Consider the following 114,896-nt stretch of genomic DNA (forward strand, 5'->3'; position numbering starts at 1 on the left):
GCTTTGTCCTTCCCCCAGCACTCCTTGGATTCACCCCAGCTGCTCACACTGAGCCGTTTTCCCGGTCCTGCTCCCCTCCATCAATCCCCGTTTCCCAGAGGAGGATGCTGTGTACCCATCCCACCCTCTGGAAGCTGCCTGCTCTGAGCTCCATGTGCTCACAGAGTCCTTGCATGGCCCAGAATGAGCTCACCCCTCCCTTCCATCACCTTCTAGCAGCAGGACAAGGGGAAATGGATTTAAATTGAAGGGGAAGAGATTTCGGTCAAATATTAGGCAGAGTTTTACAGTGAGGGTGGAGAGACCTGGAATAGAATTCCCAGAGCAGCTGGGGCTGCCCCTGGATCCCTGGCAGTGCCCAAGGCCAGGCTGGATGGGTTTGGAGCAGCCTGGGACAGTGGGAGCTGTCCCTGCCATGGCTGGGCTGGGATGAGATGAGCTTTAAGGTCCCTCCCAACCCAAACCAGTCTGGGATTCTGTCTGGTTTTACTTACTGGGTACATCAAGGATCCATCCACACTCTGCTGCCTGTTGCACATGGAACGATGGATGCAGATCATCCTGCGTGATTGAAACTAGACAGGGAGTTGCCAAAACCACTCGAGGACAAATAAACCATGAAAGGAGACAACTGGTAACAAAAATACAGAGAGGAACAAAATGAAAGACAGGTCAAAGATGCAGAAGCACAAACCAATAATGAACTAAAGCAAAAAGTAACAGGGGAAAAAAGCTGGGAAAGGCTCCAACACACCTTGACCATTCAGTGTAGGAGCACTGTCCATACCCAGAGTTTTGTTCGTAGATGTTTAGGAATAATTTGGGATAATATAAGTTGGGATATAGGTACCAGGAGTAACTTTAGCTATTTTGTAACTGCAGGACAGTTTAGTCTTTAAGAATATTGCAAGTTTTACATTTTTGTAGTTTAGTCTTAGCTTTACTTTCACATTCCAGTTCTGACTTCATTGTTAAAAATAGCTCCTAATGGATGGGTACTTGTAGCCATTATGATCCCACTCGGATAAGTCACATGGATTTGTTTCCAAAAATCAAAGCCTCTTAGTGGCTTTTTGCCAACACAATTAAAGACTTCAAATACCAAATACTTTATACTGAAATTTAAAAAAAAAAAAAAGAAAAAAAATCCCACATAGAACAATTGCTATTAAAAGGGCTTCTTTTGAAATATCTAATAATAATTTTTTGCATGTCTGTCTGACACAGTGTTGATTCTGAGTGATGATTTTTGCTCTTTTCTCTGTTGGGAATGAAACAAGCCTTGGCATTGTGTTTGTTCCCTCACAGTGTGTAAGCACTGCTGACAAGGAGAGTCAGACAAGTCCCAGCCACTCTTTGAGGTCCTGCTTATCCATCCAGGGATCTGTGTGACCAAACAGAATCCTGGAATGGTTTGGGTGGAAGGGACCTTAAATTCCATCCAGTGGCACCCCTGCCATGGGCAGGGACACCTCCCACTGTCCCAGTGAGCTCCAAGCCCTGTCCAACCTGGCCTTGGGCACTTCCAGGGATCCAGGAGCAGCCCCAGCTGCTCTGGGCAGCATCTTTGGAGCCACGAGTGCCACTGAACCCAATCTGCCTTTAACGACTCTACAAAAGTTACACGCTGCAATCTTCTGTTAAAAGTCCCTTTTGTTCCAAGCCATTTAATTCTGGGACAAAAATCTCAGAGGTAGAGCTCAAATTGTGCCATCAGGAAAAAAATCTGCATTGGAAAAAGTAAAATAACTAAACCACAGGAAACAATTCTTCACATTTATAAGGCACTTTCCATTTCTACAACCTTTCTACACCTTTAATACAGCAAGGTTTGGAGAAATTAATGGCATGTGACTTTTGACACGTGTCCAAAGGGCATATGGAGCACATTCCACGGTGACCACACACAGACTGGCACCAGAGAGGAGCCAGCAGCGCTTTCCAGCTGTTCACGGATCAGAATTCTTGTCTCTGAAAGGATCTGAATCAATCATCTGGGAACTCATCTATTTGCCACTTCTGACATGATTTTTTCCTGCCTGCTTTAGGCTGTTTGGGAAGCTGAACCCTTACAAGGCCAGCCCCAGGCAGGAGGAGGAGCTTTCCACAGAGAACTCTTGGCAGGGTTGGGCCTAAAGCCCAGATTTTCAAAAGGATTTTGCTGCCTAAAGGTGCAGTAAGGGCTCAGCAGGATTTCCACACACTCCCAAATTTTGGGGCTGTGAGCTCTGTCTTCAGGGTGGGTTTTAATATTACTTGATGCAGGTTCTTGTTTGTTTTTTGCACCTAAAACATTACAAAGATGCTCAAATGTGCAGTTTAAAGATGATTAAAAGTGTTCAAGAGCCCTGCTTACTTCTCAGTAAAAGGTGAATTCTTAGTTCTGTTCTCCTGCAAATACTGACAACATGGAACATTTTCTCACTGAACAGGAAAAGGGTGTTTTATGTCATTTCCAGCACACAGATAGTGGGGAACATTTTCTGTTTGTTAGAAAAACCTTTTCCACGGTTTGGAAAGATACTCAAATGTGGCAAACATCAAAACAAGCACAGAGGGTTGAGTTTGGTGAGCAGATATTTACACCTGGTAATGAGCAGAGCAGCTGGGAGTAGGAAGAAAATCCACAGGTCTGCAGTGTTCCAGCTGAAGCAGTCCTGCTCCAGAGTGTAAATACTTGGAGAGATTTCCAAGGCAAACATTCATCACTGATTGGGAGGCAGGAAAGCTGGATTTTGCCACTGTTTCTACATTTGGGAACTCAGAGCTAGACTTAATGTTTCACAGAATCCCAGATTAACTGAGGCTGGAAAATACCTCCAGGACCGCTGAGCCCAAGCTGTGACCACCAGAGCAGCACTGGGTGGGTGACACTGCCCAGCTCAGGTCCTTCAGAGCCACTGTCTGCACTCAGCTGCCCTGAGCTCCCTCAGCAAGGAACTGGACAAGAAAAGCCACAATTCAAGGGTTCCTGGAGTCATTTTCATCTGACAAACATGGAGAGAACAGACCCAGACAACTCTCCTGGTGGCTCTTCCCTAATATCCTTTCAGGTGACAAAGCTTTCCTCACGTTGGGTGAAGCTTTGATGGAGTTACAGAATGGTTTAGGTTGGAAAATCTCTGTGACCATCGAGTCCAAATGTTCCTCCAGAACTGCCCCGTGTCCCCAAATTCCACAAACAGGGAATCAAGGCTTCCCTCAGTCTGTAAGACAGAGCTGAGCTGTTGATTTGACAGAGCACATTTCATCCTGTCACACTGACAGTGCAGACTTGTGATATCCTGAAGGAGGGGGCCAATAACAGCACATTAAAATAATTTATTGAGGGCTGTTTGAACTGGATTTTTCAGTGTTATTTATAGTCTTTATAATTACCATGTGGTTAAAAGGCTCAAGCCCTCCAAAGCTGTGGAAATCTTTGATTTGGGTCTGCCAAGATGTCTTTTTCAATCATCAGCAAAGCAAGCAGAGTTCCTGTGATGTGATATCTGACAAGTCTGGGGAGGATTCATCATTACTCTATCACTGAATTCCCAAGATCTTCCATCCAAACCTCTTCCATAACATAATGATCATCTGGCAGTAGGAGCAGCTCTGCTTGTATCCTTCAGTTTGATTGAGCAATCATCTGGAGGCCCCTAAATTCTGTCTCATCAGTACCACTCCAAACACTCCCCTCTCCACCCATCAGTCCCTCTTGTAACTTTTCTCTAAATTTTTTTTTTCCTCTGATTCTGCTGCATTTCTTCTGTATTTTTCTTTCTCTTCCTGGTTTTCTCAGCCTCCTTTGGACTGAATTCTTTTGGGATTCTCCCTCGTGGGGAGCTCTGCTTATCTCAGTTCTTATGATTTGAAGAAAACTCCCGAGCTCGTTAGAATCTTGTTTCTTGTGTTTATTAAAAGGTCATTACAAACCTTGGCAGGTCTCTCCAGGCTGACTGCACAAGTCCAAATCACTATAATCTGATACATTTCTTTTTTCTGATGGTACAAACAAGGCCTTGTGGCTCACCTTGTGTCTGAAGCACAAAATGGCCCTGAATTCTGCACTGCTTTTATCTTTATACCTATTTTTACCCAATTAACAATAGACACGTATATTATTTTTCTTAATGACCCAATGACCCATCCCCTCTGTGCTACACTGAGGCATTTTCTGTCTAATCATTTACTATCACCCAAAAACCTCTAGGAGAAGAACATGAAGAAGAAAGAAGAAAGACAAGAGACAACACCCTAAATCCTCCATCTTGCCTTCTGCTCTCTAAACTAACTTTTTCACCCAGTGACTTAAGAAAACTTTCTGATCTACACACTTACACTTGATATATATATTATATTGTATTGTATTGTATTGTATTGTATTGTATTATATTATATTATATTATATTATATTATATTATATTATATTATATTATATTATATTGTATTGTATTGTATTGTATTGTATTGTATTGTATTATATTATATTATATTATATTATATTATATTATATTATATTATATTATATTATATTATACTGTATTATATTGTATTGTATTGTATTGTATTGTATTATATTATATTATATTATATTATATTATATTATATTATATTATATTATATTATATTATATTATATTGTATTGTATTCTATTCTATTCTATTGTACTGTATTATATTGTATTGTATTGTATTATATTATATTGTATTATATTATATTGTATTATATTATATTGTATTGTATTATATATTTATACTTACAGAAGTATCACCATGAAAACACGCTCATGAATTTCATATTGGATGAAATTCAGTGTTTTTCTGGATCTCAGAACTAAGTATCAGAAACAAGGGCACACACTCTGTATCCCAGACTCCAACACCTCTTACCTCCACAAAATCCATTTATACAAAGCCAGGTCTCCCAAGCAGGAACATGGAATATCGGGATGGCTTCAGGCTGGAATCTGCCTTTCCCTGGAGCACGACCTCCTCAAAAGCAAGCAATGAAACTTGTATTGTTAACAAGCATTTTAATATTTAAAATGATGTCCAGCATCCTGTCTTAGCACAGCAAGGTTAGCAAAAGTAAAAGCTGAATTGCACAAACATTTATGCAATTGTGAATGAATGAAAATCTTCATGGTGCCATCACTCAGAATACAGAGACTGAATTCTATTTCTCTGCTAAGCTTTTGTATTTCCACGAATCCAATCTATTCCAAATTTGGCACTGAAGACCAAACTAGCAGATGCTAAACTAAAAAATAAAATAAAGTAAATTAAAACAAAGCCATTTCTTCATATTCCCATGAAAACTGAACTCCAGGGGCCTGTTTGTACTGGTGGCACCTGGTTTAGAATTATAACACCAGGAAACAGGCTCTCATTAAATTTTAGTGAATGCTGATATCAGTTAATTAACGGCAGAGATTTAATCAAGTTCCTGTGCTGTCTTCAGATGAAAAGTTGACCAGCATGAATCTAATTTTATTCTTCTGTTATGTTAAATAATGTGCATTTTGTAGGAGGCTATTTTGGATTTGCTAAGCAATGATCTGCATTTCTCAGGGGCTGCAGTGTGTGGACACAGAGTTATCAGTTCCTGCAATCTGAAACTCTGAAAGTTTGGAGAAATCAGAAATTTTAAGTTCAACCAAAGCAATACATGCCCCAAACGCCACCTAAACCCAAACATGAAGCGTGGATTAGTTTTTAGGATCTCCTAGAAAGAGAAATCTCTTTTGGAACAGTCACAGAGGGCTGTGGCCAAAACTACCCCGTAATAGTTCCGAGCTGTAATTTAACATTTTAGATGCACATTCCTCTTGCCAAGCAATATCATATTTTGGCTCTTCTTTGGAGGAGAAAATAAAGAGAAGGATCTGTCCAGGATGAGTAATTTAGTACAGTGTAATCAAGGCAAGCTGCCCCACAGACTGGGGATTCAAAATTAGCAAGTCAGGGGTTTTGTCCTCTTAAATAAAAATGTGTGCATGAAACACTTTCTTTCTAATTTTCTAAAAAATTCGAAAGAAAAATGGTTTTCTTATTAGACATTTTCCATCTGAGCTCGAGTGTGGGTTTGTACTCCAAGAGCAGCTGGTTTGAGATGGGGTGGCTGAAGCATTTACTGAGTTGTGTTCCTTAAAGCTTTCCATCCCTATATATTAGCTTTTACAAATGATTATTAATCACAATAATTTTAATACAGTGTAATTTGTGATCACTTTTAACTACTTTAATATAATATAATCTGTCAGGTTTTGTAGCCAATGCCCTGTGTATTTTATATATTATAAATATAAAAAATATTATATCTATATCTATATCTATATCTATATCTATATCTATATCTATATCTATATCTATATCTATATCTATTTATTTTCTATTATTTTATATTTATATTTATACTATTTTATATTTATATGTTTATAAATATATAAATATTATTTTATATATTAGTGTAATAAAGATATTATAACTTAATATTAAAATATTAAAATAAAAGCAATGTGTTGTATATTATAATGTTAAATTACTTTATTTATATAACTAACAATAGAAAGAATAACTCAAATTATGTTAATTTAATATACTTATGGACTCTCTTATCTAAATAATAACATTAACAAAAACTAAGAAAATAAACACCAAGAGAAAAAATGCAAAAAAAAAAATTACTAATGACCCTCAAGTTATCAAAAAGTGTCAAACAACAAAACAAAGCCTCAAAAAAATAAAATATATAAATTTCATCTGCAAGATAATATATATTTTAAGAAAATGAGTCAAAATTCGAAACAAGCAAAAGAATTCCCAAAACATGTAAACTCACAAGAATAGTTAAATATGTATAATCCTCATAAATATGCATTTTACCAATGTAATAATATATATATATTAAAAAATTGTTTTAAGCTACCTAGCTTGCCTCTGGTAGTTTGCAAACACCCCAGCCCTTTTATCCCTTATTAAAATTAAAAAAATAAATTAATTAAAAAGTAATTATTTCTCACACCCAGTCTGAATCAGCTCATGAATTTAGGGGGAATAATCTGTGAACTCAGAGTCTCAGGTTCTGTGAGCTCTCTGCTCTAACTGCAGAGGGAAATGACCCAGATAGTTTTTATTATTGGCTTCTCTCACATTCTGGGTTTGAAAATGTGAATAATTTCCGTGGTTTGCTGTCAGCATTTCTTTAAAGGCAAAGCACTCAGGGTAAGCACGTGTTGTACACCCTGACACGGATTTTTTATGTTATTTAAGTGCTCCTTCAGCTTTCTGAGAACACAGACCTGCAAATGTTAAACAGGACATTATTTTTAAGAAGTCTTATGGTATATTAAAAGTGCATCAATATAAGCAAAAGAAGATAAATGGAACTTTACATCTAAATACTTTAATTCTTTTGTACCGCAATTGAGTATTTCCCAAATTATACCACATGCTGATGCAAATCACTGTAGTTTTTTTACAATAAATCAAATTTCAGCTGGAAAAGATTGATTTGCTGGTCTTGTGTGTTGCTGTCACTTCAGATTTTTATCCAAGTGTTTTTACCAGTTCAAGCAATGGAAAAGAATGAGCTGAGAGGGTAAGAAAAGCAAACTCTATGTCTTAACTCCAGCACTGCTCATGGTTTAATGGAATGAGCAAATTTCTAGAGAGAACTCTGCTCCCACAACAGCCAAAAATTGTGTCCATATCATATCAAGGATTATATTTTCATATAATTTCATATAATTTCATGTATTTTCAGGGGATCTGATTCTGTAATAGCAATCAATCCTGGCTAAAAGAATAATGCAGAGTGTGGCACAGTCCAGCCACGTTTCCTCTCCAGGCAGAAGAGAAACCTGGAATCATTGTCCTGGAATGCACCAAAACCTCTCAGCAGAGTTCCTGAAATATTCATAAACATTAAGGAAACAGCAAACTTTTGGGGAGTGTGCTCTGAGCTCTAAAATTACCAAGGGAAGGCTTTTTTGCAGAAAGTAAATGAAGTAACAGAGACTTGGGAATTTTATCTCTCGGCTGCCACAGACCACACAGTGCTGAATAATTCAGCTCCTCAATTACTCATCCTAACTGGGAAAATTCTTATGTGTTTGCTGGTGTAGATCAGTGGGGAGCTCAGAATTTTAAGATGAGATTTCCTAAGTGTGTAAATTCTTAGTAAATAGTAGAGGAAAGACCAAGCTGCCATTTACCAGCTGAATTTACATGAAGTGAATGACTAAATTTACATTCACCAGCTGATTTACATGAACTTCCCAAACTGCTGCTGTGTTTTTGTTCCTTTTGGAAAGTTCAGAGGCAAACACTTTTTGATGGAGGAAGGGAGGAAAAAAGGAAGGAAAAAGAGGGATAAGGAACTTCAGCTGCAGGTAGGGAACACACAACAGTGCAGAGGTTTCTGTCAGCACTCCCCATCCCTTCCCTGGGATTGGATTCTGGGGATTTGGAGATCTGGATTGGCTTCTGGGGCTCTGTGACTCTGGTGAGGCAAATCAAGAACTCCCTCAGAGTGAATTAGTCATGTCAAAGGGGGTTTAGGAGCATGGAAACAACAACTTCACATGAAATGCTGGGAACAAGAGACCTCTGATGAAATGTTTATGTGTTTCACCAAGACATAAATATTTGGAGAACAGCAAAGGACACAGCTTGGCCTGGGCAGACTGGAAGCATTTACCTGATTAGTTGGCCCCAGTTGCAAAGACTTTTCCTTGGCAGCAGCCCCAGCTCTCCCCAGCCCTGGGCACAGGAGAGGTCCCTGCTCCGTGCTGGTGAAGCTGTTTGTGGTGCTGCACAGGGGAACCGAGGCACGCTGCAGGGAGGGAGAGAGGGGAGAAGGGATGGGGGGAAAATTGTTTCCAGGTGGAGCCTCAGACTGTCTCGCATTCCCAGGCTGGGTTGCTTCGGGCAGAACTCAGCACTTTGTCCTGTCTGCACACAGCACAGACTGAGCAGCAATCTGGCTGGGAGAGCCTTTTTTGTGTTGGAATGGGGATGTGGATTTTTTTGCTTTTCCAGCTGGATCGATTTCCCATCCGGTTCATCAAGAGGCTGTGTGAATTCTTGTGCAAGTGGGGGGGAACGGGACGAGGGATTCACCCCTGGTAGAAGTACACAGGGAGCGCTGGCTGTTGGTGATTTTGGTGCTTCTGGCCTGACTCACAGCTCCAGAGTCAGGCAGCTTTGCCTCCTCTCTGTGTACTTGGAGATAAAATCCAGGAGAAGCTGCAGAAGGACAGGAGCACAACCTGTTCTGAGGCAGCAGGAAGCATTTCCCAGGGCAGGACTATTTCTGGCAACACTCTCCCAGCTATTGATCACAAGTCTGATGTTGTGAATAACACTCTGATCTGGAGTCTGTCTGCAACTGCTATTTTTGTAGGTGTAGGGACTTCTTTTGGATGCAGATATTTTGAAAAACAGCCAAGCTTCCCACACTGTGCTTAATAAAATTATTTGAATATATAATAATGTCAAGTTGCAGAATCGTGTGGTTTCTGAGAGCTCGTTACTGCCTCAGAAGGTTTGGCTGATTAGAACATTTAATGAGAGGTGTTTGGCAGAGGGCTGGGGCAAGATCATTAAAATCCCTTCCAGCCCAAACCATTCCAGGATTCTATAATTCCATGAATTTAGGATGGGGGGATTTGTTTACATTTTAAAGTACATCATTCCAAAATTATATTTCATTGCTGTTTTGTCATTCTGCACCTTTGTTTTCAATCTCTCTTTGATTTGCAAGGCCAGCTCAGGGCCACTTCAGCCCCAGTCTGTGCAGGACAAGCATTTACCACGCAGCCCCTCGTGCCAGGATAACACAAGGTTGGGAATAAACAGTTGGAAGATGCTGAATCTCCAGCCAGTGGTGCCACTGAAAAATGTCTCACAAAACATCCTGGGAAGAGGGAGGTGCAAAAATCAGATGGGGGTGAGCTGAATGACGTGGGGGAAGGGATTTTAAAATCAGCATTGCCACTGGAAAAATATTTTTTAATGCATTTCTGCTGTATCTGTTGTGTCCTGAGGCTCACAAAATGTGGCTGGGAAGAGCTGAAAAGGCCTGTTTGCTACTCAGTGTTTTTCATGCTTCTCTGATTCTCTGGGCTTATGTATCTTGTATATGCACATGTAAAAAATCTCATATTTCAGTTATTTTTTCTTCTCTTCTATTCCTACCAGTGGGGACTTGCTGGAGACTAAGCAGGCATTGTTTAAACACTTCCCCTGCAGCTCCACTGGGATGCTTCAATCTGTCTTGCTAAAGAGAAAAAATAGATTAATCATTCTTGTTTTGTGTTTTTTTTTATTCTGAATGCTTGATTCTGACACTGAAAGCAATTTGTGGGCCTTAACTGTGATGCAGACACTCTCCTCCTGCTGTTTGAGTCATACCCACCTTGTTTTATCCAAGTTTTTAGAAATAACTCTCTGAAAGGTCAATCTTAGTTTAGTAATTGGGATTTGGGGGGTTTGGTAGGAACACTCTAGTTCCAAATCATTAACCTGGACATGTTATTCAAGGAAGGAAAAATACCTCCCCCTTTTGTCTGGATGCCAGGGTGAAGGTGACACTGTCTGCTCACCTGTTTGCCTCTCTGGGAGGTGAGGAATGAGCAGAACGTGCCCGAATTCCTTCTGCACAGAAGAGCTGAGCTGGGGGGAATAATTGACTGCAGATACAGACTGACAATAAATTATCACACCCCCAAGAGTCTGGAAGGAACAGAGGAGGAGCAGTGAGTCATTCCTGAGTCATAGAGCCTCCCTGGATTTATCCTGGGATGAGGTACTGCACGCACCACTCCTTGATCTGGTCTGCCTCGAAAGGACAACCCTGAAAATAATTGTGGAAAAATAAATGCTAGCAGCAATCATTCCCTGGCAGCAGCAGCAGGCTTTGTTATGTTTTGTAAGAGCCTCCCTGTATCAGGGCAGTGTTTTGATAAGAAATGGTGGGAAAGATGCAGAGCAGGTTGGTTTGGCTGCTCAGGCAGGCTGCAGGCAGGGGCTGTCCCGTCAGCCCTCTGAGCTCTTGGCATGAGCTGAGGGGGCTGTTTGGGGAGGGTTTGGGGGATCAGTCAGAAATCCCTGCTTTGTTCAACAGGCAGCACCCACTGTGCTTTGTTTTCCTCCTCTTTTCTGTAAAGGTTGTTCCAGCTGGGAGCATTTTCCCTGTTCAGCACTCTCTGATGCCTGCGGGCACAGGGATGTCCCAGCCCTGGTGCTCAGCTCCCGTTCCTGAGGGCAGAGGGATGGAGGAGACCTCTGGCACAAACAAAGCGTCCTGCAATCTGAACCAGCTGGCTTTGCACTGTGTGGGAACCACCACTGGGGAATACCAATTGTACCAGGAGCTTTCCCAGCCCAGCAAAACTCACAGAAGGGATTTGTGCCCGTCCTGAATTCCTTATTCCAGGAGCAGAGGTATCTGGAAAGCCCTGCAGTCTCCTGTGCCTGGGGCTCCAGTGTGCCTCTGCTTCCACTCTGATATTCCAAGGATAGCACTCATTAGAGTTTTTGAAAATTCTCTGTCTGGCAAGGAGCTCTCAGCTGTGCCAGATAAAAACTGTGTTTTCTGCTTGGTCTGCAGCTGCAGGGGCCCAAGCAGAGCCTGCACATGATAAGCTCCAGGAATGCTGGAGGAGGAGGAACAGTTCCTCTCCCAGTAAGGATCTCTCAGATCAGGTTTCTCCATCTCTGAAACTTCACCCTGAACCTCCCATCTTGTTCCAAATTTGAACAGACAACATGTTAATTAAAACTGAACAGGCTTTCAAACTCAAGGATGGGCCAGCAAGTTGAAACAACCCCAGAAACTCAGCTGAGGGTGCAAATGGACCAGGAGAGCTCTGATTTCTCCGTGTTTAACAGACCTCTCTGGGCTTATTAGAGCTCTTTCCTTGTGAAAGTTTTATGAATCTTAAGTACTTTTAATGGAGCTCTCTTGGCAAGGGTCTGTCTTAGTGACAGTTCTATTTTAAAGATGACGAATGTCCACTGTAAAAATTAATTTCCCTTCTTCCTCTTGACTGAGAAAGGTATTGATAGGACCCAGAAGATGAAGCCTGCAGAACTAAGTATCATAAGCTTTTAAAATGTTTGGAAATAAATGAATTTCCCTATTCCTATTTCTCTTTTTGCACACACCAAGTACGGTAAAAAATGAGAGATTTGGGTTAAAGATCAGTGCTGAGCTTAAGACTTAATGAACTAACTGTGGTGGACACTGCTGAACAATTCAGTGTCACCAGTGGTGAATATACCTGGAGAAAAAAGCCAAATTCATTGGAAATGTCATTGCACAAGAAGGAGCATTTATTTCTGTCACTTTTCTATCAGGTGGAGTCCTGGGCCATGACCAATTCTTACTTCCTGCTGCATGAGTAGCAGTTACTCATGGAATGGTTTGGGTTGGAATTGACCTTAAAGCCCACCCAGAGCCACCCCAGCCATGGCAGGGACAGCTCCCACTGTCCCAGGCTGCTTCAAACCCATCCAGCCTGGCCTTGGGCACTGCCAGGGATCCAGGGACAGCCCCAGCTGCTCTGGGCACCCTGTGCCAGGGTCTCAGTAAATAAACAATTTAAAGAGAACAGAATTCCCCATGGAAATCTCTTTAAGACCTTAAGATCAAGGAAAGAGCAACTCCCAAGTGGCAAGACAGTGGTGAATTCTCCCAGCCCCGGTTTCTGTGATGCTGAGGCCCAACATTCAAAAATATCTCCATTCTCATTTTGCCTCAGGGAATTCAATAGCTCCAAAAAAACAACCTAAAAGCAGGGAGGAGGGAGGCGCATTGAGCTCGGATTGCTCCTGTGCCCAACGTGGCAGAGGGAGCAGCACCTGAGCGAGCCGCTGGGGACAATCCAAGTCCTGGAATGCCGGGAGCTGCCAGCCCTGCTCTCCTCTGGCAGCTCCCCAGCCCCAGCCGCGCCCGGTGAAGAAAGAGCCGGCAGGAATTCGCAGCATTCCCGTTCGGATTAATCCCGGAGGTCCCGCTGCGCCTCAATGAGCTGGGCTGGGATGCGGAGCTGCGCTGGGGAGCGCTGCTGGTTCCTCGGAGCTGCTGGGGAGAAGTGACCCAAAGAGGGGGCACAGAGCCCCCCCAGCTCAGCCCCACCGCTGCCCTGCTCCTTCTCCCGGCTGGGCTCCGGAGGAACAGGGAAATTCCAGGCTCCAACCCCCCAGCAGCTGCCCCAAACCTTCCTCCCCGGCTCCCTCCTTTCCAGGCTGGCCAATAATTAAATATCAAATTATAGCGTTCTTTTAAAAATTAGGGCAAATCTAGGGGCGGTGGGAAAGCTCTGGAGGCGTTGAACTTCCCAGAAACTCATCCCAGACTTGGAAAGTCACTCAGGAATCTTGACCAGGTACTATGTGGAAATGTGCAGGGAAATTCTAATTATTCAAGGCCAGGTTGAACTGGGCTTGGAACAACCTGGTCTATGGAAGGGGTCCCTGCCCATGGAACTGGATGAGCTTTAAGGTCCCTTCCAACCCAAATCATTCCAGATTTTATTCCATGATTCTCTGAAGGTGTTCATTCTGAAATCTAATGTGGTGACTCTGAGAATATTTACATAATTCATCCATAAGTATAAATGCAATAAACAGAAAGCAAACAGCAACTGGCATCTGGGTTATTTGACCAATTATAAATATGAAACACAATTCTGAATTTTGCACTGAAAAAATTCACAGCAGACACACTGTGATCATGCTGTAGCAAGGAAATAAATGAAAATTAATCATTTTAAACACTGTTACAATGGAAATCTGTGTACAGGCAGTGTGTAATCCACCTACAATATTTCTTCTTTCTAAACTTATTGATATTTGTAGATTCAGTTTAAATAATATTTTCCACTATTTCTTTTACCTTTATCTGTTTCTCCTGAATTCTGAAGAATCAAAAAGCTGCTGCAGTCCTACAAGAAGAATTCCTGATGAAACAGCCATTCCTGCAGTTCATAATTATTACTCTGGCATTAATGAAGCTGTTAATTACACCACTGCTCTTCTGCTGAGACCAGAAGACAACAGCGACCTAAAAAATGAAAATTTTGGTTATATTTTCAAAGTTAGAAATTGTACAGCTGGAAATCTGTTGGAAGATTTGGAAGAACAGAACTCTCTGTTAGGGGCTTTTTGTCACCTGAAATGATTCAGTTGTGGCCATCAAGGCTGGAGAAAGGATCCAGGCAGACAAATGGGGAAATTTGAAAGTCTCTTTTGTGCACCAACAAGGCTGAGAGCTGCAATAGGTGAGCCCAGCTCAGAAAGGCTTTGAATCAAAGGATCTTTCCCATGCCTTAGGGATTCCAAGGAGGTTTTTTCCTTGAGAATCCCAGCCCAGCTGAAGGGCTCCCTGCTGAGGGAATGTTTCTCACACACAGCTCAATTAACCGAGGCTATCAGGGGGAAGATGATCCAAGAACCCTGGAGAAACCAAACCCTCCCACCAAGCCTTTAAAATGTACCTTAACACTTCACAGGGTGCTCTGACTCTGATTTTAATTTTCCCTTCTTTTTCTGACGTCATTAACTGTTCACTGGTTCATACCCCAGACATAATTTTTAGTGCACCAAACTTAGCTAGATATGTTACCAATAACTAAAATTACTATTAATATAGCAAGGGAGTACATGCAAAACCAAGGGTAAAAAAAATCCTGTTTAAAAAGGCAACTGATTTTTCATGAAAATCTAAAAACTATTCATTTTTTATCATGATTCTATTTGAGCTGTAATTATTCACATAGGGGCTACCAGCAGGAGTAAAACAAGCTACTTGATGTGTAAATCCATGGATTCTTAGAGGCTAGGGGGTTGTAGCCCCGGTGTTTGCCAGAGGTTGAGATGCTGAAGTGATTTTTTGGAACCCCATTTCTGTTCTGCCACTGCAAACTGTGAATTCACATGGTACCAATTACTGGATCTTGGACAAAACAAGTAGCAGTGAGAAGAAACCCCTGTGGTTTTTATGAGAATAGTAAGTAGAAGTCAAGAAAACATTTCAGGCCAAGTGGATCAGGAAAGCAGGGACTGGAGGAGGATTTTCTGGTGTCACTGCAGCATCTTGAGTGTGACTTTCTATGTATTGTTTGTCAATATTCAGTTTTTTGCTGAAACGTTGCACCATAACTCAAGGTAGAGCTATTTTACAAATCATGGCAGATTTCATGGAGCTCAAAGCACAGAAATGAGGTTTTTGTGTTCAAAAATGTGCTCCATGATTCCAGAACTATCCAGTTTTGCTGAGGACTTTGCTGTCACAGAGTGGGGCTGTGGGCTAATGGGGTGTCCCAGCACTCACAAGAAGGGTAAGACTCTTCAATCAGACTAATTTATCTTGGAAAAGTGCAGGAGAGAGGACAGGAAACTACTTGCAGGGCTTTCCCCCCTGAATTTGGTACTGTATCACTCTGGCCTCTTTCTGTGGTGAGCAAATCACGGTAAATGGTATTTTTATCCTTTTATATATTACATGCTTGCAAAAATTGCTGACAGAAACTGCCAACAGGCTGCTCTAATCACTATAATGCTCCTTCATTGGCAAAAAAAAAAAAAAAAGCCTTTTTGCTTTAACCCAGACCATCTGCTTTGGGGGCTTTTAATGATGCAACTACGCTGGCATTTACAGAATGAAAACTCTGCTGTGACCTCAGAGTGGGGGATCAAGTTCCAAGGGGATGGGTGGGAAGAAGGGGGGATGTTAAACTGGTCTGAAGGAGACGAGAGGTGCGTGAGGAAGGTGTGGATCTGCAGATTTGGAACACATCTAACCTCAATTCTTCTTTCAAGTAACATTTTCCTGAAAACAAACACGTCACATCCCCCCAAAGGTGCCGTGAGTAACAGCAGCTCCTACAGCATCGATAGGATATTTACTCAGTGATTCACCCCCTTCCTCCAGTGTTTATCTGCCTGCCCTGACCACATCCAGTCACCAATTACTAGCTGGGAATGGCCTTACAAACCCATGGGCAAGGCACTCGGAGCAGCCGGGCTCAGGCTGAGGCTTTGGTGTCAGCATTCGGTGCCAGGGGTTTGCGCAGGGGAATAAATCCATCAGCACTTTCCTGGAGTTTGCAACTGAATCTGCATCTCCTCTCACCCACAAAGAGCTTTTGGATTACCTCAGAACGCTCTTGGTTAGGCCTTTGAAAGGGGAAGCAGCAGATCTGCATGCAGTTGTTGCATTTCAAGCTGTACAAGAGCAGCGCTCAGAGGTTTCACACACCTGTGCAGGTAAAACCAACAGCTCTTGGCCCATGAAAGTGATTTTTCTTCTGGTTTGGGTGTCATCACCAGTTACCTGCTTGCACAGAATAAAATTCTGTTCTTTTCAGTTCTTACCAGTGCAATTTAGGACAGACTGGCCCCGCAACAGGGAATTGTACACACTATTAATTATGTACACACTGTTAGTTATGTACACGTTATTAATTAAGCCTTAATCAGAAGATAATTCTGTTCCTCTAAGATAATTCTTCTCTTTTTGCTCTGTGCTTTTTTTCCAGGAGTAAGGCAAACCAGAAACTCACATTTCTCAGTGATGGAAACACCAGGACACATAGTTTGTCTTCCCCAAATCAGCTGTGACTCCACATTTGGGGTCATTATGGGATTTTTCTTGGGTTTGTCAACTCTTTGTGGCAGCAGGCTGAGAAGCAGGGAAGGCTAAACTAGAGTTAAAAATACTGTGATACTGTTAAATTATGTGAAAAATAATTGTGGCTAAGGGTTTGATGCTAATATATAATTTTTCAGAAGTGTTGTAATACAGCTCTGTCTCATACAGCTGTGATGAACAAATGTGCACAAAACTTCCATGACTCAATGGATCACCCTCATCTTTTGGCACAGTTTGGAAAGACATCCCTGACTCTCTGTCTGGGGATTTATGAACCCTCAAACCACCCAAAAGAAGAAGCTGAGCAGTATGGGAGCATCTGATACACCCTCAGTGGAAATGCCATTTATTTATTGAGGATCAGGCTCCCAACTTCTCCTGTATCTTCCAACTACTTCGTTTAACTCCTTGTGTTCTCTTGGATCTTCCAGCAATTAAAATAAATAAACTTCTTAATATTTCATCTCAAATCCAGATTCTCCCTCAGCACACCTGCCCAGGCTCAGCTCTTCCTAGATGCATACACACCAAGTGAGAATTACCTTCTTATCAAATTTCTTTTGAATCAAATTTGTTTTAGAATGATCTAAGTCCTGAAAAATGCTGCAGGACTGTCCAAGACTGTTAGCACTTTTAAGTAAACAAACAAAACCTGCTTTAATTTAGCTCAATTTCCAGGCCACCATGGTCAGAACCCAACTAAAAGCTCTTTGGGTATTAAAAAAACAAAATCTAAATATGAAACAGAAGCTCCACAAGGAGGAGGGCTCTGTGGGAACCCTCCTGCCTTTGGTCTGACAATCCAAAAAGTGTGTTCTGGTTTCCCCCAGCATCCGGTGCACTCCAGCAAAGTTTCTAAGTTTAAGCTTCACTCAAAGCTTCAGTGTTCCTTAAATGGCACAGCTCAGCTTGGCTGGCAGAGCTGCAGCTCATGGTAAAGGAAGCCACCACCACATGAACATTTTCCCTAAATGCTGCTCTATATATTCTCAATGCTCAGCTCAGGAGTCGCTAAAATAAGCTCCTGAAATAACAACTTCAAACACTTCACAAGGCTGCAGCTTCTCCAAGGGGCTGGGTTTTCCTACCTCGGGGCGCCTTAAACAAAGGATGCTCCATGCCATGACAGGAGAGGAAGGCTGAGCCCAGCTGGAGGATGATCATAAAGTCAATTAGGATCCGTTGGCTCTCAATTAGAGGATTTGTTATTTATCCCGGTACAAACTGGTGGCTGACGCCTTCTCTCTGGGATAAACAGGCACTCAGAAGTGTGGGGGCTGAAATGTGAAGAGTGTTTCTTCCTCCTTTAATCTGAGCAAACAGCATTTAACTTTCATGAGAATGCAATTAAATTACTCTTTTAAGCCTGAGTGAAAACCTTCTGTTACATACAGCAAATTCTGCCTGTGACCACTGATGCTATCTACTGAAAAACCTGTAAAATAATAAAGAATCAGAGAGTCATTTAGGCTGGAAAAGAGCTTTGAAGTCATCAAGCCCAACTGTTAAACCAGCACTGCCAAAGCCACCACAATATAAGCCAAGAAATTAACAGCAAGTGGTATTTATAGAAAATCTGCAGAATCACATATAATGAAATTGCTATGCAACACCAGTGATTTAGAGATAATGTCTCCTATGGAAGCCTAGAAATTATGGAAAATGAAATAAGTACGAAAATTATAATTGCACAAGAGTCACTGATACATTCACAGAACAGAGAACTCAAAAATCTTATGAATCCAGGGAAATGATATGTGAGTCAACTTTAAAAGGAGCCCAGAAACACCAGGGAACCCAAATCTCACTTCAAACACATATCCAAATGTTTGCATCTGCAATTCCTCCTCCAGGAAGCTGAGCACAGCCACCAACTCTCTGAAACTCAGACTTCTTCAAATAATGTATTCTGCTCTACATGGATTTCTGTCCCCACTCCATCCTTCTCCATTATCACCTGCACCACAGAGAGCACAAGAATTCACATGATAACGCACAGGAAATGCAAAAGATCTCTGTAAAGCTGCACAGTGACACAGTCTCCTCTTCAGCTCTTCACAAGTTTCTCAAAGTGTTGGGAGAAAAGAGTTCTGGCTACACCAGGGAAAGAGGGAAGAAATGAAATGAGCAACAGCCATCCCCAAATTTTAATAACATATAAAACTTATTTACCTACGAATTCCAGCCCATGCTGGATACTTTCATTCACGAATATGTTAGTCATCCCTTAATTATTGCTACCCAGCCTTATTAATATGTATAATACAGATAAAGAGCTCCCTGGCAGGGATGCATTTTAATGAAGGCACTGAAAAGCAACACACAGTAATTTCTAGAAGCTTGTGACATGGTTGACAATAGCAAACCGAAGCAGCCCAGGGATGGGATGAGGTGTAGAAGGAAAAATCAAATTCGTTTTAACATTCTAATGATAAAATTGAGAGGGGACGGGCACAGGGCAGACAAGGAGGGGGACACCCAGGGCTCAGGATACTCGGGGCATGGAACAGCAGGGATAAAGGATGCACATGGCATAGGACACTCGGGGCTCAGGACACCGGGGACAGAGGACACCGAGGGCACAGGACGCCGGGGACAGAGGACACCGGGGGCGGGCCTCCCTGCGGAGCCGCCCCGAGAGGCGGGCGCGGACCGGACGGGGTAAGGAAGGGGCGGTGGCGGCGGGGTCCGGCCGGTCCGGGTCGGGCGGGGAGTGGGGCCAGCGGGGGCCGGGGAGGTCCGGCGGAGAGGCCGCGGCCCCGCGCTCCCTTCCCAGCCCGGGCGGCCCCGCTCCCGGCCCCGCCGCGCTCTGCAGGCCCGGCTGGGCCCGCCCGGCTCGGCCCGGCCCGAGGTTGTCCCCTCACGGCCGCCGTGACACGGCAGGGACTGGGGCTGTCCCCTGATCACCTCCCCGGGAGCAGGGCTGTCCCCTCATGGCCCCCTCGGGAACCGGGCTGTCCCCTCATGGCCCCCTCGGGAACCGGGCTGTCCCCTCATGGCCCCCTCGGGAACAGGGCTGTCCCCTCATGGTCCCCTCGGGAACAGGGGTGTCCCTTCATGACCTCCGTGGGTACAGGGCTGTCCCCTCACAACCACTGAAGTGAAAGTGGCTCCTCACGACCCCCGTATCAAAGCGGGAACCAGTGGTGTCCCCTCACGACCCCTGCGGGAGGACGGGAGTCGGGATTGTCCCCTTACCACCCCCGATGCAGGACTGGAGTCAGGGTGTCCCCTCATGTCCCCTGCGGGAACAGGGGTGTCTCCTCACGGCAGAATGGAGTCAGGGTGTCCCCTCATGACTCCTGCGGGAACAGGGGTGTCTCCTCACGGCAGAATGGAGTCAGGGTGTCCCCTCATGACTCCTGCGGGAACAGGGGTGTCTCCTCACGGCAGAATGGAGTCAGGGTGTCCCCTCATGTCCCCTGCGGGAACAGGGGTGTCTCCTCACGGCAGAATGGAGTCAGGGTGTCCCCTCATGACCCGCACCCCAGGCGAAGGGGCCGCGCTGCCGCTCAGCCGAGGGAATCCTCTCTGTAATTCCTGTCACTCGTTGTCCCTCAGCTCTCGGGGCGATGTGGAGCCCGGCTCCGCTGTGCGCCCTGGGCCGGCGGCGCCCCGGCCCCGCCGCGCCGCTGCAGCCCCTGACCCGCCTGCTCCAGAAGGAATATCGGGAGAAAATCCCGATCCACCTGCTCCAGAGGGAATATCGGGAGCAACCCCCGATCTACCTGCTCCAGAGGGAATATCGGGAGAAATCCCTGATCCACCTGCTCCAGAGGGAATATCGGGCGCTGCCGGGGCAGGGCTGGGGAAGGACACAGCACCTGTCTCCCCGATGCTTTGTAAGTAATAACCCCAAATCCAGGCGGAATCCCAAAACATTCCCGGTTCTAGACGGACGTGTCCCCGCTGTGTACCAACATGTGTTCGAAGAGAATTTAAGGAACAGCGAGGCTGTGATTCAAAGGTAATAAATGGGTTTTGTGGGGTTTTTAAAGTGTTGCTATCTGTAAGGTGGTGTGAGAGTCACTTATTGGCACTTTAGGCACTTTTAACATATTTGTCCCGTGGAACAGTGTAGCTGCTCAATCCCTGGAAGTGTCCAAGGCCAGGTTGGATGGGGCTTGGAGTAACCTGGTGTCCCTGCCTGTGGCAGGGATGAGCTTTTAAGTCCCTTCCAACACAAACCAGTCCGTGAAATGGTGACTGAAGTACCCAAATCGAGGTGCAAACTATTCAAAACAGTGCCATGTGTTGTTTTGCATATATTGCCAAGAAATACTTTTTACAGACCTTCATAATGTTTGCTTTGTGTTGCATTTTGAATGCAAAGACGTAAATGGTGACTCACCCGCTCCTGACCGAGTAGGGGATGGGTGCTGCAATCAATCCATCATGATTTATGGATAAAACGACAAAATGTGTTTTTTGTGCTTGTCCTGAAAGATCAGATGGCAAAATGGCAAAGGCCTTTGTTCAGGGGAGTGATCCAGGAGCTGGAAGCAAAGCTTTGGAAAACACACTCTGCCCTCCTGTGGTGGCATTGAGGATATGATTAAAATCCTTTTCTTCCAAAGTTTTTCCAGCCTCCATGGCGTGCAGGGAGTCAGGTCACAGAGTCACACACAAAGTGCTGTGCGAGTCTGTTTGTCAAACAACACTTACAGTTAAAGGTGATGCTTCTGGGGGGAAAATGTGTTTGAAGTAAAGGAATAACTTGGTTTATTTAAGACCAAAGTTGAGATACCACATTTGTTTACAGTTTATTCAGATTTTTACTTATACGTTGTGCTGCCCTGACAATAACATTGGGTAATCATTTCCTCCTTGTGACACTGCAGTGTACGCTGCTTTTAGTATATCTTCCCAATTTAGTAATTTGTTCCACTTCCCAGTTAATGATTTTTGTCAGATGAAGTTGCTGCAGGAGCTGACAGAGGAAGCTCTTGGCTGGATTATTCCCAAGAGTAGATGGAACATGGAGGTTCATGCTGAACTAGGACAGGCACATTATGATAGCTTCATTATTATAGATTATATTATTGGCATTATTAAACAGCTTTTGAATAACAAAAGTGAAATGTTTGCTTTAAATAATATACCTTTGCTTTTTATGACACCTTGCAAAAACAATAATTTGGAAATGTGAATTTATCTTCATTTTCACATGCCATTTGTGTAAAAACTGTGATATATTTAAGCTCAATCTGCTAAAAAGGTAACTTGTAAGGAAAATGGTTTGGGTTGGGAGGGTCCTTAAATCCCATCTCATCCCAGCCCAGCCATGGCAGGGACAGCTCCCACTGTCCCAGGCTGCTCCAAACCCATCCAGCCTGGCCTTGGGCACTGCCAGGGATCCAGGGGCAGCCCCAGCTGCTCTGGGAATTCCATCCCAGGGCCTGCCCACCCTGCCAGGGAACAATTCCTGCCCAAGATCCCATCCAGCCCTGCCCTCTGGCACTGGCAGCCATTCCCTGTGTCCTGTCCCTGCATCCCTTGTCCCCAGTCCCTCTCCAGCTCTCCTGGAGCCCCTTCAGGCCCTGCAAGGGGCTCTGAGCTCTCCCTGGAGCTTCTCCTCTCCAGGTGAGCACCCCCAGCTCTCCCAGCCTGGCTCCAGAGGGGCTCCAGCCCTGGAGCAGCTCCAGGGGCTCCTCTGGACATGGCAGGATGAACTTCTCATCCAAATCCTCCCAGGGCTCCTCTCCATCCCTTCTCCCACAGATTTTCTCGGCCCAGGGCCAGGCCCTGCACTTGGCCGTGTTGAACTCCTGAGCTTCCTCCAGCCCCACCTCTCCTGTCCGTGTCCCTCTGGAATCCATCCCTCCCCTCCAGCGTGACCTCACTCATGGCTTTGTTCCCATGGACCGAAACTTTGGGGTTTTTTTCCCATCAGGTACTCGGAATTGCTGGAGAGGGTGAAGAAAGGAGGAGGAGAAAAGGCCATCCTGCGGCACACGCAGCTCAACAAGAAGCTGTTCGTGCGGGAGCGCCTGAGGCTGCTCCTGGACCACGAGGATTTCCTGGAGCTGTCCCCGCTGGCAGGGCTGGACATGCCCTACGGGGATGTCCCTGCTGCCGCCTGCCTCACGGGTAATGGGATGTTTGGGGCACTGGGAAAGGGAAACGGCAGGAAAAGGGACTCATGGAATGAACTTTATGGGATATTTCAATATCTGAAGCGCTCTCCTAGGAAAAGTGAATGCAAGGTTTTATCCGGTTCTTATTCCCAACAGGGAAGAGTTCAGCCACTGGTGTGTTACTATAATGGGAAATCTGGGTGAAATCTTTGAAAAAATGGTTTTTAATTTCTTCTAGATTCAGTAGTTCTGCTTAGCACTTACTAATTTTTGTCTCAAAAAATGTAGGGTGATGTGTCAAATCAGCCTCTTAAAGGAGAGGGGACACAGTTACTGTGAGAAACAGGAGCTGTGACATACATTTTGAAGTGTTTTTCAAATCACAGACACTTGCATTTTCTATGCAAACATTGTCTCTTTAAACTGGAACAGCTCTTCAAAATGAAATGGCATTGAAATTCAATTAAATTCAATTTCATTCAATATCAGTGAAATTGTGTTCTGAAGAGTGGTTCCAGTTCAAGAAGTAACTAGAAGAACAGTATGAAACCCCTTTTATTCATCACAGATTGTCATATTTTTCAGTTTTGTAGGGGTAATCTTTAATTGCCTTCCTCTTTATCTCAAGGGTTAGGAGTCACAGTGTATTTTTTTCTGTTACACTGCCACCAGAAGTAAGTAAATTTATTTGAGGTTCTTCTGTAATTTAGATTAATTATAAAATACTATGATTCCAGAGAAGAGTCTAGATTTCTTCCCTGTGTGGTATTTTCAAGTTAACTTGGAGCTTCTTGATGTAGCATTACTGAAAAAAACTCCTGAAAAAGTTTTCCTCTTTTGCTTTGCCTGTTGCTTTAGAGAGTCCTGATAAATACCTTTGGTTCTGCTTGCAGGAATTGGCAGAATCTGTGGGGTCTGGTGTGTCTTCATTGCAAGTGATGCCACTGTGAAAGGAGGAACAATTTACCCAATTGGAGTGAAAAAACAATTAAGAGCCCAGGAAATTGCCATGGAGAACAGGCTGCTGTCTGTGCACCTCGTGGACAGTGGGGGAGCCTTCCTCCCCCTGCAGGTACTGCTGGCACCTTGCAGAGCACAAAATATCAGTATTTGTTTCATCACATCGTGCACCTCCCACCTAATCAGAGGTTAGAAACTCCAGTGAGTGTGCTGAACTGCTTTTGTGTCTAATAAATGAGTGCATAGTGGGAGGAGCCTGTTTTCACTCCAGTATCTCTGGATTATACTGTCCTGTTTGTGCCAGTGATGCACTAAGCTCTGTGGCCTTTAAAAGTGGAGCTTTTGCAATTCTGACTGCAAAATAAGAATTTGAACAGGTTCTTTTGCAAAATGCAGAGATCATCCTCTCATGGAGACTGCAATTGTTCTCTCTGCACACTGAGGGCAAGCACACAGGAAGAGTTTTTACCTGGAATTGTATCCAAAACCAAGTGAAAAAGGAAATTGCTGAAGGCATTTGACACATGAAGCAGAACTAGCACTCTTCCCTTCTCCACATTACAGTCAGTTTGTGTAGAATATATTGATTTCAGAAAAAAAATCACAAAACTTAACCTGTGCTTTCAAAGCAAATGTTTTTTGTTTTTTTTTTTTTTATTTGACAATGTGTAAAGGAAGAAATACCATAATAAATGTTTTATATGAAAGGTCCAGGAGTGATATTAATGGGGACCATCCCAGTGTCAGTTTTGGTGTGTTTGGGAATGAATGGAGTGAAGAGGAAACATCAAGTTTTGTAGTTAATATTAAAGATCCCTTTTTCTTTGCCCTGTCCCTCAGTCAGAGCTGTTTCCTGACAAGCTGCACGGCGGCAGGATTTTCTACAACGAGGCAATCATGTCTGCCATGGGAATCCCTCAGGTACAGCAGCACGGGGAGTGCAGGGAAGGTGTAAATGTGTAATCAATTTTGTTCTGTCTCTGCTTTGTTCCCCAAGCTGTGATTTAGCACTTTCTGCATTTCTGAAACAACTTTGGGCTTGGCTTTGCCTTTCCCATCCCCTCTCCAGCGCTGCTGTGTTTGTGTCCCCACAGGTGGCCGTGGTGTGTGGCTCCTGTGTGGCTGGAGGTGCCTATGTGCCCACCATGGCCGAGGAATCCGTGATCATTGATAAAATTGGGACACTCTTCCTCGCTGGGCCACCCCTGGTGAAAGCTGCCACGGGAGAAGATGTCTCTCCTGAGGAGCTTGGAGGAGCCAGGCTTCACTCACAGTATGTGGAGTATTCCCAAAAACAGGGAATTCAGCATGCTCAGCTTGAAAGGATTGTGGCATTGGCATTTCAGAGCAGGGCTAAGAGTGGAACCTGTGGTTTGCCTTCTCGGGTTCAGGGGTTTGGGTTAAATCAGCCAAATGGGAGTAAAATTAAGTTACTTATGGGGTGAGGCAGGGACTGGACAGGTTGGATTTGGATCTCTGTTGTTCCAAATACTTCCTGAACTACTTCAGGCAAGTCATTTTCTCTGAGCCTCTCAGGGAGCAGCTACAGAAGAGGGATGCTATCTCCTCCTTTCCAAGTGTTTTCCAGAATACACATATTTAACCCAATTGTGCTACATAGAATACATTCCTGTCTTTGTACCTTGGCTGCAACCACTTATTTTGAAATAATTCCTGAAGTTTGCTTTCTTCTTTTCCCTTTTTGATATTGACTGCAACAACAGCATCACAAAAATAAATTCCAAGGTATTTCTTTAATCCAGATAAACACAAAAGTCACGGGGAAGAACAGCTCCTTTCTGTGAATTTAATTTGGGATTGGGCTGCACAGAAATTCCAGTGAGCAACTGCTTTCAGCTCATTCATACAGAACCAAATCACACAGTATTTCCACAGGGCATTTGGGGAGTCTCATCTTTTTTCACAGAGTTTGGATTTTCCCTCAGAATTCAGAGCTCATTAATTCAAGGCTCATGAATGTCTCTCTCTCCTAGAGTCAGTGGCTGCAGTGACCATTTTGCAGCCTCAGAAGAGGAGGCCTATGAGTGCATTCGTAATGTTGTCTCCACCTTAAACTGTGACCCAGTGCCAGAGGAGGACAGGGAGCCTGACAGCCCCTTGTACAGCCCTGAGGAGCTCCTGGGCCTGGCACCACTGGATTACAGCTGCACTCTTCCTGTCAAACTGGTAAGGGAACAGGGATTTCATTCCTGCATCCTTCACTCTGCTCGATCCCACAGCTCCAGGTGTTATCCTGAATTTGTACCTCATCTGTTGCCAGCCTGCCTTAAGCCTGAGCTCTTAAACAGAGCAGGATGGCAACAGTTCTGTAGGATTATAGAAAATATTTAACCTGAAATGCTGCTGGAGGTGAAATAATGCCAGGTTGTGCCAGTGCTGCCCAGCTGTTTCCATGCACTGCTGGGATGCTTTCTTTGTGTCTTGCACTGAGTTGGCTGCCTTGAGAACATACACCCCTTTCATGTCTGTGTTCCCCTGCCTTTTTGTTTCTTCCCCCCATGCATTCAAGATGATGAAAAAGAAATGGTGAAATTACTCACTGAAAAACAGAAGAGCTCAAATCAAACTTGTCTGAGGTTGGGACAGACACTAAAGCTTAAGCAGAGACATGCAGAGCTGCCCACGCTGTTTTCATTGTGTTCTGCATGAGATTTTGTCTCCATGGATGTGAATCCAGTATCTTTTCCAGTGGTAAAACCCTGCACTTGAGGGAATTGACTGGAGAAAGCTTTGAAGGCAGCTTTTGACTGTATTGGAAAAAAGCATGAACCATATGAACCAAACATTTCTTATGCACAGAATCTGAAATTGCACATGCTGAGGTTTGGTTTCTGCTTTTTTACTTTTTTTATGCACAGGAACAATTGTGCTTTGTAAATCCAAATTAATTTTGGAGTTGGCCTTTGTCTTAAAATACACAGTTTGTAATTAAACTAAACACAAATTGGATGGTTTGTGCATATTGAGCATTTAGCAAGTCACTCAAAGACCCTCTGTGCTCACCTTGCATAACTCAGGTCTGCTGCTGTTTGAACAGAGCATTTCTTTTAGCAGAACTCTCCTATTTTCACTTTAATTTCTCTAGTAACGTAGAGTCTGTACATTTCTTTGCAGATTCTGAGCCGGCTGGTGGACGGAAGCAGATTCCAGGAATTCAAGGCTGCTTATGGAACAACATTAGTGACAGGATTTGGCCATGTGGAAGGGTATGGTTGGAAACATTCCTCATCCAAATGGATAGACAAACATTTCCCAACAGCTTTTGTGTCCTCAGCAGGTTCTACACCACTCCAGACACTTCCAGGGTTCAAAAGGGAGAATCATGGAATTGTTGAGCTTGGAAAAAACCTCTCAGATCATGGAGTCCAACTGTCCATGTTTGTTCTGTAGGCACTTGGTGGGGATAGTGGCCAACAATGGGGAGCTGGTTCACGATGCTGCTCTCAAGGGCAGCCACTTTGTCCAGCTCTGTGGCCAGAGGGAAATTCCCATCCTCTTCCTCCAAAACACTGCTCCACAACCAGCAGGGCCTGCAAGCATCTCACAGGTATGGCAGGTCTGCTTCAATGTATTTCAAACAACTTTTAGTTCTTGTTGTGCCTGAAGTTACATTTTCAGAATTATTAACTGTTAGGAAAACTGTTTTTTTAATTACTCTTGATGGAGCTTCATAATGACTTTACTAACGGAAAGATTTAAGAACATTCTCGCTTGAATTTTAAGCAGGTCTGGGTGCTAATATAGAATGATACTGTTCAGTTATCAAGGCAGGCTGGAAAGTTTGGGATTTGCAGTGCTTTTGACATTGAAATACAGCTTGTTGATTCCTCTGCTAACTCTGCACTCCTGAAAATTGGCTGCTTATCTTTTTAAAGTGAAGGCATTAAAGCCCAGTAGGATTTGTCCTGGGCTAAGCATTAGATCCCAGATCTGTTTCTGCAGAATTAAATAAATCAATTAATAAATTATTTAGAAATACGGGTTTGTTGGGAGTGGAAAGAATCTAGAATAAAGTCTTAAAGGATCTAAACTATCTGTTTTTACTGCAGGCAGAGGCTCATTCCAACAGGCTGAAGGCCCAGGCCTCCATGATGGCAGCAGTTGCCTGTGCTGCTGTTCCCAAAATAACCATTGTCATTGGAGGCTGTTTTGGGAGCGACAGCTACGTCATGGTACGGGTAGCAGCAGCCCAGGGCTTGGGGACACACGTGTCACACTGCTCAGGTGTCACTGCATTTCTAAAACACAGCTGGGGAGCTCTGAGCTAATGTTTAAGTAAGAAATGCAACACGGCATGTGATTGCTGGAAAGTAAAGCTGGAAGAATCAAACGTGGAAGTGCTTGGAATTCAAATTGAAATATTAAAATAGAAATGTTGAAGGCAGCAGGGAGGTGGTGGTTCCTAGCACAGGGTGTCTGTCCTCATAGAAATCCCCCTGTGTTCCATTCTGCATTGCCTTGGGTGTTTCATCCCACAGACACCTTTCCATGATTCGTCTCAGTGAGTTTGTCCTGTTCTTTGGCTTTTAATTTGTAGTGTGGGAGATCATTCAGTCCAAACTTCCTTTTCCTGTGGCCCAATGCAAGAGTTGCTCTTGTGGATCCTCGACATTTCCCCACAGTTCCACCAGCTGGGGACTGGACAGGAGAGGAGCTGGAGCTAAAACAGCTGAAGGCAAAGTAAGGACATTCAATGTAAACCTGACAGGGATTTCATTGTTAAATTACCCACTTTTGTTCAGCAGCACATCCCAACTAATGAAATAAACATGGATCTACTGAAAAAATATTTTAAATTTCCATGTAGTTCTATGTCTTTCTGTTAGGGTTTTCCCATTAGTGCAGAATGGTCAGCTCTGTTATTAGCTGGTTTCTAATTAATTTTAACAGCAATGCTGCCCATTCTCTTCAGATTGATGGATTTGCCTGTTTCATTTGTAATTTTTTCTCACTGCTCTGCTGTTTTTATTGTGCTTTTAAGCCTGTTCAGTTCTCTGCCCTCTCCAGGCTGGAGGAAGAAAGCAGTGCCTTTTACTCCTCTTCCAGGCTCTGGGATGATGGGATCATTCTACCTCAAGACTCCAGGAAGGTGGGTTTTCCTTTTAGGCCATTTTACTCTCCAATCTCACAACAGGTGAACGTGGCTCACTCAGGGTTGGCAAAGTGCTGATTCCAGACCTGGGGCTCCCACTTCTCACTCCATGGAATTTCTCTCTGTAATTCTCATCCTGTCTCTTCCCCATTAGTTTATCAAAAATGTTTCTCTTGAATTCTGGTTACCTGACCACAGCATTTCGTCACTGAACCTCTCCTTTGACTTTACCATAATTTGAATCTTCATCTGAATCCCTTTTTTCCATATGATCACCCCTATCTTCACTCTTTGAAGTTCAAGCTCCTCAGAATTCCTTTTGTTTCCATTCTTTTATCCTGAGATGCTGCTTTTTGCAATTTTCTCCTCCTGCTTTAAATTTGCTGTGTATATTTGGGATGCTGCCCTGTCTTTTTATTGATTTGAAATTGGCAGACATCCCTCCCTCCATTAGGTTCTTTCTGAAAGCTGTTGCCTTTGTTCTTTTATTTTTTTCTTGTTAGACTGTTTATTAGCAATAAAAAAATTCTTCTCAGCACTTCTGAAGTTTGTTTACTCCAAGATCTCAATCTGTCCTGGTTTCAGCTGGGGTTAAATCACAACACAACCCTTCTAAATATGGTACATATTTATGGAACTCTGTGGATGGTAAATATTTTCATGGAGTTTATGGAAACTTTGATAATGAGAGAGCACCAAGAAGTTTTTTTAGTCCTAGAGCCCACTTTATGTGCTACACATGAAAATAAGTGAGAACTGTTCATTTTACCATGTTCAGTGTTTCACAAAAAGAAGGAACAAACAAATAAGTGCAGAACTAATGAGTTTTACTGGGTTTTTTTTTATTTGAGGCTCACTGTTTATATTGTTTTTTTTAATTAGGTGATTGCCCAGTGCTTGGAGATCATGGAACAGAAGAAGTCCCAGGCTGTGTCTCCCCATCCCCATCCCATCATCAGGATGTAACTTCAGCCCCCTCAAACCAGAACCCTCTACAGAACTCTGAGTATAAAGATTTCCTAATTCTTCAATACCATTAATAAAAATGTTGAACGATTGAAGACAAACAAGAATCCCAGATTTTAAATCTGCTGGCAGAAAGTTTTTATTTTCAACAATAGCCTCTTTTAACATCAGCTGCAAGTTTATTCTGGGAGAAGGAAGGATTAAGCTGAACACCTGTAGCACTCTAAGGAAGCAAAGTCAGCCCAAAATTGCTTGATTTTTTTCATGTTCATGTTTTAACATGAAATCCAGAAATCAAGGAACTGCACTTGGACAAAAGAAAGGGAAAAGAGCAAACACACAAGGGAAGGTGTGCAGTTTGCAGCCTGGCTGAAGAACAAAACTCTACCTGCCACCCTCTTGGGATTCCCAAAGCAGCTGTGCCCTGGAATTGCTCTGAGGATACCGCAGCAATGGTCGGGATGGTGTTTAAATCCAAAATCCTCCAGAACAGGCTAAAAATTCTCAACCATGTAACAGAGCACAGCCTGTTGTACACAATGTTACCACTTGTAAAAGCGTTGAGGTTACTCTGCTCTTTCAGCTTCTTTCACTCTGCTGCAGCTACAAAGTTTAATTTTGCATAAACAAAACCTCTCCAACACCCCAAACTTGTGGTTTAACTGGAAATGATACCAAAGGGTGCGTTTAAAAAATACCTGATTAACCATTTTGAAGAATCATTGACAAGACTGAACTGCTTGATCTGAGTTAAGCAGCCCCACAAAGGCAAAGGGCTGTGGAGGGAGTTTGGGTCACCTGTAAACGGAGACTGCACCTTCCGGGAGCTGGAAGAAGCCCGGGTGTTGCTGTCTGTGCTCACGCCCTCTTGAAGAGCCCGTGGAATGTCACGGGAATGTTCACCTCCACCTCGGCCCTGGCCACCTCGCTCATGTCTTTGGCGTTGAGGATGAGGAGGAAGGCGGGCTTGGGCCCTGCCCCCGGGCTGATCACGATGCTCAGCACCACCCCTGCAAGGTGAGAACACCGTGGGTGTGGCCCGGGTGGGTGTGGGCTGTGTCTGACCCCGGCTGGGCAAGGTGAGAGCAGCCCTGGCACTCGGGGCACCAGAAATCCCGGGAGTGTCACCGATGCTGAGGGACACGGGCAGGGACACGGCACAGGCTGCCCAGGGAAGCTGTGGCTGCCCCAGCCCTGGAAGTGTCCACGGCCAGGTTCAAGGCTTGGAGCAACCTGGGACAGTGGAAGGGATCCATGCCCATGGCAGGGGGTGGAACGGGATGAGTTTTAAGGTTCCTCCCAACCCCAAAATTTCATTATTCAAGTTTTAGTTTTCCCGTGTGTTAGCACCTGTCCCATCTCCTCCGGGAGCTGCCTGCAGGCTCTGCCCTGCCCAGCTGTGGCACAGCCTTGCAGCCAGCCTGGCACAGCCCTTCCCAATCCCAATGCCAATCCCAATGCCACCAGCTCCCTCAGCATTACCATCATCTTCCTCCAGCGCATCCGGGTGGGACACAAAGATTGGCTCCGACGGGTACGCATCTGGCTCCTGCCACACCCAGGTCTCCTTGGTTTTAACGTTCAGCTTGCAGAGCTAAAGGTGGGGACAACACAAAACCACAGAGCTCAGAAATAATCCTTGGCGTCCCCAAATTGAAGCCATTCCCCGCTGGCTGGTACTTACCCTGTCTGGGACAAAGTGGTTCAGCCCCAGCCCATAGGTGTACGTGTAGGGCTTCCCACCATACTTCCTGTAGTTGATCTGGGGGAATTCAAAGGCTACAAGGAAACAGAAATGAATGAATGAATGCTGAGGGTCTGTAGGACACGGTGTGCAGGCAGCACTTGGCTGCTGTGGCCTGGGGGAGCTGGGGTGTCGTTGTACCGTGACGTGGCCCTGAGAAAATCACCTCTGGCTCCAGCCAGATGGTCTCGTCACTGCGCAGCGTCGCTGTGGCTGTCGTGTAGGGCAGGGTCACCAGGTTCTTCCCTGTGTCAGCCTGTGACAAAGAGAAATAAATACCCAAGAGAGAAAAGGTTTAGTTTATTTGCACAGAACTGTAGCAAACAGCACTGGACAGGGAGGGCAGAGACGCGCGGCAGAGCCTCAGGGAGCGGCAGGAGGCAACCGGTGCCATGCGCTTGGCAGTGCTGCAAGAACTGTCCTGTTCCTCAGCCTAAACACAACTTCCCTCCCTCCTGAAGGCATTCAGAGGTTTCATTAAGCACTGCCACGTGGGCTTGCACTTCTCACTTGATCCACAGCCCAGTGAGCTCCGTGAGGGGCTCGGCTGACCGGCATCCCCCGCAGCCCTCGGCCCACCCGCCAGCCACCACGAGCAGAGTCATGGAAAGGAAGCCAGCAGCTGCCAGCCAGAGAGCTCTGTCTGTGCCAGGCTGGCAGCTCCAGGGACCTCACATGGAGGGCTGGAGGATTTAACCACACATGCTTGGGCTGTGGCTGCTCCCTCCGTGCTATGAGCAGATCCAGTATTAACTGCATGAACGGTAACTTATGGACTCATCAAAGAGTTTGGGTTGGAAGGGACCTTAGAGCTCATCTCATTTTCCTCACCATGGGCAGGGACACCTTCCACTAGACCAGCTGCTCAGAGCTCCATCCAGCCCAACCTTGGACACTTCCAGGGATGGGGCAGCCACAACCTCTCTTGGCAACCATATAAATAAACTAGAAAAACATTGATCAGCTAAAGAAAGTACAAAGTTTCTCTGAAGGCCCATACTTCAAGTTTGCCCTCTTAATGAAAAGGTTGAATTTGAAGTACAGGGGGCAGGAGGCTGGGCAGGGAGCAGAGCAGACTCCAGTACCTTGTCGATGCTCAGGGGCAGGACGTATCTGCGGGCCTCGGGCTGCGGTGCCTTCTCCGCCTGCCGCTTCACCTCGTCCCAGTTGGCCCGGAGGTTGGCCAGGTACAGGTAGTTGTAAACAAACTCAAACCTGCACCAAACAGCACCACAGAGAGAAACACAGCTGGGCTTTGCAAGCGTGGGGGAAGTGTAGGTGTTTTTTGCCTAAAATTCATAGAAGTTTCGAATGGTTTGGGTTGGGAGGGGCTTTAATGTTTATCTCATTCCAGCTCCTGCCATGGGCAGGGACATCTTCCACTGTCCCAGGCTGCTCCAAGCTCTGTCCAACCTGGCCATGGACACTTCCAGGGGTGGAAGTGACAGAAGCCCCAGTCCAGCTCCCCAGCAGAGCTGAGCTGTGTGTGCACCACAGCCCGTCAGGAAAACCCAGCAACTGCTGGTGTTCAACAGCAAGGGAAGGGGCTTGGAGCAGCCTGGGATAGTGGAAGGTGTTTTATGGTCCCTTCCAACCCGAAGCAGTCTGGAATTCTATGGTTCTATGCCAGGATCAGCTCAGCTCAGGGTGTCCTGGCTGTGCAGCCAACACAGGGTTGAGCTTCGTCATTTCAGTGCCACATTTTTGTGTTTACATGAAGAGCAGCATTTAAGCCTCATGCACACCCTGCTCATTGCAGCCCCAGGAGCCAGAACAGCATCAACCCTTCAGCAGTCACTAACATTTCTTAAAGACAAAAGTAAATAAAAGATAAAAATAATTTTTTCCTGGAAAATGAGTGTCAAGCAGGCTCCCTGCACTTCTGGAGAGCTCAGTACTGTATAGTCTACATGTCACCACGTGTTAAATGGGATGGTGGAGGTGCCAGAGGTCCCAGCAGGGATGTGCCAGGGCAGGGAGTGGCCTGTGTGGTGCAAGGGGAAGTTGTGATGCCCAGGGAGCCTCAGCCTCACCCTTTCCAGGTGCACAGGTCCACGATCAGAAACCCGTTGTCCTCGTAGGTGTTGATGTGGTGGAAGAGGTTGAAGGCCGAGGTGCGGTACTTGAGGTTGAGGAGCCTGCCTTTCTTCTTCTCTGCCACGTGAAGCCACACCTGGAAACCACACAGCAGCTAGGCTCAGGCTCAGGGAAATGAAGGTGAAGCCAATGGACCTCCCAGCCCAGGTCTGGCTGCCCAGTCCAGCCCAGTTTGGGATGGCCCCATGCTTACCCCCATGGTCTCGTTGGACTCGAAGCAGTCCATGTAGTTGGCTCCCCAAAGGCTCCAGGAGGAGAGGAACTTGAGGAGGTTGATTTTCACTGGTGTCTCCACAAACACGATGTAGTTTGGGGTCAGCCCAAAGCTGTTGGGAAATGCAGGGGAGCACATCAGGCTCACTGGGGTCAGTTCGGGCAACAAACATGGGGCTGCTCATCTTAAACACGGGAATCATCGTTCACAATGACCCTGATTTTGGTTAATCACCTGATTTTCATTGCTGATTACTTGTGGGAACCAGTCCCTGGTTCCAGCTGACCCCATGGAATGTTACCTGTGGACATAGGAGGGCTTAAACCTGTCACTGCAGGGGAACTGCACCACCACCTCCGACTTGTTCATGGGGTCTTCCTTGTCTGGAATGGGACAGGTGAGAGGTTATGGAGGTCTCACCCACACTTGGTCTGTACTTACAGCATCTACCCAGCAAATTTCTGCCTTTAACACAGAATCCATCATTTAGAAGCCACCTGGAAGTGGTTTAGGTACAACATTAAAAAAAACAAAACTAAAGGAGCTTGAAAAAAATCTAACTTGATGAGAAGTTTATTTAAAGGATAAAGAAATGAATCATAAGGGGAAGGTTTCCCAGCTGGCTCAGAGGTGGGATTGACTGACCTGCCTGCAGAGGAGGAATCCGAATGATGTTGTAGGCCAGGGCAAAGTTTTTCCCGAAGCAATTCCCGATGTTGTAAACGGTGCCGTCGTTCTCAATGTGGGGATGAGCCGTTGCCCCATTGACCGACACGTATTTACAGAGATCCACCTGGAGAGCAGCAGGGACAGAGTCAGGAGCTCCCCTGGCAGGGGGTGGGAAGCTCTGCGAGCTGCTGTGAGTCAATGCAACAAGTTCTTCTCAAAGTCTGCAATTGAGCTCTGATTTGCAAACCCCAACCCAAACCTGACAATGCTCCAGGGGCTGGAGCTGCTCTGCCATGGGAGAGCTGGGGGTGTTCAGCCTGGAGAAGGGACAGGGCCTAAAGGGGCTCCAGGAGAGCTGGAGAGGGACTGGGGACAAGGGATGGAGGGACAGGAAGGCAGTTAGATGGAATATTGGGAAGAATATCTGTGAGAGGTGTGAGGCCCTGCAATAGAATTCCCAGAGCAGCTGTGGCTGCCCCTGGATCTCTGGCAGTGCCCAAGGCCAGGCTGGAGCAGCCTGGGACAGTGGAAGGTGTCCCTGCCATGACAGAGGTGGCACTGCATGGGCTTTTAAGATCCCTGCCATCCCAACCCATTCTGTGTCTCCATGATTTGTGTTTTAGTTTTACTCCTCCACACCTCTGTTGGCCCAGGACAAAGACCCACCTGCTTGATGGTCTCCAGGGTGTCTGGGTTAATCCTGGTGATGAAGTTGGTCTCAGTGCAGGCATAGTAATCCTCACCCACAGGGTAAACATTCACCAGGGCGTTATCCGTCACCTCCACACCTTTGAAGTAGGAGAAAAACCTGAGCAGAGAAAACCAACAGGCAGTCAGGGGCTCCTGGGAAGCTGAAACTCCGTAGGACATCCCAGCAATGTCTGCAGCAGCCCGAGGTACCTGGAGAAGATGTTCTTGCAGGGGTCTGGGTAGGCGTAGGTGCCAAACTCCGTTATCACGATCCTCTTCTCCGTCATGGCTCGCACGTAGGCGTCGGTCCGGACAAACCTGGGAGGGCCAGGAGGAGACAGTCTGTTACAGGTGACACCAGGCTGTGCAATAAATACAAATATTCCTTTGGTGAACCTCCTGAGAGCTCTGGGAGCTCTCCACAACCTCACATTGCACCTGGAGCCGGGTTTAGTGATATCGCTGCTAGAGCTCTTCCAATGACCACATGGACTCAAAACAACCAGTGTTTCCCACAGGCACAGCCCCTTCCTGGCATTTCAGACAAGCAGATGCTTCCTTATTTATTCCTTTTGCTTGGAAAACTGGCACATACCTTCGGTGGTAGGTGACGTGCCCCTCCTTGAAGTCGAACTTGTGGAGCAGTGCCTGGCCATCGAAGAGGTGGTAGAAGGGCTCAGAGCCCACCTCGAACAAGCCAGGACCACATCTCAGGAGGCTCCCTCGCAGCCAGGTGGGAATCCTGCCTGTGGGAGAGGCAGAGCAGGGATGGGCACGGAAATCAGACCAAGGAATTTTTATTGTGGTAGCGAGAAAATCAAAACTTCGACTCATTTTCTAATTAAACTTAAATGTTTAAACACACATGAGCTCTTTCAGCTTTGATTTCTTCACCTCCTCACCAAGACATTCGGTATTGAGATGTCTAAAGAGTTCCCCACCCAGTCTGGCCTTTCTCTACCCCAAATCAGCAGCCCTGTGAGCTATCACATCGAGTCTTGTAACGCCTCTGAGCCCTGGAGGCCGCTGAGCTGCGGGAGCAAAGGAGAGCAGGAGGAGGTGAGGCCCCAGACCAACCTGTGACGTGGGCAGTCACTGGAGAGGACAACTCCTCCACTGTCTCAAAGAGCTTCTTGTAGCCTCCAGCGGGGTGCTCCACCCTGGAAGGGGCACAGCTGGGTGAGCCCAGAGCCCCCTCCCAGGGAGGGATGGATCTCTCTGGACGGAACGATCCATGACTTGCAAAGAACTTGAGGGAGGAAGGAGAAGCACCTTTCCAAGGGGAAAGGCTCTGAGGCTCCAAACAGCTACTGAGAACTGTCCTGAGCACCAGGAGGGACAGGGACACCGAGGGGACAGCCCATACTGCAGCCCAACAAACCCAGGATACCCAAATCATCAGAAAGCAAAATCCAGCTTGTATCTGCCAGCTCTTGGAAAAGACGTTTTTTTTTTTTTGCTTTTCTTTTTTTTAAAGAAAAATATTATTTGTTGGGTTCCAATTTTATCTGCTGCAAAGCCCATGAAGACACACCAGGCACAGGCTGGTGAACTCTGCCCAAAGAAGCTGTGGCTGCCCCTGGATTCCTGGAAGTGTCCAAGGCCAGGTTGGACAGGGCTTGGAGCAGCCTGGGACAGTGGGAGGTGTCCCTGCCCATGGAAGGCGGTGGCACTGGATGGGCTCTAAGGTCCTTCCAACCCAAACCATTTCAGGATTCTACTCCAAATTCTGGTCAATCCCCTGGAAGCTGGAGGTGATCCTGTTCCCCCAGACCAGAACCACACCTTGGCATGGGATGTGCCAGCACGGACACACAGAGACCTCCCCGCTTCTCCTCCTGTCCAAACCCTGCTGCCCCCCAGCCATGCTCCATCTGGGATGTGCTCCCACAGAGGGGAGCTCAGGAATACTCACTGGCTGTACATCCTCCCTGAGCCTCCAGAGCCAAGCACGGAGCCAGGGCTGTGCTGGGTATTTATGGGGTGCTGAGCCCTGCCCAGGGCAGCCCCGTCCCAAAACAGCCCCCACCAATGAGAGCACCCCGGGAACAGAGCCGGCTTTCAGCACCAAAATCCTCCCCGGGCTTTGGGAGCTTTTGTCCTGCTGTTCACACAAAAAGGGGCTTTCACTGTTTTTCTGAGACCTAAATTCTTCCCAAGCAGAAGTGATTACAAAGGAAAAAAACCCAGGGAGGAGTGAAGGGGAGCGCACTGGAGCCGTGCCGGGGGCTGGCAGCGGCACTCGGCTCTGCAGGGCCCGTGCTGGCTCCTCCAGAGCCTCACCCGGGACTGATGTGACACTGGAGATGCCAGACGGAAGAAAATGCCAGTGGCAAACATCAAGGAATCTCCTGAGTTGGAATGACCCACAGGGATCATTGATCCAACTCCTGCCCTGCACAGGCACCCAACATTCCCACCCTGGGCATCCCTGCAGCGCTGTCCAAACGCTCCTGGAGCTGCTCTGGAGCCTCGGGGCCATTCCCTGGGGATCTGGGCAGTGCCAGCAGCCTCTGGGGGAAGAACCTTTCCCAAAATCCAAACCGAACCTCCCTGGCCAGCTCCAGCCGTTCCCTGGGTGCTGTCTCTGTCACAGGGAGCAGAGGAGGTCCCTCAGGAGGAGCTGCAGCCCCTTGAGGTCTCCCCTCGGTCTCCTCCAGCCCCAGCAGTAGGAACCACCTCTGGTAAGAGTCAACACTTATGAAACCAATGGTGCTGGAAAAATAATTTCAAAGCTTAACAAGTTCTCAGTTTCCTGCTGTCCCCTCACAGGCAGAGGATGAAGGTGTTTTGCCACCACATCCATCCAGGTGCTGCTCCCACACAGATGGAAACAGCTCCAAACAGGGATCCAAACTGGGCTGAAGGGACAAAAAGAGACATTGAACACCCCTGCTCCATTTGCTGCCACAGCCAGCACGTGAGGGTTGGCTTCTTTCCCTGCTTTTGTTTGCTTGCTCCCTCTTTCAAGGCAGTGTCTGCACTTGGACAAGGGTTCATTGAAGGTTCCTCACAGAAAAACCAGGAAACTGCACTGAGCTCTTGATTGAGGCCTCCCATTTACCCTTTCTGTTGAAGAACCATCATTATAATTTCTCTATTTATTCCCATTTTTTGGTTAAGTTCTGTCAAAACCTTAGAAGGGGACATTAAATAACCTGGATCAAGAACTGGGAATAATGAGGGCAGGCCTTTGAAAGCCAAATCCTGGGAAATGTGAGCTTCTCACCTAATAAGTTACATAACTGGAACACTACATAAACAAACCATTTATGCAACGTGGAATGGGGTGCGAAGCACTGGGAGCAAGTTCAGGCAGGTGCTGAGTGCTGGAGGAGGTTGGTTACAGCTGCCCCCTGCCCTGAAAGCACAAAGTTACCCACAGGACATTAAGGCATCATTAATATTGGCTAAAATTAGGGTAATTTGGGTTTCTCATTTACAAAACCTCTTTAAAAACAAGGAGAAAAATGGGATTTAAGGTCCCTCCCAGCCCAAACCGGCTTGGGATCTCAGAGCCATGCAGTGGATTAATTATTATTAATTATACTTTCCCAAAAATATTCCTGCAGATTTAAACTCCTGTGGGGGGAACCTTTATCTTATCATAATTAATAACTCTGGAAAAAATAGGGAAAATTAGTGTATTCTGTTCTCACTTTATGGATCATCCATCACTCCTATTCTGAAAATCACACCAACAGATCCAAAATGAATTTACCATGAAAACATCAGAAATATGCTTCAAGTCTTTTAATATAAATAAATATCAAAAAGCTGATGAGGGTTTTACAGATGATATGAACAGAAGTATTTATGGAGTGAGATAATCATTTATTTATGGTGAACTGGCTCTCCAGTCCTGAACTCATAGAAGCTCCTTTGTTTAAAGACAAACATTTTGAGAATAGAAAAGGCACTTAGTCACAACACACACACACATAAGAGCTACAATAATGGCACAAATTCCCAACCAGAAACTTAAAGATTAAAACAGGAGGCAGGTCATTAGTTTCCCATAAAAAACCATATATAAATTTTTGGTTAACAACAGCTTTATGTGTATTTTCACATTTTCCTACTCCAATATATTGTAATAATTTGTAAACAGATAAATATTTTTTTTTTTTCTTTTAGAAGTTATTCCAAAGTATCTGCACAATAAAAAAAGATATTTTGGCACCTTCCAGCACAGTGTCCATGTAAACATTTCCTCCTTCTGCAGCACAGCCACCACCAAGCTCCCGCAGCAATTCCTTTGGTGATTCCCTCTCAGACTTCCAGCAGGGAGAAACTGCTCAGGAGTGGTGAGATCAGTACCTGAGGCTGCGAAATTTGGCTTTCCTGAGGCTCAGCAAGGGCTGTTTGATGGTGGGTTTGTTCTCCAGGAGCAGCGCTTCCGCCTCCGTCGCTGGGAACCTGCTCCCGTAGATCTGGGGATATTCCTTCTGGAACTGCAGCACACACGGGCACCAATGACAACAAAATCCCAGATCCCACAGAAAATTCCAGCTGTGCCAGGGCACATTCCATGCCTGCTGTGCCTGCAGAGCTGCCTTCCCAGGAATTCCCTGGATAAACGTGTTTTACCCAACAGGGAGCCAAGATTCAGCCTCTTTTGGAAGGGTTCTCCTAGGAAAGCTTACCACTGATTCCATGAAAATGAAAAGACCTGGAATCAGAGCGGTGGTTTGGACATTTTACCTGTTTCCCATGCAAGGCCTCAGGAAGGGATGAGAAGCTGTAAATACACCTGAACACGAGCCAAACCTTCCCACTGACGGATTCAAACCAGTGTCACTTCTGGTGTGGACACAACTGGGACCTTACCCTCTACAAAGTGCCATGGACTTGGCTTTTCCCAAGAATTCCCAACATTCCTCATCAAGGAGGATGTGCCCAGCAGGCCCAGGGCAGTGCCCATCCCTGTGCTGGCACTGCTGAGGCACCTCTGGGTCCTGGGATCATTTTTGGGCCTCCATTTCCTTCCTCCCCTTCTCTCCTGCTGCTGTGAATCATTTCTTACTCCTAGCCTTAATCAATTATAATTAACCATTCATTCTTCTCTAAATTCAGAAGTTTTGATGGTCTGGAACCAAACCAGACTCACTTTTAGAGTGAAAGTTTCCACACCACCCGCGGAAGTCAGAGCTGCAGGAGGGGCACCAAAGCCAAGTGTGGCTGCCCCGAAAAGCTGCTTGTTCAAATGGGAGTCACAAGACTTGCTTAGGAGATTCCAGGACAAGTACAAAACTATTCCATTGGGCAGAAAGACTTGCCAAAGGAAAGAAAAACCCTCCAGGATTAAATCCTGCCACAACTGCTGTGTTTTAGCTTTACTATGAGACAAGTTGTTGGTAGGACAGGGAAGTGTAAGATAATCTTGAGCACTGTAAATGTTACAAAACACAAAGCCAAGGCCACCAAAAGAATGTTCCAGGATTCTCAAGAGAGAATTTGGTCTCTTAAAGGCAAAAATTTTTGCTTTTAATACCTATTGAATTTAACCCCACCTATGGGATGTTAATGGTGACTTGGATGGCCAGTGCAGCACAGGAATCCAGGCTGCAATTCCATCAGGAATCACTGAATGGACAGCAGGAGCTCCAGCACAGTCAGTTGATACTGGTTTAATTGAAAACAATATTTTCATTGTTTGAACACCACTGCTGCCAGTCAAAGGCTGGGTTATTATGGAGTCATTTGGAAAGGACCTTAAATCCCATCTCATCCCAGCCCTGCCATGGCAGGGACAGCTCCCACTGTCCCAGGCTGCTCCAAACCCATCCAGCCTGGCCTTGGGCACTGCCAGGGAACAATTCCTGCCCAAGATCCCATCCAGCCCTGCCCTCTGGCACTGGCAGCCATTCCCTGTGTCCTGTCCCTCCATCCCTTGTCCCCAGTCCCTCTCCAGCTCTCCTGGAGCCCCTTCAGGCCCTGCAAGGGGCTCTGAGCTCTCCCTGGAGCTTCTCCTCTCCAGGTGAGCACCCCCAGCTCTCCCAGCCTGGCTCCATTAAAAACCATCTTTAAAATAAATCCCAGGCTGAGCACACGAAGCACTCAGGAGCTCTTGAGCACAAACATTTCTCAGCTCCTGTCCTGCCCCAGGCTCTGGTGCCTGAGCCCTTCCCTCACAAAGGCACTGCAGGAGCAGATGAAATAAACTCACCTGTTTTAACTTTTTCTTTTTGTCCTTCACAGAGAGGTTTTTATCCTTGATGATGTTCTCCAGGAGCTCTGCCATTGCAGCCTGCGAGGTGGAGACCTTTTGTTCTTCAAACTCCTGAGGAGTGATTTGTTTGCAGTAGGAATACGTTGGCAAGATGGCGCAAATTTCTTCTTTTTCCTGTTTGCGCTGAAAGAAAAAGGGCTCAGCATGCACTCACCTCATTCTGTACTATTTGAGTAAGTACCTAATAAACACCCACAAGCTGCAAAACAATATCTGCATATTCAAAATGTCCTGGGCTAATTTGCATTTTTTCCCAGCTTCAGAAGTAGCAATTAAATGAATTTAATGAACCATTCTCATGGCACCAACCTGAGCCGCCTTCATGTACTGGAGGTGATCCCACACTGCAACCTGCAGGTAAGTTGGGACTTGGAATATTTCCTGCTGATGGTCCATCAGGAAGGAGACCAAGCGTGAGGAAAGCAGCTCATCCAGGTCCTCCTCCTCTGCACAGCGCAGGACACAGCGGGAAAACGTCTGGATCAGCTGGAAAAGTGCAGCACAACTTCAGTGGATAAAGCTGTGGGATTTATTTCCCTCCTCTCCACTCTACAGAGGCACAGATCCTCCAATACCATCTTCCAAATATGGTCACACAAGGAGGAAAAGTCATTGTTGTTCCCTCATCTGAATTAAATCCTTTGGAATTGAGCAGCACTCTCAATTAAAAATACATATTCTAAAAAGGTAACAGCAGAAAAAGGCTTAACCTACAGAAAAATTAACATCCTCACAGAACTGTGGAATAGAATCCTGGAATGGTTTGGGTTGGGGCAGGGACACCTCCCACTGTCCCAGGCTGCTCCAAACCCATCCAGCCTGGCCTTGGGCACTGCCAGGGATCCAGGGACAGCCCCAGCTGCTCTGGGAATTCTATCCCAGGGCCTGCCCACCTTCTGAATAAAGAATTGCTTCCTACTTCCAATCAAAACCTCAATCAATCATCTTGACACAAGCGAGGTGGTGAAAACCTGCAGGCACAGCAGGTTTAAACCAGAATGAGATGGGCTTCAACCCAAACCAGCCTGCCATTCTAAATGGCAGCTGGGTGAGAAATCAGGAGGATTTCTGAGGACTCATCTGCATTCTTTTAATTGGCGTTTAAAAGAGCTTTTCCTTCTCTCACCAAGGACCTAGTGCCCATGGCATCGTGCAGCCGTGGCATGTCAACATTGCCACTGATCCTGGCCATCATCCTCAGCAGCAGCTGCAGCTTCCTGCGGTTCGGGGGTGGCAGCAGCAAGCAGCAGATCTGCAGAGCTTCCACTGCAATTCTTTCCAGGTGAGGCTGCAGGAGATCTACAAGTTAACCACAAAGACAGCTGGCATTAAGATTTGAAGCAGCTTCCAGTGTATTTTTACCTCAGTATCACAGGTTTTGTATTTTTCAATGTGATTATTTGTTTCACAGAAATCAGCTGTAACAGAAGAGAATGGACAGGCCTTTGTGTGGTCATCTTCAACTTCCTTCATTATGGTGCAATTAGGACCACAATACAATTAAGGAATGACACTAATTATTCCCAAACAATAATGATTCACAGAACAGAAAAAGACATCTCCAGCAGGCAGGTGTGTGCAGATTCCTGCCCCCACCACTTACCTGAGCAGAAAGGCCAATTACTGACACATCAAGCTCATTCTCCAAAGACACTACACACTACTGTTTGTTAGCACAGCTACAGCAGTTCAAACAATTTAGGCAGCAGATTTTCTTTACAAACCCCACAAATCCACGCTCTGTGCCTATCCACAAGCCTAGCAAGAGCGGCAGAGGCGAGGGAAGCAGGGATTAGTGAGGCCACACAAGGAGGCAGTACCGCATGCTGCAGAGAGCCCTTACTTGTGCCAGCCAGCACACAGGGGGAGGGGGGGACAGGGCGTTGTGACAGCGCTGTGCTGCTCCTGCAGAGTCTCTTGGGGATGCTGATGGCACAGCCCTCAGTCCTGCTGCCCACGGAGGGGGTGGCTCGTCCTTGCCCGCGGGGCTGAGGCCGTGGCTGCCCCGTGGTCTCAGCGCTGGCTCTGTCGATGGCCCCGCAGCTCCGGGAGCTGCTCCTGCCCAGCAGGCTCAGCTTTCCCCAGGAGCTGCCATCCCCCAGCTCCCCAGCCCCGGGACATGGGGCAGGCACTCTCCTGAGGCCGTGGCTCTGGCTTTGACCTGAGCTATGCCAGCCCAGCTCCAGCAGCGAGGTCGCTTTGTGCTCCTCTGGCAGTTCTCCTCTCGCCATGGTGCTCACGCCACCTCCCCTCAGGGCACCGCTTCCTCCTCTATTACACACGCTTGAAGCAGCAGCTCCAATTCTTTCCAAGGAGTAACACCTTGTCCTAAATGCTCCAGGTGGCTTTTGGTCATTCCTGAATCCTGCAAGGTTCTGGCAGCTGCCTCCTATCGTGTTCCCAGCACTCCCTTGCTGATGTGGCAGTTTGTGCTGCTGCCATTTCTTTCCACGGTGGTTTTGGGCACTCAGTTCTTCCGAGGAAAACCTCCTGGAAGCTCCTCCTTTCTCCTCCTCATCAGGCTCTTTGAGGAGCAGGCTTAGGAGAAGACACTCAGTGGACTTGAAAGAGTTCAAGTGAGGAGTTTTTGAAGGCTGAGGGTCACATTTCTCCTCTTGGACAGAACGTTTTCCACTGCCCAGATCAGGAATTTGGATGTAGCCACACATAACTATCAGGAAATGAGAGAGATGTTAAAGATGCAAGTGGTATGAAAATGAACCAGTTCAGAGAGTTGCTAACTGGGCAGACAGACAACAAAGCTAAGATATTAATTAAGAAGACTTTAGTTCATTCCCAAAGCAATTCAACAGGATCATTGCAACCAACATGCAATAACAAAGACAGGCAACGCTGCAATAGTGAGGAGCAGGCAGAACAAGCACATCTTTTAAAGTTTTTGTTATTGAATGTTTAGAATGTGAGCTGAAACAGCAATTTAAATGGGAAATGATGAGGCAGAACTGCATTTTAATTCACACTAATACAGAACGGAGTGATGATCCTCCTCAGACTGGAGCTCCCACACAGATCAGGGGGCCAAGCTCTGCTTTGAATCACACATTTGTCCCCCAGCTGATCTGAACTCAGAGCTTCCCTGACTCTTTCTAAATTCATACATACCTAAGATATTAACAAAGAGCTCATAGTATTCAAAAGTAAGCAATGGCTCAGGAAGACTGAGAAAATAATCAGCAACTGTTCTGAACACGTCCCGCTCAAAGCCACTGTAGGTGGCTTGGCTCATGTCATTGTTCCTGGGCCCTGAAAAGAGGGGAAGAAAGGAAATCACACCAAAATTCCACAATCCCATTATAAAACAAAATTTTGAAGATCAGCCTAAATTTATTCTTGTTTCACAAGCAAAGAATCCTATCAGCAATCCCCAAATATTGTATTTGGCACAATTTATAAGCAAAACCAGTGTAAAAGATTCCAGGCAGCCACTGAAGAGCTGTGCTCAGTTCTGTTCCACATTAAGAAAATAAATAAAGAAAAACTAATCTGTGGCCTTTATAGGTTCCTCAGCAAAATAATAACCAACCCTTGGCATGTCCCTTCGTTTCCAAGTGAAGGGATCCCAATTCTCCCACAGGGAGTTCAAGCTTCTTGAGCAAAAGGAAGCTCAGCACATGGGGAAAAAAAAAGCTCATTATCTCTGGTTTCATTTGAGAGGCACTCATCTCATTAATTTATAGTTGATTGTTCAAAAACCAAAGAAAATTGATCTCCCCAGAAGTGTAGGAAATGTTTTGGTCCAGCTAAAAGCCCAGGACTGGAAAAGCAAAGTCCCTTTCACTCCTGAAAAACTGCATTAGAGGAAACCACCCCCAGCTATTGCCCAGTTTCTGAGCTGGAACATCACAGCTGATTGCACACACACAAATATTTCCCTTTCAACTCTCAAAAGAGGTTTCTGGAACTTAAAAGCTCCTCAGTGACTTACAGTAGGCCAAGCACTTCATGGCTGACAGCACCCAGTGAGGGAGGTCTTCTGAAATCCAAACAGATAAATGCATCACTTAGACAATTAACAACTAATAATGGCTACATGTATTAAACAACACAAAGTACAGAAAATTCCATTTAAAACTGATTTTAAACATTGCTACACGTGTAATTTTGATAGGATAAAGGGGAATAACTTCAAGCTGAAGGTGGGCAGGGTTAGATGGGATATTGGGAAGGGAATTTTGGCTGCTCCATGCTTGGAAGTGTCCAAGGCTGGGTTGGAGCAACCTGGGATAGGGGAAGGTGTCCCTGGCAGGGGTGGAATGGGATTTAAGGTCCCTGAGCTGTGCTGTGGTTTGGGGGAAAAGTATAAACAACAGACTGTGAATCAGATTAATTATTGTAATTATTGTTTATAAATAAAGAATTTTTAAGCAAATCTAGGGAAATAAAAGTCACCTGCTTTGTCCTGCAGGATCACCACCCCGTGCTTGCTGGTGTTGTTCATGTTGTACATGACAAACTCAGGGATGATCTGGGCTGGCTGCAGAACCTCCTCCAATGAGGGCAGTCCCAAAATGGTTTGCAGACTGGGGCAGGAAGAGAGCAAAGATTTGAGAGGAATGGAGGAAAACAAGTTCTTTCCATATCTATTCACAAACTCTTGAAGAGTTTAAGCGCTGTTTGATAACTTCTCCCTTCCAGGAGGAGAATCTGAGGACACTTTTCCCTGGGACAAACAGCAACAATCAGCAAGGAAGAGCACCTGTGGTGTTTAAAATATATTTCAGCACCAGTACAGGATCAGAAATCCCTTAAATGCAAGAATCCAATGTTAATAAACGGATTAGAAAACCTGTGTAAACAACAGAAAATATATTCAACTTAAAACATTGTTTTAACTTAATTAAAAACCAACCACAAAAGATTGATTGGGCTATTTCTTACTAAATGAGAAGGTGCTGTGTGTGATTCCTCACTTACTGTATCCGGATAATATTTCTCCATGTTTCTTGCACATATTCCTGGCTTATTTCCCTCCTTTGCAGTGGGTCTTCCTTCTTTACTTCTGTTAAATCAGGTTTTGGTCTTGCTAAGTTTTCCTGAAAATGAGTGGTTTATACTGTAAGATAAACAAGCCTCTTAAGGCAATTAAAAGTTAGAGAAAATTGGAATTAGAACAGGGCATTCTGTAGAACATCAAATTCCACAAGAGCTGGGGAGTAACCTGCAGCACTGAAACAGAAGCACACAACTAAAAAGAAATGGAAAAAAACCCCTGATCAATCCAAAATCAGCAATTTAAAAGGTAAAACACCTCAAATCCAGATGTATTAATGTGTGCATTATCCTCCTTTTGGAACCCAAACTCAGAATTTATGCACATAAATCTCAGCTGAATCAAGGGCCACACACACATTCCATCTTCTCCACAAAGATGACCAATTACACCATTTGTGCCTTTTATGTGTCCCCCAAAGGTAAATTAAACTTCAACAAGGCCCTGTTGTGCAGATTATTTCTAGGACTTCACCTTCCAGCCCTCCCAAAACTTTCAAATCCCTTAGCAAGGATAATTCTGCACTGAGACAAAACAAAGAAAACCCAAACCAAAATATCCCCCCCATATTAATTTATTTCTTAATATTTCTCAATTCCTTTAAGTCCAAACTATTTTTATTAAAGGAAGATGCCACAACAGAGCAGTGTCACTACATTTTAAACAATAAAAACAACACAAGACAACTGCAATGCTGAAAGGAACAGAAGTTATTACCAGAGACTGCAGGAACTCCTGTTTTTTCCAAGTCCTCTTGGATGAACTGGGCAGTTTAAAAAGTTTTCCTTTGTCTCCAGGGAAGTTTTCCAAGTTCTCCCTTGGTGGGCTTGGTAGAGGTTTGACTGGAGATGTTGGAGGAAACCTGTAATGAATGGGAGAGATGTTAAATTAATTCAGAATTGATCTGTAATCAAATAAATTACTTGACAAAACAAAACCTCTGATTCCATACCAGAGTGACTCTATTAGATTCACTAGAAAAAGGAGAACACTGATATTTTTTTATTTAATTTATCACATGATAAAGTAGCTCTGGGCTGTTTTTCCTGATGCCAAAGTCAAGCTGAAGATGTTGGCACAGCCTGAGGCCAGAACGTGAGAAGAGAGGGCTGTCAATACCTTTCATTTCAGAGCTCTTTGGCTCTGTTTCCCACTCAGACTTTGTGTAAAAGGTCCAAGAGAAGCAAACCCAGCAGGCAGCTCCTACAAAACACCCTGGCTTTACTCCAAAGCACCGGAGTGCAGTTTGAATTCCAGCAGAAACCTCGGATGGACACACACAGGAGCAAAATAAATCAGAGGAGCAAAGCGATGCTAATAATCAACTTAAACTAACTTTGCTCAATCCAAAGCAAGCTCTTTTCGCAAACCCGAGCGTTTTTCATTCAAATTCTCACCCTGAGAGACCACGGAACAATTTAAACCTCAGTACCTGTACAGGGCACCGTTGTCCTCCAGGTTTTCAGCTCCCCACCTGCCCTTGATGTCCTCGATAACGTGATTTTTGAGGAATTTCCGCAGGAGCTGCACCGTTTGCTGCCGGGTGACGTCGGGCCCGAAGCTGCTGTGGCTGCGGAGCACCGGGTGCAGCCAGTCCGCGGCCTCGGCGGCGCTGAAGCAGTTCCCGTACGAGCGGAGCCGCTGCCGGTGCCGCCGCACGGGCATCCCCGCTCGGAAGCAGCGGGTGACCTCGTTCCACTGCGGGGACACGGAGCGCGGAGCTGCGCGACAGCGGCCCCGGGACACCCCGAGCGCCCCCGTGTCGCGACAGGGGGTGGCCCTGAGTGCCCGCACGGGCATCGACACAGCGCGACAGAGGGCAGGGCGAATTTGGTACCCCCAATATCGCGACAGGGGGCAGGGCGTGGGAGGCCTCCAGGTACCCCCAATGTCGCGACAGCCCTGGGGCGTCCCGGGGCTCCCCCGTGTGGCGATATCGGGCGGGGCACCCCCGGGGACCCACGTGTCGTGACAGCGAGCAGGGAGTGTCCCCGAGCACCATCGCGACAGCAGGTAGCGGGGTCCCAGAGCACCCAGATGTCGCGGCGGCGCGTCCCTCAGCGCGCCCGTATCGTGACAGCAATCCCGAGGGGCAGAGCCACCTCCCGCTCCGCGGCGCTCGCACGGGTGCCACGGGCGCCCCGTTCCCCCCGCTCGGTGCTCACCAGCCTCGTGGCGCGGTACGGCCCCGGCCCCGGCCCCGGCCCCGCTCGGGGCTCACCAGCCTCGGGGCGCGGTTCGGTCCCGGTCCCCGGGCCGGCCCCGGTCCGGCCATGGCGGCCCCTCACGCCGCGCAGCACGGCGCCCCCTGGCGACCCCGCCGCCCGCCCCACGGCCGCCGCCGCCGCCCCGCCGTTCGAATCCGCCGCCGGCCGCTGATTGGCTGAGACAGGCGCACGCGACACGTGACGTCACGCGGCGGGCCGGGCGGACGGGACGCTTCAAGGCCGCGGGTTCGGATCCCGACCCGAGCACCGCGCGGGTGTTAATTACCCAACGGTGATTAACAACAGTGACGGGAATTCATTAAAACCAGTTCGTTACTTAACAGTGATTAACGTGCTGGGACAGCTGGCCCCGCCTCATGTCAGAGCTGCTCCTGAGGTCTAGGGGGTGGCGCTGGGTGGGCTTTGAGGTCCCTCCCAACCCAAACCAGTCTGGGATTCTGTGGAATGAGGAGGTTTGGGTGGGAACACCCCCACTCTGGTTCTGTCAGGATTTAATCCCTCGCTGCAATGAAGGTTATTGTGCCTGTGGCCAATACAGAATTGTCCTTCTATTCTCCATCTCCCCTCTCTCCCCTCAGCTCCATCCCCCCCCTCTCCCCTCAGCTCCATCCCCCTGCCTTCCCCACAGGGAAATTCCAACAGTTCCAGGGTCACTCCATCCCGTGATTTTGAACACAAGGAGTACGTGCAAATGAAAACACAAGCAAGGAAAGGAAAAGCGTATTTTAATTAAAAGTATTACAATCATTCCCACAGCACATGATTTTTTTTTTCTTAAAAGAGACAAAGACTCCTCTTTAGAAAGTTGCTATTTACCAGGTCTTGGATTTCACTTCATTTTCAATAAAACATCAAGAGAAGAAAAAGCTCTTCAGCAAATTTCCAACTTAATTAAAATAAATCTGAGCTCAATCAAGTTTCTGAGCTGAGCTGATGGGTGAGAAGAGAATGACCTGAGAGCAGCAGCACAAACCAGCCCTTGTGCCCCAAATCTGCAGCAGCAGGAGAAACGCTGAGCTCTGCGGGGAGAACTGGGATCACATTCCCGGGGTGCCCACGGCTGCTCCCACACAGCTCCTGGCTCCAGACCTCGCCAGGGAGAGCCCAGGCCGTGCCCAGCACACCCTGCACAGCCAGGGAGAGCAGCCCAACAGCAGCACGGGACAGCCCCAGGAACCCAGGCTGCAATTCCCAAAGGCAAAGCAAGAGAGGTTTGGTTTTCCGTGTCCTTGTCCACAGCCATGTCCAGTTCCAAGTTCCTTTTTGACCCCCAAGGTTTATTTAAACTGCAGGAAGGAAAGGGAGGGATCATTGGGCTCTGCCCCTCTATCAGCCACACATTTTTATTTCCCTTCCCATAAATCAAAGTCACAAATTAGCACTAGATTTTGTTTTCGTGCTGGCAAAGAGAAATATGTGGAGTTACCGATGATAATTTTCCCTCTCATAAGAAAACCCCAGCATTCCCCCCAGTAAAAAACAACCACACACAAAAAGAGAAAATACAGGAACAAACCTTTCCTACCCTCTCTGAAACTCCTCCCTGACAAACCTGAAACTCACCCTGAGCCCTGAGTGAGTCTCCCTCAGCCTGACCTGAGCAGGGAAATTCCCATCACTGCAACCCCTGGGACATCCCAGCTGTTCCTGAATCCAAGGGGAACAGTGCCTGGGACATCCCAACTGCTCCTGAATCCATGGGAACTGTGCCTGGGACATCCCAACTGCTCCTGAATCCATGGGAACTGTGCCTGGGACATCCCAACTGCTCCTCAATCCATGGGAACTGTGCCTGGGACATCCCAACTGCTCCTCAATCCATGGGAACTGTGCCTGGGACATCCCAACTGCTCCTCAATCCATAGGAACTGCCCAGGGTCCATCTGGGAGGAGCTGAAGGTTGATTGGGGATTATTTTTGGAGGGGAGCTCCTCACTCACCGCAGCCTCCAGGGCCTGGTCCAGGTCTTTGATCAAATCCTCCTCATCCTCCAGCCCCACCGAGAGGCGGATCAAGGTGTCAGTGATTCCCAGAGCTTTCCTTTCCTTCTCAGGCACTGAGGCGTGGGTCATGATGGCCCTGCAGGGATAAAAACCATCATTGATCTCAAGAATTTGGGAGTTTTATTGGCAGAAGCAGCCAGGCTGGTTCCCTGCCAGCACCCCTGCAATGGCAGCAGGATCTGACACCTCCTCTGTGCCACTCGTGTGACCCCACAGGTGCAAAGAGCTCCTGGCAGCACTTCCTGCAAATGATGGGAATGATGGGAAGGATGAACTCACGGATGCTCTGCCAGGCTCTCGTAGCCACCCAGACTCTCAGCCAGGGCAAACACCTGTGGGAGAAAGGGAAAGCAGTTGTTATCAGGAGTGGGAAGTTGTGGGATCACATTTATGAGAAAATGAGCATTCACTAAATGAATTAGTTTAACCTTCTGAAACAAAAGAATAAGGTCATCTTTGTAGATAAAAAAAGCAATGTTGCAAAAAAAAAAGAAGCAGAACAGTTGTTAACAAACAAAGGGGTGTCAAACCAAGTAAAATAATGCTTATAGCATTGACCAATTAGATTAAGAAAAAAGACTTGTGCTTGCCTAGCAGACAAAATAGAGCTGCCCAACAGGAAATGAGTAAACAAAGCAAAGCAACCAATCAAACAATACATGACCGTATAAACCATGATAAAAAGTAAATATAAACAATGTTTAAAACCACAATAAACAGCTGTTAGTTGGTTCATATTAAATCGTACAAAATTCTTTATCTCCTCAGGAGGTTATGGATTCACTGAAAGAGAGCTGATGGAATCAGGGAATATCCTGAGTTGCCCACAGGGATCATTGATCCAGCCCCTGGCCCTGCACAGACACCCCAACATTCCCACCCTGAGCATCCCTGGCAGCGCTGTCCAAACCCTCCTGGAGCTCCGGCAGCCCCGGGGCTGGGACCTCTTCAAGGACTTGGAGGAAAAAGGAAAGTTGAGGGACCTCTTTTCCCCAAGCTTTTCTATAATAACTTTTATATTCTAAAGTGTAATAGCTGTAATTAGGGAATAAAGTTCACATCTGGCAGGTAAGAGCTAAGACTGAAAACAGACTCATCCTGGCCCATCCCTGGGAGTGTCCAAGGCCAGGCTGGAGGGGTTGGAGCCACCTGGGACAGGGGGAGGTGTCCTTGTCCATGGCAGGGGTGGAATAGGGTGAGCTTTGAGGTCTCTTCCCACCCAGAGCAGTCTGGGATTCTGTGGAATGACTTTCCTACCACCCCAGTGACAACGTGATGCTGTCCAAGTCACAGGGCTTGGATAGCCATCCCCCTCCTCCTGGGCACATCCCTGACAGCTCCTGCCAAAGCCAGCAGATCTCCTGGGCCAGGATTCAATCCTCTCCCTCACATCAAAGGATATTTTGTGGGCAAATCCCATTTTCAGAGGACTCCTTTCCAGGGGATGACTTCAGCTGGCCAGGAGGGCAGGGAGGAGAAGGAAGTTCTAATTCACCTTTGCCACTCGTCACTGGTTGTTTTTCCAAGACCAAGCAGCAGAAACACCAGGGCAGGTGCGAATTAAGCAGAGCTCAGGGCACAAACACCTCCCAGGGCATGGGCAGAGCCAACCTGGCCAAACACCAGCACAGGCTGGACCAAGGACCCAAGCAGGCACTCGCAGAGCCAGGGGCTCCCTCTCTGCCCCACGAGTCAGGGCTTTCCTCAGTGGCTCTCCCTCCCTCCTGAGGGCACTTTGCAACAGCCCAGCAGAGCTGCCCAGCTGCAGAAAGCCCTTTGTCAGCAGCAGCTCCTGGGCTCAGCTGGCCACCCTCACTCTGGGAGCAAACAAACACTTCCAAGGGGCTGAGGTGTCCCTTTGTTCCCTCTCATTAACCCCCATGGACAAATTATCCATGGATTGAGAGGGGCACACACACAGCACTCGGCAGGAAAAGCCACTTCCAGCCTCCCCTCAACGGGGCAGGTTCAGCTCCCTCTGAGGGTGATTTTATTCCTTTACCTTCAGGTTCTTGAGGAAGGCAATGGCATTTTCTTTTTTCCCTTTGATGTAGAAGGTGATCATCCCAGGACAGCCCGTGCACTGCTTCTGCATCACATGGTACTGGGGGTGGGAAGGCAACCCTGGAATGGGGAGAGTTGGGAGAATTCCCAGTAAATTCCAGTGCAGAGCTGGGCACCCAGCCCCAGGAACGGGGTACCACTGCTCCCAAACCCCTGCCCTGGGATGCTCCCAAATCCCTGCCCACCCACCTGGGTAAATGACCTTCTCCACCCGGGGATGGGTTTCCAGGAACTTGGCCACAGCCAGGCCGTTCTGGAAGTGCAGCTTCATCCGGATGTGCAGAGTCTTGAGCCCCCGGTTGCAGAGGAAGCAGTCAAAGGGAGAGGGGACAGCTCCCAGGGCTGTGGGAATGGGAATAGAATTCCACAGAATTCCACAGCAACGTTGGTGTTTTGCATTCAGCAAAGTCAAACACACCCTCATCTCCAGCATTCCTGAGCTTAGAACAAGTGGGAAGTCACCCGAGGCAATCTCTGTTCCTCATCTCCCACATTGGGGAGACAATTAATGAGGCCAATTAATAAGCTCAGGCCTCAAGGATTACATTTATTTGGCACAGTGACCTTCCCTGCTGAGGGCACAACCCTGGACAGGAATTTATTCCTGACAAGAGGGAGGAAATTTGCTGGAATCAAGAGAGAACAGAAAATCCTGCATTAGGCACACCCTGATGGGTGAGTGAGTTTCAAACCCCCCAAACTGCAGCTGGGCACCTCAAGGGTTTCAGGATAGACCTCAGTGCTCCCCTGAAGTGCCTGGGAAGTGGAGACCAATGTCTCTCCTTTCATTGGAGTTTTTCCTTAGTGGAGTTTTTATTGGAGGATTTTTAATTGCACTTTACTCAGTTCTGCCCATTCAAGTCACATTCCCAGGCAGATTTCCCACTTGTGTGCATGCACACCCTCCCCAGCAGGAGCTGTGGATGTGAACAGGATTCCTGTCAGGAATTCCCTGTCTGGACTTACAGTTCTGCAGGAATTTGAGCCTCTCATAGAGATCATCCCGGTTTACAGAGACCAGGCCCAAGAGAACATCGCTGTGCCCTACAAATGACAGGGGACAAGAATGGGATCAGCCACTCCAGCTGCTCCAGGGTCCTGCCACAAACCCCCAGGGACACCTCCCACCACCCCAGGCTGCTCCAAGCCCTGCCCAGCCTGGCCTTGGACATTCCAGGCATCCAGGGGCAGCCACAGCTGCTCTGGGCACCTGTGCCAGGGCCTGCCCACCCTCCTGGCCAGGAATTCCTTCCCAATCTCCCATCTAACCCTGCCCTAAGGATGTGCTCAACTCTCAGACTCACCATTGATGTACTTGGTTGCAGAAGACACACAAATATCAGCCCCCAGGGACATAGGACGCTGAAAGAAAAGTTTAACTCAAGTTTGGGTGCACTCAGGTTCATTCCCAGCCATTCCAAGGGCTGGGAGCTTACACAGGAAAAATAAGTGTTGGAACAAACACAGAAACCTGACAAGATGACAAGAGAACATGTGCTAAAAGCAGCAGCACAGGGAGGCACTCTGAATTCAAGGTAAGCACAGGAAAATGGGATTTAAAAGCACTGCTGCAGCTCCCACAGGCTCCAGGGAGAGAAGAGAGTGAGCACATCCACAGACAGTGCACAGCTGGGAAAAACCAGTTCTATTGCTCAGCTGAGGCAGGGACAAATCATGGCATTCACCCAGAAAGTGCATTTCCATGGGAAATGAAGGACTCTACTGCAAAGCAAAGAACTGCTTTGTTTTCCAGGTGTTGGAGAGCCTGCCCTGCAGGAGCCGAGGACAGGAGGAAAGGAGGTTCCCTTGGCAGCTCTCTCCCCTCACCTCCCAGCTCTCTGCCCAGCAGCCCCTGAAGTGGCACAAACCAGGACACGGATGGGCAAGAGCTGGTGAGCAGTGCCAGATTTCTAATCAATCACTAATTAAGGGACTTTGCACATGATATCAACACATTCTAAAGAGTGAGGGGCATCACTGTTAAAATGGAACAAAGCAGGCAGATGCAAAGACTGCTGCTGCCACATTGAACACAGACTCCCATGCAGGGAATGTGGAGATGCCCAGCAGAACCATCATGGAAAGGGCCTTTTACCCTCAATATTGATGGACAGATCACTGTAAAATTCTCCTTTTCTTAGCCCAGTGTGGTGCCTCAGCTACTGCTCACACCAATTAATCATTAGCACTGGCTTTCCCTCCACACCAGGCTGCTCCACACACATTAACCAGCACCCTGTGTTCTTCCACACAGCCCTTTTTGGAGGAAATTTGGAATTCTGAAGTGAGTAACACATTGCAGGGGAAATCTCGAGGATGCTGCTGTGTTCCAGGCCAACTGCAGAGCTGCTTAAGCTAAGCATTAACACTTTCTGCAGAGTTCTCTTAATTCAGCAAGATCACAGTGCCCTGAACAGGCACTTGGCACTCTGCAAAAAGGGTGACTTTACACCTACAGCACCAAGCCTTTGCTTGGTCTCCTGGGAAATAGATCTGATACAATCCCTTTCCAATCCCTTTCCCCATCCACCTGCCCTGGGGCAGGTGACACACCTGGAAATAGGCAGACATGAAGGTGTTGTCCACTGCCAGCAGCACCCCCGGCTGCCTGTGTGCCACGTCTGCACAGGCTTGGATGTCGATCACCTTCAGCGTGGGGTTGGTGGGGGTCTCGAGCCAAACCAGCTGCACAAACCCAGAAATGGCCAGGTCAGAGCTGCCAGTGCTGGGCTGAGTCCCAGGGGCTCTGGAGCCCAGAGGTGCCAGCTCCCCGGGCTTGGTGTGCTGGGGACGGGCAGCGGCCCCGCCACAGCCAGGGGAGGCTCCAGCCGGCTCCTCCGAGCTCAGGGAGGTTTCCCTTCAGCCGGGCTTCAGCCATCCCAGCACATCCCAGCTGGAGAAGGCCTCACACAGCCGGGACAGAGCCTTTTCCCAAAGCCTTTCCCAGCGGAGTTCCCTTCCCCTGGGGCAGGGGATCTCCCACCCAGCGTCACCGAGCAGCTCCGGCTCCGAACTCGGCCTTCCCCTGCTCTCTCTCTCCTTTTCCCTTTCCCTGCTCTCTCTCCCCTTTTCCCTTTTCCCTGCTCTCTCTCCCCTTTTCCCTCTCCCCTTTCCCCTGCTCTCTCTCCCCTTTTCCCTTTTCCCTGCTCTCTCTCCCCTTTTCCCTCTCCCCTTTCCCCTGCTCTCTCTCCCCTTTTCCCTTTTCCCTGCTCTCTCTCCCCTTTTCATTCTCCCCTTTCCCCTGCTCTCTCTCCCCTTTTCCCTTTTCCCTGCTCTCTCTCTCCGGGGTTTTTGCCTTTCTTAGGATGTTTTCCATGAGGCAGCACAGTGGGATATGGTGGGTCCAGCTGTGCCCCGAGCTGCACCCTCAGCTTGACACAGCCCCAAACTCAACAGGAGCAAGGATAAAACAATTTAACACCCCTTTAAAACCCATTTCCCTCTCCCTTACCTTGGTGTCTGGTGTAATTGCAGCTTCCAGGCATTTTGGTTTTGTGCAGTCAACAAAAATTACTTTCAAATTATTTTCGGAGGCTACTTTCTGGAAATACCTGTTTGTGCCTAGAAAAACCCAAAAATGACAAAATGAAACAACTTCCTTAACTTCCATTCCCTGCTCTCCAGCCTCTTGTCTTGCATCATGCATTCAGGAGGGCACAGTTTTATGCTGCACACCAAAAATGGCACATTTTTATTTTCTTTATTTACAAAGTTTAAAGATTGTTGTAGATTTAATGATATGAATTAGTAACAAGGTGAATATGGGATCAGAGTGATTTAGGAAGTACTTGAAATCAATGTGGGGTTTATGATCAGGAAGTTAAACAGAGAAGAAGAATCAAGGGGAAGACTCCAGCTACTGCTTCCCATCATTCCATTAAAAATGATTCCTTCCTGTCTTTGAAGCCTTTCCCTGGAAGATTAAAAGATTCCAGCAGCAACAGCTGATCAGTGGATGTGCAGCACTCACATTTTCCACACACAGGAAATATTGCCTGGATTAAAAAGGAATTGATTGGGTCCTTTTGCCAAGGTTATCCCCAGGGACTCAGTTCTCCATCTGAGCATGAAGGGATGGAACACAGAGATGGATTCTGTGAGCTGAAGGAAACATCTGAGGGATGTTTGGTCTTTTGTGAGAAACCCTTTCTTTATAACAAACCAAACCAGGGGAGAAACAATGAAATTCCCCCCTGCAGAAACCAGCCCAGGCTGAGGCTTTAATGGGAATGGGCTTTGCCTGACAGACCCACCCTGAGCCCCTCTGAATGAAGAACTGAGCCCCTGCTCTGCCTTAATGACTCTGATTAATTGAGTGGTGGGGGAAGGGCTGGGAGTGAGAGGAGCAGAGATTCCTGCTGGCTCCAGGATCCAGCTGCACTTTGGAGGTCACCTGGCAGGGCAGAACTGTGACACGAAAAGTAAATGTGTGTTTTTACTGGATGTACACAAGCACAGGGAACTCACTGGCCAACAGTCACCATTCCCAGGGAGGGCAAAGGGGATTCCTTTCATTTTCCAGCTATTGCTTGGGAAAAGCCACCAGTGGCTGGGCTCTGTAACCTGCCCTGCACAACACCCAGGCTGGATCTGTGTGCCAGGGCCCAGAGCAGGGCCAGCTCTGCTGGTCAGTGACACAGGTGACCCAGCCAGGACACCAATGCTACAGCAGGGACAGCCAGGCTGTCCTGGGAATCGGAGCGAGCTCACCCTGCTGCAGGACTCTGCCAGAGCTGGCTGCACTCTGCCACTGGGGAGGTGAGTGGAAGGGGCATTGATAAAAACAGGCTTCAAAAACAGTGAGGTCCTACACGGGAATTCAGAGCTCCTGAGAGCCACAGACAGGTTTGATCCCTTGCACAATGAAGGCTGAAGCCACAGGGTGCTGTACCCACCTCCATAGACATCATCCATGCAGATAACTGTGTCCCCTGTCTTCAGCAGGTGACAGATGTTCAAAAGGGCTGCTAAGCCAGAGGAATAAGCCAAGCCTGAGGAGAAAGGAGTCAGTGGCAGATGGGTCGTGTTTGATGTGACACAACAAGTCAGACTTGCCTTGGCCTTCCTCACTTTGCCTCTGAAAATAACCTGTTCTGTCACTGTCTCATTGGGAATGTGGAGCCAGTGAAAGCAGGAGCTCGATGTGCACAGCACAGAAACAGCACAGACACTGGGACAGACTGGGACAGACTGGAATGGGCTGGGAATGGGGGCTGCCTGCTCCCACTGCCTCCAGTGCTGCTGCACAAGGACGGATCCAGCTCAGCTCAGGCATCAGCCACTGTGAGGAAGCAGGAGACAAACCCAGGGATGGAGCTGGACTCTCCTGAACAAGAAGTTCAGGGCTCTTCCCCACCTTGGAGCTGCTCCTGCCCACAACCAACAGCCAGAGCCGTGGTCACGGAATCATGGAATGGTTTGGGATGGAGGGACCCCAAAGCCCACCCAGTGCCACCCTGTGCCATGGGCAGGGACAGCTCCCACTGTCCCAGGCTGCTCCAAGCCCTGTCCCACCCATGAGGTGCTCACAGTATTTGGCTCCATCGAGGGCGGCCACAGCCTTTTCCAGGCAATCCCGAGTGGGGTTCCCAGACCGGATGTATTCATAACCCTGCGGTGGGAATAGGAAACAAACATCAGAGAGAGCACCGGGAAAATCTGTTCTAGGCTCCTTAAAGAGCCCTGGCTGAAGGCACTCAGCTCCTCCCAGAGAGCAGGAGGGTGCCAGGCATCCAGCCAGGCATCCCTGCCGGGAAAAGGGGCCTGGGATGCACTGGGGCAAGGAGCCACATTGTCCTGCTTTTCCCCAGACATCCACCTGTGGCCACTGTGGGAGAGAGGGCTTGGGCTGCACAGTCCAGCCATCCTCAGGCTGGCTCAGGCTGGAAGGGACCATGAGGGTGCCCTGGTCCCACTCCCTGCTCAGCAGGGCCATCCCAGAGCACAGGGCACGGGATCCTGTCTGGACATGTCTGGATATCTCCAGTGAGGGAGACTCCACAGCCTCTCTGGAGGGAATTCTCAGGAAAAATGTGTCCGTCTCCATCACAGCCATAGGGTACTGGCCAAATCCTCTGGTCAGCTCTTGAGAAGCCACACATTTCTCAGTGCCACAGCTTTAATGCAAATTCTGGGGGAATTTAATAAGGAAAATACCACTCATGCATGCATAGATGCAGTTGTTACCAAAAGAACCTGCTGAGCACCCTGGGATTTGCCTGCTTTTAGGATTTTTCTTTAATGACAACTTCCTCATAGTCAGGAATCCTGCAGATCACTCTGGCAGAGCTCCCGGCAAGAACATGGATCCTGTCATCAGGATGTGGATACAGCAGCGTGACTCCTCATGAGGGCTTCCTCAGCACAGCTGGGATTCTGTGTGGAATGAGGAATCACAAGGCAAATTCCCCCTGCCTGACCAGCACAGCTCGAGTTTAGAGCAGGTGCTGATTGAGAAATGGCAGCTTTGTGCCACGTCCCGTCAGAAATTCAGCAGTTTAATGCAAACCTTTCCAGCACTTTCTACGGGGCACCCGCAAAATCCTTAGGAAATATTCCTTTGGTTTGGAAGGGAAAATGAAGCAGGCTCTTATATAAAGTGTGCGTAGTGGAGCAGGAATTCTGCCCGGGCACTGGGGCGGGTGCAGGGCAGGGAGAACCTCCCAGATTCCCGGCTCCGGGCAGTCCCTGGGACAGCATCCAAGCGATCCCTGCTCCCTTTTCCCCGCCTTTCACACGGGAATCATCCCAACCTCATCCCAACCTCATCCCAGCCTCTCCCGACCCCCGGCCGCTGTGGGAGCACAGAACCCCAGCTGGGTCCGGCTGGAAGGGAGCACAGCGGCTCCTCCGCTCCCATCGCTGCTCAGCAGGGCCATCCCCGAGCACAGGGCACGGGCGGCTCTGGGATGTCCCCAGTGAGGAGACTCCACCGCCTCCCTGGCGAGAGCCCCGCTCCCAGCGGAACGAGATGCTCGCGTTTGCCCGGGAGCTGCCACGTGGGGAAACACCGGCACCGGGAGCTGCCTCCCCTTCCCCGGACCTGCCGCCTCACGGACCCCCGGCCGGAACGCCGGATGCTCGTGGCCCCCCGGGTGTGCCCAAGCCCGGAGAAGGGCTCGCTGTCCCCGTGGGTGACTCAGTGCCCCGCGCGGGGCTCGGTGCTCCGGTGGCGGCCGCACTCACCGCGTGTTCGCCGGGCGCCCGCTGCTTGAAGGTGGTGGAGAGCGAGATGGGCGGCACCACGGCCCCGGAGCGCCATTTCTCGGGCTCCTGGCCGGCGTGGATGGCATCAGTGGCGAAGTGCTTGAAAGGCGGCAGAAACCCCTCCGTCCCCTTGCCTGCCATGGCCGCGGCTCTGTCGGACCGGCCCTCAGCGCTCTGGGGGCTCGGCGGGGCGGGACTTTCGCGCCTCCTCATTGGCTGCGGCGCCGGCGGGGCGGGGCCCCCGCGCCCTCCCATTGGCTGCCGCTGGGGCGGGGCCCGCCCTGCACAGGCAGCGCCTGCCCGCTGGGGGGCGCCCCGCTCCGCGCGCTGTGGGGCCGCTCCCGGGCGCCTTCCCCGGATCCGGGGGCGCCTTTCCCGGGGAATAACCGGGAATAATCCCGCAGCACGCGGCTGATCCATAGGGGAGCGGAGTGCTCACTGCCCGGCTGCGCTGCCTGCAGCACCTCAGCACCGGGGAATAGCTCCAGGCGCGGCACAGGCCGGGGGGCACCTGCTCTGGGGAAGGACCTGCAGGTGCTGCAACGAGCTGTCCCTGAGCAGCAGTGTCCAGTGGGATCCTGAGGGACAACGAGCTGTCCCTGAGCAGCAGTGTCCAGGGGGATCCTGAGGGACAACGAGCTGTCCCTGAGCAGCAGTGTCCAGGGGGATCCTGAGGGACAACGAGCTGTCCCTGAGCAGCAGTGTCCAGGGGGATCCTGAGGGACAACGAGCTGTCCCTGAGCAGCAGTGCCCAGGGGGATCCTGGGGTGCCTCGGGCAGAGCATTCCCAGCCGCTCAGGGAGGGATCCTGCCCCTGTGCCCAGCCCCGGAGGCACCTCTGGAATGTGTGTCCAGCTCTGGATCCTCAGCACAGCAGGGACAGGAGCTCCTGAGCTGAGGAAGGGCCTGGAGCATCTCGGTGCCCAGGAGAGGCTGAGGGAGCTGGGGCTGCTCAGCCTGGAGAGGAGCCCCAGCTGAGAGGGGCCCTCAGCCCTGGCTGTCCCTGGCTGTCCCTGGCTGTCCCTGGATGTCCCTGGATGTCCCTGGCTGTCCCTGGATGTCCCTGGGTGCAGGTAGGGCAGAGCAGGGCCCAGCAATGGCACCAGAGGAACGGGATGGATCTCAGGAATTCTCCCTGCACAGGAGGCAGAACTTCTGCCCTGGGCAGTGCCCAGCCCTGAGCAGAGCCCAGAGAGGCTGTGGAATCTCCTCTCTGGGGATATTCCAGAACCACTGGGACACAATCCTGTCCTCTGGGATGTCCCTGCTGGAGCAGGGAGGTGGCACCAGAGGAGCCACTGTGGTCTCTTCCAGCTTAACCCATCCTGGGATTCTGTGATTAAAAATTAATTCACTGGGTCTCCCTGCCAAGGTTATCCCACATGGACTGACATCCATGGAACAGCACTTTGGCATCTGAGGACAAAGGGCACGCGTGTGCTGAAGGCCACTGATGAATGATTTTATATTGGGTTTTGTAAGGAAACATTTTCTTTACAACAAAAGTATGGATAAAATCTGAGCAAAGCTGGATCTAAGAAGAGCAAGCCTCTGGATGTGTGCAAGGCCACATCCCAGCCCCAGCACACAAGCAGGAACCTGGGATTTAGGAGGGAGGAATTCCACTCCATGCTGACAAATCTGCTTGCTGTAGGGAAGTTCTGTTGATAGAGGGACAAAAAACCCCATTCTCAAGAATGTGTAAGTGTAAAGTGATCCCACTGTTGGGATTCCCTACAAACACCAGCTTTCCCAGAGCCCTTCCTGTGAGTAATGCCTTGTTTCCATTTCTGGGGTGAATAAGGGAGTCCATAATAAGCTGGTAAACAGTGACTTCATACCTTCAGTAATTAAAAATACAGCGTGAGGCTTCCAACATCAGCTAAAACCTGAGCCAATCCCTCCATTCCACAGCTGTGCTCTGTGTGTGTTTCCAGCACGGGAGACATCAGAACTGCTGACAGTGCCAACCTCTCACATTCTGCCTGCAAGTGGGTTCGACTTTCCTCAAAAAACAAGGAGAGACAGAAAAATCTCATTGGAAAAAACCACTGGAGTATTGAGCAAAAGCAAACTGTTAGGGTCTTTTTCCTAGAATTGCTTCAAATTCCATATTAAGATGGTAAAAAGTTGTGTGGGAAGCAGCTGGGGACAGCAGGTACAAGAATTCCTGAATCTGCCTCAAATTCTTGGTCACCTGGAATGAAGGAGATGATGTGAACTTGGAAAAAAAAAGGTCACCAGGAAGCCAATTCTGTTACCACAGAAGCTCTGGTCTTCCTGGCAACTTGGGTGTTGTTTCCCCTGGGAGAGTAAGTAAAAAATCCAATTCACCAGGAATTTGGGACATCATAATTTTCACAATTACTCATCCCATATTGGAAGCAGAAACTTGCAGAACTGGCCCAGGAGCAGGAGGTGCAGTGGGAAATTTGGACCCAAACAGGGGAGCTGACAATGCACCTACAAGGGCTCGCACCACGACAGGGAGACTGTCCCGTTTTTCCTTTTCCCTGCTCGTGTTTTTGAGGAACACCTGTCCAGGTCCCATCACTTCCCAAAGAACTTTCCATGGATGGTGGGAGAGCACTGGAACAGCTGCTCAGAGAGTCGTGAAGTTTCCTGTCCCGGTCCCTCAGGATGTGCCCGTTAGGACCGATCCCGTCCCTCAGGATGCGGCTGTGGGACCGATCCCCGATCCCGCCCCTCAGGCCGTGCCCGTTAGGACCGATCCCGTCCCTCAGGATGCGGCTGTGGGACCGATCCCGTCCCTCAAGATTCGGCTGTGGGACCGATCCCCGATCCCGTCCCTCAGGATGCGGTTGTTGGGATCAATCCCCGATCCCGTCCCTCAGGATGCGGTTGTTGGGATCAATCCCCGATCCCGTCCCTCAGGACGCGGTTGTTGGGATCAATCCCCGATCCCGTCCCTCAGGACGCGGTTGTTGGGATCAATCCCCGATCCCGTCCCTCAGGACGCGGTTGTTGGGATCAATCCCCGATCCCGTCTCTCAGGACGCGGTTGTTGGGATCAATCCCCGATCCCGTCCCTCAGGATGCGGTTGTTGGGATCAATCCCCGATCCCGTCCCTCAGGATGCGGTTCTTAGATCGATCCCCGATCCCGCCCTTCAGGCCGTGCCCGTTGGGGCGGATCCCGCCCCGCCCCTCCCGGTCCCTCCGTGGCTTCTCCCGCGCGCTCTCGCGGTGCGGCGCATTCTCGCGAGAGCAGCGGCCGAAGATGGCGGCGCGGAGCCGAGGCCCGTGAGGCGCGGGCGGAGCTGCGGCCGCTCCGGGGGCTCCGGGCGGGACCGGCCCCGCGGGCTCCGAGCGCTCCGGGCGCTCCGGCCGGCCATGACCGGCGAGAAGCTCCGCTCGCTGCGCAGGGACCACAAGCCCAGCAAGGAGGACGGGGACCTGCTGGCGGCCGGCGAGGACGAGGCGGCCGCGGCGCCCGGGGGCGCCTTCACGGGCGGGAAGGGCGGGCGGGCCGGGGGGCACCGCGGGCCCGGCGCGCACCGGCACCGCCCGCCGGCCCGGGCCGCCCCCGCCGGGCCCGAGCGCGGCCCCTTCCCCGTGCACGAGTGCGTGTTCAAGGGGGACGTGCGGCGGCTCTCGGCGCTCATCCGCACCCAGGGCATCGCCCAGAAGGACAGTCACGGTGAGCGGGACACACCGCGGGATCCGGGGCTCGGGGCCGCGTCCCGGTGGAGCGAGAGAGGCGGATGCTGAAGCGGGAAATAGGGAATTCTTAGGGAGTTTTATAAGCGTGTGCGAATCCCCTTTAGGAAGGTCTGTGGACAGGGCATGGAGTGACAGGACAAGGGGGATGGCTTCCACTGAGGACAGGGATAGGTGGGATATTGGGCAGGAATTGTTCCCTGCCAGGGTGTGCAGGCCCTGGCACAGGGTGCCCAGAGCAGCTGGGGCTGCCTCTGGATCCCTGAAAGTGTCCAAGCTTGGATGGGGCTTGGAGCAGCCTGGGATGATGGCACTGGATGAGCTTTAAGGTCCCTTTCACCATTCGGTAATTCCGTGGTTTTCATAATATGAATGAGCAGTGTCAGCTCCAGTACCAGCACTGTGCCTCTGACCAGGTGTTACTCTGTGTCCAAGACACCACCGTATTTGAAGGATCTCTTCTTTTTTAGGATGTCTGAGCTGTCACCTGTTTGCTTTGAGGGATGTTGTGCAGTTCCTTTGGCTGTTGGCAGAGCAGTTTTTGATATTTCCCCAGGCTACAAAAACCAATCATTTTTTCCCCTTTCTTTTAAATGCTGTGGCTCTGGAGTTTGAGAGAGTTGTTCTCAGCTGCTCCTCTTCAAATGCTCTGTCCACAGCAGTGTCAGTGGCAGAGGTGGAATCTGATCCTTGTGCCGCTCTGAATTTTGTAAATATTGAATGTCACTGCCAGCACATTTCAGAACATTTTAATTTGAGGGATGTTTTATCCTGTTAACAAATAAATCAGCCTGGGGGATCAGCTTGACCTTCATGGCTAGTTTTAATCTCTATTTTTAATACCAGTTTCGAGAGTAACATGATCCATTTCTGCTGGAGAATTCCAAGTCCCCGTGTGTGGTGTCTGAGAAGCTGTGATAAAGAGGACACTTGTGTTGTGTTTCTGATAAGGAGATGGGCTGTGCTTAATTGTGGTCTGTAAATTCAAACAAAACACGAAGGTGGAGAATCTCTGGGACTGGTGCGGTGGCAGGAATTGGGAATTCCAGCTGTGTTTGTGGTGGCTTTAGGCACTGGAAGGCAGCTGAGGGATGCTTCCAGCCAGGATGGGCAGGAGCATTCCCTACAACTGGCACAGCGCTTTCCTAAGGGCAGAGCTCCAAATCCAGCTACAGATCTGTTTATCCTGCCGCCTTCATTCCAGCAAATCCTGCTAGAATGAAAGCAGCAGACTTGGGGAGGATTTTTCCCACTTGCTCTGTTCCTGCTGCTGCTTCTCCCTGTTGCTCCTCCAGTTCCCCCTGAAGCAACTCAGCAGCAGCAGCTCCAAATCTTTCCTTGAAAGCACTTCCTGATCCCTCTTTACTGTGCTGTCACCCTCAGTGTGTATCACACACATTGTTTCCATCCTTTTTTAATCCATATATATAAATCTCTAATATCTCCCTGCCTTTCCAGCTCTGTTTGGAGTTGGGACACTTTGGGGATTTCTGACTCAACATCTTCCTCGAAGTTTTGACATGAACAGTTCAGAAAAGCCCCACAATAAACCTCTTGTCATTCCAAAGGCCTGAGTAACATTTCCCTGTTATTATTTTCTTCCTGCCTGATTCCATCTGTCACTTGTTTACACACTGGAACTGGGAGTTATTTGGGGGACACTCCAGCTGATGATTTGCTCAGAAATAAGCCAGAGGAATCCTGAGATGTGATAAGGATTGGACAGAGGGAAGAGAGAACTTATTGTTAATAATCCAGGCCCGTTTTAGTGTTGGTTCAGTGTGGGAAAGGCAAATCCTGTGGAATGGGAGACTCCTGCTGTTCTGCTAAAAGCAATTGAGTGTTAATTGAGTGCCTACCCAGCTTCCTAAATTAACCTCCAAATCACTGCCCAGAGGAAGGCCAGTGTCATTATTCCCAAACAATGAGTTTCCTGGGAGAAGCCTGTAGCTACACCTAGTAGATGACTTATAGTTTTATTATAACATGCATTTAAGAGCATAAATCCCGAAGCAGACAAATCCTCTTGCTGGGAAACAGCTGGAAATGAGCCCTGGCTCCCTGTAGGTGTGCAGGTACCTCAAGGGAGGTGTGTTTGAGGTGTGTTTTTTGTGCCAGCAGGCCTTGTTTGCCCACCTGCATGTGCCCAGGCAGGATTCCAGGAGCTGCTGGAGCACTGATTTCTTGGGAGAAGGGGCTGTAGCTGTGCTGGGCACTGATGAGGCCTCACCTCAGATCTTGGGGTCAGTTCTGAGGCCCTCACTTCCAACAGACATTGAGGGGCTGCAGTGAGTCCAGGGCAGGGAACAGAGCTGGGAAGGGGCCGGAGAATCCCTGAGGGAGCTGGGAAGGGGCTGGAGAATCCCTGAGGGAGCTGGGAAGGGGCTGGAGAATCCCTGAGGGAGCCGGGAAGGGGCTGGAGAATCCCTGAGGGAGCTGGGAAAGCTCAGCCTGGAGCAAAGGAGGCTCAGGGGGAATTTCTGGCTCTGCACAAGTCCCTGGCAGGAGGGGACAGGTGGGGGGAGTCAGGGAACAGGGACAGGACAAGAGGAAATGGCCCCAAGTTGTGTCAGGGGTGAGCCAGGTTGGACACCAGCTGGAATTTCCCCGTGGAAAGGGTGGTCAGGCACTGGAAGTAACTGCCCAGGGAATTTTGGAGTCCTCATCCTTGGAGGTGTCCAAGGAGGGGCTGGAGGTGGCACTAAGTGCTGGTGATAAGGTGGGAAATGGGCACAGCTTGGACTCAGTGATCCTGGAGGGCTTTTCCACCCTCACTGATCCTGTGATTCCATGATTTTATGAAAATGTTTCCCCTTGGGTCACATAATTTGCATTTCCTGAGCACACAGTGTGTCTCCCTCTCAAATGTGTTCCTCAGGAAGGTTATTTCTATCCCTGACCAGAGCCTGGCAGCATCCAGGATTCCCAGTGCTGTGCTGGCTCCCAGATGTTGGAGCAGCTATTAATAGTAGCAGGAGTTTAGCTGGGTTAGTGTATAATGAGCTGGGCTGTGGCTGCCTGGAATCTGCCAGTGTCCTGCAAGGATGACAGGCAGGACACACTGAACAGCCCTGGCAGCCCCTCTTGGTCAAGCAGGGCAGAGTTCCCATCTCCATCCAAAATTCCCTGATGCTGCAGGGTGCTGGCTTTTGTGTGGCAGCCTCTTCCAGATGTGCAGCACATCCTCTTCACAGAGCAGGTTCTTTCTGCTGGTAAAATGGGAGTTAGAAAATAACTCTCAACCAAGTGTGTGCATTGAAATTGCACAAGAAATTTGTTTTCTGGCATTTTTTTCTCTTCATTGCTCTAAGAAAGTGTTTAAATCTGCAAAACGCAATTAAATGGAAGAACTTTGCATCTTTAAGCTCCCTAAATAAAATGTGTCATGAGCCTGGTAGCATCATTAATCCAGGAAAAACATCTCTGGGTGCCTCACAGTGAATATTTAACAACACAAATCTCACCTGTGTCATGAGCATCACCAGGAAAATGGGGACAGGTTTAAGAGGCTGCTGATCATCTCCAGAGCTTTCTTTGGAAACAACCAAAAGGCAGCTTTGTAGTGAAGTATGCCCAGTACTGTAGTTGTAAAAAATGAGTACTCAGTCTTTGAAAAATTAATGAAATGGGCTGTTAAATTTTTAATCAGTATCATATCTGTGAGTAGCTTTTAACCCAGATATGTCAGGCTGGGAAGGGATCAGACCCTTCAGGCCATGGGGTGCAGTGGAGTTTGGGGTTGTGTCTTTCTCAAAGACACCTCTGGACCTCTTTGCCTGGAGTGAGTTTCAAGATATCATTAAAAACCCTCTCTTGGCCCATGAAGTGTGTCTCAGCATATTTATTTTGACAATTACAGTCCACATGGTTGCTTAGAAAAATGTCACTCCTCTGGTGGGTGTTGGTGTGTTAGAGCGGGAGTTGGAGTTTCCTGAGGAAGGGATTGCAATGGATTCTGATAACCTTAATTTCTAATTGTTTAATTTTAATCTAATCTCTTTTATTTCTATGGTTTCTTTTAGGAAATACTCCTTTACATCTTGCTGTGATGTTGGGACATAAAGGTGGGTAGAACCATTTGTTTTATTACCTCTTCAGTAATCCTGAAGATTTGGGGACAAGGGGAAAAAAGGTTTTTTTCCCATTTTTATGAAAGTGATCTTGTGTTTCAAGCTAGTGAGGTTTTCTGAGAAGAAGATGCCATGTGGATTTGGAGGAGAAGAGTGGGAAAAGAAATCTGAGCTTCATTCCCAATATCCCACCTAACCCTGCCCTCTGGCAGTGAGAAGCCATTCCCACTTTCCTGTCCCTTCTTGTCCCCACTCCCCCTCCAGCTCTCCTGGAACCCCTTCAGGCACTGGCAGGGGCTCTGAGCTCTCCCTGGATCCCTTTTTTCTCCAGGTGAGCCCCCCCAGCTCTCCCAGCCTGTTTATTGAACAGGAAATGGAATCTGGCTGGTGATTCCGAGCTGATTTGCCTGCTCCCTGCAGAGTGATATTCTTGTCCCGGGCACTGTTTAAGGAACCACGAGACCCCCCTGGTTCTTGGCTGGGTTAGTCAGGGCCTTTGTTTATCCCCACAGGAGACAGTTTATTCAGCAGGGAAGTATCTCTTCCTCCCCAGCCACTCAGCCTGCCGCTGACTCACGGCTGCTGCATCTGGAATGACCAGTGCAGTTTCCTGTGGCACCTGTGGCAGGAAAATAACCCAGCAAGTCCCTGTCTTGGTGATGAGACAGCTGGGCCTGCTCCATCACCTGCAGAAGGCTCAGGGTGGCTTTAGTGACATGAGCTGAGGTTTCCCTGTGGCTGGAGACTGAAGAACCGTTTCCAAGGAGCACGTGGGAACACTGAAACCCTCCTGGTCTCCTTCAATTTCCATTCCCAGATCCGTGTCCCCATGATCCCCTCACCCCTTTGAGAGGGATGAAGGCCCTGAGGTGTCTCTCTGGTTTGTGTGTACAGCAGAGAGAGCTGATGTCATACATTAAATATAAATATCCTTCTTCCAGAGTGGTGTGTGTATCTGCCATGCAGAAATATTATAAAAAGCAAAATCCACATAGCAGGAGGGACAGGTCTTCAGTGTCGTATAATTGGTGACTGATCACCAATTAATTTGAGTGGTAATATTGAAGTGGGATTCCAGGGAAGTGCTGGAAGTACTTGCATGAATGGCTTTGTCTGTTAGCATGAGTCAGAATCCAAATATGAGTTTTGATAATCTGTGTAATACCTCTGACATGAATTGCTTTGATAGAGTTTTATTCTGTATCCTTTGCTGTAAATAACTGTGGCTATTTTGTCCCAGAATGTGCCCACCTGCTTTTAGCCCATAATGCTCCAGTAAAGGTGAAAAACGCTCAGGGATGGAGCCCTCTGGCCGAAGCCATCAGCTATGGAGACAGACAGATGAGTAAGCACCTCTTCATTCATCCCAGTTTGCCAGTTAATCCCAAATTTGGGCTCATTCACAACAGGAAAGCAGAGCTCTCAGGCTGGGCTGTTTTCCTACAGCCCTCTTTCAGCTCTCTGAAGGGTTTCTCTTAATCAGCTGAACATTTTATAAGTGAACATGATCAGGCACATCCATTTCCTTGATAAAAAATTGCACTGGGTTACATAAGCAAACTGTTAACTCTGCTCAGGCTGAGGGGATTGGGAAAGCTCTGCACGAGCATGTTCTGGGTTTGGATCCAAATGGATCTGAGCTGGGTGGCATCATCATCTCCATCATCTCCTTGGAGCTGCTCCCTGTGGTCACAGATCAGTTGCCAGTGGGATGTGGCTTTTAGGCTGCACCTCAACAGACCAGTGGGAAAACTTAATTTATATATTATATATTATTCAAGTATTATTTATTCACCTCAGACATGGAGTAGCAAAAGGAAATTATTCTGCTGCTACTCACTGGTGGATTTGGTATTGCCATGTGTGGTGGTGCATTCCTATAGCAGAAAACTCACATGTTACATACATAAATGTATTATTAATATATTAATGCACTAGTTTATAATCTACCAACAATATTCTCATGTCAGCTCCTCACTACTGATTTTCTCAGTGGAGCAGATGTTACACATACTCAATATATTTGTACCCACATATTTACCAATACCTGTGTAAAAACCCTCTTGACATGATTATATAGTTAATTTTACAAACATTTACTGAGGCTTTTTCTTCCTGGGGTGATCCGAGCAGGTTAATGTGCAGTTCCTGTAACTGGGATTAATTCCTCAGGTCTGATGAAATGTTCCATTGCACTGTTGGCTTTAAGACCTCAAATAAGACACTCACCTATAATTCCCAAACAAACAGAGTTCATGGATTAATTCTTGTGTAGTTTCAGCACTTCTGAGGAAGCTCAAGCAGCAATCCAGGGAAAGTGTTGAAGAGAAGCGACCTCGGTTATTAAAAGCCCTGAAAGAGGTGAGTTGTGCTGACAAAACCAGGTGGGGTGGAAAGCAGTGACTTGTGCTCTGAGTATGGACACTCTGGAAAACTGCCAGGAAGTTTTTTCCATGTTTTTACCCATCTTTTGCTCTTAAAAGTGATCTTGGCTCTGTTTTAAGGGGCCACAGAATTATGTTTATTTTTGGATAATACTTCCTTTCAACTTCTAGAAATTCAAATAAAATGTTTGTGTGAGACAGACCTGCTCATCATCTTTGCACTCTTAAGGAGTCTCTATTTCATTACATTTTTAAGGTTTTCTTAACTCTTGTATCAATGAATAATTTCCTGGTCTGTTCAGTCCCCTGATGGAGGAGATTTTTGGTTTCATTCTCCATCAGCATCCAGCAGCCAGTTCCCCTTGGGCAGAGTGAAATATTGCTCAGTTTGGGGACAGCAATTTGTAGAAATGCAGTTATTTATCAGAAGCTAATTAAATTGTCCCTGTGAAAGCTGAGCTGTGTTGTGATCCCTGAGCACCCTCGTGGTGGGGCCAGGAGCTCTGACCTGATGACTTCAGCACATTTCCACAAGGCCAGTGGAAATTGGTGTTTGCAATACTCCTGTCTGAAACTTGACTCATTAATTAATGTATAATTAATTCTAATTCCGTGGGATTGGATCAATCAAAGCAAGCAGAGCCCCACAGGTGTTTTTTAAACACGTGTTTACAATAAGTCTTTTGCAATCCAGGGCTTGATAGTTGAATTAGTATTAAAAAAGTGATGAAAAATGTGAGTTCAAATGAGTTACATCATTTTATCATTATTGATTCTGCTGCAGCTAAAGCTTTAGTGATGTTTAAGTTCAGTACAAATTCAAGTACAACAGCAGAGAAAGTTTTTCTTTGTTTGCCAAACAGAACTTCTGCCTGTCTTTCAGCAAATTTTACAGTTATTTAGCCTGAAAAGCTTGTTAACACATTCTTCTTTTCTTCTCAGCTAGGTGACTTCTATCTAGAGCTTCACTGGGATTTTCAAAGTTGGGGTGAGTGCTTTCATGTCCCTTCCCCAGGGAGATAATGCAATCAGCCTGCAGCACGCTTGTTCTGCTCTGCTTTGTGCTGGGACAGTCACAATCCAGAGCTCGAGATCTGAGTCCTGAGGAAAGGACACACAGCTTTTTCCAGATTTATTGTTGCTTATTCACTTTTGGAGCTGAATTCTCTCCTCCAGTGACTCAGTAAGGGGGGAAGTAGCTCTGTGCTTTAAGATCCTGGGCCATGGAAGGGGGTGGGATGGTCCTTGAGGTCCTTCCCAACCCAAACCAGTCTGGGATTCCATGATTTTATCTGTTTTGTTAATTGAGTAATGAATATTAATACTTTGGACCATTTTTATGCTTGTGGCTGTTCTGCTTTAATTGGAGCCGGGCTTTCCCTTGGTGCATTGTATAAACTGTTAAATCCCAGAATTCAAGCTGTGAACAGCCACAATTATTAGGATTTTTAAATCTTCTACCTGTGATGGAAATACAGATTCTGTCTGATATTGGAAGCAGGGTGTGAAATTACAATTACAAAGAAAATCAATTTTATCCAATATAAATACCCCTGATGTTGGTTGTGTTTAATTGAGATGATGATGGAAAATGCTCTGTTTGCATTAAGACACATCCAGAATCAAACTGATGAAACTCTTTTGATGGGAATACTTTGCAGAAGGATCTCAGTGCCCTGATTACCTTTTCTCTCCCTCCTTTAGTGCCTTTACTTTCCCGAATTCTGCCTTCTGATGCATGTAAAATACACAAACAAGGTATAAATATCAGGTGAGTGCTGCTTTTGTTCCCAAGTACTTCTGTGTCAGGGAAAAGCTGGGTCCCAGTGGGTCTGGCAGAATTCCCCAGGAGCCTGGGCACATCCATGACACAGCACAGTGCTGTGGAATTTCAGGCTCTCTGATTATCTCTTTTGAGCTGAATATAACTTAAATATAGAGCAAGAGCAGTTCAGCTGGATAAGGCTTTATCTACCAGACTTGCCAGTGAAAAACAGGGATTGGATATTTATAACACAATTGCAAATAAATTCCAGTGTTTTGTGGAGAAATGTTGCTTCTCCAGTTTGTAGTTAAAAAAAATATATAATTTATCTCTTTAAGGTGTTTAATGTGACAAATTCACAAACTCAGTAGGAGGTTTCAGGAGTCTCTCCAAGCTCAGCTCTTCAACTGATTTAGTTTGGAATCAAATGTGTTTTCTGGCATTTTCTTTAGGGAAAAATTTAAAACAAAGAGGGAAGAATATGATCCTGGAGAATCAATCTGTAGAAATTTTTGTTCTATTAAAGGGGCATCTTGGGTGTGTAAAGTGAATTTCTTGGTGAAATTTGAGTCTGGGGCTGTTGCTTTCCTTCTCATTTCTGAATGCTCTGCTTGTATGAGGCCTGAACTAAGGGGAAATAGATAAATACAGGTTTTTCATTGGAATCAGAGGCAAATCTGTGAGGAGTTTTAATCCTTCACCACTTGAGAGTTGAAGTCACCCAGTTTAGGTTCTTTAACCACCTTCTCAAGAGAAATAAATGCTCTGAAAATACTGGATATGAATGATTACAGAGATCCTTGGCCTGGGCTCCATCCTCTTCCAGTTATTCCCATCTGCAGGAGCATTTCCTTGGTGTTGCTGAGGGAGAAGAGTAGAAATAGCAATAAAAATAAGTCAAATTTAAAAAAATTAGTTTGTTTCTGAGTCCTCTACCAATTTTGGGTCATGTCCCAGTGTTGTTACTCAGGTCAGGGCCTGTGTAGGAGCCTGCTGAGGAGCTATTTCTCAATGTGTAGCACTGAATAAATTCTCTCCCTCTCTTCTCCTCAAGCTGGCAGTTTTAAATACAATTTTCTGAAGAAAACTTCATAGCAATTTTTTGCTGATTTCTGCATCCAGGCTTCCCTTACAAAATCCTATGAAAACTCAGCCCTTTATGTGTTGTTTTTGCTTTTGAAATTGCACTTTCCTGCTTGAAAGCTGAATTTCCTCCTGCATTTATGGGTCATTTTTGTAAAATTTGGGGTTGTTTTCACAGGCTGGACACAACTCTGATAGACTTTACTGACATGAAGTGCCAACGAGGGGATTTAAGCTTCATTTTTAACGGTGACGCCGCACCCTCCGAATCTTTTGTAGTTTTAGACAATGAGCAAAAAGTTTACCAGCGAATACACCACGAGGTAAGGCTCTGGGAAGGGGGTGGGACACATCCCAGGCTTTTTTGGGAATGTATCAAACAAAATTTTCCTCAGAAACACCCAAAGAACTGCAAACCAAAGGATTTTTTTTCCCTCAGTTGTTCCACAGTTGAGCTGTGAAGGTGACATCGAATTTTGTCAGGAAAAGCAGCTTTGAATCCAGATTTCTGGTTGAGAAAAAGCTGGAATGGGAATAGATTAGAAAGATGTGGTTTAAATTATGATGTGCTGCTTTTAATCTTTCTGCTGGCCTTAACTTGGGTGTCCTCAGGTGGCTTTTCAGACCTGTTCCCACTGCTTTGCATCCTTTTAGTTACTCCGTGGCCAGTCCAGCTGGTAACAGTGTGAGGGTCTGACTGGCTGGACCCCCTGTAATTAGTCAAGTCTTTAATGACAGTTTTATCCCCCAATCACTTAAGCAGATGAATTATTGCCTGTGGAAAGGGTGTGGCTGCTGAGCTGCTGCATAAATCCCATTGGGATGCTTTATTCACATTAATATTCAAGATTAAACTCTTTGGAAACCATTTGGCCAGAGAGGTTTTATAAAACCGCTTGAAAATTCAGGAAATGCTGCTTATTGGAAAAGATCCAGAGGACAAGGCTTATGGATTTGTATTTATTGGTGTATCTTTAGAAGAAGCAATCGTTGTTTGTAAGTTCTGCTGAGTATTTTGGAATTTTTCTTCCAGGAATCTGAGATGGAGACAGAAGAGGAGGTTGACATTTTGATGAGCAGTGATATTTACTCTGCCACCTTATCCACCAAATCCATCACGTTCACACGGGCCCAGACTGGGTGGCTCTTCAGGGAGGACAAAACTGTGAGTGGGAGGGAAGCTCAGAGCCGGGTGCTGGGCAGGAGGGAGGAGGGAAGGGCACTGGAAGAAGCACTGGAGCAGATTTCCTGGAGAAGCTGTGGCTGCCCCTGGATCCCTGGAAGTGCCCAGGGCTCGGAGCAGCCTGGGACAGTGGAAGATGTCCCTACCCCATGGAAGGCAGTTGGAGTGGGGTGGGCTTTGAGGTCCCTTCCAACACAAACCAGCCCAGGATTCTGGAAGGAGAGGGTGTTCAGGAAAAAGGAAGAATCCCTCTCCCTGTATCCCTAATTATCACAAGTTCATTCCACTTGGAATCTTGTCGGGATTTACCGGTAGCCATTCCTCCACAGAATCTCTCTGCTGGACTGCCTTCAGCAGGAAAAACTAGGAAGGAAGATTCTGTGGCTGTTGGGCAGGGGGAGGACAGATTGTACTGGGAATGATTTTGTTCCTGGAGGCTCTGATCCCTGCAGGTTCCAGGGGGTCCAGGAAGGATTCTGTGTGCTCCTGCTGGAGAAAGGCAGGGATGGGAGTGCTCTGGAAAGGGATTTCACTCACATTCTTCAACAGTCTGTCTTAAAGCTTCCCTTCCTAAGAAGTACCTGTTCCTGCTGGATTTTTGGGATTGCCCATATGGGGGGCTGGGGGAATTCCAGCTCAGTCCCCAAGTTCCCTTATTGCCACTGTTTGATCATCAAGAATCAAAACGTTTTTATTTTACCTTCTCTTATTAATGTCCCGATTCCTTTCGTGCAGGAAAGAGTAGGAAACTTCCTGGCAGATTTCTACTTGGTGAATGGACTTGTGTTGGAATCCAGGAAAAGAAGGGAACATCTCAGTGAGGAGGACATCCTTCGGAATAAAGCGATCATGGAGAGCCTGAGCAAAGGGGGAAACCTCATGGAGCAGAATTTTGAGGTACAATTGATAAACTCTTCCCAGGATGTGGGAAAACAATCTTGCACACCACTCAGGGTGCAAAATACATAGATAATGTTTTTATTTTCTTTTGATTGGCATAATTTAAAAATCATAAACATGACCCACAAGTATAATTGTGGTGATGCATTAATGAATTACCCTGATTAATGCACACAGGGAGGGATTTCTGTGGTTATATTGGGTATTCAGCCTTAATTTGTCTCTTAGAAGAGATGAGGGGTTTGGCTGTGGCAAATCACTTTGGATTCTTTTAGACCCAGTGTTGATTGTTGGGAATGAAAGGGAAGCCAGAAAGGCAATCGTGTTCCTTTGAGCTTCATTAAAATGGGAGGAAGCCTGTGATTAGCACCAGGAAATCAAGAGCTCTTCAGAACGAGCCAGGCTTCAGCTGGGAACACACACAGAGCTTTTAAAGTGATTAATTTATTTCTGTGTGAGCTGGAGCTGCTGCCTTGGCGCTCAGAGCCCTGAATTAACTCATTATGATGGAGCAGCTTGGCCCAGTCCTATAGAAAGTGCCTTTAGGGACCAAGAGCAGGAGCTGGGGTGAGCAGGAGCTGGGATGAGCTGGGATGAGCAGGAATGAGCAGGAGCTGGGATGAGCAGGAGCTGGGATGAGCAGGGATGAGCAGGAGCTGGGATGAGCAGGAGCTGGGATGAGCAGGAGCTGGGATGAGCAGGAGCTGGGATGAGCAGGAGCTGGGATGAGCAGGAGCTGGGATGAGCAGGAGCTGGGATGAGCAGGAGCTGGGATGAGCAGGAGCTGGGATGAGCAGGAGCTGGGGTGAGCAGGGATGAGCAGGAGCTGGGATGAGCAGGAGCTGGGATGAGCAGGAGCTGGGATGAACAGGAGCCAGGGTGAGCAGGAGCCGGGGTGAGCAGGAGCTGGGGTGAGCAGGAGCTGGGATGAGCAGGAGCTGGGATGAGCAGGAGCTGGGATGAACAGGAGCCGGGGTGAGCAGGAGCCGGGGTGAGCAGGAGCTGGGATGAGCAGGAGCTGGGATGAGCAGGAGCTGGGATGAGCAGGAGCTGGGGTGAGCAGGGATGAGCAGGAGCTGGGGTGAGCAGGAGCTGGGATGAGCAGGAGCTGGGATGAGCAGGAGCTGGGATGAGCAGGAGCTGGGATGAGCAGGAGCTGGGGTGAGCAGGGATGAGCAGGAGCTGGGGTGAGCAGGAGCTGGGATGAGCAGGAGCTGGGATGAGCAGGAGCCAGGGTGAGCAGGGTGAGCTGTGGGGACAGGACTGAGCTGAGCTGTGCTTGTCCCACAGCCCGTGCGCCGGCAGTCGCTGACGCCGCCATCCCCCAACACCATCTCCTGGGAGGAATACATCTCTGCAGAGAGTGGCAAGTGAGTGCTGCTGGGCCTGACAGGGATTCCAGGGACCCCTCTGGATCCCTGGGATGGGGCTGGGAGGGGTTTGGGTTCTCCACTTGGTGGGTGCTGCGTGTGTGTAGTTGGTGTCTCTGTTCTCCAGAAGTGGGAACAGTGTCAGTGCCGCAGCTACTGCAGGGAATCCTGGAATGCTTTGGGTTGGAAGGGACCTTAAAGCCCATCCAGTTCCACTCCCTGCCACGGGCATTTCTGGGTAGTGGTTAATGAACACTTCCTGTAGGGTTTATTAACATCATGTTTATGAGGAGTTATTTTATTGGAGTGGTTTTCTTGGTTTTGTCTTTTCTCCTGGTTTAGCAGAACTCAGAGTAATCTAAAGTAAGAAGGGTTTTTATATTTATTCTGCACAGCTTTACAATAAAGCAAATCCTTTGAAAGTAGGGATTCTTCCCTGATGTTTTCCAACCAAAGTCTGTTTTCCTTCCTCTGAACCCAGGGTTTCCCTGGGAAGCACTGACTGCCTCTCCCTCTCCCTCACAGAGCTCCTCACCTGGGCAGGGAGCTGGTCTGCAAGGAGAGCAAGAAAACCTTCAAAGCCACGATAGCAATGAGCCAGGAATTCCCCTTAGGAATCGAATCGTGAGTCAAAGCTCCTGGCCATGGGAGTTACTCCTGTGGGGAATGTTGGAATGTGTTCATGAGCTGCAGAACCCTCCAGATCCCCAGGAGGGGGAGCTGCCAGTGCAAAAGCTGGGAGAGCAATCCCTTAAACTGGGAAGCTGGGAGCTGCTGGGACTGGGGGAGGAGCCCTTACCTGGCTTGATAAGAGCAGAATTTTGGGCAGGGTTGTCAGAAACTGGTGCCTGATCCCACAGAATTCTGAATTGGTTTTCCCCATAATAAGTTTTAGCACAAAATTGTGTCCCCTAAGTGCAAAGCCAGGTCAGTTCCACACATCCATGGAGAAAGGGGCTGGTACCTCATCCCTCATCTCCTGTGGAAAATGAGGAGAAGGAATTGCTATCCTGGGGTTGGTTTGTTGTAATTCTGGATCACTGGGATGATGTCATTGTCACCTTCTCTGTCCCCTGGGCCCTTTGGATCATGTTTTCCTGTCCAGAGGGCCAGGGTGTGGCAGGAGGATCTGTGACAGGCTCTGCTCTCCTTTGCAGGTTGTTGAATGTCTTAGAAGTCATTGCACCCTTCAAGCACTTTAACAAACTTAGAGAATTTGTTCAAATGAAGCTTCCACCAGGCTTTCCTGTCAAATTAGGTAAGAGCACACAGCAACCCCTGGGGCTTTATATATCCAGAATTTTAGGTTGGAAAAGCCTTCCAGGATTACTGTGTCCAACCATTCCCCAGCACTGCCAAGGCCACCACTGCCCCAAGTGCCAAATGCACACAGCTTTGAAATCCCTCCAGGGATGGGGACTCCTCCAGGACTGGAAAATACTTTCCAAGAGAAATTTTCCCAAATACCCAGTCCAGATCTAAGCATGTGCATTTATTCTTGCAGCATGTTCTGAAGGTCTTTTTTTGGAGTTTTGGGGAAGAACTGTCTCCTAGGAATGTGTTGCTGGAGAGCTCAGGAGCACAGAAGTTGCTCCAAGGGCAGTGGGATGTGCTGGATTATTCCTGCATTAGGGGAGGATCCCAGGTGTGGAGTATTTTGTAACTGTGTTTCCTTTTCTTCAAGGATTACTGGTGGTAGATTTACTTTAAATGAAAAAATATAGAATTCCTGCACTTTTAACAGATGGAAATGTCTAAAAATCAACTTACTCACGGGATAGATGATCCCAGAAGTAGCAGCTCCTTTCCTAAGGGATACAGGGTTAGTGGAATCGCAGGGAGCTGTGTGAGCCTGCTGTGCTCTACCTTTGCCATATTTACACAGCATTCCAGAGCAGTTTGGGTTGGGATTCCAGCTTGTTCGCCCATTCCCACGGGCAGGGACACCGTCCACTATCCCAGCTGGCTCCAAGCCCCATCCAGCCTGGCCTTGGACACTTGTAGGGATGGGGATTGGTGCCATTCCTGGCTTTTCCTTGTCCTCACCGTGGCCTGTCCCTGCCCTGCAGACATCCCGGTGTTCCCCACCATCACGGCCACTGTGACGTTCCAGGAGTTCCGTTACGACGAGTTCGATGACTCCATCTTCACCATTCCCGACGACTACAAGGAGGATCCCAGCCGCTTCCCGGACCTCTAAGGGGGCTGGAAGGTTCCTGGGGAGCGTCCACAGCGGATCCCAGGCCGGGGGAACGGCTCCCAGAGCGGAGCAGAGCCGTGGGGCGCGGGAAGGGAAGAACTCGGTGAGCCAAGGGAAGAGCAGCAGTGCGGATGTGCTGGCACCGCACTGGGCATCCAGCCCCTCCAGCTCCCGTTTCCCAGAGCCTCCTGCTGCCATTCCCTTTGGCACAGCCAGTCCTGGCCCGGGAGCTGCCACCCCCAGCTGGGAGGAGCTGCTGGTTTTTAAATTTTTTTATGCTTGTGGTGATCCACGAGGCGCTGCTGGACCTTGGCACCGAGCTGGGGCTGGGGGTGAACCCCCATCCTTCCCGTGCTCCCTGTTCCCTGAGCTCACAGCTCAGCCATGGAATGTTGGAAGGTATCCCCAAGGAATGCCTTGGCTGTAGATGAATGAACCAAATGGGCACCACTGACACTTGGATTTCCTCCTGCACCCCAGGGCAGAGCCAGCTGTGCTCTGCAGGGAGCGAGGCACCTCCTCAGCACTGGCCCAGCCCGGTGCTGTCCCTGCCTGATCCCTCATTCCCGCTTCCCTCCCTGCTCTCTGCTCCCTCCCTGGCTCCCTGTGCTTTTGGGGAGCACTCCAGGGCTGCCTGGCCAGGAATGTCACTTGTTAATCCTTTATCTGACCCTCACCTGGGAGAGGTGTCCAGAAAGGCCGAGCACCACCAGGTCAGTCTGTGTGTGCCCTCAGCAGCCTGGAAAACCGGGATGTACAGAGGCACTGGGAAAAGCTCAGGCTTTACCCTTCCTGCACTCGGGGTCATCGTGGTGCTCACGGGCAGCTTTCACTGGGCTGTTTCCACATTCATTTCCTGCCTCTTCGTGGTTCAATCACAGAGAATCCCAGACTGGTTTGGGGTGGGGGGGACCTTAAAGCTCATCTTGTCCATCTTCATGGATGTTTCAGTACTCCAGCTCCTTGAGCTTATTCCCATTCCCAGTTGTTCCAGTCTCCTCATCTAACAATAGTCCACCTTTTTGGGGTTTGTTAGGCAAGATTTGTGCAGAAGGCTGATGGTGCTATTTGTTTGTATGAAGAAATTTAGATTCAAGTGCTGTGGTGTCATTGTACAAAAATGTAAATATTTTCCAAATTATATTCTTTGTGCACTGTAGGTAAAACTTTTTCTGGAATTCCATAGAGTTAAGGATCAAAGTTTATAATGAAGAGGATCATTGATGCTCAGTGGAGGGAACACCTGTGCTGAGCACAAGGGACAAGGGAGGGGCTCAGCACAGGGCAAGGTGTCAGGCACACCTGAGAGCAGGGGATTCCAAACTGCTGGAATCTCTGATCCATCCCAAAGAGGCTGCTCTGGGGAAGGACATGGAGGAGGCCCAGGGAGTCACTGTCAGCAAAGTCCAGGAGCACTGGAGTGGGAAGCTGGGGTTGGTCCTTTCCAGCACCTCTGTGAACCTGGGGAACAGGGGATCACAGGGACAGGGGAGCAGTGCAGCTTTGCTGTTAATTCAAACTCGAATCTAAAATACCACTTTAGGGAAAACAAGCAAAGGGAAGTGACTCCTGCAGTGCCATCTCAGGGCAGGTGTGGAGCATCCTCTGGGAATGATGGAACTTGTTCTCCCGAGTAATGATGAATTCCTGATGTGTTTCACACCTCTGGGATGAGCTGGCACCGTCTGTGCTGCTCCTGGGATCCTCTGGGACAGACTGGGAATGTTTGTGGGGCTGAGCTGGAGTTTGGATCGGTGCCCGTGGGGCAGCACAGGGCTCTGTCCCCTCCCAGAGGTCCCTGTCCCCTCCCAAAAGTCCCTTCAGGGTGTTTTGTGTAGCTGCAGGACCTGTGCCAGGGGTGGAGCTGAAGCTGGTGCTGTACAGGGTACCCCATTCCTTGGGAATTCCAGTGAAGGTGAGAGGTTCCTCCCCAAGGGGAATGTCAGAACTCCCTTTCCTCAGTGGTACTGGGAGCATCCATGGATTTGTGTTTCTTTGCATTTTTGGTTCTCCCAAATTCATCCTTGGCTCCATGGAAGCAGCCACTGCTGGATCCCAGGGTGGATCCTGGGCTTGGAACTGGAAAACAAAAAGGGTTTCAGGTGGCTTCCCATGGGCTTGAGGCTCCTGTGGCTCCATCCGTGGAAGTCTGCCCAAAGCCCAGGGCAGGTCCTGGAAGTGCTTCCTGTGGTTCCTGTGGCCTCTGGCTGCAGATCTGGGGGGTTTTAATCCCCCAGGACACGGCTGCTCCCTGGGACACTTGCAGGGTCTGTGGGAAGGGTTGCAGGAAGCTGCTCCTGAGGTTTGTTCTGCCTTGGAACGCAGGCACAGCTTTGGAACTGTCCTTGTTCTGCTTTATCCCAGGAAACCCCGGCTGCTCCTGCTCTCCCTGTGGAGCTGAGGGATGGGAATTCCCTGGATTGTTCCCCAGCTGCCAGGGTGGCCCCGTGGGCTCCCAGAGCTGCTCTCAGTACTTTTCCCCCTCCTGGGATGTGGTTCCTGTTTGCACATTCTGGGTGAGGAGTTCTCACACGCAGGGACATCCATTCCCGATGGATGCAGCGCAGGAATTGGCAGTCAGAGGGACACTGGGCTGAGCCTGTGGATCCCGAGGGGCTGCCCACGTTGAGATCCATGTTGATATCCATGTTTTCTCAACTAAAGCCTGTTTTTATCACTGGGTTGTGTTGCATGGACACGGGGAGGGTTTGTGTCTCCTGGGTGGGGCACAGGGTCCCTCCCCTCTCCCATGGCTCTGGGAAATTCCTTTTCCAAGCAGGATCCACCCAGCAGAGCCTCACTTGGGCTCTTCCCACTTTCCTGAAGGCCAGGCCAGGTGTTACAGGAGGGTTTGGTCCCTGGGAGTGAGCACGGATCCGTGGATCGTGTCCGTGCAGCAGCTCCAGCTCATCCCCGTGGCCTGGGAAGGTCGGGGGGACCAGGAGCAGCCTCCTGGACACCCCAGCTGGAGTCAGGGAGCTGGATCAGGCCAGTGGGAATCACATCCCGCTGCTCCTGGGGGCTCGGGGCTCCCCTCCCACCGCTTCTTTCATCCCGAGGATTTTATGGCTCTTAAAGCCGGCCAGGAATTTTGCTCAACCCAATTCCGACCTCACTGCGGAAGGATCCCGCGGGTTGTTTCTGAACCAAACTGGTCCTCTGGTCTTCCAAGCTCCTGCTGTGTCCCGTGGCAAAGGGAACTCCCTGGTTTTCCTCTCCTGGAGCTGCTGTCCAGCCACTGCACTCCCACCACTGCAATTCCCCATTGTCCCCCCGATGTGTTTGTGCTGGAATCCCACCCAATTCCGTCGATATTCCCAGCGACCCTGTTATTTTACTGCCTCTGCTCCTGAGTTGTAATTCCTGCCAGGAGAACTGCATTATTTAATCTGGATTAACCAATTCCTGTAATGCTGCAGTTTCACTTTTCTTTTCCTGACAATTTGTTAACTCCCATGGAAAACGAGTCACGTCTCTTGCGTTTTCCTGTCGTCTGCTCCCTGTTTTTCTCTTCCCTTCACTCATAGTCACTTTGGGTTGTATCATTTGTTAGAATAAAGACCAAACTATGCTGTTGGATTTGGAAGCTGCTCCACCTGTGCAATCCAGGCTTCCCTCTCCTGTCTCAGCTCTGCTGTGGGAGCGGGATGGGAGGGAGGGAATGAGCTCCTGCTGCTGCGTTCTGCAAGGGCATTTTCTTGGTCATTTTTAAAATAAAATCCTGCATTTTCATTACAGCCTCTTCTCAGCCCTCTGAATCCCAGGTTTTATGGGGAAAGGATGGGGGGAGCAGTTCCTGGCCTCACCCAGAGCTGAGGGAGCAGGTTGGGAACAGCTGCCTAGGAGGGAGGAAAAGGAGCCTCAAATTCACTCAACGGGGTTTGTTCCTCCAGGGATTTCACCTCCTGCCTCCAGGAATGGGCTCCCTTGGAGCACAGGGGAATGGAGAGCAAAGCCAGGATCTCCAGGGAGGCTTTGGCGCTGCAGGAGGGCTTTGAGAGGATTTTTGGAGACTTTTTGGGGTTTTTGGGTTTTTTGAGGGAGGGCTGGGGGCTTTTTTGGGGGTTGGGATTTTTAATTTTTAAACTTATCCTTGCTCTCCTGCCCCCAGCATCAGCCCAAGCTGAGTGAGCAGGGTCTCCCTCTGCAGGTTCAGATTTGCTGATGGAAAATCTGTTTCTAAAGGGGCAGGAACCCTTCTAGGAAGGGCTTCAAGCACTGCCAGTTAAAACAAAGATTTTTATAACTGTGCTTGCTCCAAGTCTCCCCAGAGCCTTCTCGTGCTTTCCATCTGCCAGGTCCCATCAACCTCCACATTCCCATTTTGACCCATTTCCCCTCCCAAGTAAAATAATTCCTTCTTCACTCTAACAGGGAGATGGACAATTCCCCTGTAAGGAATGAGGTAAAGTTTGGTGCATCCAGCAGTGGAAATAAAACCCAGGAGTTTTCTAGGAAGAGGAGTTGAAGTTTCAGGGTTTTATTATCAAAGTTTTGTAAAACATTTTCCGAAACTGTACATCGACATGGCACAGACTGTCGGCTACTTTTGTCTCTTTAACTGCACAAAAGTAAAAGCTCTGGAGCTGCTGGAACTAAGGAACAGCTTTGGGTAACTACTCTGCAAATACCATGGGATCACCGAGTGCGGGAGGGAGGGAACGGCCGGGACAGGAACACAAATTTATCCGTTTGTACGACTTGAGATCAAGTAAAAAGTACATTATCAATGGACTTGCTTTAAAAACAGACCAGGGTCATTTTAAAATGCACTCCCTGCTGCAGTGGGTGAGCTCCTGAGCCCCCAGGCCTGGGTGAGGCTGCTCCCCCAACCCTCCCTCACTGGGCACGGGCAGGATTCCCCTTCCCGAGCTCACTCAGACCCTTCCAGCTCGCCCTGGATGGAGCTAAACGAACACGGTGGAGAGAGAGCCCTCAGGAAGGTCAGGGCATAGAACCCTGGGCAAAGCCAACCAAACCATGGGAACCCAAACCCAACCAAGCCCAGCACGTGGTTTAAAACCAGAACTAAAGCCAAGAGCACAAAGAGCTGGTGCGATCCAAGGCCGACTCTGGAGCGTGGGGGAGGCGCCGGCAGCCCCTCGGTGACTGCAGGACAGGGGGGTTGTGCCACACTCGGGGCATTCCCACAGGACAGGGGGGTTGTGCCACACTCCCCACACTGTGGGACACTCCGGAGGGAGGGAAGCAGGGAGGGAGGAGGGGTGGCCCAGCCCGTGCTGTGGGAGGGACGTGCGGCCTGGCCCGGCCCCAGCTGGGCCCCCGAGCCGGGGATCCCTGTCTCAAGCTTTGGGTGTGAGTTAGTATTGGGATGGACAGACCATGGAGAGCTCGGAGCTGGATACATCTAGGTTGAGGATTAACAAGTACAGCATAAAGGATCACACTGGAGGGGCTGTGGGCGGGCTCAGTCGCTCATGTCCATGTCCTCCTCGTGGTGGTCGTCCCCGTTCACCTTGGATTCCCTGCCCGGATCCCCGCTGCCCTTCTCGGCTCCGGGCTCCTTCCCTTTAGGGGAGGGAGCATCCGCCACCTTCTTCTCCTCCTTCTTCTCCTTCTCGCTGTCGTAGCCCTGTTCCTCCTCGTCGTAGTCCCTTGTGACCTGCTTTCCCAGGGAAAGGGACACGTTAGCACCTCCCTGCGGGCCGGGCCGGGGGGCGGGGGGAGGCGGGGCGGGGCTGGGAGCAGCTCCGGGGATTTTTGGAACATACTTTCACATCCTTGTCGCTCTCGGATTTCCGGTCCCGGTCCTTCTCCTTGTCTTTGCTCTTCTTTTTCTTGCTCGTTGACCGTTCTCTCTCGTCTCTGCTCCTCTCCTTGTCTTTATCCTTCTTCTTTTCCTTTTTATGCCTGTGAGGATCAGCAGGAAGAGGATGAGTCCCACCCCCATCACCCCATTCCATGGCTGGAGCTGTGTCCAGAGCGCTACCCGCAGCTCACACAGCAAAGCCAAAGGAAAACGGCAGAGAGCAAGTAGGGAGCAGCCTCTCCTTTCAGGAAATACCCCAAATCCCAACTTCTCAGCTCTGGCTCAAGGACAACACCACAAACAAAGCCAAGGCCCAGCAAGGCTGTGGCAAACAGGAGCAGGGAATCTCCTGGGCTGAAGGGCCCCACAGCGATCATGGAGTCCAAATCCATGAAACAGCAGGAACAGCGATGCCTCAGTGTTTTACAGAGGAGCACCTCGAGTTCCCCACCCTGGGACAGGGTCACAAACACCCAGACCACCCAAAATCAGCCGGTTCCGACTGTGCAGAGCCAAAGGGACTGGGAATCGTGGCACAATTGTTCTCCTCCTACCACCCCTGGCCCTTGGAGCTCCCAGCCAACCCCAGCGCAGCCCCGCACGAGCAGCAAAGATTCCCCCCAAAACAGAATCCCCTGGGAGCCTCCCTGTAGGTGACAATTTGGGAATTTCCCACCCAGACACCATTCTCTCCAGCCAAGTGCTTCCCTGACCTCCTGGGTGACGGGGACCGGGACATTTTCCGTTTGGGAGACCTGGGCTTTTTCGGGGAGCGTGTCCCGCTCCGGCTCCGCCTGCGCCGCCGTTCTCTGCAGGGAGACACAGGAGCTCGCGTTGTTGAAACCACAAATGCATCCCCAGCTCCAACCCCAGCCCTGCTCACAGGGTACTAAAGAGCTGTTAAAACTGCAAGTTAAATTTGCAAGCTTTTTTTGAAAAATCAAACAGTTTTGCCTGGATTTATTCCCTAAATCAGGAAGAGCTTGGCAGGGACCCTGCAGCATCTGACTCTGACACACAGCAAGGAGAAACTGTTGTAAGCCCAAAGAATTTACCTCAAACACTGCAGGAAAATGAAAGTATCTACAGACACAGGTGCTGTTGTGCCTGTACCAGATCACCCACATTGGAATCATGATCCAGTGGGATCCAGGCACAGTCTGGGTTGGAAGGGACCTGAAAGCCCAGCTCCTTCCTTGGGCAGGGACACCCTCCACAGACCAGCTGCTCTATCACAACGTTTTTTTCTATTTAATATTGAAGTGCATCAAAATCCTGCTGGGAACAGAGAGCAAGGAAAACCATTCCTGTACCTGCTTGTGCTTCTGGATCTTCTGGTTGTGCTGTAGCTTTTGGGGGGAGTTTTAGAACGTTTCTTTTCTTTCTCTTCTTTCTTTTTATCCCTTTTAGTAGAAGAAAGATTAAGCTGAAGTCACTTTCAAACAGCACTTGCTGATGTGCAGAGCTGGGAGGGACAGGGGTGGCTCCAGCACGGGGGACAATCCCTGCCCTGCTCAGGACTGGATTCCCTGGAGTCAATACCTGGTTTTGGATGTGCTCCGAGACCTCCTGCTCCTCTCTCTGGAATGAGATCTCCTCCTCCTCGGACTTTTGGATCGCCTCCTGCTTCTGGATTTGGAATGGGATCTTCTCCTCGATCTGCTCCTGGAGCGTCTGCCAGGGACACACCAACATGGGGGTCACAGCAGGGACATTTTGGGATGTTCCCAGCCCAGCTACTCAGGGCTAAGGAAACCCCCAAAATCCACCACAGCTCTCCCCGTCCTGCACAGGAGCTTTGCACTGAAATGTCAATAAATCTTCAGAGCCCTCAATCAAACCCCAGGGTCTTCCCAAGAATAAGTTTTGCAGGAATTGTCCCAGCTGTGGGAGGTGTTTTTAAGGAATTGCTCAGTCACCTGTGTCTGGATGAGGAAGGTGTCCTCCTCCTCCTCGAGCGTGACCTCGACCTCGAATGTCTTCTTTTTTCATCTTTTTTGTCTGAAAAAGGAAAAGCAGAATAAAAGTCAATGTTTTTTTTTAATATTCAAAAAGATTTTCTTAAGGAAATGACTTGGAGCTTCATGTAATTGATATAAATCAACCTGATTTTGCTGTTTGAAATGAAGGCTCATCTGTATTTTCTTCACAAGAGGACAAAAAGAACCAGCAGAGGACAGGGACATGTTTGTGACATAAAATAACAGTTTTCTGCAAATCTGGAGAAGTCAAAATCCAGAAAAAACCTTAATTTAAGTCAGTGAAAAGCTGATGGCTGCAGGGCAATAGAAAATTCCATGAAAATCCCAGAATCTGGTGTTTTGTGAGGGGCTGGAGAACCTCTCAAGAGACTGCTTTGAATTTCCCACAAAAAGCCTTGAGGTAAGCAAGAACAAGAACAGGAGTTCTGTTCCTTCCTAGAAATCATCAGGAGGCTGCAGAACTGATGAATATTCTGTATTTTCAGTGTTCAGGTTTCTGCCTCTCAGATTTGGTGCCTCTGACATTTGTGACAGAGCTTGTTCTACAATCAAACCTGCCGAAACAAGCTCCAAAAAAGAGACTTATTCTTCAAATCAGTGAATTTTGGGAAAATCAACAGATTAATTCCAGCACATTTCTGCAGGACACACAGAGCATGCACTGCAGGAGGATTAAAATCCCAATAAATGAATTCCCCACAGACCAAGGCAGGAAGGCAGTGCCCTGCAGCCCATCAGTTTTTATCCTGTGCTGTGTCCAAGCCCCATCCTGGCTGGAATGGCTCATTCCAGGCTGGAATTACCTGGCTCTATAGCAGCAGAAATTAAGGACTGTGCTTCTCGGACTCTCTTCATGGCCTCTTCTATTTCTTTACTGGAGGTATCTGATTTCAGACTGGGGGACACAAGACCTGCAGCCACATGGTTCAACCTGGGCAACACAAAATTCCAGGAATTCAGGAGTGAGGAATCCAAGGGATCCAGGTCTGCACTGTCAGACTGAGCCAGCTCACAGGAGCAGGGAGCCCTGGAGTGATTTAGGTTTGGAGGGACACAAAGCCCATCTCATCCCACCCCCTGCCACGGGCAGGGAACCATCCCCAGCCCAGGGTGCTCCAGGGCCCTTCCAAGCTGGCATCAGCTCCAGCAGGACAGGACACTGATATTCCCACAGATATTGCCATGGGTACTCCCCAGCAGTGCAAGACAAGGGGTTGGGAATGCTGCTGCTGCTTACTTTGGATCCACTGTGCTCATCAGTTTGAGGAGCTGATCTGCTGCGAGAGACTGTGAGGGAAAAACAAAGTTAAAACCAGGCTGGGAAATGTGAGAGCTCAAGAGAAGATTCCTTGGAATGTCCCCTCCCAGCTGGAAGAGCAGAGCACAGCACCCCCAGCAAGGAGGAAAGGCCACACTGGGCTGCAGCGGCTGGGGCTGCACCGAGGGGCTCAGGGGCAGCCAAAGCCAGCCCTGCCCTGGGTCAGGAATAATCCACAAATGGGTAAAAACACAAATGGGTAAAAACACAAATGGGTAAAAACACAAATGGGTAAAAACACAAATGGGTAAAAACACAAATGGATAAAAACACAAATGGGTAAAAACACAAATGGGTAAAAACACAAATGGATAAAAACACAAATGGATAAAAACACAAATGGGTAAAAACACAAATGGGTAAAAACACAAATGGGTAAAAATGAAAATGGATAAAACCACCAATGGTTAAAAACACAAATGGTTAAAAACACAAATGGTTAAACCCACAAATGGTTAAAAATACAAACAGACAAAAATACAAATGGTTAAAAATACAAATGGATAAAAACAAAAATGGATAAAAACAGATGGGTAAAAACACAAATGGATAAAAATACAAACAGGCAAAACTACAACTGGTTAAAACCACAACTGGTTAAAACCACAAATGGTTAAAAATCCAAATAGATAAAAATCCACTGCTGGGGTGGAGTAGATCTATATGGGTTATGGGTTAGATCTATAATTATGTACAAATGACTTTTAGTGTACAGTTCATTTCTGGCACTGCAAGAGAACAGAGCCCTCTCTAAGCTGTCTGTCCCCACTGAAGACCTCAATGCCAACTCACAAACATTTAAATATTCCATGAAAAAATGTATTTTACAGCTCTTTTTTCATTTGTTATTCAATTTTCCCCATCATTTGCTTGTTCTTCCACATGGGAACAAAATAAAAATGTATGATAGCAGTAGCAATGCATTAAATTATTGTTGCTTTAAAAAATATTATCTTAAATATATATCATCAATATATTTTTATGGATTTTTTTTATTGATATAAATATACTCAATATTCTTAGTACTTAAAAGCCTTTTTTATTCAGCTGTGACAACCTGATGAAATTTCCTTACATTTTTGACACCTACAAAATTAAAGTCAAACTACTTCTTACTTGAAGAACAAGGCAGGTTCATGGCCTGATAATGACATATATTTGAAATATTTCATTGCTATTCCCAAATTATTCCTTGGCCCCTTCCAACATTTAATTTGATATTCAAGCAGGTATTTTTTTATTCCAGGCAGGAACCAATCCCTGGAGTTCCCAGGCAGTGGCTGTGCACTGATCCTAACGAAAAGCACTCTCAGAGCAGCCAAGAGGGGGCAATAAAGGATATTTTTGGAATGAGGACGTACCTGGGAGTTCAGGTTTGCTCCAGGAAGCCCAAGAGCAGCAAGGGCAGGGTCGAGAGCAGGAGCTCCTAAAGCAGCTAAAGGGACAGCACCAATCTGTGGCAGAGACAAAAATCACTCAGTGAGGTCAGTGGGCAGGGGAAATCAAGGTGGGTGAAGGAGGAAAGCATTTCAAAAATTGAAGAAGTGACAGTTGAAAATGAAGTTATTTTTCAGAGCTAAAATGGAAATTCATTTTAAGTTTTTGAGGCTATTGCCCCATTTCTAATTCATTTTAGGGTTGAGATGGCCACAGTTGATGTTAAAAGGCAATTTAAAAATACTGCATCCCTGCAAATGTCTCTAAATTTGGGTAAGAAGCTACTGGGAGAGCAGGAGGCTCCTGAAAGCAGTTCAGTTTGGGCCATTTCACATGAGAGGATTGAGACAAGACACCCAAACCCAACACAACACTGTGAACAGCCTGGGCTTCAGACACAGCTGGAACTCAGGTGGCTCAACAACCGTTTCCAGGATTTTTATGCACAGTTTTCAGTGAATGAAATCTTCTGGGTTGTATTTGGCTCTTCTGGCCCCTTCCCTGGGTTTCAAAGGTTAAATTTAGGCTCTTCCCTCCTGAGGAGCTCCATGGCCAGGGGGTCCTTCAGCTAAGCAGGAGCTGAGGTGGGTTTGAGAAGTGCAGAATTAATGAGGTTTTATTATGATTAATTTGCCTCCTGCACTTTGATTCTGTGCCCTGTTAAGAGCTGAGCTGTGACTCCAACTTCTCCCACAATGTGCAATTCTCACTGTTCATCTTCCACATGAATTCTTGTGGGTTCACACAACCAAACTCCCATTTTCCCCTCAGCTGGAGGATTAATGAAGGGAATCTCACAGCGTGGCAGCTCCCTGGACTTGAGGAAGTTAAAATCTGTGAGATCTCTACTGCTTGTCACATCTGCAAAGTACAGTGGGTGAGAGGGGTAGGAGGCACAAACAGGGCCCTGAGAAAGCAGGAAATAGGGAAATCGGGATATTCCATCTAACAACTCGTGGCTCTCGTGCCCCAATTCACATCAGAGCTGTCCCAATCCATCAGGGCCCTGGAACTGGAATGAACACACCAGTCCTGAAAGAAACAGCAGGAATGAAGTGGGAATGCAGCAGGAGACACCCAGGGGTTCCCCAGCCTACCTGAGAGAGAGGGTTGGGAGTGGGCAGCAGGCCACCCCCGGGCAGCAGCCCTGCCACGGCATTAGCTGGTGCCAACAGAGACAAAGCCTTAGTCTCATCAGGAATGACTCCTGCAGGGAAACAGCCTGGCATTAGAGTGCATCCCAGCCCAGAGGCACCAAATACACAAATACACCCAGCAAAGTCTCCCTGATACACCACCTGAGTTTGTTGAAAGTACTTATGTTGGCTAAAATACAAAGCTTGATGGCTATTAATATTTAGCATTAACTTTTTTTGTCAGAATGCAACTTCAATGGGTGACAATTTGACTGTTCCTTTTTCTCTACAAAAGGTTAAGTTTCTAGAGCAAAAAAATAGCACAATACACACTACTTTGTTGTTAACACTGCCAAGGTTTCATCACCTGTACTCGATTTTTAAGTCATGAACCAAACGTAAGCAAGCACAGTCGGTTCTCCAGGGGTGAGAGTGCTCTCAACTTTCAAAAGCTGTTTTATGAACAACGACTCGTGTCGGCTGCTTCACTACAAAGCACACAGAAAAATCAAGATACACAAGACAAAAAAAGTTGGATTTAGGGGTTAATAATATGGTACAGTTCACTATGTTTTCTTTTACACCTACCATACAAATTTTGGCAAACTTAAAAGAGAAGGGATGGGTGTTTTGGGTAGGGCTTTTGCTGACGTGTCACATGGAATGCGGCTCTCCGGGAATGCTGGGGCTGTGTCTGTGGCTGGGATACACACAGGGATGCTGGCACATTCCTTACCTGTGCAGTAAAATGCATTTTGCTCCGATATGTGCCAGCCTAGAGCACCAATAATGCTGCTGCCACCTGCTGTGGCACAGGGGACTCGTGGCCCAAAGTCTTGCAGCCAGCTAAGCCCAGGGGCTGTTGCGCTGCCTGCTCTGCACACAGAGTGCTCAGGGCCCTACTGGCAAACAGGTGTGGAGGGAGTTTTACTCTATCCAACAGCAAAAGCCCTATACAGATGGATTAATTTGTTAATGTGCCCAAGCCCCCAAAATGAGAGTTCAATAAAACAATTTTACTATATAGTTGCAAATACCAGTAGTGTTTCTGTAATACATATTAAGAAACTGCATCTCATCATAAAACATACAATATGTACAGGGCACTTAAGAGAAACTGGATAAGCTGCAGAAGAAAACTGTTGGGTGGTATTTTCAGCAGGGCCTGGTATATAGTTCAGGCTGAACCAGGGAAAAGAACTGTAAAACACAACAACAAAAAAGAAAAACCACTGTTAAATAAAGGTAATGGTTCCTCCCACCTATACTGAGAAGTGCCGATAATCTACACAAATGTACAATACACAGCACTGATATCTGGCTCGTGGCACTGAGCTGGCAGCACTTTAGATACCCAAAGTTATGGAGGGACAGGGGAAAAAGGTCATGGAGGCAAAGGGCAGGAATGCATAAATATATCAACATACCTACAGAGAGATTATGGGGTCATTTGGCATGCAAAATTATGTCTCAAGAGGATATTTATCAATTACAGCTAAACATTTCAAATTAGTGCAACTACAACATTTCTGGCATCTAAATACAAATCCTCAGACTTAACTCGAGACACCTCATAGAAGATCTGCATCCATTAAAAAAAAATTCATGCATCTGATCCTCTAATCGTTTCTTTAAAAAGTATTTAAATAAACTATAATTTAAAAAAAAGCAATGAGGCCCCTCACCAGTTAATTTTCATGCTTCAAGAGCTTTTTTTACTGCTGCTTTGTTAGAACCATGAAATACTGCATGAATGTGTAGAAATGAAAGAAAAAGAAACAGACAAAAAGAAACAAACATTAACCAAAGAACCTAAACACCCCCCCCAGCCATCTTTAACCTTAAAGAGTTCCTTCCAAATCTAGGAATTAGCCCAGAGAAAATGACAAATACTAAACCTTACCGTAGCCTTTGTGTATAGTTCTATAACACAAAGCAACAGCCAACACCAAAGTGTCTGTGTGAGCTAAAACTTGGGACAGGGGGGGAATTATTGCACTAAACAGATAATAAACATTTGCTTTAGTGACAGGCAATAATCACACAGGTTCATTAGCACAGCAGAAATCAGAGAGAGGAGGGCCCCATTCAGCACAGGCCTGGCTTTAAGCACATCAGCAGTGGCACTGTGGGCTGGGGAAAATGCTGCTTCTTGTTCAATTGGGACCCTGGCAGGCTGAATTTTGGGGAGAAACTGTACTCCAGCACAGGGACAGAAGTATGGGATTATCAACCCAGGGGCAAGACTTCATGGGCTGAACATCTCTCTTGTGATGTGCCAAGGCCATTAAATTCTGAGCTGTTCAACAACGCAAGGTACAGCCCAGGGGTGACTCCTTAACAGGCCCAGTAAAATATTCTACTTTAACAATTTGATTTTCTGAAGCACAGCTGCTGGGCAGGTTTCTCTATGCGCCAGGTTTATCCCCAGTGGACAAAGTCAGACTGACAAAGAGAAAAGTGGGTTTATCCTTGTAGGAAGAATTAAACACTGGCATTATTCCCACGGGCCTTGGAGAATATTCCAGCAGAATCTCACTGGCCTGGTGCTGTGTTTAACACCCACACAGGGACAAGAAGCCTTTCAGCTCTGCTGATCTCCAGCAGTGGCAGCAGGAGCAGTAACTCCAGTGCAGAAGGGGTTCTGGACCCCCAGGAAGCAGCAGGGCTTAGTCAGAGGCCACACTGCTGCACATTCCTACACTCCAGGAATTAGGTTGGACATCTTTTAACCTTAACTTTCGTATCTTTTAAGCTTAAGGAATACAAAGATAAGATAAGACAGCTCCCCAGGCCTCAAGAGACAGCTCCAGCATGACAGATTACAGGTGTGACCCAGGGCCATGTACCAAACTTAGCACTGTAGTATGACTTAATCTGCAAGATTTTATTCAATTCAACCTTTCCCAGAAGTAAATCAAGAAATGCACAAGTACAATGGAAATCAGTTACTTCTAAAGCAAGTCTAGAAGAGTTTAATAAGACTTCTGTAAGAAGAGGTGTCTTCTCAGCACTTTGCTTTTAAGGTAAGTTCCAAAAACCCTGCTCATTGCCTTTCAAATTACTGTAACACCCTAAAATGTAAAAATAAAAAGAAGAAGAGAAAATGTAGTTAACAAGTGGTTACACCAGGAAAACACTTGGGGACTTGAGTGCTTGCTGGCCTTTAGTTAATGGCTAGAATCCCCTGTAGCTGCAGAGGACCCACTGTTTTTCAGTCATCTGGAAGGGCTTTGCATTTGCCTTCTCCACTACAAAAATCACACACACAAATAACAGAGAGAAGAGTTTATTATTTAGTGAAATTCTATTAAATATATCAAGGATGAACAAGAAAACTTGGAATTAAAAACTAGGACCAGTGCCCATGTGGCACCTCTTGGAAGTTGTCACTTTTGAATTAAACCGTAATTATTCAAACCCTTGGTATACTGGACTCCACAAGGAGAGTGAGGGCCTTTTTTGGGGATGTTCCCAAATAAATGCAATGGCAGCTTATCCCAAAGGAATGTTAATTCCTCTCCCATGCATTCTCAGGGAGGGAGAAATCATCCTCATGAAGAGAGTGAAAGTGGCAAACAATCAATAAGGTAAAATTTCCTTAAAATATTGACCTGTTTGCATTACAGTCTGTTTGGGAAAATGTCTCATTGAGACTGACACAGAGCAAAATTTGCATAGAATTCTGCCTAAAACGCTCTTATTCTACACTTTGAAGCCACACAAAACTTTCCACTTTGATTTGGTGTCTCTATGGAAACAATCTGATCAAATCCAGGGGCCAAAGGCAATATACCAAGGGTTTCAGAATGGCAATCTCTGACATGTTTGACATAGGACTACCGCTCAATTTTGTGCACTAGACAGGAACCAACCACCACCCCAAGGGTGGCCCCATAGAACATCAAACAAGTTACAAACCTTCAGCATAGGGAACGACTATGAGGGCTCTGTCAACGAACACAGTGTTTGTCAGGTGCTGGGCCACCACGGCCGAGTCGGGGTCCTGGAACTTTACAAAGCACACACGCGACGACACCGGCAAGGGGGAGTCACTGCAAGAGAGAGCCAGCACTCAGGGACAGCAGGGAAGCACAGAATCAACCCCAAAACCACACCCCAATTGTTACATTCCCTCTCTTGGAGCTGCACATCAGCTCTGTTATCACTCCAGCTGCACGTCAGTTCTGTTGTGTGCAATGAATCCACCTAAGTGCAAATTCTGCCCTGGCTGGGAGGAAAAGTTGGCTGAAAAAAGAGAAAAAGTTACCAATTGTGTCTCAGTTAAACCCTGTGGTTTCACACTCCCTGCTTTAGGCCCCCAATGAAGGTGGATTGTGAAATGAAGAGGGTGATGATTAAAGGATTGTTGTGACTCGGGACAAGGGCAAGTAGGGGCAGCGTGTGCACTCATGGCTTTGACCTGCCAGAGGGCAGGGAGAGATGAGATATTGGGAAGGAATTCCAGGCTGGGAGGGTATTGAGCCTCTGGAACAGAATTCCCAGAGAAGCTGTGGCTGCTCCTGGATCCCTGCAGTGCCCAAGGCCAGGCTGGAGCACCCTGGGATAGTGGAAGGTCCCAGCCCATGGCAGGGGGTGGCACTGGATGAGCTCTAAGGTCGCTCCCAACCCAAACCAGTCTGGGATTGTTTTATTCATCAACCCAATTCCATTCCAGATTCTAGACTAAATTTCACTGCTCCCACAGCCTGAGGAGTGCCCAGTGCCGAGCTCCTGCCTGTCCTTCAGCAGGGAAACGAGGAAATTTCAGGAGCTCAGGCAGGAATGAAAAGCTGAACACAGCACCCCTCCCCAAGGTAGGTCTGTTCCCAGCTCAGAACAAATGTCTGTCAACCTACAAACCCAAAACTGACAAGTTCTGAGTCACTTCAAAGAAAAACCAACCCAGAAATATCCACATCCTGCAACAGGAAATAATTGTAGAACTACAGCTGTGACTTCCCTAAAACCAAACCTAACTGAAAACCCAGGTGCAGTCAAGCCAGGCAAGGTCCAGAATGGGTTCCAAGAGCCCCCCTGTGCTGAAAGCAGGGAAGAATTTGCTGGAATTTGGTGTACAAAGTAAAAGGAAGAAAAATTGTTCTGCAAACAGAACTGTGGGACAGATGAGTTAAAAGCTGCCTCCAAAAGGCCCAGGCAGGGAGTGGAAGCAGCAGCAAGTCCTAAACCTACTCCAGGCCAGAGGTCCAGATGAGCCTGGGGAGCTCTGAAAACATCACCGATCCTGACAAAAATCTGCTTTTCCTACCTGGATTCCCAGCCACAACTCTAAACATCCGACTTCAAAGGCATCCCAGCTCCAGAGCAGTTTGATCTGGGCTGCTGAGGCTGATCAAGCCTTTCAGCACTGGGGGTTGTCAGAATTCAGGGAACAACTCCGACACCACCAGACAGATCCAGGGTCTATTTTTGGCACTGCAAATGCCAAAAGCTCCCTCACCTTCAGCCCCACTGAGCCCAACACACACAACTGCCCCCAGTGTCTGTCAGACCACACTTTAATAACCTTACATTTCACCTGATGTGGAAAACTAAATTGGAGCCAGCACATTGCAGCTTCTGAAGCATTAAAATTAGAAACAGCTACTTGCTCCCACAGCTTGCAGACTGAATAAATTGGGAAGCAACTGCAGTGATAAATGAGAGAAAAATAATTTAAATCTGGTGGCTCTTTTGTACCCAGGAATCCACAGCAGCTTGGCAAAATGGTGCCTTTTTTAGCCCATAAGTAATAATTAATAAGAAATAAGAAGAAATAAAAAAGAATAATAACATAAACCCAAGGAAGCATTAGTAGAAGGTGTTTAGCAAAATCACAGTAAAACTGTAAAGAAAAGTAAAATGAGGGGTGATGGCAGAGCTGAAGGAGTTCCTAATCTAAACTGAATAAAATTACACAATTCATTAAAGAAATGCAGCCCAATATTTTCAGGCATTTTTAAAATGCCAGTGATAACAAAGGAATGTGAACCAGAGCAAATCCTATTGACTCTTCAGCAGATCCTGTTTACAGCCAGGAGTGCCACTGGGAATGCTTTGGGATAGCTGAGCTTTTTCCCAAAATAATGAACCTAAAATAACAACTGAAAATGTGTTAGGCAATGCTTCTGCAGCCTGACATTTAATTTACATCTGTGTATTGCACTTTTAAAAATGGTATTTCCACTCACTCTCAAATCCAAGCTGGGTGAAATTCATCAAGAACTGGATGTTCTCAACAGCTCCCAAAAAAAGCCACCATCCATCATTATTCTAATTCACCCAAGACTGAAACATTCAGGAATTGTCTCTCAGCCACTGGAATGCTGGGACACACAAGGATTTCCTGAGGCTGGACTACAGGAAACTCAGAAATCCATTCCCTCCACTTTCCAGTTTGGATGGAGTTTTATGGAATACAATAAAGATGAGAACCAGGCAGTGGAGTCTGGGGAAAGCAGAAGGAGGAGGAGGAAAATTGGAAGAAGTCCCAAAACTGGTTGTGCATTAAAGACCCAGCTGAGGTATACAACGAATGGGAAACAGGGGATTAAATAAACTGGGGAAAGGAGGTGGATGAGGGGAGAGAAGGAAAACCAGGAATCTGGAGAAGCTCAGGAAGTTACACATGATCTGGGAGTGCAGGAGAATAAGGGTCAGAGTGACACGGATCAAACCAGGAGGCGGAGCAATGGAAATGGGATTGGCTCCTCAAACATTACAGGCAAGGGAAAATCCCAGCAGGATCCAGGATAGAAAGGAACCCAGATGTTGGGGAGAATTCACAGATTATAATTTATATCCCATACCCCTCCAAAAATGGATGGACACCATGGGCAGGGAAAAAAGTCAGCTGGAATTTGAAGGAGAAGGAACAGAAAAAGAACGTGGCACTATTAGGAAATGTCCCTCTGTTTGGGGTGAAGTGGAACTGGGGGCCCTGAAGTGACCCAGAGCAGATTCCCATCAGTCCAGGAAAAATCTGCAGGGCCTGAGTGACAGGGCCCTCCTCACACAAGGGAAAGGACACCAAGGCACTGAAGCAATCTCCGAACAGATTAGTTAATGTGTATCTAAAGCTACAAAGTTTCAAAGACACAAATCCCCTCAACAGCCCTGAAAAATGAGACAAAGTGTCCAAATACAGAGCAGCCCAGGAAAGGACTGCACCTGTCACAGGTGAGCTCCTACCATGTCAGTTATCCCAGCTGGGAACAAGGAAACTCCCTCTGGAGCTGTCTTTGGTTTGTGCTAGAAGGGATGGAAGCCTCAAGGAAGAAAAACAAATGTTTGGTGATAGTTTTTTTTTCCCCTAAAATAAAAATATCCAAGTAATTTTGGGTATTACAAATAATTGATTGTGGTCTTGTTTGATTAATCTTCATCGTGGTTGAAAGAAAACCTTTAACTTCTATAACAAATATGCAAAACACCAACATATAATAACACCAGGCTCTGTAATTCAAACTGAAACCATCAGTACTGCTAACACCCAAGTTTTATATTGCATCAGAAAGGATTCTGAAAGCACTATTTATTTTCATTAGAACTTAACTGCAAGTGAAGACATAAAAACTATCTTATTTCCTTTACTTTGTGGCTATTTGTAAATTACCAGGGTGCCCGAAACTTCATTTTCAGTTATATACACACTTGAAATGTGCATTATTTGTTATAATTTGCACAGAATTCCTGGCAAGATGTGCAAATGAGAAACGTGTATTTGTCTGTTAGCAGTCACCTTTCTGCTCAGCACAGATTTGTTCGCAAGGAACACAAATATTAAAAGCGTGCTCTTTGTAAATTAGGGCTAAGCTGTTCCTCTAGCACAAAATTATTTGTAACAAATGCGTTTATCTACACCCAGAAGTTTTGGCCCTGCGGAGGTGACGCAGAAAACAGAGGCTCAGCGGGCACAACCCTGGACAAACAGCTCCTGGAGACAAACGCGAATTTCCCCGGAGCCGCACGTGTCACCCGCATTAATCCCGCAATCCCGTGACGGAGCAGAGCCGTGCGGGGAGCAGCAGGAGGAGCAGCAGCTCCTCTCGGGGTGCGCAGCGCGGGCCGCCCCCGCAGCCCCCGGGCGCAGAGCGGGCCGCGGCCGGGCGCGATCCCGGAGCGGGGGCGGCCCGGGCCGGGAGCCGCGGGGGGGGCGGGCGGAGGCGGCGCTGGGCCGCGGGGGAAGGGCCGGAGGGGGAGGCGGCGAGGCGGCGCCAGGCCCGCACTCACTCGGGGGGGAAGAGGCGCAGCTCCTCGATCTTGCCCAGGAAGCCGAAGAGGGTCCGCATCTGCTCCGAGCTGGCGCTGGGCGAGACGTTGGTGACCTGGATCACGTCGGTGCCGCTGCTGGAGGCCATCGCGCCGCCGCCCGCCCCGCCGGTGCTGCAGCAGACACAGCGGGGAGCGGGTGAGGGGCGGGCGGGGCGCTGCGGTTCGCTGCCCCCGGCCCGGTTCGCTCTCCCCCCTCCCCCGGTTCTCCGCCCCCGTTCCGGCCCCGCCGCCCCCGCCGGCCCCGCGCGCGCCGCCTCACCAGCCTGCCCGGGCCGCAGTATCCCACAGTGCACCGCGCCGCGCCTGCGCGTGCCGCCCCCGCGCATGCGCCGCGCCGCCGGACGCGCCTGGAGACGGGGACGGCCGCTCGCGGGGGCGGCGCGTGCGCGAACGGGGCGCGTTCACACCCCCCCCCCCCCCCCCCCCCCCCCCCCCAGCCCCGCTCCGGGCCCGCGCGCGGGAAACCTGAGGGGGCTCTGAGGGGCCGTTATTTCGTCCTCCCTCATCACTTCACTTCACAGCCCAAACTCTCACAAAATACACAAAATTTAATATAAATATAATATTAAAAGTGTCTCTAGAACCACCGTCCAAGTGGTGCCTTAGGATTCCCGCTTTTATATATTTGTGATCCTGCAGTTCTTTAGTGTATAATTCTAAACTCCGTGTTCAGTGTGAGCTGCTGTCCTCACATTTTGGTCAGACCCAAAAATTCCTCTCCAGGCTGGGGAATCGAGGACACCTCACTGCCTCAGGCCCCGAGAGATGGAAACAAAAGTGAGTTAGGTAAATGACTTCATTATCTGAAGCTGTAATTGGGAAATTAACCCCCAGTATACAAATGGACCAAACTTATAAAAGTGTGAAAACTCATAACCCATCATCGTTTTTGGGTGTAATCCCTGGGGGCCTTCATCTGCCTGAAATGTACCTGAAGGCCTTTCAATAAATAGAACTCATTTCCCTTAACTCTGGCCTCTCTTTTCAGGTAGCCCCAGAAAAGGCATCACAAGCAGGACAACGTTGGGGTGCGAATTTCTCATTAATGTTATAGAGGAAAAAAAACACATATTTGTGGTTAATGTAGTACAAATCACCCTATTTCCTGATGAGTTTGTTGTTTTATGTTAATGTGTTTCCCCATAAATGCTCCTGAATGTAAATAAAACAAACCTTATTTATTAATCAAGCTGAAATTCTACAACATCTGATTCATAAAGTAGGAGACACTCCTACTGGTCCTGCCTTACCAGATATCACATTTCCATGTATGAAATATCACAGATATTTGATATTCAGATAATTCAGTAACTTGTACTGAGTTGCCAAAAGCTTATTTAAAGTCCTACTTTGAATTTGTCAGCAGTGTTCCACGTGGAACTTAATTAATTTCCAACAATACTGAAAGGGAATCTTAAAAACGAGATTCACTTAATAAATTATAAAAATAATTTAATATAAATAAAAGACAATTAGGAGACATAAGAAATAAAGCAAAGAGTTAAAACGGCCGGGTGCCTTGGCGCGCTGCCAAGAGCACACCTGGTATCCCAGGGATCTCCTTTTTATCCCCTCCTTGCTGTGAGGGGTTAATGCATATTCAAGCATGTCCCCTCCCTGGTTCCGCCTTCTTAGATCATGCTTCTGCACAGTCTCAGTTTCTGCTTGTCATCATAATTTTTTTGCTGGTCATCATTATTCTTGCTGGTCAGCATTCTTTTGGAGTCTGGTTTCCTTTTCTCTGCAGATGGTCAGTTGTTGATAAGAGTCTGGGCCCCTCATCCTTCTTCTGAGGGCAGCTGAGCTTATCTTTCCCCCCTGCCCACGTCCTGGTACTGGCTTTTTGATAACAGTTTGGCTTCTATTGTTCTCTTGATAAGAGTTTGAGCCCCACTGTCCTTGCCCTCTGGGGTTTCCTTGCCTGGTACCTAGGAAATTCTTTTAAGCTTAAGACTTGTTAGCAAGAAAAAAAGTACATACATAGCTAAAAAGTATTTAACATATAATATTCATCTGCGAAAGCCAATATCACAATACAAATTTATAACAGGAATGAGACTGACATTGTTTTTTACCTGAGGCACAGAGCACTCACCCTCTGAAGTCCTTAAAACCCGTTTTTAAACACTATTTTTTAATAATAATCAGTTGAAATACCCAGTATTTTCTGTGTGTTTCTGCCTCCAGTGAGAGAGGGGGGAAAAAAAGGGGGGAATTAAAGAACACTGGTAAAAAATGAATGAGGCCAATATCCTTAGTAAAGAGCAAGTGCCTGAAGTGAGTTTCCGGGATCACATACTTGACTGATGTATTTAAACCTTCACTAATTACTTTTTATTTCAATGGAACTACTCGTAGAAGCATTTTTCAAAGAGGGGAGTGTTTGATACAAATGTGCTGTTTCAGAGTGAAGGGAGTTACAATTCAACACGGGACTGGCACTCCTTCCTCATCATGTTCCTCTCCCTGGGAGCTGCTGGTGGGACCTGCAGGTTCCATGTGCTGGTGTAGAGGGGATGTTGAGCAGGAATTGTTCCCTGGCAGGGCGGGCAGGCCCTGCATCCCTGCGATGTCCCAGGCCAGGCTGGACACTGGGGCTTGGAGCAACCTGGGAGAGTGGAAGATGTCCCTGCTTTAAAGTCCTTCCCAACCCAAACCATCCTGGGATTCTGCTGAGGTTGGAACAGACCCTGAAGATCATCGAGCCCAGCCACCCTCATCCCCCCACGAGGCTGCAGTGTAGCTGCGCACTGTGCTGAGGGGGAAAGGAAAACCAATAACTGATGTAAAAGCGCCGTTTCCTTCGCTGTCCCTCGTGTGTCCGTGTACAGCTCCCCGAGGAGCGCGGTCCGGGGCTCCATTTCGGCACGGCGGGGCGGGAAATGGCGGCGCCGGGGCTGGGCCGGCTCCGCCCGCGGGGCCCCGCCTGCGAGGCGGGCGGGCGGCTCCGGCTGCGGGCGGCACCGTCCGCGGCTCCGGGAGACTCCGGCTCCGGGGGACTCCAGCCGCGGGCGGCTCCAGCGCGGCCCGGGCCCGGCCCCGCTCGGGGATGGCGGCGGCCCGGCGGGCGCGGGCGGGCGCTGGCGGCGCGGGGCCGGGGTTCGGGCGGGCGGCCGAGCCGGCGCCGGCGGTGCCGCAGGGGCTGCTGCGGTTGGCGCGGCGCAGCGGGCAGCTCAACCTGGCGGGACGCGGCCTCACCCACGGTGCGTGAAGCCTCAGCCTCGGCGGCGCTGCTGCTCCCGGCGAGCCCCCGGGACCCCGCGGGGCTGCGGGCAGCGAGTCCGGGCGGGGCGGGAGCGGCTCCCGGGGAGCGCCATCTGCTCGCCATCGGCTCACTCTTGTCTGTTTCTGGCATGTTTCCATCGGCTTGTTGTTGTTACCTCTGCAAAAATGTCTCTAGAACACAGTGTCTGTATTATAAATGTTTGTAATATATTAGAAAATCTATTTTATATATATATTATAAATGTAAAAAATGTCTCTAGAACAAAATGGGCTGTAGAGTGACTATAGGCATGTGTGTATTATATATATGTGTGCATGTATATATATATATATATATATATGTATATATGTATGTTTTTATAGATAAACACACATATGCCTATGCCTATGTGTATATCCATATATATTTATATATCTCTATGTATGTCATCCCCCAAGGCAGAAGGGTTGGAACTAGATGATCACTAAGGTTCCTTCCAGCCCCAACCACTCTACGATTTTATTCACAAAGCACACGCTGGCAGTGAAATCCTGGAGCAAACACCTGCGGCGTTCAGCTGATGGCTGTGTTTGTGCTGCAGTGCCCGAGCACGTGTGGAGGATCAACCTGGACACGCCGGAGGAAGCCCAGCAGAACCTGTCCTTCGGAGCTGCCGACCGCTGGTGGGAGCAGACGGACCTGACCAAGCTGATCCTGGCCTCCAACAAGCTGCAGAGCCTCTCGGAGGATGTGCAGCTGCTGCCTGCCCTCACCATGCTGGATGTGAGTGCGAGGACCCCTTGGTGCTCTGATGGTACTTCCATGTAGGACATGGGGAAACCTCCTGGCTCTTTGTTTTCCATTTCCCTGGTGTATTCATTTCACAGGGGCCTGGAGTGCCAGGACAAGGGGGAATGGTTTCCCACTGCCAGAGGGATAGATGGGATGTTGGGGAGGAATTCTTCACAGTGGGGAGGCCTGAAAAAAAACCCCTAGGTACAAATTAGTAACTGTGTTCTAAAACCTCTCTTTTACAGGTGCATGACAATCAATTGACATCACTTCCTTCTGCTTTAGGGCAACTTGAAAATCTCCAGAAACTCGATGTCAGGTAAGGCCATGTTGCAGAGCAAACATGAGAAATGCTGCAGTGACTTTCAGGTGTGAGTGAGAGATTGCAGGATATCAACCTTTCTTTAAAAAAATTAATTCCGGATTACTCACTGCAGAATATTATGATATATTGTATGTGTTATATTATCAGTTTTGGATCAAAACTGGTGACCTTGGGTTTGTTGAAATTGTTTTCACCAATATTCAAAGTCACAATTGCTTGGAAGGTGCAAGCACTGATATTCTGAATAATCATACACAAAGTATTTATTTGCTTCAGTCTGGCAGTTCTGAGGATAAAACATTTCCAGTCATGAATAATGCACATTGTAAATAACTGTGTAGATCTTGTTTGTGCTGGAAGGTTCAGAATCTTCTGTTTACTGGGGTAATTTTGTAAATTTGTGCACAAGGAGAGGTTATGCTACCACTGTGTGTGTGAAGTACAAAACAAAAAAAAATCCTGGGATCCATCTGGAATGTTGTAAGTTCAGAGTAGGATTAAAAGTCTTCTTGAACAAATAAAGATAGTGAATTGTTCCCAGGGGCCAGGTTTTCCTTAGAGGTGGCAGTGTCCTGACCAGCAGGCTGTGGGACACAAATGTTCTGTGTGCAGTTACATTCCTAAAAACTCCTGAATTCTTGTCTTTTCCCTTTGTGTTCCATGTTTCCACCCCAGCCACAACAAACTGAGGAGCCTTCCCGAGGAGCTGCTGCAGCTGCCCCGTCTGAGGAGCCTCCTGGTGCAGCACAACGAGCTGAGCCAGCTGCCCGAGGGGCTGGGGCAGCTCCTCACCTTGGAGGAGCTGGTAAAGCACAACTTCAAACCTGATTCTTTCTTTGGAAAGGATTGATCTGTGTTTTCCCACCGCTACTTAAAAATCCCTCGGGTTCAGTGGCAGAACTCGGCGAATATTCCGGTGACTGTTCTAATGTCAGTTATTGCATGGTAGGGTTTGTTTTCAGTTTGTTCTTGGTTTGATGTATTTTGGGAAAGCTGAAATCCACGGTGATCTGTCAGTCCTGGGGGAGTTGTTTCTTCTCTCACACTTGTGTCAGTTATCAGCCATCTAATTTTACTGTTCTGCCACTAATTAACTTTGCACTAGCAGCACTCCTGGGATGTTTTGGACACCTCTCATGTCTCTCTCTCTGTTTCAATCTGCAGGATGTGTCCAACAACCAGCTCACAGCCATCCCCACCAGTTTTGCTCTGCTGGTGAATTTGGTGCGGCTCAATCTGGCCTGTAACCAGCTCAAGGAGCTGCCTGCAGATCTCAGTGCCATGAAAAGTAAATCACTTTCCTCGAGTTATTAAATGCCAAACAGCCAGTGCTGTGCTTATGCTCAGCAATACACTGCAGGGTTTTAAAATAGATCCTTAAAAAGTTACTGTTTCCTCAAGAAAATCTGAGTTATTACTTTGAGAATCCGTTTGGAAAAATGTTGTTTATTTATGGTGTTTATTTTACATTAAACCCCAGGATAATTATGATGCTGTAGAAAGGTAGTTTTATCTTCTCTTTCCATTTATCACTGGACATTGGCTTCCCCAGGCTTGAGGCAACTGGATTGTACAAAAAATTACCTGGAAACGGTACCTCCTAAATTAGCAACCATGGCATCCCTGGAGCAGCTTTACCTGAGGAAAAACAAACTGCGTTCCTTGCCAGAGTTTCCCTCCTGCAGGTTACTGAAGGTGAGCTTGGAATGGCTGCTCTGCTGGAAATGCATTTGCTGTAAACTTGGAAATAATGGCAGTTACTTTAAACACAAGCTTTTGTGAGGTGCTGTGATCAAAACCAGATGACAGCTCTGTGTTTAGAACTCTGTTTAATGCATCCCCACATGCAGCTTCTCTTACTGTCCTCATTATTCAGCCTTTTGAAAAATGAGTTTGCAGGACTTTCCAGATTTGGAAAATAAAAAGTGTTTAGGGGACGAATGACTGAAAGCTGGATCTAATATTGCCTGCAACAGGTTTTTTTTTTTAATCTATGGGAGCATTTTTTGGATAAATTCACTTTGTTCATTATCGGGTTTTTTTTCATAACTACAGAGTAAATTCCTGTTTTTCCTTTTAACATAATCAGGTTTTATCCAGGTATTTTGTAAGCAGATGAAAGGGAATCAAGATGTCCATATTCTCCACATCATCATACCGGTGACTGCTGATGTCATGATTTAGGAGATAAGTTATAAAGTAATTTTACCACAGTTGTGGTGCTCTTTGTCCCTGTAGGAATTACACGCTGGGGAGAATCAGATTGAAATCCTGAATGCAGAGAACCTGAAACAGCTGAGCTCCCTGTGCGTGCTGGAGCTCAGGGACAACAAGATCAAGGCAGTGCCCGAGGAGATCACGGTGCTGCAGAAGCTGGAGAGACTCGACCTGGCCAACAATGACATCAGTAGGTAATAATGGCACCTGGGCTGGGGCTGGGTGCTGGCAGCTCCTTCCTTCCTTCCTGTGGGAAGGGCACTTAAGGAATGACTCAGTCAGGAACCCTCTGTGTGTTGTGAGATTGTGTGTGATCAAACTGGGACTTGTCAAATGTTCTGTGTTCTGCCCATGGCTTAGGTGTGACTTGGAAGTGCTGTGAGGAGCAGCTGAGGGAGCTGGGAAGGGGCTGGAGAATTCCTGAGGGAGCTGGGAAGGGGCTGGAGAATCCCTGAGGGAGCTGGGAAGGGGCTGGAGAATCCCTGAGGGAGCCAGGAAGGGGCTGGAGAATCCCTGAGGGAGCTGGGAAAGCTCAGCCTGGAGCAAAGGAGGCTCAGGGGGAATTTCTGGCTCTGCACAAGTCCCTGGCAGGAGGGGACAGCCGGGGGGATTTGGGATCTGCTCCCAGGAACAGGGACAGGAGGAGAGGGAACGGCCTCAGGCTGGGCCAGGGGAGGCTCAGGGTGGGCAGCAGCAGGAATTTCCCCATGGAAAGGGGGGTCAGGCCTTGGCAGGGGCTGCCCAGGGAGGTTTGGAGTGCCCATCCCTGGAGGTGCCCAAGGTGGCACTCAGAGCTCTGGGCTGGGGACAGGGTGGACATCAGGCATAGCTTGGACTTGCTGGTCTGGGAAAGCTTTTCCATTTTAAGTTAATCTGGGATCCTGCATCTTTTCATTTGAACCTGAGCTTCAGGATCCCTCTGATGCCCTCTGACCAGCCATTGCACGTTCTTTAGCAGCTGTTTTGGAGCACATGTGGAATCAGTTCTTTCCCTCTGCAGGTTGCCTTACACCCTGGGGAACCTCCCTCAGCTGAAATTCCTGGCGCTGGAGGGAAATCCTTTGAGAACCATTCGGAGAGACCTGCTGCAAGTAAGCACTGGGGTTTGGTGTTGTCTGAACATCTGCACAGGAAGGAGCTGGAGCTGCTGGAGAGGGTCCAGAGGAGGCACCAGGATGAGCAGAGAGATGGAGCAGCTCTGCTGGGAGGAAAGGCTGGGAGAGCTGGGAATGTTCACCAGGAGAGGAGAAGCTTTGGGGTGACCTCAGTGTGGCCTTGCAGGGCCTGAAGGAGCTCCAGGAGAGCTGGAGAGGGACTTTGGTCAAGGACTGGATGGGATATTGGGCAGGAATTGTTCCCTGGCAGGGTGGGCAGGCCCTGGGATGGAATTCCCAGAGCAGCTGGGGCTGTCCCTGGATCCCTGGCAGTGCCCAAGGCCAGGCTGGATGGGTTTGGAGCAGCCTGGGACAGTGGGAGCTGTCCCTGCCATGGCTGGGGTGGAATGGGATGGGATTTAAGGTCTTGTCTCAATTAAGGATCTAGGATTCAGTTCTCTCTTCTCTTGCAGGGAGGCAGCAAAGGGAGGGTGTGAGTTGTTCCTGAGAAAAGGAGTCCTTAGGGCAGCAGGGAGACTGGAGTGTGGGCACCACTCCTGCTGCAGAATTTCCCTGTTCTTTTTTCCCTGGCAGGCCCCTCTCCTCAGTGGTGCTGTACATTCCTACTTCTGTGCCTTTGCCAGGGTTGTAAAATCAATGTTCCCAAAGCCCTGGGATGCTCCAGAAATAAGCAGAACTGACAAGTCTGTGCTGCAGTGAAATCTGTAACATCTGCCAGGAGAGGGAAACCCTTGTGTGCCTGGCTGAGGGAGCACAGTGTGCACGGAGTTAATGAGCCCTTTCCAAAGTGCTCCTGGAAAGGAGTCTGGGTCAGGGCTGCTGGAGTTCTGCTGTTCCCTGGATTACTGAGGATTTGCTGCTTCAGCTGCAGTTGTCACTCCTGGGCTGTATTTCCCACCTGGAGCAAAGGCCAGGCACGAGGAGTCTGTCAGGCCATGCTCTATTTGTGCTGCCTGGATCCATCACCAACACTATAAATTCGTGTGGCTGCAATTTTCTCTGCCTGGCTGGATTTTTTCCACTTGGTTTAGAGGACCAATTGATGGAGGAGCTTTAGGGCTCCCCAGGCACTGCTTGGAGCAGGTGGATACTGAGATAAAGGACTGGGGTGAGTGTAGAGGAGCAGCAGAATCTTCTCTTCTCCAGCCCTGCCCAGCTCACTTTCTCTTCCTCAGGCCTCTCATTCCAGTCCCAACCCCATTCCTGGTTCTTGATGAATTTCCAGTTGATTCCTGGTAAATCCTGGTGTGCTTTTGTTAACTCCTGTGCTGTTACTTGCCTCTGGAGCTTTGCCTTGCTCTCTGCTTTCCTCCCCACATGTCTGTCACTGAGATTTCAGACCTTCACCTTTCCCTCACAACTTCCCAGCTTGTTCCTTGTTGGCTTCCCTTGCCATGCCCAGCACAGCCCCACTCTCCCTGCCTGTCTCCTTGTGACAGTTCCTTCCTTTCCAACATTCACGTTCCCTTTATCCCTCTGTCTTCATCCAGTCTTAGGCTGTGTCAGCTGGAATGAGAATTGTTCATTCACATCCAGCACTTCAGGTCAGTCCCTGCTTCTGAAACCTGTAAAATCATACCCCAGACCTGTAAAATCGTACCCCAGACCTTTAAAATCATACCCTAAACCTGTAAAATCATACCCCAAACCTGTAAAATCTTACCCAAACCTGTAAAATCATACCCCAAACCTGTAAAATCATACCCCAAACCTGTAAAATCATACCCCAAACCTGTAAAATCATACCCCAAACCTGTAAAATCATACCCCAAACCTGCCTTTCCCCTAAAACCAACAGTGCAGAGGAGTTTGGGCTTCACAGGTTTGTGCTGTGTCTGACCACTGGAAGTTGCTGTGAGAGGATTGAGGGAAATCTTTGGAGCTGTTAAAATCTGTTGAAATTTTCATCTGGAATAAACAGAATTCTAACTAAGCAAGTTCCCAAGCTGCTGTGGGATTTTCAGTGGGATTTTTAGTCAGGGGTGCTGTGGGCTGTGCTGGCATTGTCCTTCTGCATTGTCCCCCCAGCTGCAGAAATACTGCTGAGTGACTTGGGGTTTGTTTCTTTTTTAAAGAAAGGCACCCAGGAACTGCTGAAATACCTGAGAAGCAAAATCCAAGGTATGTTGCTTTCTTCCACTTCATTTTAAGGAGAATGTTCTGAGAAATGAAAGTAAATTAGAATTTAGGGAGGGTGGTTGTTTAAACCCAGGTGGCCCCAGTTATCCTGCAGTAATAATTTCCTTTACTCGACGGTTTGCTGTGATATTTCTGTTTCTTTTTCTTATCCTATTATCTAATACTGAATTATAAACATTCTGAATTGAGGATTATCCTTTACAAAACCCAACTCACCCTGCTCAGCTGGATGGGAATTCCCATTTCAGGTGTGCAGGAGCTTTTTCACGTGGATTGTGGGGAGTAATCAGAAGGAACTTCATAGAGGAGGGTTTGTAAATATTAATTATTTTACTGAAATTGTGGCCAGATGTGCTGGTGTGGACAAAGCTGCTCTAGGTCATCATTTCCAGTCAGAATTCCGTGGTTTTTGCAGTTCCCAGCTCCCCACCCCACAGAGCAGAGTCTCGCAGAGCAGCTGCCACCAGCACATCTCCAGCCCTTCTCCCTCCTTCACCCTAAGAGAACCCCCAAATCCAAGATGGTAAAAAACCTTTATTAGGAAATGATTGAAATAATCTGGATTGGATGATCCTGAGCTGAGCCAGAGTGGAGCAGGATTGGAGAGGGGTGGTGGCAGCTGCCTGGGGCCACTCAGAGCAGCTCAGCTGTGTCCCTGCATCCCTCTGCTGTCCCCAGATGATGCACCTGGCCCCAATGAAGAGCCTCCTGTGACAGCCATGACTCTTCCCAGCCAGTCCAAGGTCAACATCCACGCCATAACCACACTGAAATTACTGGAATACAGGTATTTGGGAATATTACCCATTCCTGAAGTTGTGAGAACACCGTCCTGTTTTATGCCTGTGGTTTTTTTCCCCACCTTCATTATACACCAAGCTGTCCACAAGCTGCTTCTGGGCATTTTCCCCTTGAATTCCTGTGCTTGGGAATTTAGACTGGGATTTGAAATGTTTTTTTTGTATTGATATTCTGCAGTAACTCATTGAAATGCTAAATCCCAGCAGGTGCTTTTAGTACCTTTGAAACTCTTTACGATTTTCACTTGAACATCTTGTAGGAGGAATAACTGCTCAGTTATTCCTTAAATGGACCTGGAAGGGTTGGGAAAGGGAAAAAAATTGTGTTTGGTGACATTGTGGACATGTGGCAGTGCTGGGAGCTTTCCACAGCTGTTCCCTCTGTTCTGCTCTTTATGTTCTCTGAAAGAAGGTGGAAATGCCCTGTTAATTAGCAGGCAGTGGTTAATTGGTGTCACTCCTGTCCCAGTGACAAGCAGGCTGCAGAGATCCCCGAGGCCGTGTTCGACGCTGTGGGCGCCAATCCCGTGGCCACCGTGAACTTCAGCAAGAACCAGCTCAGGGAGATCCCCCCAAGGTACTGCTGGGAAGGCCATTCCCAACTGGGATTTGCTCTCCTGCCTTTGTTCTCAGCATCCTGTTCTCCCCCTGAGCTGTTTGTGCACACAAATCTCAGCGTGAGGATGCACCGGTGCCCAGGTGGGGCTGTGCAGTCCCTGGGGCCAGCCACAGCCAAGGAAAAGCTTTCCCTGGCACTGCTGGGAACAAATAATCCCTCTGTGTCAGGAAGAAGGTTGCTGGGTCTCTGGCAGCCCCAAAAAAATCACCCACACTGGTTTTTGAGGACAGCTGAATTTATTCCCAGGTGTGGGGAACACTGGAGCGCTGGCACAGGCAGATCAGGGAGGTGCAGTCCCAAAGGGACAAAAAGGATTCTCAGGCTCAGTTTTGGGAGCTGCTGCTTGTGCATCCCATGCTTTGTCACTGTGTGAGGGGCTGCTGAATTCCCTGGGATAGGTGTGCCTCAGAATTCCATGCCAATCCAGACAGGACACAGGAGTGTTTTCTCATTTAATTGCCTTTTGTTTTAGGGCTAAGCCAGAGATTCTGTTTGAGGGGTTCAGCAGAGAACTTTTAGAGCTGTTAAAGCCTTTACACCAAAGCTATTATGTGCTTTATTATGTTAGTACAATAAATCAATGCAGCAGCAGATACTCCCAGAATTTGTAACAGCACAACAGGAGAACAGAAACAAAAGATGGGAAAAAGTAGGATTTTTTGTCATGTTTTATGGCTGCAGAAGAAGGAGTGTTAAAGCATCTCTAGGGCAGGAGGTGGCAGTGATGTCACCTGTGGTCTCTGAAATAGCTCCTGACTGCATTTACTGAGGAGGCTTTGGGTAGCAGCATTTGTGAGAGAAAATGCAGTAACTGTAGGTAAATGGTTGGAGCTTTGTTTTACCCCAAGGCTGGAGGAGGAGCAGCTCTCACAGGTAGCATGACCTCCCCAAAATCCCTTCAGAAAAAACACAACATGTCCTTGATTTGTAGAATAAACCAGGTTTTTTAAAAACTTACAAAGCAACCATGAGCTTCCATAACGAGAGCATCTTCCTTTTGTGCTTCAGGCTGGTGGAGCTGAAAGACTCCGTTTGTGATGTCAGCCTGGGCTTCAACAAAATCTCCTCCATTTCCTCAGAGCTGTGCCTGCTCCAGAAATTAACACATTTGGATCTCAGGTTGGTGATGTGTGCTGCAATTCCTTGCCTGGGAGCTTCTTTCCCTGCCTCCCTCCCCAAAACAGCCATCTGTTCCAGTGGGATGGCAGTGCTGAAATCAGCTCTCACTCCCAATCTTCCTCCGTGGCTGAGCTGCAACAGGACGTGGCCTAAATTTGGGCCTCGATAAAGAAGACACAGGAAGAAATGGACCAGTTCTGAGCTGTGCTGGGGGAGAGATCCTCAGTCAGAGAAAGGTTCTGAGATGTTGCTATTTCAAAACGCTCCCACCATCCCCCAGAAGAAAACCACACCAAAAAATCCTGGGAATTAGGACAGGGAAGGTGCAGGTTTTGTTGCACTGCCAGAAAGAGAGGCAAGAGATGGTTCCTTGTTGTCACCTTGCCTCCTGTGATTCCTGAGAAATGCTCCTGGCATTGTTTCAATCAGGATTAGCTCAATCCATTGATTTTGGGGAGCTTTAAATAATAATAATAAATAATAATAACCTGACTGATTGACTTTGGCTCCAGGGGCTGGGCACTTTGATAAGCTTTCCTCTGGAAACACAGAGCTAAATTTCCAGGCAGGTTTGTGCAGTTGGTGGTTGCTTGGGAATACTTGGGAATCTTTAGAGGACAGGCTTGGAGTGTCCTCCTGGCAGAAATGGGAATCCCTGGCATGCTCTTGCCCCTTTTATGAGGCAGTGAACTGGCCCCAGACTGTGCAGCTGATCTGGGAATTCTCAGCCAAACCCCCAACTAAGTTTAGTGCTTGTTGTTTGTTTTTCTTTAATAACAGAAACAATGTTCTGACAGCCTTGCCTGAGGAAATGGAGGCACTGAAAAGCCTGCACACAATAAATCTTGCTTTTAATAGGTGAGCAACTCTTCAGATTTTTTTTTTTTAATACAATAATAAAAAGAGAGCTGGGCTGAATTTGACACAACTTTCCTGTGATGTGAGAACAAGGAGCCGCTTCAGCGAGCTGGGATGAAGTGCTCCTCTTTTGAATGCCTTGTTTCTGACTATCCCACCTCTCTCTCACTGAAGGTTTAAGGTGTTTCCCAGTGTCCTGTATCACCTCCCAGCCCTGGAGACCATCCTGCTCAGCAACAACCAAGTGGGATCCATCGACCCCGTGCAGCTGAAGGCCCTGGACAGGCTGGGAACGCTGGACCTGCAGAACAATGACCTCCTCCAGGTGCCCCCAGAGCTGGGCAACTGTGAGAACCTCAGGTGTGTGGGGTCATGGGGGCCTGCTTACAAACACATTTTCTGTCTGAGTCCTTCAGGGAATGTTTGCCAGAGGAAAAAGCACCCAGTGGCCTAAAAGTGTCCCTCTGACTGTCTGTAGAACAGGGCAGTTTCTTCCATAATCTCTTCCCTAATTTCTCAATGTTGCAGAGAGTTGTGGGAGTTGTTTCATCATTTAGAACAGATGTTTGGGGTCTGTGGGTTGTGTGAAGCTCGTGGTGGAGCCTTTGTGGGGATGACATTTCCTCTGCTCCCACTGAGCAGGGAGGTTGGACCAGCTGCTTCCTTCCAGCCTGAGCCACTCTGGAATTCTGTTTCTATATTCCAGAAGTTCTCCTCGCTCCTCCTGGCAGAGGCTGCAGCAGTGGGGTGTGTGCTACACCCCCACTGATGTATCAGCATAAATTAAGACTCAGCTGTCTCAAAGCTCAGCTGCTGAGGATGAGGGAAGCAGAAACCCAAACTCCTTTATCAGGACAGAAGGGGAATTACCCAGGAATTTCAAAGGCCTCAGAAATCTGTGTGCAGTGGATGAGTGTGCTGGCACAAGGAGTTTTACCCCAGTAACTAATCCCCGTTTGCAGGAGCCTGCTGCTGGAAGGGAACCCGTTCCGCACGCCCCGCGCCGCCGTGCTGGCCAAGGGCACGGCTGCCGTGCTGGAGTACCTGCGGAGCCGTATTCCCACCTGAGCCCTGAGCCTGGGCACTGCTCCTGGGCCTGGCCTGGCATTCCCACCTGAGCCTGGCCTGGCCAAGGGCAGGGCTGCACTGCTGGAACACCTGCAGAGCCACATTCCAGCCCCACAGGAGCAGGCTGCTCCCCCCCGTCCCACCAGCAGCCCTGGGCTCCACTGCCCCCATCCTTCTGCTCCTGGCTGGGAGTCTGCCCGGCCACGAGCCTTTGTTGCAGTGTTAAAAACCCAGGTGTGGAACATTCCCTGCCCTCTGCATGTTCCAGCAGGGATTTCAGCATCCCACCCTCTGTTTGCAATAAAGGACAGCAGGGAAAGCTGCCTTCAGCACAGCCACGGTGCTTCCTGCAGCTGAGCTGGGCTCTGGAGAGTCGTCACCATCAGAGCCTTGGGGCCAAAGGCAGAAGGGAGCACTGTGGGTTTTGTATTCCTTTTTTATCTTGTGTCACTGCTGTCCCCAGAACTGCCCAGGTGTGAGTGAGGTGGAGTGCTTGAGCTGTGAGGGGGTGAGAGGTGCCCCAGGTGTGTGCAGGGCTCACCTGGGTCAGAGGGGCTGGTGCTGCATGGAGACAATAAATGTTCCCTTGGACGTCTGCTTTGGGTCCTTGAGCTGGAATTGAGCTTTGTAGACAGGAGCATTGGGAACTTCTCTTCTTCAAACACCCTTCCAGGGGCCTGCAAGTGCTACCTGAAACAGTGACAGTGCTGCCCTGTGGGCTCCACCAACTTCCAGGGCCTGGCCTCACTTTCCATGGGGAAATTCCTGCTGCTTCCCACCCTGAGCTCCCCTGGCCCAGCCTGAGGCCGTTCCCTCTCCTCCTGTCCCTGTTCCTGGGAGCAGATCCCAAATCCCCCCGGCTGTCCCCTCCTGCCAGGGACTTGTGCAGAGCCAGAAATTCCCCCTGAGCCTCCTTTGCTCCAGGCTGAGCTTTCCCAGCTCCCTCAGGGATTCTCCAGCCCCTTCCCAGCTCCCTCAGGGATTCTCCAGCCCCTTCCCGGCTCCGTTCCCTGCCCTGGACATGCTCCAGGACCTCAGGATCTCTCATGGGCACAGCCCTGGAGGTTCTGTAGCACAGCAGGATTTGACACAGGTCCACACTAAAGCTCTGAGGTTTTGAACGTGTCCAGATAAACATGAAACACTCTGAGCTCACCTCAGCTCTCCAGGTGTGGGAATTGCCTCCCAGCTGGAGCAGGGGTGGCTCAGGGGGCTCCACCTGCCCGTGGTCCCCAAGGAGGGAGCAGGAGCTGGTCCTGGCTGCAGGGAAGTGGGAGGCACTGACCTGTCTGGGAAAGGGGTCTGGGGGAGTGGGAATGGGAAGGGTGGGATCTGTCCTGTGGGAAATAGGTGGCAGTGCCTGCGTGCAGTGCCAGCAGGGGACACTGGAGCTCCAGGGACACTTCTGCAGCTCCTTGATGCTGGAATGCTGCTGCCCTCACCCCCTGCCCCCTTTTGTTTCTGTACACTTTGTCCTTCATGCATTTGTCCTTTCATGCATTTGTCCTTTCATCCATTTGTCCTTTCATCCATTTTTTCCATGCATTTCTCCTTCCATACATTTGCATTTCCATGCATTTATCCTTCCATACATTTTGTCCTTCCACTGTCCTTTCATCCATTTCTTCCATGCATTTCTCCTTCCATACGTTTGCCCCAAAAGTCACCAAACCTGAGTTTTCTTCCCCATTTCCATCGCTCCCTTTCCATATTTGATGTCTCCCAGTGGCTGCAGCTGGACCAGGGGAGCCCCAGCTGGGAACTGCCCAATTTTCCAGGCTCATTCCCAGCACTTCCCCACCCTCTGAAACCTCCTTTCTGCCAGAAAAAAAAGAACAAAAAAAACCAAACCACCCGACAGCCTTACAATAAGGTGACGTTTTTATTATTTATACAATAAAGAGACTTTTTAATGTTATTCAAAACACTTTTTTTTTTGGAAATACTGAAAAAGGTGGGTACAGCAAAGCCGAAAATGGCTCTGCTGCACTGCACAGCATGGGTTCAGTCCCTGGGCTCCCTCTGCACAGAAGCATCTGCAAAATGCAGCAACCCCACACGCACGGGGAGGGGACAACCTGCATGTGCCAAGGGACAGGAGCTGATTGCACTCAATCAATAGATTTAAAATAGAATTTTTGAAGTACCTTTTTGCACATAAAATGAAGC

At 48.2% G+C, this 114,896-nt stretch overlaps 7 protein-coding genes across 13 annotated transcripts; 3 read left to right on the forward strand and 4 right to left on the reverse strand.

Moving 5' to 3' along the window:
• The first annotated feature begins 19,285 nt into the window (after positions 1 to 19,285).
• Positions 19,286 to 29,867, forward strand: LOC102101451 (uncharacterized). Its single transcript, XM_005521318.3, has 13 exons — positions 19,286 to 19,305; positions 20,206 to 20,611; positions 22,538 to 22,734; positions 23,615 to 23,793; positions 24,522 to 24,602; positions 24,776 to 24,954; positions 25,676 to 25,868; positions 26,817 to 26,908; positions 27,093 to 27,249; positions 27,752 to 27,874; positions 28,240 to 28,382; positions 28,710 to 28,791; positions 29,677 to 29,867. Exons 2-13 carry the CDS (start codon positions 20,217 to 20,219, stop codon positions 29,758 to 29,760), a joined length of 1,905 nt encoding a protein of 634 aa, XP_005521375.2. The 5' UTR covers positions 19,286 to 19,305; positions 20,206 to 20,216; the 3' UTR covers positions 29,761 to 29,867.
• A 7-nt stretch (positions 29,868 to 29,874) lies between these two features.
• Positions 29,875 to 37,137, reverse strand: RPE65 (retinoid isomerohydrolase RPE65). 2 transcript variants are annotated; one of them, XM_005521247.2, is made up of 14 exons: positions 37,090 to 37,137; positions 36,252 to 36,334; positions 35,770 to 35,920; positions 35,385 to 35,492; positions 35,151 to 35,292; positions 34,461 to 34,608; positions 34,117 to 34,198; positions 33,795 to 33,927; positions 33,538 to 33,677; positions 32,590 to 32,719; positions 31,646 to 31,760; positions 31,445 to 31,539; positions 31,243 to 31,354; positions 29,875 to 30,770 (listed from the first exon to the last, which is right to left on the reverse strand). In XM_005521247.2, exons 1-14 carry the CDS (start codon positions 37,098 to 37,100, stop codon positions 30,619 to 30,621), a joined length of 1,602 nt encoding a protein of 533 aa, XP_005521304.1. In that variant the 5' UTR covers positions 37,101 to 37,137; the 3' UTR covers positions 29,875 to 30,618. The 2 variants fall into 2 exon arrangements, with proteins under 2 accessions (XP_005521304.1, XP_087916306.1); XM_088060180.1 differs by lacking the exon at positions 29,875 to 30,770 and having other exon boundaries at positions 30,800 to 31,354.
• A 1,775-nt stretch (positions 37,138 to 38,912) lies between these two features.
• Positions 38,913 to 48,310, reverse strand: DEPDC1 (DEP domain containing 1). 2 transcript variants are annotated; one of them, XM_088060177.1, is made up of 11 exons: positions 47,850 to 48,310; positions 47,135 to 47,279; positions 46,342 to 46,460; positions 45,817 to 45,947; positions 45,353 to 45,400; positions 44,530 to 44,670; positions 43,250 to 44,077; positions 42,533 to 42,705; positions 41,716 to 41,892; positions 41,344 to 41,529; positions 38,913 to 39,628 (listed from the first exon to the last, which is right to left on the reverse strand). In XM_088060177.1, exons 1-11 carry the CDS (start codon positions 48,215 to 48,217, stop codon positions 39,488 to 39,490), a joined length of 2,457 nt encoding a protein of 818 aa, XP_087916303.1. In that variant the 5' UTR covers positions 48,218 to 48,310; the 3' UTR covers positions 38,913 to 39,487. The 2 variants fall into 2 exon arrangements, with proteins under 2 accessions (XP_087916303.1, XP_087916304.1); XM_088060178.1 differs by lacking the exon at positions 43,250 to 44,077 and having other exon boundaries at positions 47,850 to 48,308.
• Positions 48,311 to 49,353: 1,043 nt separating this feature from the next.
• On the reverse strand, positions 49,354 to 60,090 carry CTH (cystathionine gamma-lyase). The gene is made up of 12 exons (XM_088060674.1): positions 59,898 to 60,090; positions 58,242 to 58,323; positions 57,608 to 57,703; positions 56,164 to 56,273; positions 55,266 to 55,397; positions 54,017 to 54,074; positions 53,679 to 53,756; positions 52,902 to 53,054; positions 52,651 to 52,772; positions 50,928 to 50,980; positions 50,586 to 50,724; positions 49,354 to 49,931 (listed from the first exon to the last, which is right to left on the reverse strand). Exons 1-12 carry the CDS (start codon positions 60,057 to 60,059, stop codon positions 49,923 to 49,925), a joined length of 1,194 nt encoding a protein of 397 aa, XP_087916800.1. The 5' UTR covers positions 60,060 to 60,090; the 3' UTR covers positions 49,354 to 49,922.
• A 3,104-nt stretch (positions 60,091 to 63,194) lies between these two features.
• ANKRD13C (ankyrin repeat domain 13C) lies at positions 63,195 to 82,290 on the forward strand. Its single transcript, XM_005521320.3, has 13 exons — positions 63,195 to 63,578; positions 67,621 to 67,662; positions 68,909 to 69,013; positions 69,944 to 70,029; positions 70,995 to 71,040; positions 71,757 to 71,823; positions 73,079 to 73,223; positions 73,934 to 74,065; positions 74,819 to 74,980; positions 76,274 to 76,353; positions 76,879 to 76,977; positions 77,511 to 77,611; positions 78,423 to 82,290. Exons 1-13 carry the CDS (start codon positions 63,272 to 63,274, stop codon positions 78,551 to 78,553), a joined length of 1,503 nt encoding a protein of 500 aa, XP_005521377.3. The 5' UTR covers positions 63,195 to 63,271; the 3' UTR covers positions 78,554 to 82,290.
• Positions 82,291 to 83,017: 727 nt separating this feature from the next.
• SRSF11 (serine and arginine rich splicing factor 11) lies at positions 83,018 to 98,783 on the reverse strand. 5 transcript variants are annotated; one of them, XM_088060636.1, is made up of 13 exons: positions 98,730 to 98,783; positions 98,429 to 98,581; positions 94,118 to 94,251; positions 90,158 to 90,267; positions 88,985 to 89,077; positions 87,543 to 87,592; positions 87,109 to 87,236; positions 86,243 to 86,324; positions 85,866 to 85,997; positions 85,637 to 85,726; positions 85,037 to 85,132; positions 84,286 to 84,424; positions 83,018 to 84,179 (listed from the first exon to the last, which is right to left on the reverse strand). In XM_088060636.1, exons 2-13 carry the CDS (start codon positions 98,554 to 98,556, stop codon positions 83,982 to 83,984), a joined length of 1,380 nt encoding a protein of 459 aa, XP_087916762.1. In that variant the 5' UTR covers positions 98,557 to 98,581; positions 98,730 to 98,783; the 3' UTR covers positions 83,018 to 83,981. The 5 variants fall into 5 exon arrangements, with proteins under 5 accessions (XP_087916762.1, XP_005521306.1, XP_087916761.1 ...); XM_005521249.3 differs by lacking the exon at positions 98,730 to 98,783 and having other exon boundaries at positions 83,018 to 84,176; positions 98,429 to 98,633; XM_088060635.1 differs by lacking the exon at positions 98,730 to 98,783 and having other exon boundaries at positions 98,429 to 98,633.
• Positions 98,784 to 101,519: 2,736 nt separating this feature from the next.
• LRRC40 (leucine rich repeat containing 40) lies at positions 101,520 to 114,652 on the forward strand. Its single transcript, XM_005521250.3, has 15 exons — positions 101,520 to 101,673; positions 102,277 to 102,458; positions 102,713 to 102,786; positions 103,468 to 103,597; positions 103,957 to 104,080; positions 104,345 to 104,487; positions 105,031 to 105,203; positions 106,010 to 106,100; positions 108,200 to 108,245; positions 108,942 to 109,050; positions 109,533 to 109,640; positions 110,691 to 110,801; positions 111,582 to 111,659; positions 111,834 to 112,019; positions 112,622 to 114,652. Exons 1-15 carry the CDS (start codon positions 101,520 to 101,522, stop codon positions 112,725 to 112,727), a joined length of 1,815 nt encoding a protein of 604 aa, XP_005521307.1. The 3' UTR covers positions 112,728 to 114,652.
• Positions 114,653 to 114,896: the final 244 nt, after the last annotated feature.

Source organism: Pseudopodoces humilis, chromosome 10, assembly GCF_049639895.1.
Source record: "Pseudopodoces humilis isolate 2021_Gansu_Grassland_sample_001 chromosome 10, ASM4963989v1, whole genome shotgun sequence".
Lineage (NCBI taxonomy): Eukaryota > Metazoa > Chordata > Aves > Passeriformes > Paridae > Pseudopodoces > Pseudopodoces humilis.

What these genes read in the sequence shown, in the direction of transcription:
- LOC102101451 (XM_005521318.3), top strand. Translation starts at nt 20,217, where the DNA reads ATGTGGAGCCCGGCTCCGCTGTGCGCCCTGGGCCGGCGGCGCCCCGGC. An exon ending in AGCGAGGCTGTGATTCAAAG is followed by an intron (nt 20,612 to 22,537) that starts GTAATAAATGGG and finishes TTTTCCCATCAG; the next exon opens with GTACTCGGAATTGCTGGAGA. An exon ending in CTGCCATGGGAATCCCTCAG is followed by an intron (nt 24,603 to 24,775) that starts GTACAGCAGCAC and finishes GTGTCCCCACAG; the next exon opens with GTGGCCGTGGTGTGTGGCTC.
- RPE65 (XM_088060180.1), bottom strand. An exon ending in AGTCCAACGAGACCATGGGG is followed by an intron (nt 33,678 to 33,794) that starts GTAAGCATGGGG and finishes TGTGGTTTCCAG; the next exon opens with GTGTGGCTTCACGTGGCAGA. An exon ending in GACCTGTGCACCTGGAAAGG is followed by an intron (nt 32,720 to 33,537) that starts GTGAGGCTGAGG and finishes TGTTTGGTGCAG; the next exon opens with GTTTGAGTTTGTTTACAACT.
- DEPDC1 (XM_088060177.1), bottom strand. Translation starts at nt 48,217, where the DNA reads ATGCCCGTGCGGGCACTCAGGGCCACCCCCTGTCGCGACACGGGGGCG. An exon ending in GCTCTTTGTTAATATCTTAG is followed by an intron (nt 44,078 to 44,529) that starts GTATGTATGAAT and finishes ATTTCCTGATAG; the next exon opens with TTATGTGTGGCTACATCCAA. An exon ending in CCATGGGCACTAGGTCCTTG is followed by an intron (nt 41,893 to 42,532) that starts GTGAGAGAAGGA and finishes GCACTTTTCCAG; the next exon opens with CTGATCCAGACGTTTTCCCG.
- CTH (XM_088060674.1), bottom strand. Translation starts at nt 60,059, where the DNA reads ATGGCAGGCAAGGGGACGGAGGGGTTTCTGCCGCCTTTCAAGCACTTC. An exon ending in CATGGATGATGTCTATGGAG is followed by an intron (nt 56,274 to 57,607) that starts GTGGGTACAGCA and finishes GGGTTTTTCTAG; the next exon opens with GCACAAACAGGTATTTCCAG. An exon ending in CAATTACACCAGACACCAAG is followed by an intron (nt 55,398 to 56,163) that starts GTAAGGGAGAGG and finishes GGGTTTGTGCAG; the next exon opens with CTGGTTTGGCTCGAGACCCC.
- ANKRD13C (XM_005521320.3), top strand. Translation starts at nt 63,272, where the DNA reads ATGACCGGCGAGAAGCTCCGCTCGCTGCGCAGGGACCACAAGCCCAGC. An exon ending in AAACAAGGTATAAATATCAG is followed by an intron (nt 71,824 to 73,078) that starts GTGAGTGCTGCT and finishes TTGTTTTCACAG; the next exon opens with GCTGGACACAACTCTGATAG. An exon ending in TTCCCCTTAGGAATCGAATC is followed by an intron (nt 76,978 to 77,510) that starts GTGAGTCAAAGC and finishes TCTCCTTTGCAG; the next exon opens with GTTGTTGAATGTCTTAGAAG.
- SRSF11 (XM_088060636.1), bottom strand. Translation starts at nt 98,556, where the DNA reads ATGGCCTCCAGCAGCGGCACCGACGTGATCCAGGTCACCAACGTCTCG. An exon ending in AGTCGTTCCCTATGCTGAAG is followed by an intron (nt 90,268 to 94,117) that starts GTTTGTAACTTG and finishes GTTTCCCTGCAG; the next exon opens with GAGTCATTCCTGATGAGACT. An exon ending in TTCTGCTGCTATAGAGCCAG is followed by an intron (nt 86,325 to 87,108) that starts GTAATTCCAGCC and finishes TTCCTTTTTCAG; the next exon opens with ACAAAAAAGATGAAAAAAGA.
- LRRC40 (XM_005521250.3), top strand. Translation starts at nt 101,520, where the DNA reads ATGGCGGCGGCCCGGCGGGCGCGGGCGGGCGCTGGCGGCGCGGGGCCG. An exon ending in GCCAACAATGACATCAGTAG is followed by an intron (nt 105,204 to 106,009) that starts GTAATAATGGCA and finishes TTCCCTCTGCAG; the next exon opens with GTTGCCTTACACCCTGGGGA. An exon ending in ATAAATCTTGCTTTTAATAG is followed by an intron (nt 111,660 to 111,833) that starts GTGAGCAACTCT and finishes CTCTCACTGAAG; the next exon opens with GTTTAAGGTGTTTCCCAGTG.